The 127,777-nt window shown below is 47.7% G+C and overlaps 5 protein-coding genes across 8 annotated transcripts in view; 2 read left to right on the top strand and 3 right to left on the bottom strand.

Annotated features, from left to right (window-relative positions):
• The window catches only part of LOC123770163 (uncharacterized), a 38,399-nt gene extending 23,254 nt beyond the window's left edge, over window positions 1-15,145 (bottom strand). The window contains exon 1 of the mRNA XM_045761837.2: window positions 14,909-15,145. The gene's annotated coding sequence lies outside the window, so the exon portion shown is untranslated. The remainder of the gene's footprint in view (window positions 1-14,908) is intronic.
• An 11,372-nt stretch (window positions 15,146-26,517) lies between these two features.
• On the top strand, window positions 26,518-64,387 carry LOC123770188 (galactose mutarotase). Of its 4 annotated transcripts, none has more exons than XM_045761879.2 (10): window positions 26,518-26,669; window positions 35,439-35,558; window positions 38,350-38,443; window positions 38,791-38,942; window positions 39,432-39,527; window positions 39,870-39,983; window positions 45,528-45,615; window positions 49,135-49,302; window positions 53,925-54,088; window positions 58,834-64,387. In XM_045761879.2, the coding sequence occupies exons 1-10, from the start codon at window positions 26,601-26,603 to the stop codon at window positions 58,912-58,914; spliced, it is 1,146 nt and encodes a 381-aa protein (XP_045617835.2). In that variant the 5' UTR covers window positions 26,518-26,600; the 3' UTR covers window positions 58,915-64,387. The 4 variants fall into 4 exon arrangements, with proteins under 4 accessions (XP_045617835.2, XP_045617820.2, XP_069180571.1 ...); XM_045761864.2 differs by lacking the exon at window positions 26,518-26,669 and adding an exon at window positions 33,690-33,813; XM_069324470.1 differs by lacking the exon at window positions 26,518-26,669 and adding an exon at window positions 34,125-34,146.
• Window positions 64,388-66,167: 1,780 nt separating this feature from the next.
• LOC123772617 (keratin-associated protein 29-1-like) lies at window positions 66,168-67,583 on the bottom strand. The gene has a single exon (XM_045765866.2). It carries the CDS (start codon window positions 67,581-67,583, stop codon window positions 66,168-66,170), a length of 1,416 nt encoding a protein of 471 aa, XP_045621822.2.
• Window positions 67,584-76,986: 9,403 nt separating this feature from the next.
• Window positions 76,987-90,478, top strand: LOC123770152 (homeobox protein Nkx-6.1). Its single transcript, XM_045761826.2, has 4 exons — window positions 76,987-78,010; window positions 79,439-79,602; window positions 83,213-83,266; window positions 90,052-90,478. Exons 1-4 carry the CDS (start codon window positions 77,224-77,226, stop codon window positions 90,331-90,333), a joined length of 1,287 nt encoding a protein of 428 aa, XP_045617782.2. The 5' UTR covers window positions 76,987-77,223; the 3' UTR covers window positions 90,334-90,478.
• A 16,493-nt stretch (window positions 90,479-106,971) lies between these two features.
• On the bottom strand, window positions 106,972-107,508 carry LOC123772606 (keratin, type II cytoskeletal I-like). Its single transcript, XM_045765840.2, has one exon. It carries the CDS (start codon window positions 107,506-107,508, stop codon window positions 106,972-106,974), a length of 537 nt encoding a protein of 178 aa, XP_045621796.2.
• Window positions 107,509-127,777: the final 20,269 nt, after the last annotated feature.

Below are 127,777 nucleotides of genomic sequence, written 5' to 3' on the forward strand. Positions count from 1 at the left end.
GGAGGCCACTAGTCATGGTCCCCAGGCTTGGTGTCCCCGTGGAGGGCACTAGTCATGGTCCCCAGGCTTGGTGTCCCCGTGGAGACCACTAGTCATGGTCCCCAGGCTTGGTGTCCCCGTGGAGGCCACTAGTCATGGTCCCCCAGGCTTGGTGTCCCCGTGGAGGCCACTAGGCATGGTCCCCAGGCTTGGTGTCCCCGTGAAGGGCACTAGGCATGGTCCCCAGGCTTGGTGTCCCCGTGGAGACCACTAGTCATGGTCCCCAGGCTTGGTGTCCCCGTGGAGGGCACTAGGCATGGTCCCCAGGCTTGGTGTCCCCGTGGAGGCCACTAGTCATGGTCCCCAGGCTTGGTGTCCCCGTGAAGGGCACTAGGCATGGTCCCCAGGCTTGGTGTCCCCGTGATGGGCACTAGTCATGGTCCCCAGGCTTGGTGTCCCCGTGGAGGCCACTAGTCATGGTCTCCAGGCTTGGTGTCCCCGTGGAGGCCACTAGTCATGGTCCCCAGGCTTGGTGTCCCCGTGGAGGCCACTAGTCATGGTCCCCAGGCTTGGTGTCCCCGTGGAGGCCACTAGTCATGGTCTCCAGGCTTGGTGTCCCCGTGGAGGGCACTAGTCATGGTCCCCAGGCTTGGTGTCCCCGTGGAGGGCACTAGTCATGGTCCCCAGGCTTGGTGTCCCCGTGGAGGGCACTAGTCATGGTCCCCAGGCTTGGAGTCCCCGTGGAGGCCACTAGTCATGGTCCCCAGGCTTGGTGTCCCCGTGGAGGCCACTAGTCATGGTCCCCAGGCTTGGTGTCCCCGTGGAGGGCACTAGTCATGGTCCCCAGGCTTGGTGTCCCCGTGGAGGGCACTAGTCATGGTCCCCAGGCTTGGAGTCCCCGTGGAGGGCACTGGAGGTGGTGGTGAAGCCGGGTACTCGCCGTGATGACTGGCGGGCCGCACGGAGGAATGTGGCGTGTTTATGGTCGCTTCCCAAAGTTTGTTTTGGTTCGTCTTAACCGGCGGGGAGTTTCTTGCCTCTATAGCCTGCTACTTCGGACAGCTGCGGCGGGAAGGTTCCCCCAGCTGGTGCCAGCTGCAGGGAGGTTCCCCCAGCTGGTGCCTGCTGCAGGGAGGTTCCCCCAGCTGGTGCCTGCTGCAGGGAGGTTCCCCCAGCTGGTGCCTGCTGCATGGAGGTTCCCCCAGCTGGTGCCAGCTACAGAGAGGTTCCCCCAGCTGGTGCCAGCTACAGGGAGGTTCCCCCAGCTGGTGCCTGCTGCAGGGAGGTTCCCCCAGCTGGTGCCTGCTACAGGGAGGTTCCCCCAGCTGGTGCCAGCTACAGAGAGGTTCCCCCAGCTGGTGCCAGCTACAGGGAGGTTCCCCCAGCTGGTGCCTGCTGCAGGGAGGTTCCCCAGCTGGTGCCAGCTACAGGGAGGTTCCCCCAGCTGGTGCCTGCTGCAGGGAGGTTCCCCCAGCTGGTGCCTGCTGCAGGGAGGTTCCCCCAGCTGGTGCCTGCTGCAGGGAGGTTCCCCCAGCTGGTGCCAGCTACAGAGAGGTTCCCCCAGCTGGTGCCTGCTGCAGGGAGGTTCCCCCAGCTGGTGCCTGCTGCAGGGAGGTTCCCCCAGCTGGTGCCAGCTGCAGGGAGGTTCCCCCAGCTGGTGCCTGCTACAGGGAGGTTCCCCCAGCTGGTGCCAGCTACAGGGAGGTTCCCCCAGCTGGTGCCTGCTGCAGGGAGGTTCCCCCAGCTGGTGCCTGCTGCAGGGAGGTTCCCCCAGCTGGTGCCTGCTACAGGGAGGTTCCCCCAGCTGGTGCCTGCTGCAGGGAGGTTCCCCCAGCTGGTGCCTGCTGCAGGGAGGTTCCCCCAGCTGGTGCCTGCTGCAGGGAGGTTCCCCCAGCTGGTGCCTGCTGCAGGGAGGTTCCCCCAGCTGGTGCCTGCTGCAGGGAGGTTCCCCCAGCTGGTGCCTGCTACAGGGAGGTTCCCCCAGCTGGTGCCTGCTGCAGGGAGGTTCCCCAGCTGGTGCCAGCTGCAGGGAGGTTCCCCCAGCTGGTGCCTGCTGCAGGGAGGTTCCCCCAGCTGGTGCCTGCTGCAGGGAGGTTCCCCCAGCTGGTGCCTGCTGCAGGGAGGTTCCCCCAGCTGGTGCCAGCTACAGGGGAAGTGTTGTACGGTACACAGTACAGTACAGTACAGTACACAGTAGCGCAGTTCAAGATATAAACACAAGAGTGTAGGAATGCGTGAAAGAAGCCTCGCGGAGGTTCAGGGAATCCAATATTATTGAAAATGATTTTTTGGAGTGGATGAAGAGTGTTAATATCAGCAGTGTTGTCTAACCTTCGTGCGAGTGTGGGAGGGGGAGGCGGGGGCCCAGAGCTAGCGACCAACTCCCCACAGGCGGTAGGTTCGTCTTTAAGTGCAGTCAAGAGGTTCATATTACCCCCCCCCCCCCCAATATACCTCCCCCCCCCACACATTACCCCCTCACACCCACACCATCCCCCCCATGACCCCCCTCCCACTCCCTCCGCCCCCCCCCGCCCCCCCTCCCCCCCCCCCCCCCCCCGCCCAGTATAGACGTCTCTGGACTGCATCTTGTAGCATTTGTTTTATCAAATCTCCCGCGCATGGCGTCACCACCTTGACCGACGCGGCCTAAAGGCGCACTCAGGTCCCTCCTACGTCTCTTTAACGATGAGTTACGGTCTCTGGAGCACCGGTTGTCTGCTGGAGTGACTCATCACTCATCATAACACTCATATATTACGTCAACACTAAGTCGGTCGTGGAGGAGTCGAGCATTACGCTACAACATGGCCGGTAATGGGAAGACTTGAAGCATTGTAATACTGACTTTAATATGCCTCGGCCTCGACACGTTAGAGGGGTTGGTTGGGTTCGTTCGTCTTTGGTTAGGCCAAACAGCTGCATGTGTTACGGATTGGCCAATCAGAAGAGCTTAGCCGATATATACTAATATATAATAGAATCGAGATATTAGCTCTTGGACCCCGCCTTCCTAACCAATCTATTTTTCCTCTATTTTGTCTACTACATATATTTATATCTAACACACACACACCCCACCAGTTGATTGACAGTTGAGAGGCGGGACCAAAGAGCCAGAGCTCAACCCCCGCAAGCACAACTAGGTGAGTACACATAGACACATTCCCAGGGACACATGTTCTGTATTCTGAGGACAGGATCGGTGGGATATCAACCCCCAGATCCTTCTCTCTATTTGACTCTGGCAGGATTTCACCTCCCAGATGATACCTTGTGTTCAGCCTCCTGCTCCCTTCGCCTAATTTTATTATTTCATGTGTGTGTGTGTGTGTGTGTGTGTGTGTGTGTGTGTGTGTGTGTGTGTGTGTGCGTGTGTGCGTGTGTGTGTGTGTGTGCGTGTGTGCGTGTGTGTGTGTGTGTGTGTGTGTGTGTGTGTGTGTGTGTGTGTGTGTGTGTGTGTGTGTGCGTGTGTGCGCGTGTGCGCGTGTGTGCGTGTGTGCGTGTGTGCGTGTGTGTGTGTGTGTGTGTGTGTGTGTGTGTGTGTGCGTGTGTGCGTGTGTGTATTCACCTAGTTATGCTTGCGGGGGTTGAGCTCTGCTCTTTCGGCTCGCCTTTCAACTGTCAATCAGTCAACTGTTACTAATTACTTCCCCCCCCCACAGGGAGCAGCCCGTAACAGCTGTCTAACCCCCAGGTACCTATTTAATGCTAGGTAACAGGCGCATCAGGGTGAAAGAAACTCTGCCAACATGTTTCTGCCTTCGCCCGGGATCGAACCCGGACCCTGGGATTACGGGTCCCAAGCGCTGTCCACTCAGCCACTGGCCCCCCTGCGTGTGCGTGTGTACGTGCGTGTGTGCGTGTGTACGTGCGTGTGTGTGTAATTACCTAAGTGTAGTTACAGGATGAGAGCTACGCTCGTGGTGTCCCGTCTTCCCAGCACTCTTTGTCATATAACGCTTTGAAACTACTGACGGTCTTGGCCTCCACCACCTTCTCACTTAACTTGTTCCAACCGTCTACCACTCTGTTTGCGAAAGTGAATTTTCTTATATTTCTTCGGCATCTGTGTTTAGCTAGTTTATATCTATGACCTCTTGTTCTTAAAGTTCCAGGTCTCAGGAAATCTTCCCTGTCGATTTTATCAATTCCTGTTACTATTTTGTATGTAGTGATCATATCACCTCTTTTTCTTCTGTCTTCTAGTTTTGGCATGTTTAATGCTTCCAACCTCTCCTCGTAGCTCTTGCCCTTCAGTTCTGGGAGCCACTTTGTAGCATGTCTTTGCACCTTTTCCAGTTTGTTGATGTGCTTCTTAAGATATGGGCACCACACAACAGCTGCATATTCTAGCTTTGGCCTAACAAAAGTCGTGAACAATTTCTTTAGTATATCGCCATCCATGTATTTAAATGCAATTCTGAAGTTAGAAAGCATCGCACAGGCTCCTCGCACAATATTCTTTATGTGGTCCTCAGGTGATAGTTTTCTATCTAGAACCACCCCTAGATCTCTTTCTTTATCAGAATTCTTTAAAGATTTCTCACATAATATAAAGGTTGTGTGGGGTCTATGTTCTTCTGTTCCACATTCCATCACATGACATTTATTAACATTAAATTCCATTTGCCAAGTGGTGCTCCATATACTTATTTTGTCCAGGTCTTCTTGAAGGGCATGACAATCATCTAAATTTCTTATCCTTCCTATTATCTTAGCATCATCAGCAAACATGTTCATATAATTCTGTATACCAACTGGTAGATCATTTATGTACACAATAAACATCACTGGTGCAAGAACTGAACCCTGTGGTACTCCACTTGTGACATTTCTCCAGTCCGATACATTGCCTCTGATTACTGCCCTCATTTTTCTATCAGTCAGAAAATTTTTCATCCATGATAGAAGCTTACCTGTCACCCCTCCAATATTTTCCAGTTTCCAGAACAACCTCTTATGTGGAACTCTGTCGAAAGCCTTTTTTAGGTCCAGATAGATGCAGTCAACCCAACCATCTCTTTCCTGTAATATCTCTGTGGCCCGATCATAGAAACTGAGTAAATTCGATACACAGGATCTTCCAGATCGAAAACCATACTGTCTGTCTGATATTATATCATTTCTCTCCAGGTGTTCTACCCATTTAGTTTTGATTAGCTTTTCCAATACTTTCACTATTACACTTGTCAATGATACAGGTCTATAATTGAGGGGGTCTTCCCTGCTGCCACTTTTGTAGATTGGAACTATGTTAGCCTGTTTCCACACGTCTGCTACGATTCCTGTACACAGGGATGCCTGAAAGATCAGGTGAAGTGGAATGCTGAGCTCAGATGCACATTCTCTCAGAACCCATGGTGAAACGCCATCTGGGCCAGCTGCTTTGTTCCTCCCGAGCTCCTTTAGCATATTTTCCACTTCATCTCTAGACACCTCTATCCGCTCTATGTTGTTCTCTGGAATTCTTATTGTGTCTGGTTCTCTGAAGATTTCATTTTGTACAAACACACTTTGGAACTTTTCATTTAATGTTTCACACATTTCCTTTTCATTTTCCGTGAATCTGTTTCCCATTTTCAACCTCTGGATATTATCCTTTACCTGCAATTTGTTGTTTATGAATTTGTAGAATAGGCCCGGTTCTGTTTTACATTTATCTGCTATCCCCTTTTCAAAATTTCTTTCTGCCTCTCTCCTTACTGCTGTATAGTTGTTTCTCGCATCTTTGTATCGCTGGTATGTTTGGGGGTTTGGCTTCTTCCTATACTGATTCCATTTTTGTGTCTTTTGGTCTCTTGCCCTCTCACAATTTCTGTCGAACCAATCCTGTTTTCTGGCCCTGCATCTCTGTTTTGGTATGAATGTTTGTGTGCCTTCATCGTATATTTTTAAAAATTTGGCATACATTTCATTTACTTCCCTGCCTAGCAACAATTCTGTCCAATTACACTCATTAAAAAAATTTCGAAGTTCCCCATAGTTGCCTCTCCTTAAATCGAGTTTATCAACTGTTTCAATGTCCCCATTTTCTTCTAGATGATATCTTAAAGCATATTTAATGTCTAACAGGACGTGATCACTCTTTCCCAAGGGAGGAAGGTACTGGATGTCAAATATCTCTTCTTCTTTCCTGGTGAATACTAGATCCAGTACTGACGGTACATCTCCTTCCCTCATTCTTGTGGCTTGCTTTATGTGTTGATACAAGAATGTCTCCAGAATGAGGTTCACAAATCTGCATGTCCAAAAGTCCTCCGTTCTTGCTTCATAGGCCTCCCAGTCTATTGCTCTAAAGTTGAAGTCCCCCAGTATCAACAGTCGTGATTTATCTTTATCTGCTTGTACAATAATATCTCTCATGACCATTATGAGGCCCTCTCGTTTGTCATCCAATGTCAATGTTTGTCACATTTGTTTGTGTGTGCGTGTTTACGTGCGTGTGTGCGTGTGTGTGTGTGTGCGTGTGTACGAGCGTGTGTGCGTGTGTACGTGCGTGTGTGCGTGTGTACGTGCGTGTGTGCGTGTGTGTGTGTGCGTGTGTACGTGTGTGTGTGTAGTCTTCTATACTCACATATTATTTATGTGATTGAAGACTAGCAAAATATACACATTTTTTCTATATGATAGGATTAAGGACTCTTATCAGAACAAGCTCCCAAATGGTGCATAAATATCAATAATAATAATAATAATAATAATAACTTATCTCTTAAGATATACAATGGATCAGCAGGACTCCAAATACCGCTGGATGAAGGGTAGTGAACCCTTCACTTCCCACTCCTTCTACCCTGCTTAGGACTCGAACCCAGGTCCTCTCGTTGATGCTAGACCAGTGAGCTAACCACTACACTGCAGCCAACCCTTATAATTATATGCTTCTTAAGTGACATTAAATACCAACCAAATAATAATAATAATAATGATAATGAAGATGATAATTTGGAATCACGTAAGACGCGTCGCGGAGGCAGTAATGAAGAGTGCATCAATAATCAATAGTGTGAACTTGTGAACTACTGTCACACTACAGGCATTCACTTCTAATGCAACTCTTACATGCCAAACAATTCAGGGTTCGTTAACCGTGGTGGTGTACTCGCATAGCTGCACTTGCATGCGAGGTGAGCTCGTGCTCTTGGGTCCCGGCTCTAAACCCTTGAACAATGCCTGATAACTATCAGAGTATTAATTCAACATAGATTTTATGTGTTAATGCTTATCTTAATTACGCCTTTTACATATATGGGAAGTAATATGCATATATATAAACACACAATTATGATGTCTTGTGACAGGGTGTGACAGGGACAGGTGTCACTGTGTCATGACAGGGTGTGACGGCAGGGGGAAGGTGTCATGGTCTTATGATAGGGTGTGACAGGGGAAGGTGTCACTGTATTATGACAGGGTGTGACAGGGTGTGACAGGGGCAGGTGTCACTGTATTATGACAGCGTGTGACAGGGTGTGACAGGGGGAGGTGTCACGGTCGTATTACTATTTCTCCTTTTGACTTTGCACCTTAGCTTGAAGTCATGTCCTCGTCTTCTTGAAGCTCTTGGCCAATTTTGTCGATTCCTGTTCCTATTTTGTATGTAGTGATCATGTCTCATCTTCTAGCTTGGGCATATTTAACACCTCTTGCCTCTCCTCGTAGCCATTTAGTTCAATGTCTTTGTACATTTTCCAGTTTATTGGTGTGCTTTTTGAAATATTGCCACCATACAACTGCTGCACATTATAGTTTTGGTCTCACATAGGTCATGAATAATTGCATTAATATTTCACCATCCATGTATTTAAAAAAAATACCGTAGCATCAGACTCCTTGCATGACATCCCCTAGAACATAGTTCATCCAGCATCACCCCATACAGCATTTTCTTTATCAAACTTTTTAATGTCTTCACACATAATATTAAGTTTGTGTGTGTTATCAATTATCTCCTAGTCCACATTCCATAACATGACATTTAGTCACAATGAATTTCATTTAGCAGGTGTTGGTCCAATCACTGCAAACTACCTCAAACCCATCAATATCAGCTATCAGAACAATAACTAACTTTGCTTTCAGACAACACTCAGCTCCCTTGTTTAAATCACTAAACATGTTAAACATAATCTCACTCCATACATTTTCTTGTGTCAACTACATTTACAAAATCTTGTTCCTAAGTGGAAATCCTGCTCTGAAACTCTCCCTGGACAGATGTAATAGGACCCATTATCACCACACCAAAAATAAATATCTCTTTGATATCCCCAGAGTCAAACTTAATCTGTGTAAACACTCTATGCAAATAAAGGGACCCAGACTATAGAACTCACTCCCTAGTGAATTGAAAAGTTGTCCAACTTTTGCCTTATTCAAAAACAACACCAAAAAGTCCCTAATATCATCCTCATAGTGTCCTGCCTTGTGTTTCAAGCCCCACACTGTATCTAGTGCTGCCCACTCCACCAATATATGTGCCTGTCCTGCCTTGTGCTTCAAGCCCCACACTGTATCTAGTGCTGCCCACTCCCCCAATATATGTGCCTGTCCTGCCTTGTGTTTCAAGCCCCACACTGTATCTAGTGCTGCCCACTCCCCCAATATATGTGCCTGTCCTGCCTTGTGCTTCAAGCCCCACACTGTATCTAGTGCTGCCCACTCCCCCAATATATGTGCCTGTCCTGCCTTGTGCTTCAAGCCCCACACTGTATCTAGTGCTGCCCACTCCCCCAATATATGTGCCTGTCCTGCCTTGTGCTTCAAGCCCCACACTGTATCTAGTGCTGCCCACTCCACCAATATATGTGCCTAAACCATATAACTTTACCACTGTTATCATTGCTGTTATCTTACATCATGTTATACACATAATTTACAACATTATATCTTGCAATAATCCTCAAATTATGCTAAAATATACCGCTGGTTAACCCCTAAATTTACTTTAATGTTCCTACTTATTTTTCCTCTCAAATTTCTTATACAATGTATTTTTCTATACTTTTTTACAATGCATTTTTATACCTTCTTAAAATGTATTTATATACTTTCTTACAATGTACCTGTAAATTTTTCTTTAATTTTGCTTGAAGTTACCTTCTTAAAATGATATATTAGATTAAGGACCTGCCGGAGACGCTATGTGCTGGTCACTGTACAAGAATGTCAAACTTCAAGTCTCTGTCCTCTATAAACCCAATATACCTTCTTGTATATAAATAAATAAATAAATAAATAAATATATAAACTTATTTTGCCCCTATCATCAGCAGGCGAGGAGTCACAATAACGTGGCTAAAGTATGTTGACCAGACCACACACTAGAAGGCGAAGGGACGACCACGTTTCGGTCCGTCCTGGACCATTCTCAAGTCGATTGTGATAATTGATTTATTACACACGATCTTCTTGATCGAAAACCAAACTGTCTGTCTGTTATTATATCATTTCTCCCCAGTTCTTCTGCCCATGTTGTTGTAATTATTACTGATAACGTTTTGACTACCACGATACGGGTCAATAATTTAGAGGGCCACCCACCATTTATATAGACTGGAGCTATGTTTCCGTGTTCCACACATCTGCCAAGAGTCCTGTGCATAAAGTCTGAACAAATAATTTAAAGTGGAATGCTCAGCTCGGGTGTACATTCTCTCAGGACCCAAGGGGAAACTCTGTCAGGGTAGACTGCTTTGTTCCTGCCTAACAGCTTGAACATTTTTGTCCACTTCGTCTAGAAACGCTTCTTCGTACTTAATGCTGTCCTCTGAACCCTGTGTTGTATCTGGCTCTTGTACTTAATGCTGACCTCTGAACCCCGTGTTACATCTGGCTCTTGTACTTAATGCTGACCTCTGAACCCCGTGTTGTATCTGGCTCTTGTACTTAATGCTGACCTCTGAACCCCGTGTTACATCTGGCTCTTGTACTTAATGCTGACCTCTGAACCCCGTGTTACATCTGGCTCTTGTACTTAATGCTGACCTCTGAACCCCGTGTTACATCTGGCTCTTGTACTTAATGCTGACCTCTGAACCCCGTGTTACATCTGGCTCTTGTACTTAATGCTGACCTCTGAACCCCGTGTTGTATCTGGCTCTTGTACTTAATGCTGTCCTCTGAACCCCATGTTGTATCTGGCTCTTGTACTTAATGCTGTCCTCTGAACCCCGTGTTGTATCTGGCTCTTGTACTTAATGCTGTCCTCTGAACCCTGTGTTGTATCTGGCTCTTGTACTTAATGCTGTCCTCTGAACCCCATGTTGTATCTGGCTCTTGTACTTAATGCTGTCCTCTGAACCCCGTGTTGTATCTGGTTCTTGTACTTAATGCTGACCTCTGAACCCTGTGTTGTATCTGGCTCTTGTACTTAATGCTGACCTCTGAACCCCGTGTTGTATCTGGCTCTTGTACTTAATGCTGACCTCTGAACCCCGTGTTGTATCTGGCTCTTGTACTTAATGCTGACCTCTGAACCCCGTGTTGTATCTGGCTCTTGTACTTAATGCTGACCTCTGAACCCCGTGTTGTATCTGGCTCTTGTACTTAATGCTGTCCTCTGAACCCCGTGTTGTATCTGGCTCTTGTACTTAATGCTGACCTCTGAACCCCGTGTTGTATATGGCTCTTGTACTTAATGCTGTCCTCTGAACCCCGTGTTGTATCTGGCTCTTGTACTTAATGCTGACCTCTGAACCCCGTGTTGTATCTGGCTCTTGTACTTAATGCTGTCCTCTGAACCCCGTGTTGTATCTGGCTCTTGTACTTAATGCTGACCTCTGAACCCAGTGTTACATCTGGCTCTTGTACTTAATGCTGTCCTCTGAACCCCGTGTTGTATCTGGCTCTTGTACTTAATGCTGACCTCTGAACCCAGTGTTACATCTGGCTCTTGTACTTAATGCTGTCCTCTGAACCCCGTGTTGTATCTGGCTCTTGTACTTAATGCTGACCTCTGAACCCTGTGTTGTATCTGGCTCTTGTACTTAATGCTGTCCTCTGAACCCCGTGTTGTATCTGGCTCTTGTACTTAATGCTGACCTCTGAACCCCATGTTGTATCTGGCTCTTGTACTTAATGCTGTCCTCTGAACCCCGTGTTGTATCTGGCTCTTGTACTTAATGCTGACCTCTGAACCCCGTGTTGTATCTGGCTCTTGTACTTAATGCTGTCCTCTGAACCCCGTGTTGTATCTGGCTCTTGTACTTAATGCTGACCTCTGAACCCCGTGTTGTATCTGGCTCTTGTACTTAATGCTGACCTCTGAACCCCGTGTTGTATCTGGCTCTTGTACTTAATGCTGTCCTCTGAACCCCGTGTTGTATCTGGCTCTTGTACTTAATGCTGTCCTCTGAACCCCGTGTTGTATCTGGCTCTTGTACTTAATGCTGACCTCTGAACCCTGTGTTGTATCTGGCTCTTGTACTTAATGCTGACCTCTGAACCCCGTGTTGTATCTGGCTCTTGTACTTAATGCTGACCTCTGAACCCAGTGTTACATCTGGCTCTTGTACTTAATGCTGTCCTCTGAACCCCGTGTTGTATCTGGCTCTTGTACTTAATGCTGACCTCTGAACCCCGTGTTGTATCTGGCTCTTGTACTTAATGCTGACCTCTGAACCCTGTGTTGTATCTGGCTCTTGTACTTAATGCTGACCTCTGAATCCCGTGTTGTATCTGGCTCTTGTACTTAATGCTGACCTCTGAACCCCGTGTTGTATCTGGCTCTTGTACTTAATGCTGACCTCTGAACCCCGTGTTGTATCTGGCTCTTGTACTTAATGCTGACCTCTGAACCCCGTGTTGTATCTGGCTCTTGTACTTAATGCTGTCCTCTGAACCCCGTGTTGTATCTGGCTCTTGTACTTAATGCTGACCTCTGAACCCCGTGTTGTATCTGGCTCTTGTACTTAATGCTGTCCTCTGAACCCCGTGTTGTATCTGGCTCTTGTACTTAATGCTGACCTCTGAACCCCGTGTTGTATCTGGCTCTTGTACTTAATGCTGTCCTCTGAACCCCGTGTTGTATCTGGCTCTTGTACTTAATGCTGACCTCTGAACCCAGTGTTACATCTGGCTCTTGTACTTAATGCTGTCCTCTGAACCCCGTGTTGTATCTGGCTCTTGTACTTAATGCTGACCTCTGAACCCAGTGTTACATCTGGCTCTTGTACTTAATGCTGTCCTCTGAACCCCGTGTTGTATCTGGCTCTTGTACTTAATGCTGACCTCTGAACCCTGTTTTGTATCTGGCTCTTGTACTTAATGCTGTCCTCTGAACCCCGTGTTGTATCTGGCTCTTGTACTTAATGCTGACCTCTGAACCCCGTGTTGTATCTGGCTCTTGTACTTAATGCTGTCCTCTGAACCCCGTGTTGTATCTGGCTCTTGTACTTAATGCTGTCCTCTGAACCCCGTGTTGTATCTGGCTCTTGTACTTAATGCTGACCTCTGAACCCCGTGTTGTATCTGGCTCTTGTACTTAATGCTGTCCTCTGAACCCCGTGTTGTATCTGGCTCTTGTACTTAATGCTGTCCTGTGAACCCCGTGTTGTATCTGGCTCTTGTACTTAATGCTGTCCTCTGAACCCCGTGTTGTATCTGGCTCTTGTACTTAATGCTGACCTCTGAACCCCGTGTTGTATCTGGCTCTTGTACTTAATGCTGTCCTCTGAACCCCGTGTTGTATCTGGCTCTTGTACTTAATGCTGTCCTCTGAACCCCGTGTTGTATCTGGCTCTTGTACTTAATGCTGTCCTCTGAACCCCGTGTTGTATCTGGCTCTTGTACTTAATGCTGTCCTCTGAACCCCGTGTTGTATCTGGCTCTTGTACTTAATGCTGTCCTCTGAACCCCGTGTTGTATCTGGCTCTTGTACTTAATGCTGACCTCTGAACCCCGTGTTGTATCTGGCTCTTGTACTTAATGCTGACCTCTGAACCCCGTGTTGTATCTGGCTCTTGTACTTAATGCTGTCCTCTGAACCCCGTGTTGTATCTGGCTCTTGTACTTAATGCTGTCCTCTGAACCCCGTGTTGTATCTGGCTCTTGTACTTAATGCTGACCTCTGAACGCTGTGTTGTATCTGGCTCTTGTACTTAATGCTGACCTCTGAACCCCGTGTTGTATCTGGCTCTTGTACTTAATGCTGACCTCTGAACCCAGTGTTACATCTGGCTCTTGTACTTAATGCTGTCCTCTGAACCCCGTGTTGTATCTGGCTCTTGTACTTAATGCTGACCTCTGAACCCCGTGTTGTATCTGGCTCTTGTACTTAATGCTGTCCTCTGAACCCCGTGTTACATCTGGCTCTTGTACTTAATGCTGACCTCTGAACCCCGTGTTGTATCTGGCTCTTGTACTTAATGCTGTCCTCTGAACCCTGTGTTGTATCTGGCTCTTGTACTTAATGCTGTCCTCTGAACCCTGTGTTGTATCTGGCTCTTGTACTTAATGCTGACCTCTGAACCCTGTGTTGTATCTGGCTCTTGTACTTAATGCTGACCTCTGAACCCCGTGTTGTATCTGGCTCTTGTACTTAATGCTGTCCTCTGAACCCCGTGTTGTATCTGGCTCTTGAACTTAATGCTGTCCTCTGAACCCTGTGTTGTATCTGGCTCTTGTACTTAATGCTGACCTCTGAACCCTGTGTTGTATCTGGCTCTTGTACTTAATGCTGTCCTCTGAACCCCGTGTTGTATCTGGCTCTTGTACTTAATGCTGACCTCTGAACCCCGTGTTGTATCTGGCTCTTGTACTTAATGCTGTCCTCTGAACCCTGTGTTGTATCTGGCTCTTGTACTTAATGCTGACCTCTGAACCCCGTGTTGTATCTGGCTCTTGTACTTAATGCTGTCCTCTGAACCCTGTGTTGTATCTGGCTCTTGTACTTAATGCTGACCTCTGAACCCTGTGTTGTATCTGGCTCTTGTACTTAATGCTGACCTCTGAACCCCGTGTTGTATCTGGCTCTTCCAAAACCCTCATTTTGCACAAATACTTTTTGGGTCTGTTTAATGTTTCACATATTTCCTTGTCCTTCTCGGTGTGTTGTTTGTGTGTGCGTGCGTTTGTGTGTGCGTGTGTTTGTGTGTGCGTGTGTTTGTGTGTGCGTGTGTTTGTGTGTGCGTGCATTTGAATGTTGGTGCATGTGTGTACTCACCTAGTTGTGTTTGCGGGGGTTGAGCTCTGGCTCTTTGGTCCCGCCTCTCAACTGTCAATCAACAGGTGTACAGGTTCCTGAGCCTACTGGGCTCTATCATATCTACACTTGAAACTGTGTATGGAGTCAGCCTCCACCACATTGCTTCCTAATGCATTCCATTTGTCAACCACTCTGACACTAAAAAAGTTCTTTCTAATATCTCTGTGGCTCATTTGGGCACTCAGTTTCCACCTGTGTCCTTTAGTGCGTGTTCCCCTTGTGTTAAATAGCCTGTCTTTATCAACCCTATCGATTCCCTTGAGAATCTTGAATGTGGTGATCATGTCCCCCCTAACTCTTCTGTCTTCCAACGAAGTGAGGTTCAATTCCCGTAGTCTCTCCTCGTAGCTCATACCTCTCAGCTCGGGTACTAGTCTGGTGGCAAACCTTTGAACCTTTTCCAGTTTAGTCTTATGCTTGACTAGATATGGACTCCATGCTGGAGCCGCATACTCCAGGATTGGTCTGACATATGTGGTATATAATGTTCTGAAAGATTCCTTACACAAGTTTCTAAAGGCCGTTCTTATGTTAGCCAACCTGGCATATGCTGGCATATGATGATGATGATGATGTGTGTGTGTATGTGTGTGTGTGTGTGTGTGTGTGTGTGTGTGTGTGTGTGTGTGTGTGTGTGTGTGTGTGTGTGTGTGTGTGTGTGTGTGTGTGTGTGTGTGTGTGTGCACGTGTGTGAGGGAGGAGGGGTGTACATAGCCTCACCTGTAGCAGGGATGTAGCGTCGTCAAGAGAGAGATACACAGGTCCTGCCGGTACACTAGCCAGGAGCCAGCATCACACACACACACACACACACCCGTCACGCCGCCATCTTGCCGCCTACACCCACCCACTACACTCCAACACTCCGCCGGGTGAGTGACGGATGACGAGAGATATCTCAAAGGGACGCCAGGAGGGATGCGTGCGTCCTCCCCCGCAGCTGCCAGCACACTGACGTCCCCTCGTAGTCTCCCCTCGAACACTGCTCCATCCGGCCCACTGTTGCCACATCGCAAATTACTCCAATATCCCAAGAAATCAATTCTTGCCGGATTTAGGCCTACGGTCTGGCTCCCTCACAACTCATACTCACTCATGACATGAACTATAGTTCATATCTACACATTCATCACCTCATCCTTGACATTATAGTTGTTTGAGTGTAGTTATGTGCATTTTTGTTACATAGTCTATATGTACATAATCTACAGTGTATATAGATATTCTATAGTTTATATATATATAGTCTATATAGTCCCCCATGTGGCGGGAACACGCTAGCTGGTTTACCTGAACCAGACGTGTCTTAAAGTTTACATTCCTGGAGGCTGTTGTTGTTGTTGTGTTCGTGTTGCTCGTTAACGTGTTCGATACACCTGACTTGGCTACTCCTTCGGCCTCGTATAAATGTCTGGGGTTCACCGAGCTTCGCTATAAAATTGGCAGGTTCGCTAAATTATCCGGCTCTCTAAGATGACGGGCCGGCTACCACGACCCCGCGTGTACCAGCCGGCCGGGCCAGCCGGCACCAGCCCGGGGGGGGGGGGGCAGGTATCGATTGAGGAGGGGAGAGAGGGAGGCAGGAGTGAGGAAGGGTTGATAGGGGGGGGGGGAGGGGTGAGGTAAGGTGAGGGGGGGGAGGGGTGAGGTAAGGTGAGGGGGGGGAGGGGGAGCAGACAGCTGTAACACCCCCCCATGGGGTGGGGGGAGCCCAGGGGGGGGGGAAGCCTAGGAGGGGGGGAGGCCACCCCGGGCAACATGCCTCCTTAACATTCCCTGCTCTCCGTCTCACTCCTTATAGTGCCCTATACCCTCCTTATATTATCCTTATATTGCCCCTTATATAGCCCCTTATATAGCCCTTATATTACCCTTATATTGCCCCCTTATATAGACCTTATATTACCCTTATATTCTCCTAATTACCCTAAAATTCACCCCCCCCCAAAAAAAGAGAGCCCTAACGGAGCCCCCCAACAACAGGGAGCCCTAGCGGAGCCCCCCAACGACAGGGAGCCCTAGCGGAGCCCCCAACGACAGGGAGCCCTAGCGGAGCCCCCAACGACAGGGATCCCTAGCGGAGCCCCCCAACGACAGGGAGCCCTAGCGGAGCCCCCCAACGACAGGGAGCCCTAGCGGAGCCCCCCAACGACAGGGAGCCCTAACGGAGCCCCCCAACGACAGGGAGCCCTAGCGGAGCCCCCCAACGACAGGGAGCCCTAGCGGAGCCCCCCAACGACAGGGAGCCCTAGCGGAGCCCCCCCAACGACAGGGAGCCCTAGCGGAGCCCCCCAACGACAGGGAGCCCTAACGGAGCCCCCCAACGACAGGGAGCCCTAACGGAGCCCCCCAACGACAGGGAGCCCTAACGGAGCCCCCCAACGACAGGGAGCCCTAGCGGAGCCCCCCAACGACAGGGAGCCCTAGCGGAGCCCCCCAACGACAGGGAGCCCTAGCGGAGCCCCCCAACGACAGGGAGCCCTAGCGGAGCCCCCCAACGACAGGGAGCCCTAACGGAGCCCCCCAACGACAGGGAGCCCTAACGGAGCCCCCCAACGACAGGGAGCCCTAGCGGAGCCCCCCAACGACAGGGAGCCCTAGCGGAGCCCCCCAACGACATGGAGCCCTAGCGGAGCCCCCCCCAACGACAGGGAGCCCTAGCGGAGCCCCCCAACAACAGGGAGCCCTAGCGGAGCCCCCCAACGACAGGGAGCCCTAGCGGAGCCCCCCAACGACAGGGAGCCCTAGCGGAGCCCCCCAACGACAGGGAGCCCTAGCGGAGCCCCCCAACGACAGGGAGCCCTAGCGGAGCCCCCCAACAACAGGGAGCCCTAGCGGAACCCCCCAACGACAGGGAGCCCTAGCGGAGCCCCCCAACAACAGGGAGCCCTAGCGGAGCCCCCCCCAACGACAGGGAGCCCTACCAGAGCCCCCCAACGACAGGGAGCCCTAGTGGAGCCCCCCAACGACAGGGAGCCCTAGTGGAGCCCCCCAACGACAGGGAGCCCTAGTGGAGCCCCCCAACGACAGGGAGCCCTAACAGAGCCCCCAACGACAGGGAGCCCTAGTGGAGCCCCCCAACGACAGGGAGCCCTAACAGAGCCCCCCAACGACAGGGAGCCCCCCAACGACAGGGAGCCCTAGCGGAGCCCCCCAACGACAGGGAGCCCTAGCGGAGCCCCCCAACGACAGGGAGCCTAACAGAGCCCCCCAACGACAGGGAGCCCTAACAGAGCCCCCCAACGACAGGGAGCCCTAACAGAGCCCCCCAACGACAGGGAGCCCTAACAGAGCCCCCCAACGACAGGGAGCCCTAACAGAGCCCCCCAACGACAGGGAGCCCTAACAGAGCCCCCCAACGACAGGGAGCCCTAACAGAGCCCCCCAACGACAGGGAGCCCTAACAGAGCCCCCCAACGACAGGGAGCCCTAACAGAGCCCCCCAACGACAGGGAGCCCTAACAGAGCCCCCAACGACAGGGAGCCCTACCAGAGCCCCCCAACGACAGGGAGCCCTAGTGGAGCCCCCCAACGACAGGGAGCCCTAGTGGAGCCCCCCAACGACAGGGAGCCCTAGTGGAGCCCCCCAACGACAGGGAGCCCTAACAGAGCCCCCCAACAACAGGGAGCCCTAGCGGAGCCCCCCAACGACAGGGAGCCCTAACAGAGCCCCCCAACAACAGGGAGCCCTAGCGGAGCCCCCCAACGACAGGGAGCCCTAGCGGAGCCCCCCAACAACAGGGAACCCAATGGAGCCCCCCAACAACAGGGAGCCCTAGCGGAGCCCCCCAACAACAGGGAGCCCTAGTGGAGCCCCCCAACGACAGGGAGCCCTAGTGGAGCCCCCCAACAACAGGGAGCCCTAGTGGAGCCCCCCAACAACAGGGAGCCCTAGTGGAGCCCCCCAACGACAGGGAGCCCTAACAGAGCCCCCCAACGACAGGGAGCCCTAACAGAGCCCCCCAACGACAGGGAGCCCTAGCGGAGCCCCCCAACGACAGGGAGCCCTAACAGAGCCCCCCAACGACAGGGAGCCCTAACAGAGCCCCCCAACGACAGGGAGCCCTAGTGGAGCCCCCCAACGACAGGGAGCCCTAACAGAGCCCCCCAACGACAGGGAGCCCTAACAGAGCCCCCCAACGACAGGGAGCCCTAGTGGAGCCCCCCAACAACACGTGTAGATGAATGTGATGAGAGAGCGGCTGTGGTGGGAGGCCGTGGTGGAGAAGCAGGACCATAGGTGTACAACTCAAACCGAACTTGCAGGCATATACCTTGCCACTGAATTTTTAAAAGACAAAGGCAGTGGACTTATATACTGTGACTCGCAGAGTGCACTCCTGGCACTGAACGCTCATAGTAGTGACACCCAGAAAATAGTCAGTGATATTCGAATGAATGTTTTAGCTGCTAAAGAAAACAGATTTGAAATTAAATTCCTATGGATACCATCACATGTTGGCATCTCAAGACATGACACTGTTGATATGCTTGCTAAGTCAGCCTGCAGAAAACCAGTGGTAGAAATTGATATGGGTGTTTCATTAGCAGTGACAAAGAGAATACTTAAACAAATATCTAATGAAGATCTCACCGACCTAACAAATTCTCAAAGACCTGAAAGTTGTAGCATTAAATATTATGATAGATATCGTGAGGAGACATTCACATATGGGACTAATAGAACAAGAACCCGGCAATGTGATGTTATAGTGGCCAGAATACGCCTGGGATATAGACGTATCTGGCAGCTTTCTCAAAACCCAAATGTCGAGAATACAATGTACCAACTTTGTGAAAGAGAAAACATGCACTCTCTTGAACATTATATTGTAGAATGTCCCATATTGACTGACTTTCGCCCTCCTGGGCTAAGGTATGCTGAACTGTGTAGTTACTATATGAGTACTGGAACACTTTATGATATATTGGACTTGTACCCAAGATTAACCATGTAATGTATCAATTATACAATGTATGTATGTGATGTAACTATATAACCTGAGCTTGTAAAAGCACCTTAATCACCTTCAGTGATTAAGTGCTTAACTGCACACTAGTTTCTCTATCAGCTATCTCACCCTGTCAGAGTAAAAGAGACAAATGTATGTGAATGCATGTGTGTGTGTATATGTGTATGTACGTATTTGTGTGTGTGTGTGTGTGTGTATGTATATGTATGTGTATAAAGTATATATGGAAGCTGATCAGAATTACATTTCACCTTTGTAAATGCACATTAATGACACTATGTAAAAGACACATCTAATACTTTATGTAGGGCAGACGTAAATCAGTGTATCTATGTATTTACGTATGTAGGTTAGCTTAGCATTTTAAAAGCACCGAATCACCTTCTGTGGTTGAGTGTTCAATAAACCCTTGAACTATATGTTTAACACTTCTCTAACCCTGTCCATGGTGGACAGAAGAAAATGTATTTCTGTGGTTGAAAGAAAACGCTCACAGAGTGGGGGACTTATTTTATTTTATAATAATAATAATTAATTATTTAAATACAAATAATTAATTAATAATAAAAGTCATAATTAATGATTAAATAATTGATAATCCTTAAAAGCATAATAGCTCATTATAACGAATAAATAGATAATTAAAGTGGAATTAATTATGGTGACTAATAATGATTAGTGAATAACCATAAATTATTATACAGAAATAAAATTATTGGATAGCCGTTAATGATAATTTATTAAATCAAATACAGTGAAGAGACATTTCTAATTGAAAGTTGCAAGATTGAATTTACGGTAATTCAAATTCTTGGTATTCTTGGCTTATCACTTTGGGGGTTCCGTCGGAGCACCCCCAACCCCGTGAGGGCCAGCGGCGCGGAGCCCCCACCCCCGAAGGGCGAGCGGAAGCTGGCTGCTATAAGTAGGAACATGACTTCTCGCTACCGTGGCCGTAAGCGTGCCCGTATGCCCGGAGAGGCCATTAAAAAACAATCAGGTTTTCCTGACTGAAAAAGGTACCATTCCGGGTCTACTAGGCAGATGCTGCTAACTGACGCAGCTCGCTTGGTGGGCCCACGGGAGACATCTCCCGTCACGCAGGGTGCAGTCGCACCTCCACAGATCTCCAGTATCAGCTCTTGATACTGGTAATGGCTCAAAAGAGCCACCACTTACGGGCTATTCATGCCCGTGCCACCTTTTGGGTGGCTTAATCTTTATCAATCAATCAATCTTGGTGGGACGACGGAGCGCCATCTTGACGAGCCGTGGAGCAGAGAGGCGGGAAGGAGTGTGGAGTGGAGGTGTCAGCTTAGAAGCGTGTAGGTCGCCCCCCAGGATACCTCGCACGGTGGGCATGAGAGCCGTGGTCCGCCTTCCGGGACCCACCGCGCGTTCCTCGATCATCACAGGTTTTCCTCGTCCTCGTTCTATCGTGGATCTGGAGGTATTAAAGCAGTAAGGGTGGGCAGGAGCTGGTGGGCAGAGGTAACGTGAAAAGCAAAGTCACAGGTGCGTGGGACCCGCATCAAAGTGTACTGCTGGCAACTTAGGCTGCGAGAGTGGGGATAACTGGCTGCGACACCTGTTGCGTAAGGCAGGAATGGGTAGAGTGGAATGAAGCCCCAGCATAACTGAGTGGGGAGTAACCGAGGAGCCTAGTGATGGTACTGCCAGATACAATAAGTGCTAACTCCTGGAACAATCGAACGCCTCCTCAGTGGGAAACTAATAGAAGTAGTTAATGAGGAGCCCGCACGCAAGGGGCGAAGGGGCCCCCAGGGACCACACCTGAGCCTGACCACGTGGGCGACACCACCAGAGCGGCGCCGCCCGCCCTCGTACGGAAGGGGGAGCTACACGTGCATGGCACGACCCGCACGCCCGGGCACAGGACTGAGGGCAGGGAGGGACCCCGCCGTGTGGGCTGCACGCCGGGGTCCTTAGAGAGGGCAAATAAACCTGGGGCAGCTAGCTACTGCGTCAGAACACGCACGACCGGGGACAGGCGCTGGGCACACGCCGGACACTGGGGACATCCCTAACTAAAACAGGGCGCCGCACACGCGGGCGTGTAGGGGGAACACGTGCAGGACTGTACCTTAGGATAATGGAGATGGGCCGGCTGCTCTGTAACGCCTATGGCTAACAATGAAAACTTCACTCAATCAGGAGCCCCGTGTGGGCCGCCCTTGTAGGCGACAGCTAGGGGGTGGCGTGGAAGGCTATGTCGAAGGCGTGTAGTCGTCTGAGGTACCGGCGTCGTAGTCCACGTGTAACGGATGGCGATTGATTGATTGATTGATGAAGATTAAGCCACCCAAACGGTGGCACGGGCATGAATAGCCCGTAAGTGGTGGCCCTTTTAAGCCATTACCAGTATCAAGAGCTGATACTGGAGATCTGTGGAGGTGCGACTGCACCCTGCGTGACGGAAGATGTCTCCCGGACCAAATGGACAAAAACGGATGGCGGCGGAGTGTTTTGTAGTATATCTGGCGAGGAGAAGGCGAGCAAGAGGTCGCTGAGTTGATTGATGATTGATAAAGATTAAGCCACCCAAGAGGTGGCACGGGCATGAATAGCCCGTAAGTGGTACAATTTTTTTTTCTCAGTATTCTGAGGTTGCATTTAACCATCAAGCTGTTATCGCGGGGGAGGATACTGCTTCACAGTCTTTATGAGGGTGTCCAGCTGCTGGACACCTTTGTTGACCAGGTGAGTGGCTGTGTTGATGGCTTCAGGGTGGCCACTGCATGATTCAGGAACTCTTAAAGCTCTTCTAAGGTCATTGGTTGCTTCACATTCCAGAAGATAGTGAAGTAATGGCTTTTCTGTGACAGTTTGGCAGAAGATGCACTCTCTCTGTCGGGGTTCACCAATCTCCCAGTTGCATCTGTAACCTAGACGTAGTCTATATAACCTAACTGCTATTTCCCTGTGGATTCCTTTTGGGATATTTAACCTTTCTAATTTGGTAGCCTGAAGATACCATGTTGCAGATGGTGAACCTTCAGCTATTCTCTGGTGCAGGTAGGCTTTGTTGAGATGTGAGAGTTTTTTGGTGATGATGTTTTTTATGTTCTCTAGGCTGGGTTGAATTGTTTTATGTATCACTGGATGACGAGTTGCCAATTTAGCAATTTCATCAGCTTTTTCATTTAATGGGATTCCAATATGGGATGGGATCCAGTTTAAAGTTATGTTGAGGCCTTTGCCTTTAGCGACTGCTCCAAGATACAAAATGGTGGTAATTATTTCCACATTATCTTTCCACTGTTTTTGTCCTAGTATTTGAAGTGCAGCTTTTGAGTCTGTGTGTATGATTGCATTTTGAGTGTTTTGTGCAATCACATATGCGAATGCCTGTTGTATGGCGAACAGCTCAGTTTGGGTTGATGATACTAGTCCTCCGTCTCCAATATGCCTGTACGCTGGTCGTGCAAAGAGCAGCGCCAGCACTCTCATATTCTGTGTCCACCGATCCGTCTTTGAAGATGTGGGTGGCTCCTGCTACTGCTATGCTATACATTTGCTCTTCTATTATGCGCCTTAGGATTGTCGGATCATAGGCAGCCTTTTTCATTGGGAGACTTTCTATTACTATTTTGAAAGTAGGCTCTTCCCACGGCGCGGAAGGAGTGTAATTTGGGTGTGGATGATCACCCTCTCTATCAAGAATCATGTTTTTTAAATGTAGTCTGTTTAGGACTTTTCCTGCTCTGGCAGCCCAAGAGTTTCCATTGTTTTGGCCTAGTCCAACCACCAAGGCCTGCCGTACTGGGATTGGATCAGAAGAAATAATTATCTTACTGACAATTGTAGCTGTCCTTTGTGATATTCTTTCTTGTAGAGAGGGCAAACCCGTCTCCAGTCTAAGAGCCTGGTCCACATGGGGGCTCCCAGTGCGGCTCTCATAGCATTGTTTTGGGCAACTTCAAGCTTTTTCCACTGTTGGTGTGATAGATTTGTGAGTGCAGGTGCGGCATAATCGATCACTGATCTGACTGCCTGTACATAGTATGTGCGAAGGACTTGCAGATTGGCTCCTCCAGAAAGGGAGGTTAGCGACCTGAGGATTGCCGTCGCTGAGTCCACGGGTGCGCTTTTAAGTATCCCGCTCGATGTGCGCGGGCGCTACTTAGTCGGTTAGTCTCCAAATCATGGTAATACATTTTCTTCCTCGCAGAACTTCACCGCTTTTGTTTTGAAAGCAGTGACTATTTGATATTCCAAGAGTACGACTTAATCAAACTAAAAATGCTCTTCAAATCAAGGGACCCAGAATGTGGAATGACCTTCCCAATCATGTTAAAGATTGTACCTTTCCAGTACAGAAAGCATGAGCACCACACCAGAAAAAAATACCTATTTGATATTCCTAGAGTACGACTTAATCAAACTAGAAATGCTCTACAAATCAAGGGACCCAGAATGTGGAATGACCTTCCCAATCATGTTAAAGATTGTACCTTTCCAGTACAGAAAGCATGAGCACCACACCAGAAAAAAATACCTATTTGATATTCCTAGAGTACGACTTAATCAAACTAGAAATGCTCTACAAATCAAGGGACCCAGAATGTGGAATGACCTTCCCAACCATGTTAAAGACTGTACCTCTCTCAACCAGTTTAAGATAAAAACGAAGCTATACCTAATTAACTCCCTGTAACCTACCTCACCCCTAAATGTCAACCCATGCATGTCTACTGGAATTGTCTCCAAAGAATTCTCAAAGAATTACTCGTTATTGCTATCTAAGATAATTAGACGAGCCAAAACTAAATACTATGAAGATAAATTTACCCAAATAAAGAGCAACATTAAAAAAACTTGGGGCACAATTTCACAAATATTGGGATCAAAGAAGACTTTAAATAACAAACCAACACTCCTGTCCAATAACGATGGTCAGCTTTCAGCCTCTGATTCTGCTATTGAGTTCAATAGGTTCTTCTCTTCCATTGGGTCATCCCTTGCAAATGATATTCCATCTTCCAGTGCTGACGTTAAGGACTATCTCTCAGGTAACTATCCACAGTCTCTGTACCTAAAGCCTATTAATTCCACTGACGTCAATGAGATAATCCTTTCCCTTAAAACCAAGTCTGGTGCCCTTGAGGAGATACCAACTTTAATTTACAAAAAAGCCTCCAGATCTTTAGCTCCTGCTATTGCATTGCTCTTCAACAAGTCACTTGAACTCCAAACCTTTCCAGATATTCTAAAAAAAAGCGAGAGTAACCCCTGTCCACAAATGTGGTGATCACACAGATGTTAACAACTACAGACCTATATCTATCCTGCCAAACTTGTCAAAAATTTTTGAAAAACTAATCTACAAGCAGCTTTGCTCCTATCTAGCCAAACACAATATACTTAGCCCTTGCCAATATGGCTTCAGACCCAAAAAAAAAGCACTAACGATGCACTTATTAGTAAGCTTAACTCGATTCACGCAGCTCTTGATAAAAGTGAGTTCTCTGTTGGGTTATTTGTGGACCTGCGTAAGGCTTTTGACACTGTCAACCACCAAAACCTTCTTAAATTACATCATTATGGAGTCAGAGGACACTCCCTGCAATACCTCAAATCCTACCTTACTGACAGGCTCCAGTATGTTTCTGTGAATAATTCAATTTCTCCCACCCTACCCATCAACATTGGTGTTCCTCAGGGCAGCATACTTGGCCCTCTCCTCTTTCTCATCTACATTAATGACCTTCCAAATGCCTCCCAACACCTCAAACCAATTTTATTTGCTGACGACACAACCTTCATTTACTCCAGTCCTGACCCTCTTGCTCTAAATGTCACAGTGAATACTGAGCTAAATAAAGTCCATCTTTGGCTAACTGCCAACAAACTCACCCTTAACATTGACAGAACTTTCTATATTATATGAGTATTTTACTGAGTATACTATATTATATACTATATTATAAAACTATTATTTCTATATGATAGGGTACTAGCCCTATCTATAATTCCATCACTCTTTGTAAAATCTCTTGTATGTATGTACCTTACCTAAATAAACATTTGATTTGATTTGATATTCTGTTTGGCAATAAATCCTCTAATCAAATAAATCTAAAAATAAACAATACCCAAATTTGTAACAAATTAGATGGCAAAGTCCTTGGCATTCTCATTGACCACAAGCTGAATTTCCAGGGACACATTCTAAATATATCAAAAAAAGTTTCAAAAACTGTTGGCATTCTTTCTAAGATCAGATATTATGTACCACGCCCTGCCCTGGTGACTCTCTATTACTCCCTTATCTATCCATATCTCAACTATGGTATTTGTGCTTGGGGCTCTACTACCCAAAATCATTTACGTCCTCTAATTACTCAACACAAAGCTGCTATTAGGACAATATCCAACTCTGGCCCCAGGCATCACTCGGTACCCCTACTTAAATCTCTGAATATGTTAGACATTAAGTCACTGCACATTCTCTCTTGTGTATTATACATATATAAAACGCTAAACTATAATGCCAGTCCTGATCTCAAAAGCTTCATAGAAGATTGTATCAGAACCCATGAGCATCACACCAGAAATAAATACAGTTTTGATATTCCTAGAGTACGACTTAATCAAACTAGAAATGCTCTACAAATCAAGGGGCCCAGAATGTGGAATGACCTTCCCAACCATGTTAAAGACTGTACCTCTCTCAACCAGTATAAGATAAAAACGAAGCTATACCTAATTAACTCCCTGTAACCTACCTCACCCCCAAAATGTCAACCCATGTAAAAAAATAAAATAAATAAAATAAAATAAAATGTTTATTTAGGTAAGGTACATACATACAATAAATATTTACAAAGATTGGTTGACTTATAGGTAGAGCTAGTACATACAATGCCTAAAGCCACTATTACGCAAAGCGTTTCGGGCATGATAAACTTAAATGACAAACTTAATACTAATTGAGCATAATGAGTAGAATGAAAACAAGAAATGAAAACATAGATGAAAAAGCAGCACAAACTCTACAAAGTCAAAGCAGTCAAAGTCAAAGTCGCAGTCTACTACTTGAAACAATGCTGTTTGTTGACCAAATTGTATTTTTGCTTTTTTTCTGCCATGTTTTCCCCTTCCTTTTTTTTCATTTTTTTCTTATTTTTTCTCAACACAATTTATACTTTAATCTAAGTTAGTATTAAGTTTTAGTCCTAGTGTTTTTCTTGCCCGAAAATCTTTGCGTAATAGTGGCTTTAGGCATTGTATGTACTAGCTCTATCTATAAATCCATTAACTCTTGTATCTTACCTTGTATATGTGTACTTTACCTGAATAAACATTGAATTGAATATTGAATTGAAGCCAGTTGGTGGGCGGTGCTGTAGCTGCCCCTGACCCGCCACCAACAACAGGGTGACAGTAGGAGCAGTTTGCGTGAAGTGTTTGTCATCATGATGACGACTGAACCAATGATGATGTTGGCGGAGGCCTTTATGTTGAAAAGGATGGCAATTACCAAGGTGCTTGTTACGTTGTGGTGTAGATAGAGGAGCGGTGATTAACACAGAGGTGTGTGTTGTAGGGAGACTTGTGGCAGCACCGCAGGGCGGTGCGAAGTGGTGAAAATATTAGTGTGCGATGTTGTCAATGTACGGAGTGTCTTGTATCCAACACAACACCCCGGATACAAGACACTCCGTACATTGACAACATCGCACACTAATATTTTTACCACTTCGGACACCAGCTTTCGACGTTTCGCATATGTGTACGTGTTCCATATTAAAACGACAATATAATGCTATTAACAATTAAAATCTTCTATTTAACAGGCATATAGTTATTAAATGAAGTTTAGTGATGTAATAGACATAATCCGGAGTTGGTAAGGACGCCGCCCGCCAGCGTAAACACAACACACCCGAATGCCCACAAACACGATACAACGCACAAAACACAACACTTCTGTCAGTTTTTGGATAAACTCTTTTTATATTTATTATGTGAGAGTTATACTTGTATAAAATGATAACTATTATAGGTAAGCGCCTAATATTAAATATTAATCAATAAAAAAGAAGTCAGAAGCCACACGCCTGTCTGTACATGTCTTTTGTGTAAAAGTATTTTGGGCGCTCATGTACTTGTGCGCTAGCTGGCGTTCACAACGCCAGCTAGCGTTGTGAACGCTACAAGCATTAGAATTAAACTAATTTATTTTTTCATTTCTATACAAGAAGAGAAGGCTACCCTTGAGTCTGTAATATTCATCTGATCACTGGTCTCCCATTTGGTCCTCATTGCTTTATCTTACTATTATTGAATGTCAATAACCGTATTATGCAATTTCAATTTCTTCTATTTCTTTCTTTATTATGCACCCCATACCCATCCCGTGGGCGGTGGTGTAAAGGATTACAGAGGCACATAATCGGTTCAGGAACTGAACCCTCTAGTTCGTTTAGCTAAGCAAATAACAATGTTTGACGCTAGTTACAAAATTATTAATGTTGTATACACATGTACACACACTCATACATACATGTACATATATATATAAATATATATATATATATATATATATATATATATATATATATATATATATATATATATATATATATATATATATATATATACGTATACATATATACATACACATACATATTTAATCACCTACACAAATACACACATCAATAATCTTTGTGTCACAGGTGATCAACAAGAGGCTCACAACAGTCACTATAAAAAGCATTTTACATCTATAGTGAGTCACACAGTTACTAGTCTTGCTCCACACCCACCCAACTGGGCGGCAGCTTTACAGTCACGTGCTCCACACCCACCCAACTGGGCGGCAGCTTTACAGTCATGTGCTGCACACCCACCCAACTGGGCGGCAGCTTTACAGTCATGTGCTCCACACCCACCCAACTGGGCGGCAGCTTTACAGTCATGTGCTCCACACCCACCCAACTGGGCGGCAGCTTTACAGTCATGTGTTCCACACCCACCCAACTGGGCGGCAGCTTTACAGTCATGTGCTCCACACCCACCCAACTGGGCGGCAGTTTTACAGTCATGTGCATGCATTACCTACAGTAAGCAAATTTTGGATACTTCGCTAAGATTTCGGCCAGCACATCATTATGAATGAAGTACTTACACATTTCATTATGCAACTTTAATAAAGTTGTCCATCAGCATTTTGTGGTGTTCAGCTACCCTTATCTTCTGTATGTTCCTCACATTACCAGTATACACAAACATTGACATGTAGGGATATAGACTCTCAGGTAAGTTAGTAATTTAAATGCACAGTAGCAGTCCTAGGCGTTCAATCCCCGACCGCCGTCCAAGTGGTTTGGCACCATTCCTCTCCATCCCATCCCAAATCCTTATCCTGATCCCTTCCCAGTGTTAAATAGTTGTAATGAACAGGCACTATATATATATATATATATATATATATATATATATATATATATATATATATATATATATATATATATATATACCAGTATAATCTAATAATATATACTGGTCTAATAAAATAATTAGACCAGTTAATACTCTCACTCGTTGTGTTAGGATATGTTAGCTTGATAAAACTGACTGTTCATTGTTGAGAAATGTGTTAACAAACAATATATCTGACTTATCAAGACTGTAGCTTGCTTAGCAAAAGGAACTTTTTTTAAATTTGGGTTCAGTTTAACTACCGCTCAATGGATGAGTAATTGGGGCATAATAAAGGCACTATAAGCTGATAAAATGAAAGATGGGAAAACAACATTAGAGAGATAAACTCGAGAGACGTTTTCACGTTAACCCGAAAATTATTTGAGGAGCAAGACGGACTGCGGGTCAGGCAATTGGTCTTCATGCTATCGTGATGGGGGATCAGCCATTACACGTGTTAATGACTCTTGTATAGTTGTGTAGTTAAGGACAACAGGGTAAAGGGGTAATGGGCATTGTGGTTGATTGTTCTACCTGGGAATCCTCCACTTTTTTATATCTTATGTATGTATGTACTAACCTAGTTGTGGTTGCGGGGGTTGAACTTTGGCTCTTTGGTCCCGCCTCTCAACCGTCAATCAACTGATGTACAGATTCCTGAGCCTACTGGGCTCTGTCATATCTACATTTGAACCTGTGTATGGAGTCAGCCTCCACCACATCACTGCCTAATGCATTCCATTTATTAACTACTCTGACACTGAAAAGTTCTTTCTATAATCTCTCTGTGGCTCATTTGGGTACTCAGCTTCCACCTGTGTCCCCTTGTGCGTATACCACATGTGTTAAATAAATGTATGTATGTATGTATGTATTTATGTATGTAAGGAGAGAGAGAGAGAGGAGAGAAAGAGAAAGAGATGAAGACCGAGACAGAGAAATAGATATAGACAGAGTCAGGGAGAGAATGTTAGACACAGAGACGGATAGATAAGGATATGCAAAGTCAGTGAGAGAATGACAGAGATAGAGCGAGGAAAGAGACAGAGAGATAGGCTGACACAGAGAATGGCAGAAACGAGGAGAGGCAGAGACAGAGGGACAGGGACAGGAGCAGAGGGACAGAAGGACAGGGCCAGAGGAGGGACGGGGGAACAGAGGGGGGGCAGTGGGACAGGGACAGAGAGGGGGACAGGGACAGAGACAGAGGGACAGGGTCAGAGAGGGGGGACCGGGGGACAGAGGGAGGAGAGGGGGGCAGGAGACCAAGAGAGAGGGGACAGAGGAGAGACAGGGGATAGAAAGAGTGGGCAGGGGGACAGAGGGAGGGACAGACAGAGAAGGACAGGGACAGAGGGACAGAAAGGGCGGACAGGGGGACAGAGAGAGGGACAGGGGGCAGAGATAGGGACAGGGGAACAGAGACAAGGACAAGGGGACAGAGATGGATAGGGGGACTGGAGGAAAGGGAGGGGGACAGATGAAGGACAGCGGACAGAAAGAGTGGGCAGGGGGACAGAGAGGTACAGGGGACAGAGAGAAGGACAGGGGGACAGAGATGGACAAAGGGACATAGAGGAACAGGGGGGACAGAGAGTGACAGGGGGACATAGAGGAACAGGGGGGACAGAGAGTGACAGGGGGACAGAGAGAGGAACAGGAGGAACAGGGGGACAGAGAGAGGGACAATGGGATAGAGAGGGACAGGGGGACAGAGAGATGGAAAGGGGGGACAAGGGGACAGAGAGGGGGACAGGGGGAAAGGTATCGGGGACAGAGGACAGAAAATGTGGGCAAGGGGACAAAGTGAGGGACAGGGGGACAAAGATGGACAGGGGGACAGGAGGAAAGGGGGTAGATGTATGAGGGGGGGAATGTTTGCGGAAGATGGAGAAGGGGTATTTAGAACGGTAAGTTAGAGAGGGGGCAACTAAGGCGCATCATTGAAAAGCAAATGAGCATCATTGCAATAGCAGGAGCCACGCACACCTTCAGCCTGCGTTGTTGAGACATTGTCAAGTAAGCGATGTCCAATAACAGTATCTTCGGTATTTAAGCGATACCTTAAAAAATACTGGAAATATTGAAAGATATTAATCCAGATATTAATCTCTTTGTGCAACGCACACAAGAGGCAACAGCTTCGAGCTCTACAAGCGGCAATATAAAATCGAGAATAGGCGATTGTTTTCACTCATAGTGTAATAAACCCACGGACCCACCCACCCGCTGAAGCCGTAAATACCAAGACATTACTTCCGTTTAAAATTAAGCCGGAATAATCCTCAGGTATGTGAAGGATGGGGGAGGCCTTTGATCAACCGCCGACTTCCTGCCCCGTCGACGGGGCCATCAGTCCTCAGTGTGCCCACAGCCAAATTCATGTGAAACATGTATGTGTGTGTATTAAATATTTTAATTTATTATTTCCAAGATTTAGCTGTTAGCTCTTGGACCCCGCCTTTCTAAGCGTCGGTTGTCTAATGTACCGACTCTCGGCCTCTTTTCCTCCATCATATCTAAACAACATATATTTTTATCTAACACACACACACATCCCCAAGATGCAGCCTTTAGCAGCTTCCTGACTTTCAGGTTCCAATTTACTGCAAGGTGAATAGAGGCATTAGTGTGTGTATGTTTGTGTCTGTGTGTGTGTACGTGTGTGTGTGTACGTGTGTGTGTGCGTGTGTGTGTTTTTGTGTGTATACTCACCTAGTTGTTGTTGCGGGGGTTGAGCTCTGGCTCTTTGGTCCCACCTCTCAACTGGCAATCAACTTATGTACAGATTCCTGAGCCTACTGGGCTCTATCATATCTGTATTTGAAACTGTGTATGGAGTCAGCCTCCACCACATCACTGCCTAATGTATTCCATCTATTAACTACTCTGACACTGAAAAAGTTCTTTCTAACATCCCAGTGGCTCATTTGGGTACTAAGTTTCCACCTGTGTCCCCTTGTTCGCCTACCACCCGTGTTAAACAGCTTATCTTTATGTACCCTATCAATTGCTCTGGGAATTTTGTTGGTAGTGATCATGTCTCCCCTTACTCTTCTGTCTTCCAGTGTCATGAGGTGCATTTCTAGCAGCCTGTCCTCGTAACTCATGCCTCTTAGTCCTGGGACTAGCCTATTGGCATACCATTAAACTTTTTCAAGCTTCGTCTTGTGCTTGACAAGGTGTGTGTGTGTGTGTGTACGTGTGTAACACACACGTACTTATGTGGTACGTGTGTACTACATAATTGTAAGGCGTTTGCTGAATTAGAAAAGTCGGCTAGCAGTCCACCCTTAACGACACAATTAACTCATTGCATAAAAAATACGTGGCTGTGCAACAGTGTGTGGGAATTGGGGAACTGGTGTGCATTTAGACGACTGGTGAGGACCAACAATGACGTAGAAGGATGGCACCAGCGTCTGAATCAAAGGGCAGTGAGGGACAACTTGGCTTTATATATTTTAATCCCGTTACTGTACCGTGAGGCGTCCCTGGTAACCTTGCAATACCAACTGGTTTCTGATCAAAAGCTAAAGTCCAGTCGCCGCAAGGGCAATAAAGAGAAACAGGAACATTTGTGGAAGCTTTGGGACCGTTACGAGGAAAAACAGATAAACACCTCACAGTTCCTCAAGGAATGTTCGCATTTTATCCCAGGAAGTGCCTGAACTAGAATTAGAAAACAGCAGTCTGTTTACTGGTTGCTATTTAACTTAAGTTAGTTGTAAATGATAATGTAAAAATAGCCACTGAGAACTGATGAGTTGCCCAAGACTTTTGCTCGTAAAGAGGGAATGGATTACAAACTTGGACTGCCTTTGAGCAGCCTGAGGGCAGCAATATCCCAGGAACATCAACTAAATTTCGGAGACTTGAGGCAAAGTGAAATTCACACCAGTTACTCCATCTATCATCATTCTATTATGCAGGAAGAACCGCACGTCTATGGGTCATCCAATAATGTTAGCAGACTTCTAGATGTTACCACTGCTAGGTACTTGTAGCCATGCTCGGCTACAAGTACCTCTGGGAGTTTGTAACATTTGCTGATGTAGATTTGACTAAATGTAAACTCTGTCAGCAGAACTATTCGCTTACTTTGCGTCATTATATAATGGAATGTGAAAAAATCGCGGAATTTAGAGATAACACCATCAATAGTGTCCAAGAAATGTGTAAGTACTTCATTCATAATGATGTGCTGCCCGAAATCTTAGCGAAGTATCCAAAATTTGCTTACTGTAGGTAATGCATGCACATGACTGTAAAGCTGCCGCCCAGTTGGGTGGGTGTGCAGCAAGACTAGTAACTTTGTGACTCACCATAGATGTAAAGTGCCTTGTATAGTGATTGTTGTGAGCCTCTTGTTGATCACTTGTGACACAAAGATTATTGATGTGTGTATTTGTGTAGGTGATTAGATATGTATGTGTATGTATATATGTATGCGTATATATATATGTACATGTATGTATGAGAGTGTGTACATGTATATATAATATTTATAATTTTGTAACTAGCGTCACAAATTGTTATTTGCTTAACTAAACGAACTTGAGGGTTCACCGATTATGTGCCTCTGTAATCCTTTACACCACCGCCCACGGGATGGGTATGGGGTGCATAATAAAGAAAGAAATTGAATTGAATTGGTCTGATTAAGACTTTATAACCATGTAATCTATGTTTTGCTCCACTACTTACTGGTTGAGTATGGGGTGCATAACAAATAATAGCCTCCTTCGGGGGAGCCTAATACGTGTTAGTCTTAAATCCTTTAATCTCAAATCTTGCTACAATGTTCCGCTTAATATATGTTATGTACTCTCGCAACCCAATGTACCTTCTTGTATATAAATAAATAGATTTCAACTGTAAGGGGGTATGGTTTGCACCTTGTTATTCTAATAATGGATAAATAATTCTAATAATGGAAGCGCTAATTATATGAACAAGTGCCATGTATTTATTCAGACGAGAACAACAGCGAACACAAACCAGCGCATATACGAACGGAATGGTTTATATGTACAAACTTCTCAGTGAACGAAGTTGTTTCTAGCCCGGTATCCGAAATTGCAGTATACGACTTGACCAGTCCCCGTTGTGGATATGGCGTCACCGGCGCCCTAGAATTACCACAAGCTACCACAAACTACCACAAGCTACCACAAGCTTCACAAAGCTTCCTGGCAATACGTTAGTAATGAATAAATTCATTATTATCACTCCTGGGTTCGTATCCTGGCCGGGGAGGATTGACTGGGCGCAAATCTTTTAACTGTAGCGTCTGTTTAACTCAACAGTAAAATGTGTACTTTGTTGTAACAAGGATTCTTGGCGGCGGGGATCGTATTCCAGGGACCTGCCCGAGACGCTACGCGTACTAGTGGCTCTACAACCATGTAACAACTCTTCTATATATCTCAAAAAAAAAAAAAAAATCTGGTCATCGTTGCAACAATTTCTCAGCTCTTATATCGGACATGTTTCCAAGTTTCCCATTTTTTTTAATGGACCCGTAGTGCCAAGGTGAGCATCACGTTTCCCAGTTTGAGGGAGGAGCAGGTGGCCGTTATCACCTTCACTACACACTTGAGATAAGGGTGATAACAAGGGTGACAGCGGGTGGTAGGGCTGCCAGAGCTCCCGCCACACACCCTCCACCACACACACTACTCACCGGTAACACAATTATTTACTTGAAATTATACCAGATAATCTGGTCGGGGTCAGGAAGCTGGTAGCTAATAATTTATTGGTCGGGGACAGGAGCCTGTGTATATATACCTTAGATTTATGTCGAGGTGGCCCCAGGGTTGAATTACTGAGCCTTCCCCAGAATACAACACACGTAACTTATCTACCCAAGACACTCCAGTTCAAAATCCAGTTTTAAAAACTCCTCTGGAACAATTATGGGACCTTTAACAAGCTGGCGGCTTCCTGTCCTCGTCGAGGCCACTAAAGAGATAGTGGTTCTCGCATAAATTGTGAATTCCCTCTGGAAGATACCATTGACATTGACAATGAACACAATTTGCACCTAATTTTCACCTAATAGTTCCGCAGTCTGATACATTTCCTGTAATTGCTGATCTAATTCGTCTCTTAAATTTGTATTCCTCCCTGTTAATGGTCTGCTTGGTACCTTCATCTGTTTATTGTAGCAACCAGAATATCCTCTCATGTTGCTTTTGGGGCTATTCATGCCCATGCCACCTCTTTTGGGGTGGCATAATCTTCATCAGTCAGTCTCTTGTGTGCGACTCTGTCAAAAGGCCCACACAATTTTTTTTTATTTGTTTACGTCCAAAAAGGTGTAGTCAATCTTAAAATCTTCCCGTTCTTGCAGAGCTCTGTGGCTTTATTACCTGAATTTACCTGGTATTTTATTTTGTTTATAAAAGCTCAGTAAATTTGTTACATAAGACCATCCCAGTCAAAAGCCATACTGTCCGGTCACTTCTTTCCAGGTGACTTACCCATTTCTTATCAATTATTTATATATATTTTAACGATTTGACTACTATGTTTGTTCAAGCTACTGTACAAGGCTATAATTTTAGTCTTACCATTTTTCATACAGTGGGATTGTGTTTATATTGTATTGTGTACAAAAAAATGTATAAAAGAGCTTGCTATACTGTATGTGAGTGATTTTGCTTGTTATATTTTAATGCATAACGTCTGAAACTTGTAAAATGGAAATAGTGAAATCTTTTGTCATAAAAAGAAATCTTAATTCTAATTACAGTACAGTACTGTAATTGTAAGGAGCAGGTAAGAGTCCAACTGACAGGTAATTCATTCATTATTTACAGAAACTTGCTACCATGAGGATTATAGAGGATGTTTTTGATGAGTTCTGTGATCCCGACTCTGGGAAAAAGATTCCTGTAAAGCAATACTTACTGCGTGGTTTATCAGGGGTTGCAGTTCAGGTGAGTTCACACCTACCTTATCACAAGTTCATTTGAATACTTAATGAAAATATAACTACCCAGTACTGTACTGTACTATGGTATTTTATTTCACGCATTTGGCTTATTGGAAATTTTAATTCGGGCCTTAAAAAGTATAAAGTTGTTGTCTACCAACCAGGTCGTGGATGTTCATAATACTGAGCTCTTAATATTGCGGTCGTTAATACATGGCATCGTGTCATTCACTTCGGCTTGACTGATGAAATGTCCCTACCCTTTAACACCTTCCCAATCCTTTACCACCTTCCCAATCCTTTACCACCTTCCCAATCCTTGACCACCTTCCCAATCCTTCACCAGCTTCCCAATCCTTCACCACTTTTCCCAACCCTTCACCACCATCCCTACCCTTCACCACCTTCCCTACTTTTCACCACCTTCCCTACCCTTCACCACCATCCCTACCCTTCACCACCTTCCCTACTTTTCACCACCTTCCAAATCCTTCACCACCTTCCCTACCCTTCACCACCTTCCCTACCCTTCACCACCTTCCCTACCCTTCACCACCTTCCCTACCCTTCACCACCTTCCCTACCCTTCACCACCTTCCCTACCCTTCACCACCTTCCCTACCCTTCACCACCTTCCAAATCCTTCACCACCTTCCCTATCCATCACCATCTGCCTTACCCTTCACCACCTACCCTACCCTTCACCACCTTCCCTACCCTTCACCACCTTCCCTACCCTTCACCACCTTCCCTATCCATCACCACCTTCCCTACCCTTCACCACCTTCCCTACCCTTCACCACCTTCCCTATCCATCACCACCTTCCCTACCCTTCACCACCATCCCTACCCTTCACCACCTTCCCTACTTTTCACCACCTTCCAAATCCTTCACCACCTACCCTACCCTTCACCACCTTCCCTACCCTTCACCACCTTCCCTACCCTTCACCACCTTCCAAATCCTTCACCACCTTCCCTACCCTTCACCACCTTCCCTACCCTTCACCACCTTCCCTATCCATCACCACCTTCCCTACCCTTCACCACCATCCCTACCCTTCACCACCTTCCCTACTTTTCACCACCTTCCAAATCCTTCACCACCTACCCTACCCTTCACCACCTTCCCTACCCTTCACCACCTTCCCTACCCTTCACCAGCTTCCAAATCCTTCACCACCTTCCCTACCCATCACCACCTTCCCTACCCTTCACCACTTTTCCCTACCCTTCACCACCTTCCCTACTTTTCACCACCTTCCAAATCCTTCACCACCTACCCTACCCTTCACCACCTTCCCTACCCTTCACCACCTTCCAAATCCTTCACCACCTTCCCTACCCATCACCACCTTCCCTACCCTTCACCACTTTTCCCTACCCTTCACCACCTTCCCTACTTTTCACCACCTTCCAAATCCTTCACCACCTACCCTACCCTTCACCACCTTCCCTACCCTTCACCACCTTCCAAATCCTTCACCACCTTCCCTACCCTTCACCACCTTCCAAATCCTTCACCACCTTCCCTATCCATCACCACCTTCCCTACCCTTCACCACCTTCCCTATCCATCACCACCTTCCCTACCCTTCACCACCATCCCTACCCTTCACCACCTTCCCTACTTTTCACCACCTTCCAAATCCTTCACCACCTACCCTACCCTTCACCACCTTCCCTACCCTTCACCACCTTCCAAATCCTTCTCCACCTTCCCTACCCTTCACCACCTTCCCTACCCTTCACCACCTTCCCTACCCTTCACCACTTTTCCCTACCCTTCACCACCTTCCCTACCCTTCACCACCTTCCCTATCCATCACCACCTTCCCTACCCTTCACCACCTTCCCTACCCTTCACCACCTTCCCTACCCTTCACCACCTTCCCTATCCATCACCACCTTCCCTACCCTTCACCACTTTTCCCTACCCTTCACCACCTTCCCTACCCTTCACCACCTTCCCTACCCTTCACCACTTTCCCTACCTTTCCCCACCTTCCCTACCCTTCACTACTTTCCCGTCAACATTGTAACCTTTACTAAACTCTGTTGTCATCATTACAAAAGAGTATAATAGCCACATTTAAGCATCACATAGAAAATAATGTCCTGGATATATGCTAGTGGGGATGAGGCTGATATTTGCAATATTAGAGATTTGTATATCTGATTTACCTGCTTTACCTGAGGGCCACTAACCCTAGTGGCCTTGACGAGGACAGGAAGCCAGCGGCTTGTAGAAGGTCCACCTATTTGCCTTCATGATCATTTCCAGGTATAATTTGTCTTTGCATCCCAATGTAAAGGGGGCATGGGAAATGGACCCTGACCCACCCATGATGATTCCTGAACCACAACCAGTTACTATGCAAAGTTTGGCTAGGCTAGCCCCAAGCAACTGGCTTCCAACCTCAGCGAGACAGTGTCCCAGCCATGATGTTTTATGGATGTAAATAAAATTAGTAATAAATCTAAAGGTTTTGATTGATATATTGGTATTGGTGATATCTGGCAAGTTGTGCAGTGTCGGTATCAGTGGAATATCAGCTGATTGTTTCATTTTGTTTTACAATATTAGGTACAATTGAAACACCTGCCAAAGATATTAATAAGTAATATTTTACAATACAGTACTGAGTACAGTTCAAACTACTGACAAAGATATTAAGTAATATTATTGAAGTGTTGGTCCCTTTATAGCTTGGGATATCGATATTGGTTAATTAGACAGTATCTACTAATATATTGGTATTGGTACACTTGTAAATAAAGGTGCGTGATTGCAGGTTATCTCTTATGGTGCGGGAGTGAGTGCCATCCTGGTCCCTGACAAGTCTGGGAAGAAGGACCATGTCACTCTTGGTTTTGATAACTTGCAAGGTTTGTACTGTAATTCTTTTATTTGATTCATGTTTGTTGAGGACGGGAAGTCCATACTTAGGCTTATCGAGGTCCCCACTAAGCCCATTTCTGACCTTTCTTTGGAAGCAACCCACAGTAGTGGCCTGTTAAATTACCTATTTACTGTGAGGTGAACAGAGGTATGAGCTGTAAGGAAACATCCATAAATGTCTTGTCCTTCCCATGGATCAAGCTTGAATATCTTTGTTTTATCTTTAATATTGCTTTCTTAAATATCTTGATGCATAATATAATGCTTGTTAAAAAGAGACAGGAATTCAAATTTGTGAAATTCAATTGATTTCACTGAAATTCAAATGTTGCAGGATATCAACAATTTGGCTATCAGGGCAGCAGCATTGGTCGTCACGCCAATCGAATCTGCAAGGGCAAGTTTGCTATAGATGGGAAGTGTTACCAACTAAGTATAAACAACAATGAAAACCATCTCCATGGAGGCAAGAGAGGCTGGGATAAGGTGTGTTTCTTTATACGACTGGCCACACATACATAAAATATGAATACAGTTATAATAATAATAATCATCTGCAACAAAGAAATCATATTTACATGCTATATCAATGAGAAAATCAGTTGGAGCCATGAGGAGACTTTGATCCTACATCTTGGCTACTCCCAATCACTAACCTTAAGCCACTGGACCATGGTATGCTAAAAGTAACGTGGTAATTCCAAAGACACTTCTAGAGCTAACACAATCGAAGATGGGCTAGGAGCTAGAGAATACTGTATTTATGCTGTTTAGCTATTTATCCCATTCGAGAATCGACCCTGGATTCCTCAATGGTTATTATACTATAGTTTCTGAAAATGAAGTAGTAGTTAAAGTTTGGCATTATGTTCAGTTATTTATTATGAACCTACAAAAGATTACTGTTCAGACACCTTGTATAATGCACTATACATTATGTATTGTATATAATGAGAGTTCCATTTTTGTATGCAGCATATCTGGGAGAGCTGTGTGGTAGATGACAGCGTCGTGTTTTCACGGTTAAGTCCTGACGGAGAAGAAGGCTATCCAGGGAATGTACTGGCCCAGGTATGTAGTCCATGATAATGTGAAGAATAAAAGTAAATACTTATGCAATGAGTTGGAAAGTAAGAATCGTTTTCATATATGGTCATTTAATACAGTATATTTACAGTACAGTATATCTTTCTGCAAATGCTGTTTGACACACATTTTATAAGACTTGTCTATGGATTTATCTTTTGATTATTGGTAGTATAACTTGCCTGTTACCTTCCAGCTACGTATCATAGGTGATATAATTTGCCTTTTGTCTTCCACTACGGGAGTATCGAGTGAGCCGTGTTGCTTATTCTATGCACAAAATGAGAAAACAGTTTATTTCCTTTGAGTATAAGCAGTCTGTTTCAGGTGAAGTATACATTAGATGACGAAGGAGGACTCAGGATTGACTTTGAGGCCATGACCACACAAGCTACGCCGATCAACATGACGAATCACTGCTTTTTCAATCTTGCGGGACATGTAAGTTTCAAGACTTAAGTAAGATCAGTGAAAGATATAAGATTCCTCTTCAGTATGAGATAAGTTAAACTGCCCTAATATATTACAGGCTATTGTATTTTCCTAAAATATTCCATTAAAAGCTCCATTATAAAGTTTCTTAAGAAATTAACATTAAAAAGTTTCGTGAGAAAGTTCCATTAAAAGAGTTTTATAAGAACGTTCCATTAGGAGTTTCCTTATAATTGAGTCCACTTCATGTATTTCAGTTACTGGAGGGGACTTTTGAAGGGTTATGACTTAAGGTTGGTGAAGTATACCTGGAGAGGGTTTAGGGAGTTCTTCTACTTCCGGAGCCCAGCCCGGGTGCGCAGTGGTCTACATCCTTGGCTGTTAATCAGGGATCCTGGGGTTGATGCCTGGACAGTACTGATAAACCTGGGCATGTTTTCTTTTGCCTGATAGTGAAATAGGTTATGCAAGAGTTCCGCAACTGTTGTGGGTTGCATTCTGGAGAAAGTCATTCATCAGCAGGCGATGAGTCACAATAACGTGGCTGAAGTATGTTGACCAGACCACACACTAGAAGTTGAAGGGACGACGACGTTTCGGTCCGTCCTGGACCATTCTCAAGTCGATTGACTTGAGAATGGTCCAGGACGGACCGAAACGTCGTCGTCCCTTCAACTTCTAGTGTGTGGTCTGGTCATCATTCATCAGCCTAAGGAGGACATCGATAAGCTCAACAGGCTTCTTGAACCGACAGTGGTTAACCATTTGAACTATAGCTTTAGCGGGAGGTGAACACTTATGGTTCTCGGGTCACTACCACTTAAGCTGATGTTATAGACTGTTGTTTGTCGCAGCAGTCTCAAATAAAAAACAATAGACCCATTATTGCAGCACTCTTTGTCATATAACACTTTAAAACCTACTGATGGTGGTGGCCTCCATTACCTTCTCACTTACCTTGTTCCAGCCGTCTACCACTATTTGCGAAAGTTAATTTTCTTATATTTCTCAGCAGCTTCGTTTAGTTAGCTTAACTCTATGACCTCTTGTTCTTGAAGTTCCAGGTCTCGGGAATTCTTCCCTATCATTTTTGTCGATTTCCACTACTATTTTGAAAGTACAGTAGTGATCATATCGCCTCTTTCTTTTATCTTCTAGTTTTAGCATAATGCCTCTAACCTCTTCTCGTAGCTATTGTCTTTCAGTTCGAGAGCCATTTAGTTGCATGTCTTTGCACCTTTTTCAGTTTGTTGATGTGCCTCTTAAGATATGGGGACCATACACACACAGGTAATTACACTTAGGTAATTACTAAGTGTAGTTACAGGATGAGAGCTACGCTCGTGGTGTCCCGTCTTCCCAGCACTCTTTGTCATATAACGCTTTGAAACTACTGATGGTTTTGGCCTCCACCGCCCTCTCACCTAACTTGTTCCAACCATCTACCTTTCTGTTTACAAAAGTGAATTTTCTTATATTTCTCCGTCACTATGTGATGGAGTGCAAAAAGATACGTGAATTCAGAGACAATTCTATAACCAAGGTTCCAACGATGTGTAAATGTTTCATTCAAATGATCTGCTACCAGAAATTTTAGCCAAATATCCCCAGTTTGCTAACTGTAGGTAGTAACTAAGTGATTGTAACCTATCCACCGCTGCCCACTGGATGGGGGGCGGTGTGCAGGACAAACATATCAATTGTGACACTAGCTCTCCACATATGTCAGTTGCTTAATTTAGAAACTGTACTTGTGGTCGATCTCGAATCCATTGTTGATGTGACGACTTATACTGAATTTTGTAACTAGCTCATCAAGATTGTAACTTGCTTAGCTAAATGAATTGTGGGGTTCAGTCCCTGAGCCCATTATGTGCCTCTAACCCTTTCCACTACTGCCCACAAGATGGGTATGGGGTGCATAATAAACTAAACTAACTCTCCGGCAGCTTTGTTTCGTTAGTTTAAATCTATGACCACTTGTTCTTGAAGTTCCGGGTCTCGGGAATTCTTCCCTATCAATTTTATCGAGTCCTCTTACTATTTTGTATGTAGTGATCATATTGCCTCTTTTTCTTCTATCTTCTAGTTTTTGCATATTTAATGCCTCTAACCTCTCCTCGTAGCTCTTGCCCTTCAGTTCTGGGAGCCACTTAGTGGCATGTCTTTGCACCTTTTCCAGTTTGTTGATGTGCTTCTTAAGATATGGGCACCATACAACCGCTGCATATTCTAGCTTTGGCCTAACAAAAGTCCTGAACAATTTCTTTAGTATTTCCCCATCCATGTATTTAAAAGCAATTCTGAAGTTAGAAAGCTTGGCATAGGTTCCTCGCACAATGTTCTTAATGTGGTTCTCAGATGACAGTTTTCTATCTAGAACCACCCCTAGATCCCTTTCTTTGTCAGAATTCTTTAAAGATTTCTCACATAATTTATAGGTTGTATGGGGTCTATGTTCTCCAATTCCACATTCCATAACATGGCATTTATTCACATTAAATTCCATTTGCCAAGTGGTGCTCCATATACTTATTTTGTCCAGATCTTCTTGAAGGGCATGACAATCATCTAGGTTTCTTATCTTCCCTATTATCTTAGCATCATCAGCAAACATGTTCATATAATTCTGTATTCCCCATCTGGTAGATCGTTTATGTTGACAATGAACTTCAGGAAATTTTTCAACCATGTTAGAAGCTTACCTGTCACCCCTTCTATATGTTCCAGTTTCCAGAACAACCTCTTATGTGGAACTCTGTCGAAAGCCTTTTTTAGGTCCAGATAGATGCAGTCAACCCAACCATCTCTTTCATGTAATATCTCTTTTGCTCGATCATAGAAACTGAGTAAATTCGTTACACAGGATCTTCCAGATCAAAAACCATACTGTCTGTCTGATATTATATCGTTTTTCTCCAGGTGTTCTACCCATTTACTTTTAATTATTTTTTCCAATATTTTGACTATTACACTTGTCAATGATACAGGTCTATAATTGAGGGGGTCTTCCCTGCTGCCACTTTTGTAGATTGGACAGTGTAATTACCTAATTGTGATTACCTAAGTGTAGTTACAGGATGAGAGCTACGCTCTTGGTGTCCCGTCTTCCCAGCACTCTTTGTCATATAACGCTTTGAAACTACTGACGGTCTTGGCCTCCACCACCTTCTTACCTTCCATGTTCCAACCGTCTACCACTGTTTGCGAAAGTGAATTTTCTTATATTTCTTCAGCATTGTGTTTAGCTAGTTTAAATCTATGACTTCTTGTTCTTGAAGTTCCAAGTCTCGGGAAATCTTCCCTATCGATTTCATCAATTCCTGTTACTATTTTGTAACAGGAATTTTTGGCCTTATTTATGTGTTAATACAGCAATGTCTCCAGAATGAGGTTCACAAATCTGCATGTCCAAAAGTCCTCCTTTCTTGCTTCATAGGCCTCCCAGTCTATTGCTTTTAAGTTGAAGTCCCCCAGTATCAACAGTTGTGATTTATCTTTTATCTGCTTGTACAATAATATCTCTCGTGACTATTATGAGGCCCTCTTGTTTGTCATCCAGTTCTTCCTTTGTCCATGTGTTGGTTGCTGGTCGGCTGTAGGCATTTAAAATTATCAGCTAATCATCCTGATTCCAGACCTGCAATGCCATTATGTCAATATCTCGAGGGTTTTCAAATATTAACTCTCTTACCTTCAGGTGTTCTCTCACCAGCACAGCCACACCTCCTCCCTTCCTTGTTTTTCTGTCACGTCTCCAAACTGAGGAGCCCCTTGGGAATAAGACTTCATTTAAAATAAATATTTTCTTCAAGTTTTGTCTCTGTTAATGCGACAATATCTGGGACTTTGAGCTTAATTACATCCTTCAACTCCAATATTTTCGATCTCACTCCATCTATGTTGGTATATACTATTTTCAGGAACCTGTTCCCCCCCCCTTTTTTTTTATTGTGTGTGTGTGTGTGTGTAATAAATATAAATATATATATATATATATATATATATATATATATATATATATATATATATATATATATATATATATATATATATATATATATATATATATATATATATATATATATATATATATATATATATATCGTACCTAGTAGCCAGAACGCACTTCTCAGCCTACTATGCAAGGCCCGATTTGCCTAATAAGCCAAGTTTTCATGAATTAATTGTTTTTCGACAACCTAACCTAACTTTTTCGGCTACCTAACCTAACCTAACCTAACCTATAAAGATAGGTTAGGTTAGGTTAGGTAGGGTTGGTTATTTTCGGTCATATATCTACGTTAATTTTAACTCCAATAACAAATAATTGACCTCATACATAATGAAATGGGTAGCTTTATCATTTCATAAGAAAATAATTAGATAAAATATAATAATTCAGGAAAACTTGGCTTATTAGGCAAATCAGGCCTTGCATAGTAGGCTGAGAAGTGCGTTCTGGCTACTAGGTACGACATATATATATATATATATATATATATGAAAAATATATAGAAAATAGAAAAGCTATTTTCATTTTATTTTCATGTTACCTGGTAACTTGCTACATACGACAACAATCTTTTTTAACGTGACTTTATTCCTATTTTTATAATATGTTCACCGTTTATGTATTTAACACCTAATTAATATTCTCTTTGTACTGACAAGTGACAGGTTTTGAGGTTTATTTGAGGCAGATTTGAGGTCGGTTTTGAGGCAGATTTGAGGTCGGTTTTGAGGCAGATTTGCAGATTCATTCGCATATAGTCCTGGGGACCATTCAGGCTTGTTCGCATATATATATATATAATATATGTTGTACTTAGTAGCCAGAACGTCGTACTCGGTCTACTATGCAAGGCCCAATTTTCCTAATAAGCCAAGTTTTCCTGAATTAATATATTTTCTCTAATTTTTTTCTTATGAAATGATAGAGCTACCCATTTCATTACGAATGAGGTCAATTTTTTTTTATTGGAGTTAAAATTAACGTAGATATATGACCGAACCTAACCAACCCTACCTAACCTATCTTTATAGGTTAGGTTAGATAGCCGAAAAAGTTAGGCTAGGTTAGGTTACGTTAGGTAGGTAGGTTAGGTAGTTGAAAAACAATTAATTCATGAAAACTTGGCTTATTAGGCAAATCGGGCCTTGCATAGTAGGCTGAGAAGTCCGTTCTGGCTACTAGGTACGACATATATAATATATAATATATAATATATATATATATATATATATATATATATATATATATATATATATATATATATATATATATATATATATATATATATATATATATATATATATATATATATATAAAAACAAACTGTGCCTTTGATAATGTTAACAAGGGTTAATGAAACACTTGTCTTAACGACAGCCCAAACAGAATTGGAAAATTAACTTTAGAGAGTTAGTTTTTCTACTTCCTTCTCAAGTGAAGACTAAACATCAGAAAAATTTAATTACCAGTTAAAGATTATTATTATTGTGACTTATTCTCCAAAATACATTCTCCAAAATACTTAATTTTTCCCCCAGGCTGCTGGACAGAATGGACTCTTTGAACATGTTGTGAAAATAAATGCTGACCATTTCACTCCTGTGGCAGAGGACCTTATCCCAACAGGTTTGTGTGGTAATCTGGAAACAACTATTTTGCATAAATGAGAAATGTCAAAACATTAATTAAACATTGAAAAATACCATTCAAGTTTTTACATTTATTATCGATGAATCTCTGCTCTGTGAGTATTTCCCTAATACAAGTATTTCCTGGCAGAGATGTCTCAAAATATCCCTGCCATGCAAGTATCTCCCAATCATCGGTACGTAGGTTTGATATTTGTCTATAGTAATTAATGCCGGCCTGTATTTATGGACTGGGGGTTATTTTGGCTCGTTGGATATTAGCGAAGGTGCAGAGTTCTAAGGCTCCATTGTAGAGTAATGGTGTGGACCGTGCCAGAGTAATGGTGTGGACTGTGCCAGAGTAATGGTGTGGACTATGCCAGAGTAATGGTGTGGACTGTGCCAGAGTAATGGTGTGTACTGTGCCAGAGTAATGGTGTGGACTGTGCCAGAGTAATGGTGTGGACCGTGCCAGAGTAATGGTGTGGACCGTGCCAGAGTAATGGTGTGGACCATGCCAGAGTAATGGTGTGGACTGTGCCAGAGTAATGGTGTGGACTGTGCCAGAGTAATGGTGTGGTCCATGCCAGAGTAATGGTGTGGACCGTGCCAGAGTAATGGTGTGGACCGTGCCAGAGTAATGGTGTGGACCATGCCAGAGTAATGGTGTGGACTGTGCCAGAGTAATGGTGTGGACCGTGCCAGAGTAATGGTGTGGACCGTGCCAGAGTAATGGTGTGGACCGTGCCAGAGTAATGGTGTGGACCGTGCCAGAGTAATGGTGTGGACCATGCCAGAGTAATGGTGTGGACTGTGCCAGAGTAATGGTGTGGACTGTGCCAGAGTAATGCTGTGGACTGTGCCAGAGTAATGGTGTGGACAGTGCCAGAGTAATGGTGTGGACCGTGCCAGAGTAATGGTGTGGACTGTGCCAGAGTAATGGTGTGGACTGTGCCAGAGTAATGGTGTGGACAGTGCCAGAGTAATGGTGTGGACAGTGCCAGAGTAATGGTGTGGACTGTGCCAGAGTAATGGTGTGGACTGTGCCAGAGTAATGGTGTGGACAGTGCCAGAGTAATGGTGTGGACCGTGCCAGAGTAATGGTGTGGACCGTGCCAGAGTAATGCTGTGGACTGTGCCAGAGTAATGGTGTGGACAGTGCCAGAGTAATGGTGTGGACCGTGCCAGAGTAATGGTGTGGACCGTGCCAGAGTAATGGTGTGGACCATGCTAGAGTAATGCTGTGGACCGTGCCAGAGTAGTGGTGTGGACAGTGCCAGAGTAATGGTGTGGACTGTGCTAGAGTAATGGTGTGGATCGTGCCAGAGTAATGGTGTGGACTGTGCCAGAGTAATGGTGTGGACTGTGCTAGAGTAATGGTGTGGACCATGCCAGAGTAATGGTGTGGACTGTGCTAGAGTAATGGTGTGGACCGTGCCAGAGTAATGGTGTGGACAGTGCCAGAGTAATGGTGTGGACCGTGCCAGAGTAATGGTGTGGACAGTGCCAGAGTAATGGTGTGGACCGTGCCAGAGTAATGGTGTGGACTGTGCTAGAGTAATGGTGTGGACAGTGCCAGAGTAATGGTGTGGACAGTGCCAGAGTAATGGTGTGGACCGTGCCAGAGTAATGGTGTGGACCGTGCCAGAGTAATGGTGTGGACCGTGCCAGAGTAATGGTGTGGACCGTGCCAGAGTAATGGTGTGGACAGTGTCAGAGTAATGGTGTGGACCGTGCTAGAGTAATGGTGTGGACAGTGCCAGAGTAATGGTGTGGACAGTGCCAGAGTAATGGTGTGGACCGTGCCAGAGTAATGCTGTGGACCGTGCCAGAGTAATGCTGTGGACAGTGCCAGAGTAATGGTGTGGACAGTGCCAGAGTAATGGTGTGGACAGTGCCAGAGTAATGGTGTGGACCGTGCTAGAGTAATGGTGTGGACCGTGCTAGAGTAATGGTGTGGACCGTGCCAGAGTAATGCTGTGGACCGTGCTAGAGTAATGCTGTGGACAGTGCCAGAGTAATGGTGTGGACCGTGCCAGAGTAATGGTGTGGACAGTGCCAGAGTAATGCTGTGGACCATGCCAGAGTAATGCTGTGGACCGTGCTAGAGTAATGCTGTGGACCGTGCTAGAGTAATGCTGTGGACCGTGCCAGTGCAGTAGGTATGCTGTGGCCGGTGCTGTAGTAATACTGTGGCCAGTACTAGAGTAAAGCTGTGGCCGGTTGTTACGGACCCGGATCCAGCGTCCGAGCACGGAGCAGTGACGACCGCGCCATCTGTGGGTCAGCTCCCGAAACCCCCTCCAAATGGACGACGACACCTGGTGAGGACGAGGTGTACTGGCCACAAGGGCCAGTTTCCAGTCCTGTTCAGCTCACAACACAGCCGTTGCTGACCTCTGGTGAGGTGGTGCTCATACGACAACGCCATCTATGGAGTGGATAGGTGGGCGTTTGGGTCTGAGCCTGTAAGTGAGGTGCTTTAGTGTGTCCCTGTTATTGATGACGTGTCTGCTTACAGAGTCAACCTGGGACTGCTGTAATGGAAGTTGAGTCAGTCTACCCAAGGTAGCCGTCTCGACACCAAGTGTTTTGCTGCAGCAGCTGTGAGTCGCCTCCCGGATGAACACTGTAGTGTTACCCTGCCTGTGAAGCGGCAGTTGAGGATTGTCATACCCGGGACTGACTGGTGGAGACGCTTAACCACTGGGGTATTGTGGACAGGAGAGTGATCTGTGGTATCACACGAGGCTCCTGACTAGGGCGCTACCCTAGTATCGCTCGTGGAGTGGCCCGACCAGCGTTGCTGATCCAGAACCTGCCAGCTGTCTGCTGGACTTGTGGTTGACGGCCTCCACGGCGGTGCCCCCAGTGGAACTGTGTTTTGGCTGGCCTGTGGCCGGGGTAGACTCAGCTTTTCGAAGGATTCGTCGTGAGGCCACGAGAGCACCGAGAACTTGGCATCGAGAAGATCCATAGTCTTCAGGCGAAGACGACAGTGTAGATAATACCCCTGTGTAGTGTTTATACCCTCCCTCGAGTAATCTTCTTATATATATTTATTGGTGAAGGTACTAATTATAATATTAAGTTTTTGCCTTTCTTTCCCTTCCCCTTTTAGTTTACTTGCGTTTCTGATCACATCCCTTGAAAGCCACTACTGGCTTGGGGCCGGATACCCTTCCTCTAACAACATCAGAGTAAGAACCCAGTTGCGACCCGAGAGGGCCGTAACACCGGTGCTGTAGTAGTACTGTGGCCAGTGCTAGAGTAAAGCTGTGGCCGGTGCTGTAGTAATACTGTGGCCGGTGCTGCAGCTGTGCTGTGGTTACCTTCATTTCATGTGTGTGAACTGGATTACTTCATTTGTTTAGCCACATAATTTTAACCTTTCTTGGTGCATCTCTGTAGAATTAGTGTATGCATCCTTGTGAAAGCATGTCTGTTTATTTTATTTATTTTTTACCTTAGTGTTGTTTGCAATTTTTGGGGAAATTTGTAATATTATTTACAACAGGGGAGCTGGCCACAGTTGAAGATACAGGATTTGATTTTCAAAATCCTGTCACATTTGGAGAAGCTCTTCCGAAGGTGCCTGGTGGAGGTATAGATCACAACTTCTGTCTTCGTCAGAAGCACAGGGGAGAGCTGGAGCTTGCTGCTACCTTCCAACATCCACCTTCAGGTAAGTCTGTCCTCTCACTTAACGTATTGCATTTTTAATGCACTCAACTGATCCATTTAAAATGTGACCTATTAGTAAAAATTCAAGCATTGTAATATTGACATTTTCTATGCATTGACTTAGTTAGATTAGGTTAACTCGGCCTCTTTCCTAATTTGTCACATAAAACAAAAAGTACCGAGAAGGCACTCGGCGGCAACAACCATCATGTCACATTTATCAACTAGCTGCATATTGACTTTGTAGTCAATGACACAATCAGGCTTATATATTGGGAACCGTGTTGCAAAGTTCACTTTGCCACTGTCCAACATGGCACCGGTGTGAATAGTTGTCAACATATTCACCTTGTGTCTGTCTCTCCAGCAAACTGATAACATTTGTTCACACTTTCGCAGCTGGCAATCGCCCACTGCAATACCAATGGCAAACACTGGCATTTCCCTCCTGTTGGCCTTGACAGTGCCACGTATGCCGGTGTTGTGGTCAAGGAGTAACGCCAGTTCATAAAGGAGGTAATCCGGCAGACATAAACAATTATAGACCAATATCAAACCTACCCATACTATCAAAAATATTTGAAAAAATTGTCTACAAACAGCTCTACTCCTATCTCGATATATTTGACATACTTAGCCCCTATCAGTTTGGCTTCCGCTCCCAAAAGAGTACCAGCGATGCAATTATTAGTCTCCTTGATATAATTTACTCAGCCCTTGACAAAAATGAGTTTCCGATTGGACTCTTCATTGACCTGAGAAAGGCCTTTAATACTGTTAATCACAACTTCCTCTTATGTAAACTCCATCATTATGGAATCTGAGGCCATGCACTGGACTATATCAAATCCTATCTTAGTGATAGACACCAATGTGTAGCCATCAATGATATAACCTCTCCCACTCTACCAATAACCGTTGGAGTGCCACAGGGCAGCATCTTGGACCTCTCCTATTTCTTATATACTGTACATCAATGATCTGCCTAATGTCTCTTAACATTCTGAAACTTATATTGTTTGCTGATGATACTACCCTCATCTACTCTAACCCCAACCCACATACACTAAATAATGTTGTTAATAATGAACTAAAAAAGTCCACTTATGGATGTCAACCAACAAACTAACACTTAACATAGAAAAGACCTACTACATCTTACTTGGAAGCAAATCTACAAATGCAATTCAGCTTCAGATAGCCAATGTAAACATTAGTAATAAAAATGATGGAAAGTTTCTTGGCCTATTCCTAGACAAGAGACTCAACTTCAGCACCCACATACAACTAAGAAAGTCTCTAAAACAGTTGGCATACTCTCCAAAATCAGTTATTTTGGAGAGTCGTTATTTGGATTTCGGAGCTGTCGTTGGAGCCGTCATCTTGTGCTTGAGCTGCATATAGGTATGCCAGGAGATGAGTATGTTCTGTGTAGTATAGGCCTACCATGAACACCTGATGTCGAGGGTGCACTGGTGTCTTTGTCCTCAGGCCGCGTGACATGCTGGTGCTTGCTTGGGTGTGTTGCTGGGGCAGCAAAACCTCGCCTAGTAACACCATCTCTGATTGTACTTGGTTCATCAACACTGCTTGTATTGGAGCCTATGTCACTTAAGCCCAAAAATGACTCATCACATGAGTGACTTCCTGGGAGGAGGAAAGGGGAGCCCCAGACCCTCGTGCCGGCGAATCAACCGTCAGATCTTGGCTGATGTGCTACTGGCGTGGTCTTGTGCCTCTGGCTCCTGATTTGGTCTCAGTTTCTGTGCCTTGTGGTGTGGTCTGTCTCTACAGGTAGTGTGTGAGCCAGGAGTAATATTCTACGGTACTCGGGCTGCATGCACCTAGGCTTTCCTTTCCCTAGGTGCCAGGAAAGTACTGCCCATGGGGCTTGGGGCCACCTTCCATAAGTCACCTTGGGATTTACCTCAGCTGTGTCTTTTACTGCTTGGTACCCCTTGGAGTGAGCTGGGGTTTTTGTTGCCTTTGTTTGCCTTTGGGTAGGGGTTAGTTTTTGCCACTGGTAGGGGTGCAGGGTACTGCACAGCTAGTTATCACCTATTATAGCAGCCAACTCTGTTCTGCTTGGGGTACATTGTCCATCTTGCCGGGTTTTTCTTTTGTTTTTATTTTCCTACCTGGTGGGGGGGTCTGCCTTTATTTGCCCCCTATATATAATCAGGGTGTTTAAATTTACATATCTGTGTTCTTGGTGGTACCCCCCTGCTAGGCCCCCTGTGAGTGGACACGTCCTTGGGATTCAGCTTTATGAAGTTTGTTTGGTAGTCTTGGGCGCCAGTTTGCAGTACCCTGCCTGGGCTTCCCTTAGTGTGTTACCATGGCTAAGAGCCCTGGGAAGCCCTGCGTGGGCTCCGTGGTTCAAAGAATGAGACCCTTGAGTTCCCTCTCGCTTCGTGCGAGGTTGATGGTGCTCTGTCCCCTTGTCTGAGGGTGACAATCACCAATTGTGCTTCCGCCATGCTGCCTGTAGGGTTGATGATTCTTTTGACCCGGAGTTGTGCGACGTTTGTTGTTTGTGCATTCTACAGTTCGCCCAAACTACTGATCATGATATGAGGGTGTAGGCAGCAGCTGCGTTGCATGCTAGGTTCAGGTTGCTGCAACGTGATAGGTTGATTGCTTCCCCGTATACCCTGAGACTGCTTCGTTTTGGTTTTAGGGACCTAGACATGGGGGTGGGAGTAGCTTCAACTTTGGTTCCGTCCGCCTCTCCTTGTTCTTTCCCTTCTGTTGTGCGTCCGGTTCCTTCCCCCCTTGCTTCTGGCTCTGAAACGTTTGAGGGTTTCTGAGTCGGGACTGGGTCTAGTTGGTGTTGAGACTCAGGCGGTCTCGGGGTAGTCCCCTTCCAGGGTGGCAGCAGAGGCATTCGAGCCTGGTCCCCCAGCCAGAGCTTCTGGGTCTGACCAGTGGGCCCCCCTTCTCTCCTGCTTTTTCGGCGGCTCCTGCTTTTTCTTTAGAGGTGAGGGGATTTGGAGGACGGCTCGGCCCCAGGTCCTCTGGGTGAGGGGTCCCAGAGCAAGGGAGGGGTTGACTAGGGGGCCTTGGGCCCTGTTGGACCCCGCTTGGGTTTTTGTACCCTCGGAGTGGGGCTTGATGTTACACGGAGTGGGGTTCTCATTCGCTCCCTCCTCGTACGAATTGGATTTGACGTCTACCCCTCCCTGGGTTCGGTTCCGTGACCCCGATGATTTTTTTTATTCTGTCCTGCCAGAGGTTTTTGGCTTCCTGCATCCCGTTCCATGCGGTGTGGGAAGCCCTTGTGGCTTACCTCCTGCGCGACCTGGATTATGCTTTCGTGATGGATCCACATTCCTTCATGTATGGATCTTCGTGTCCTTACTGGATTCGTTAAAAAGTTCCGGTGTCATCCTGGTTAGCAGACTGCCCTCTCTTGTCTTTGGAGGCGTGGCATACATTCTGTCGATCCTGCGCACTTGAGTGGCAAGAGGCTCAGACGGCGTTGCAGGCTTTCCTGGGGGGTGGGGGGTGGGGGGGGTCGAATTTGAGCATCTCATTGCGTGCTTGTTTGCCCTTGCCCCTCCGCGGGATGTGGGTGTGATGAAGCTTCATGTGCAAGTTCCTTCCCTTTTGGCTGCATTGGTGACTGAGGATTTGCGTATACGTGGCCTGCTGGCTTCGGCCCTGCATTTCTTCTCCCTCCTTGAACTGTTCTTGGACTGGCTTGAGGTGAATGTGGAGGAGCTTGGGGCTGCCTCTGGTTCTGGTGCGTTGTCCTCAGCGGCGCGTGCGTCGTCTGCATTGTTGAAGCTGTTTGCGCCGCTCCTGCAGGATGTGGATTTGCTTTACATATTTTGCTTTTCGACTCGAGAAGTCGAGAAGAAGAATAAGACGTCGAAACCAGAATAGGGGTTTGTTTTGGATGCTTGCCTTTCTGGGTGCCTGACCCTGTCGATGACAGACATAGAATGCTCCAAATCACATGTGCATTTCTATAGGCCATTGCTCCTCTTGACTCTCTGAGGGGGGCCAGATTCTGGCTTCTGGTCCCCGGTAGGCCTAAAAACTCCATTCATACTGACTGATGCCGAAGTCTAATAGTTCCATATCAGCCCGGATAAGCTCCGGGGGAGCCTCCTGGTTTTACCCAGAAAATGGCGTTTCATTACATTCAATGCTGGATTTTTGGGAAGTTATTCATTTAAATATATAGATTTATGTAAAGTAAATATATCGTCAAAGAAAATATTTGCCCATGGGGTTGAAGTTTTGCAGCAGGCTGGGGTATTAACGTTTGCAGGCAGTAACATTATGTTAAATGTTGTGGTATTACAGGTTGCAACCTCCAGCAGGCTGTGGTGTCACCTATTATAGGTTGGTGCAGCCAATCACAGGCTGTGGCACTGTAGCATATTTTATAGGTTTGAATGTAGCCAGAAGGACAGGCTGTAGTAGGACAGGCTGTAGTGACAGGTTGTTTTCTTGAATTGAATGATAGTCATATATATTTTATATAATCCCTAAGAACTCTACATGAGTTCTTAGTGATCTATAGCTTGCACGTTCATGCAGCCTTTCTCACATTTTATATAATATTTACATGTATAATAGTTCATATTTAATAACAACACTGTTAATTAACAGGTAGAGTGCTAGAGGTTTACACCACTGAGCCAGGAGTCCAAATTTACACCAGCAACTTCTTACCCAAAGAGAAGGGTGAAATGGTAGGCCGAGAGGGAGCGTCTTACACTTACCAAGGTGCCTTTTGCTGCGAGCCTCAGAACTTCCCTGATGCTCTCAATCAAGTAAGTGGATTAGAACAACCAGTACAAGGTAATTATGAGGAGAAAGCTAGTATGGCTATATAGCACTTTGAAGTTTGTTACCAATTATCAAGTGAAGGGACAAAGGTGGGAAAACTGTAGCACTTTGAAGTGAGTTTTGATCATGGATCAAGGCGCTGAGAGAGAATGCAGAGAAGGAATGAAGCCCAAACACTTGGACGCTCGGGGGGGATCGAATGCCGACTTTCAAGAAGTGAATGTGTCGCTGTACTGGCCTGTCCACATTGTCAGGGATACATGGGCAGGCATGAGTCACTGGATGGGTTGAATGCAACACAACAGCACTTCCATTGTCAATTTTCATAACGACTTTCTGCCACACACTTGTCCATTCACCAACGCTACCACCCTCACTGCTAGACTTCCATTGCTACACGATCACACACATGCACAGTATTCTGTGCCCCTACCCCAACATACACACATGCACAGCACTCCCTGCCTCCTACAGCAACACACTCACTCATGCACAGAACCCCTTACCCCAACACATGATGGGTAGGGGATTCTGTGCATGTGGAGGGTAAGGGGCAGGCAGAAGCTATCCTCCTTACCTTCATAGAGGCAGAAGTAAGCTGGTAACAGGGTGTTACCAGCTTGTGGAGAGTCAATGCTAACACGATCACGCTACTTTTGAGAGATTCGGTCATTTGTTTAAATTGTATTGGGAATTTCATTCATCAGTTTTGAGGCTTTGGTTCTTTTTTTAACCCAGTAGTGGTCTAAATTGGTTCACTAACCTTCTGGATGCTTTCCTGGTTGTTTCCTTGGGTGTCAACTACTCTCTATGCCTCTACGAGGGGGCCAGGTTGTGGCTCATGGTACCTGGTAGGCCAACCATGGCTGATGTGACCTAGTAATTAAGAGCCAACTCAACAATATAGCTTCAGGGAACCACTGGCACTCATCCCGAAAAGGGCATTTTATTACTTTCAGTGTTGATTTTTCCCTTCAAAACCACTTTAAATAAATGTACAAAGAAACATATACGAAAATTAAATAACCCAACCCAGACATGAAAAGATAGAAATGTGACGACATTTGGTCTGTCCTGAACCCTTATCCAGGACGAGTTTCATGTGTGTGGGTTAGATTGTTTATTTTTAGTCACAATATTGACATTCTCTGCATATTAAACAAATCTAGAAAGTATCCATATGAATTATCTGCTGGAATATATATGTACAGTACTGTAACTGTATATATATGTGTATATATGTGTATGTATATATATATATATATATATATATATATATATATATATATATATATATATATATATATATATATATATATATATGTCGTACCTAGTAGCCAGAACTCACTTCTCAGCCTACTATGCAAGGCCCGATTTGCCTAATAAGCCAAGTTTTCATGAATTAATGTTTTTTCGTCTACCTAACCTACCTAACCTAACCTAACCTAGCTTTTTTTGGCTACCTAACTTAACCTTACCTATATATATAGGTTAGGTTAGGTTAGGTTAGGTAGGGTTGGTTAGGTTCGGTCATATATCTACGTTAATTTTAACTCCAATAAAAAAAAATTGACCTCATACATAGTGAAAAGGGTAGCTTTATCATTTCATAAGAAAAAAATTATAGTAAATATATTAATTCAGGAAAACTTGGCTTATTAGGCAAATCGGGCCTTGAATAGTAGGCTGAGAAGTGAGTTCTGGCTACTAGGTACGACATATATATATATATATATATATATATATATATATATATATATATATATATATATATATACATACATACATACATACATACATACATACATACATACATTATTAAATATGACCGAAAAAGTAAGATTAATAATTCTAACACGAATTTTCTCAATCTTTCGTACATTACGCTTCACTGTTGGAGGTAAATAAAAAATCACTTCTCCAAAATTCATTTTTATTTCTAGTCTGACGCGACACGGGCGCGTTTCGTAAAACTTATTACATTTTCAAAGACTTCACAAATACACAACTGATTAGAACGTATCTCTGATTTTATATCTACATTTGAGTGAGGTGGGAGGGGTGATGTGGCATTAACACAAGACAGAACAAGAGGGGATATTAATAGGGTATTAAAAGTATCAACACAAGACAGAACAGAAACAATGGGTATTGAATAGAAGTGTTTGTAGAAAGCCTATTGGTCCATATTTCTTGATGCTTCTATATTGGAGCGGAGTCTTGAGGTGGGTAGAATATAGTTGTGCAATAATTGGCTGTTGATTGCTGGTGTTGACTTCTTGATGTGTAGTGCCTCGCAAACGTCAAGCCGCCTGCTATCGCTGTATCTATCGATGATTTCTGTGTTGTTTACTAGGATTTCTCTGGCGATGGTTTGGTTATGGGAAGAGATTATATGTTCCTTAATGGAGCCCTGTTGCTTATGCATCGTTAAACGCCTAGAAAGAGATGTTGTTGTCTTGCCTATATACTGGGTTTTTTGGAGCTTACAGTCCCCAAGTGGGCATTTGAAGGCATAGACGACATTAGTCTCTTTTAAAGCGTTCTGTTTTGTGTCTGGAGAGTTTCTCATGAGTAGGCTGGCCGTTTTTCTGGTTTTATAGTAAATCGTCAGTTGTATCCTCTGATTTTTGTCTGTAGGGATAACGTTTCTATTAACAATATCTTTCAGGACCCTTTCCTCCGTTTTATGAGCTGTGGAAAAGAAGTTCCTGTAAAATAGTCTAATAGGGGGTATAGGTGTTGTGTTAGTTGTCTCTTCGAAAGATTGAGAAAATTCGTGTTAGAATTATTAATCTTACTTTTTCGGTCATATTTAATAATATATGTCTACAGGAAAGACTGCTACCAAAATATACTAATATATATATATATATATATATATATATATATATATAAAATATATATATTATTAGTATATTTTGGTAGCAGTCTTTCCTGTAGACATATATTATTAAATATGACCGAAAAAGTAAGATTAATAATTCTAACACGAATTTTCTCAATATTTCTTATATTTCTTTTCACTGTTGATGGTAATTGAAAAATCAATTCTCCAAAATTCATTTTTATTTCTAGTCTGACGCGACACTTGAACGCGTTTCGTAATAACTTATTACATTTTCAAAGACTTTAGTTTACACACACACAACTATAACCTGCAAACACTAAACAGAGTTTAAACAGCTTTGATTTTATACCTGCATTTGGGTGAGGTGATATGTTACATCAGTTTTGGATGAGGTGAAAACAAACTTTCAACACAAGACAGAACACGAAACAATGGGTATAATAGATGTAACAGTCATGGAAAGGAGCGGAGGTTTTCACACTGCAGTCTACACTAAGGAAACAAACATAGGAATGTGCCTCAATGCCAACAGTGACTGCCCAGACAGGTACAAGAGGAGTGTCGTTAACGCTTATGTCAACCGTGCTCTCAGCCACAGCTCAGGATGGAAGCAAGTCGATGAAGAACTCTGTAGGGTAAGGCAGGTCCTAGTCAACAACGGCTTCTCCAATGGTTTCGTTGAAGACATCATAAGAAGGAAGGTGAAACGCCATGCAACCTCTGAAGAGATAACTAACACAATACCTGTACCCCCTATTAGACTATTTTACAGGAACTTCTTTTCCACAGCTCATAAAATGGAGGAAAGGGTCCTGAAAGATATTGTTAATAGAAACGTTATCCCTACAGACAAAAATCAGAAGATACAATTGACGATTTACTATAAAACCATGAAAACGGCCAACCTACTCATGAGAAACTCTCCAGACACAAAGCAGAACGCTTTAAAAGAGACCAATGTCGTCTATGCCTTCAAATGCCCACTTGGGGACTGTAAGCCTTAAAGAATTCAGTATATAGGGAAGACAACAACATCTCTTTCCAGGCGATTAACGATGCATAAGCAACAGCGCTCCATTAAGGAACATATAATCTCTTCCCACAACCAGACCTTCACCAGAGAAGTCTTAACAAAAAACACGGAAATCATCGATAGATACAGCGATAGCAGGCGGCTTGATATCTGCGAGGCACTACACATTAAGAAGTCGACACCAGCAGTCAACAGCCTATTAATGCACAACTATATTCTACCCACTTCAAGACTCCACACCAATATAGAAGCATCAAGAAATATGGGCCACAATAGGCCCTTTGCAGTTGCTTCCATTCTTCCCTTTAACTTACAAAATATTATACCCATTGTTTCGTGTTCTGTCTTGTGTTGAAAGTTTTTCACCTCATTCAAAACTGTTGTAACATATCACCTCACCCAAATGCAGGTATAAAATCAAAGCTGTTTAAACTCTGTTTAGTGTTTGCAGGTTATAGTTGTGTGTGTGTAAATTAAAGTCTTTGAAAATGTAATAAGTTATTACGAAACGTGTTCAAGTGTCGCGTCAGACTAGAAATAAAAATGAATTTTGGAGAATTGATTTTTCAATTACCATCAACAGTGAAAAGAAATATAAGAAATACTGTATTGAGAAAATTCGTGTTAGAATTATTAATCTTACTTTTTCGGTCATATTTAATAATAATAATAATATATATATATATATATATATATATATATACATACATACATGCATACATACACCTGTATATACAGTATATTTATATAATGCTGGAAAATATGGTACATTTTTAATTTATAAATAATTATATGCTACTTCTGTGCTCTACTAATTACGTATTTAAATTTTTCCGTCTCCTCAGGCAAATTTTCCAAGCGATGTGTATCGTCCCGGGAAGTCGTACCAGCATTCAATGATGTATAAGTTCAAAGTGGAGAAGTAAAAGTTATATAAATCCTATTATATACAAGTCAAAGTTATATAATATATATAATACTGTACAATATTTATATAAGTATCCTAGATATCTTTGGTGCATGTATAGCTGCATTGTATTATGTAGTGTATGTCCTGTACAGTATTATATATTTTCTCCTTACAAGGAATTGTTAATATAAAATTTATAATACTAGTATGCTATTTAGATGAGCTCCTGATTATTCAGAAAATATATACCATCCCCAAGTTGGATATTCTGAAAATTTTTCACTCGGCTAAATGGATAAACCGGAACTCATTCATATACTCCAGAGTGCTACTCTACCATTTATCTGATCTTTAACCAGATTATTCAGCCAGTGGTCGGATAACCCACAGACACCTTATCCAACCTGGATATTGTATTGGCTATTCAAGAGTGTTATCATTAGGATTATTACCTTTTAAGGCCAATATACCCTTTATGCCTTCTTGTCCAAGGAAATTTTCTGAGGGGAGCCCCATCAGCTCCCTGAAGCTATCAAACTGACATGTGCCATATTAGTTTGGTGCCGTCAGTCGTAGGAGTTCGAGTGTCTACCGAGGGGCCATGAACCAGAACCTGGTCCTCTCAGAGATGTGCAGAGAATAATGGCCATATGAGCTCTCTACATTTAGAGTTTGTCATTTCTGCCTTCAACCGGGAAAGGCCTCCAGAAAGGTAGGTGAACCATTACAAACCTCTAACTGGTTACAATTGCAACCTACATCTGAACAGAGGCCCAGAACTTCCCCCAGTAGAAAACAAAGAAACAAGCAACACGTCATCCAACTAGCACACCCATTCATTAATGCCTCACCCTCCTCCCGAGAGGGAGGAATGGGGACCCCACTCAAGCGAGTAGGCCACACTACCCTCAGTTCGCCGACTGATGTACCAGGTATCAGAGGTCCTCTCTGGCCTCAAGCTTTGTCTGGCTTTGCAATTGGGGCTTTGCCGGCTCTGTGTGTGATGGCCAGGTGTTCTTGTAAGTCTACTGGGCTGCATGCACCTAGGGTTCCCTTCCCTAGGTGCCTGGTAAATACAGTACAGTACTTCCCTTGCGGTTCAGGGTTACCATCTCGGGGATGTTCGGGTCTCACTCCCGTTTAAGGCCTTCATCACTTGGTGATATTCTTGCCCTTGGAGTTCTGCAAGGGTCTTAAGCTTCCCGTCTTGCCCTGGGTAGGTAGGGGGTTTGTGCTGGGTGGGGCACACTGCGGCCGGTGCAGCTTGCATTCAGTGGTGGCCAATGTTTCTCTGGGCACTGGTTAGTCTGTGAGTTTCGTTTGTTTTTCACTCATTCTCGCTTCCTTGGTAGAGGAGGTCTGCCTAGCTTCCCATTAGGTTAGCCTAGGTTGTGTTTGGTAGTTGTTCTCTGTTGCCCCGAGATTTCACGGCGATGCCGGTTAAGAGTTTGCCTGCAGCATTCCCATCGGGCTTACATACCCTACAGTCCCTGAAAATCTCTGTAGGGCTCAGGGGGTACCATTGTCACATCTTCCAGGCCCTGTCTCGCTTGTGCGATGCCAAGGGGTGTTCGTTACCTTTGCCTCGTGGTGACGATCATCTATCCTGCCTCTGTCATGTTGCCTGTTGGGTTGGTGACACCTATGACCCTGAGTCTTATGGAACTTGTTCCTCGCTTGTTATTCAATTACCCATTCCTCGTCTGAGGATGTTAGGGGTTAGGCGGTGGGTTGGTTGCATGCTTGATATTCTGTGTTGCAACGGGCCAGGTTGGTTGCCCGGTTGGAAGCCCTGGAGCTGCCCCGTTTGGATTTTAGGGTCCAGGATTTAGGGGCGTTGGTTACTTCAACCTTGGTTCCGTCTGTGCCCTTGCTTCCATCCCAGGTGGGTGTTGTTCACCCTGCTCCTTCCCCCACCCCTGCTCCCTGCTCCTAAACGTCTGAGGAATTCCAGGCAGGGCGAAGTTTAGCTGGTAGCAAGGCTCGGGTGGCTTCGGGGTGTGCCTCTTTCGATTTGGGGATGAAGATTGAGCCCGATTTCCTCACCGAAGCTTTGGAGTTGGCCCAGCAAACTCCTCTTTTGAGGCTTTTCCCCTTGGATTCTGCCATTTCTTCAAGGATAGTGGGCTTGGATGTAAGCTCTGCTCCAGGGCTTGTGTCGGGAGTTCTCGGGGCGCAGTGGGAGCCCGCATGGAGTGCTTGGGCTTCTGTTGATCCTGCCTGGGGCCCCTTGTGCCTTCTGGGCAGGGGTTCTTGTTCGAGGGTCGTTTTTTTTTTTTTGTACCCTCCTTCCCTTCCCTTCCCTTCTTTGATTTTACCATATTCAACTGGCATGTTTATGCATTGGGCACGTATGTTTTGGCTGGTATGTTTTGTGGCTGTTTCGTTGTTTGTTTTGGAGGCCGTTTTGCCTCCTGGGGCAGTTTCCTTGCTTGGCTGCTTGGAGGCGCTGCGTGTCTTGTTTACCATTCGCAGGTGGCATTTGCTATCGCTTTTGGGGGCGTTTTCTGCTTCCGTCTTGCGCTATTGTTCTTCCTGGTGTGTCTGTTGTACCCTTTTTGAGTGGCATTTCTCTATTTGGGTTATGTCTGCTCTGCTTAGAGGCATGGAGGGCTGTGGATTGTGCTGAGTTCTTGCGTAATGGCTGAGGTGTTGTTGGTTGTTTAGGCGAGTTTGTGCTTCTCTCCCTGTGCTCATCTTGTTGTGCTTGCAGGGATCGCGCTTTGGCTCTTCGGCCCCGCCTCTTCCCCGTATTTTTCCTGGGTTTCGGTTTTTTTTTTTTTTTTTTTTTTTTTTTTTTTTTTTTTTTTTTTTTTTTTTGCGTTCCCGGAGGGAAGCACCAAGGAGTGCTGCCGCCTCCTGGGTGGTTCCCTGTTTTTACTTGTCTGTGGGTAGTTAGCTTCTGGGAGCTGATGGGGCTCCCCTCAGAAAACCAGCATTGAATGTAATGTTGCAATGTTTTACCAGTTGGGGTTTGTAATGGTTCTCCTACCTTTTTGGGTGATACCCCCCAGTCTATGGCAGACATGACTATACTCTCACAAAGTGGAGTGTTTTATAAGCCATTACTCTTTTTGCACCTCTCTGAGGGAATCATGCTCTGGCTCATAGTTTCCGGTAGGCAAAGAACTCCAATTAACTGATGCTCTAGACAATTATAGCGAATATTAGTCCATTAGCTTCATGGAGCTTCCAGGGCTCAACCCAGAAAATGGCGTTTCATTACATTCAATGCTGGTTTTTTTACAATGAGAGCCTTATGCATGCATGTAGTTTGTTCTTCTCAGATAGTATGAGCTTTTTATTATATTAAATACTGATATACACTGTACTATAATTAATAAACATATTTGTGTGGCTTTGGAATTACACTTGTCTCTCTTTTTTCTCAAAAGTTGGGTGTCAAATGAAGCCCTGAGACTATACGTTATGAAGCCCTGAGACTATACGTTATGAAGCCCTGAGACTATACGTTATGAAGCCCTGAGACTATACGTTATGAAGCCCTGAGACTATACGTTATGAAGCCCTGAGACTATACGTTATGAAGCCCTGAGACTATACGTTATGAAGCCCTGAGACTATACGTTATGAAGCCCTGAGACTATACGTTATGAAGCCCTGAGACTATACGTTATGAAGCCCTGAGACTATACGTTATGAAGCCCTGAGACTATACGTTGGGATTGAACCTGTGTATGGAGACTCCGTAAGGCACTCGTACTACCGACTGAAGGAAAAATGAGTTCACAGTGGCTGAGTCAGTAGTGTGTGTGCCTGAAGAGTCTAGAGACGCAGGTTCAATCCCATTGTATGGTGTCAATATTTCCTCAGATACATCACGGTCTTGTGAAGTCATCGTGTAAGGAGGTGCAATTCAAGTCTCTCCTAACAGATTTTATGACTTTAGTATCAATTTTATTAATATTGCATATATAGTACAGAACATATACATTAATGTACAGGTATTAGCCTTTTAATGTCTTTGCTTCAATCTATCAAGAATATTGGATGGTTTTGATCTTTTGAGTGGGATTTTATTTGTTAAGTGGACAGCAATTACATATGTTCATTAAACATGTTCCCTGGAAAAAGTCTTGTATAAATGTACCTGAAGGTTAGTGAAAAAGTCCTTTGTCTACTTATAAAAACTACAACATGGTGCAGACAATGTCTCAATTATGGGGCTGAAAATTAAAGGCATTGACGTTTCAGCCCTTGCAGGGTTTGTCTTGAGGTATTATCGAGTCAATTACACAAGTTGTTACTGGTCCAGGACAGATCGAAATGTCGTCAATTACTTTATTTTCACATTTGGGGATTGAGTGTCTTGCAACACCATAATTGAAAACAAAACATGCCAATTCAAAAAAAATATCTACCTCCTAATCAGGTGCAATCAGGCAATTCACTATATGATTATGGCAGCCCAATGATCTCAATATATTACAGGCATAATTCACAATATAGTATGTTTGTTTTCAATTTATAGAGGTATTTAACTTTCTTTGAAGAGCTGTTGTGTTATATGGCCTCTATATTGGTTCTGTTCCAACATGGAGATTTGGTGCATGATCTGAAAATTTTGTTAAATTGTTATAATGGACAATGAAATCACATTAATGTTATGTATCAGTGAAAAAATCACTAGGAACCATGAAGAGGATTCAAACCTGCACACTTGGTACCCCCCAAGCGCACGCCCCTAGACCACATCACCACAACATTGTAAAAGCAATGTGACCTGGTATTCAACTGAAGCCTCCAGGATCCCTCATGGCTCCACTGAAGCCCAATCAGGGTTTCATACCTTGCCCCCACACACGCTAGCTCGGGTCCAGGAGTTCCACCTCCAACGCTTCTCTTCAAATGCACAGTGAAATCAGATTAACGTTATGTATCGGTGAAAAAATCACTAGGCACCATGTAGACGATTTGAACCCACTCACTTGGTACTCTCATGCACATGTCCTACACAACAGCATGGTAAAAGTAATGCATTTCAATTGAAAAGAAGCATTGGGGGTAGAACTCCCTGGCCACAGCCAGAGTGCAAGGGGGTGTGGGGACAGAATGTAAAAAACAGAATGGAATCCTGTTTTCAGCGCTCGGCAAAAGTTCTGCAGTCGAAACAATAAATCTTATTCTACATGGGACAAGAAATACACCTTGGGGTACCCCAAGTAACACCGAATATAGATGGGGAAGGGGGTACGGTTATGTTACAGGATTGTTGAGATCTAGAGAAATGCTTTTCAGCAAAAATAAGCATTCAGGGTGAATTGACTATTGGATCTACACAAACTGGGACTTAATGTCGCCACACTACTTTACACTCCATTAGTAACTACAAAGGTGGCATGGGTTTTAGTATTCAATAGTATGTCACTTGAGAAATTTATGAATAAAATGTGTGGAACATTGGAATACTCAAATATATTTGTGTCACTGATATTATATGTTTAAAGCAATAAACATACAGGTTTTAATTGTTGTTATTACACAATATACACACATCATAAATATTTACAGTATACAGTATATTTACATTTTCATGCACCATTACGAACCACTAAGCAGTTCTGGTGGGTATTATTACCTTGTAACCAGTTATCAGAGTTCAGCCTTTCATCTCCATATTTTACATGAAACTGTAACTGCACGCAACAAATATATTATATTTTCTTTATATTTTTTTGTTTTACAATGATCTTGTTTTTTCAAAAACAATGATGGATTGAGGTTGTCAATAATGTTATTTGCAACACCAAACATGTAGAACATAGCTGCGCACAGATGTATTTGTGTTGCTAATACGCACACAATATTACTGTATGTTCTTTGTGTTGCTAATACGCACACAATATTACTGTATATTCTTTGTGTTGCTAATACGCACACAATATTACTGTATATTCTTTGTGTTGCTAATACGCACACAATATTACTGTATGTTCTTTGTGTTGCTAATACGCACACAATATTACTGTATATTCTTTGTGTTGCTAATACGCACACAATATTACTGTATGTTCTTTGTGTTGCTAATACGCACACAATATTACTGTATATTCTTTGTGTTGCTAATACGCACACAATATTACTGTATATTCTTTGTGTTGCTAATACGCACACAATATTACTGTATATTCTTTGTGTTGCTAATACGCACACAATATTACTGTATGTTCTTTGTGTTGCTAATACGCACACAATATTACTGTATATTCTTTGTGTTGCTAATACGCACACAATATTACTGTATGTTCTTTGTGTTGCTAATACGCACACAATATTACTGTATATTCTTTGTGTTGCTAATACGCACACAATATTACTGTATATTCTTTGTGTTGCTAATACGCACACAATATTACTGTATATTCTTTGTGTTGCTAATACGCACACAATATTACTGTATATTCTTTGTGTTGCTAATACGCACACAATATTACTGTATATTCTTTGTGTTGCTAATACGCACACAATATTACTGTATATTCTTTGAACAATATAACAAACAGGTTTTTGTTCAGGATCTTGAGTGACAATGCAAAAATAATCACATTTATTTATTTATTTTGTCCATGTTAAATGATACTGTTGGTACAAGGTGCAGGACAGTGCTGTGAGCGGGTGCAACGCGGCTACCTGTGGTCCCGCGCTCTATAACAACGCCCACATTTCTATGAGTGGTGCCCATGATATTTTCTTCCAAGATGGCATCTATTTCAGCCCGTCCTCCCAAGGTTTCCCAACGTCAAGAAACTGTCGTACTAAAGTGCCCTTATCCTAACCTACCAGAGGACCCAAAACAGAAAACGGGACAGTATGTCAATTTTGCGAGCCACTACCATTTTCTAGTTCGATTATTTTTGGCCTTAAGTAGAGTGTTCGTCAAAATGTGACGTTCTATTAGACAGACGGGTTGTCCATTCATTGGAGGTGTGAGGAAGCAAATGGTTGCCTCAAACTATGCACCCCTGCCAGACAAACCAACCAAAGGACCCCACTGGAAGCCAACCATGTCATTCATCATCAGGAAAGGAGGAGAAGGCTTCAGATGAAACACCCACCAGAGCTGTAAGAACAAAACCAATGGTTCTAGAGCATTACCTGATGTCTCGCTCCACCTTTATCCTTCGCCACCAGTGACTTCTCACGTCCATCTCCTTAAGTGAATCTTGTTAATCCTTCAGGAGAAATAATTGAAAATTCATTGCAGAGTATCTGTCAAGATGCAGATAATTTGTGTCAATCAGTTAAGATTCATGTGGGACAGCTTAACATTAATGTGGGGCACAGCTGGCATTGATGGGGAGCACAGCTGGCATTGATGTGGGACATAGGTGGCATTGATGTGGGACACAATTGGCATTGATGTGGGGCACAGCTGGCATTGATGGGGAGCACAGCTGGCATTGATGTGGGAGCACAGCTGGCATTGATGTGGAGCACAGCTGGCATTGATGTGGGAGCACAGCTGGCATTGATGTGGAGCACAGCTGGCATTGATGTGGGAGCACAGCTGGCATTTATGTGGGAGCACAGCTGGCATTGATGTGGCACATAGTTGGCATTGATGTGGGACACAGCTGTCATTGATGGGGAGCACAGCTGGCATTGATGTGGGACACAGCTGGCATTGATGGGGAGCACAGATGGCATTGACATGGGACAAAGGTGGCATTGATGTGGGACACAGCTGGCATTGATGTGGGACATAGCTGGCATTGATGGGGAGCACAGCTGGTATTGATGGGGAGCACAGCTGGCATTGATGTGGGACATAGGTGGCATTGATGTGGGACACAGCTGGCGTTGATGTGGGACACAGCTGGCATTGATGGGGAGCACAGCTGGCATTGATGTGGGACACAGCTGGCATTGATGTGGGACACAGCTGGCATTGATGTGGAGCACAGCTGGCATTGATGGGGAGCACAGCTGGCATTGATGTGGGACACAGGTGGCATTGATGTGGGACACAGCTGGCATTGATGTGGGACACAGCTGGCATTGATGTGGGACATAGGTGGCATTGATGTGGGACACAGGTGGCATTGATGTGGGACACAGCTGGCATTGATGTGGGACACAGCTGGCATTGATGTGGGACATAGGTGGCATTGATGGGGCGCACAGCTGGCATTGATGTGGGACACAGCTGGCATTGATGTGGGACACAGCTGGCATTGATGTGGGACACAGCTGGCATTGATGGGGAGCACAGCTGGCATTGATGTGGGACACAGCTGGCATTGATGGGGAGCACAGCTGGCATTGATGTGGGACACAGCTGGCATTGATGTGGGACACAGCTGGCATTGATGTGGGACACAGCTGGCATTGATGTGGGACACAGCTGGCATTGATGTGGGACACAGCTGGCATTGATGTGGGAGCACAGCTGGCATTGATGTGGGACACAGCTGGCATTGATGTGGGAGCACAGCTGGCATTGATGTGGGACACAGCTGGCATTGATGTGGGAGCACAGCTGGCATTGATGTGGGACACAGCTGGCATTGATGTGGGACACAGCTGGCATTGATGGGGAGCACAGCTGGCATTGATGTGGGACACAGCTGGCATTGATGTGGGACACAGCTGGCATTGATGTGGGAGCACAGCTGGCATTGATGTGGGAGCACAGCTGGCATTGATGTGGGACACAGCTGGCATTGATGTGGGACACAGCTGGCATTGATGTGGGACACAGCTGGCATTGATGTGGGAGCACAGCTGGCATTGATGTGGGACACAGCTGGCATTGATGTGGGACACAGCTGGCATTAACACGTGACACTACTGAAACGTGACACTACTGACACATGACACTGCTGATACTGACACATGACACTACTAACACTGACACATGACACTACTGACACATGACACTACTGACACTGACACATGACACTACTGACACTGACACATGCCACTACTAACACTGACACATGACACTACTGACACTGACACATGCCACTACTAACACTGACACATGACACTACTAACACTGACACATGACACTACTGACACTGACACATGACACTACTAACACATGACACTACTGACACTGACACATGACACTACTGACACATGACTACTGACACTGACACATGCCACTACTAACACTGACACGTGACACTACTGACACTGACACATGACACTACTGACACATGACACTACTGACACATGACACTACTGACACTGACACATGACACTAACACTGACACATGACACTACTGACACTGACACATAACACTACTGACACATGACACTACTAACACTGACACATGACACTACTAACACTGACACATGACACTACTGACACGTGACACTACTGACACTGACACATGACACAACTGACACATGACACTACTGACACATGACACTACTGACACTGACACATGACACTACTGACACTGACACATGACACTACTAACACATATCACTACTGACACATGACACTACTGACACTGACACATGACACTACTGACACATGACACTACTGACACTGACACATGACACTACTGACACTGACACATGACACTACTAACACATATCACTGACACTGACACATGACACTACTGACACTGACACATGACACTACTGACACATGACACTACTGACACTGACACATGACACTACTGACACATGACACTACTGACACTGACACATGACACTACTGACACTGACACATGACACTACTGACACATGACACCACTGACACTGACACATAACACTACTGACACTGACACATGACACTACTGACACTGACACATGACACTGACACTGACACATAACACTACTGACACATGACACTACTGACACTGACACATGACACTACTGACACTGACACATGACACTACTGACACTGACACATGACACTACTGACACTGACACGTGACACTACTGACACTGACACGTGACACTACTGACACTGACACGTGACACTACTGACACATGACACTACTGACACATGACACTACTGACACTGACACGTGACACTACTGACACATGACACTACTGACACTGACACATGACACTACTGACACTGACACATGACACTACTGACACATGACACTACTGACACATGACACTACTGACACTGACACATGACACTACTGACACTGACACATGACACTACTGACACTGACACGTGACACTACTGACACTGACACATGACACTACTAACACTGACACATGACACTACTGACACATGACACTACTGACACTGACACATGACACCACTGACACATGACACCACTGACACTGACACATGACACTACTGACACATGACACTACTGACACTGACACATGACACTACTGACACACTGACACATGACACCACTGACACTGACATGTGACACTACTGACACTGACACATGACACTGACACAACTGACACTGACACATGACACCACTGACACATGACACCACTGACACATGACACTACTGACACTGACACATGACACTACTGACACATGACACAACTGACACTGACACTGACACTACTGACACTGACACATGACACTACTGACACTGACACATAACACTACTGACACTGACACATGACACTACTGACACTGACACATGACACTACTGACACTGACACATAACACTACTGACACTGACACATGACACTACTGACACATGACACTACTGACACATGACACTACTGACACTGACACATAACACTACTGACACTGACACATGACACTACTGACACTGACACATGACACTACTGACACATGACACTACTGACACACATGACACTACTGACACATGACACTACTGACACATGACACTACTGACACATGACACTGACACATGACAATGACACATGACACTACTGACACATGACACTACTGACACATGACACTACTGACACTGACACGTGACACTACTGACACTGACACATGACACTACTGACACTGACACATAACACTACTGACACTGACACATGACACTACTGACACTGACACATGCCACTACTGACACTGACACATGACACTACTGACACTGACACATGACACTACTGACACATGACACTACTGACACATGACACTACTGACACTGACACATGACACTACTGACACTGACACATGACACTACTGACACTGACACATGACACTACTGACGCTGACACATGACACTACTGACACTGACACATGACACTACTGACACATGACTGACACATGACACTACTGACACTGACACATGACAGTACTGACACATGACACTACTGACACTGACACATGACACTACTGACACTGACACATGACACTACTGACACATGACACTACTGACACATGACACTACTGACACTGACACATGACACTACTGACACATGACACTACTGACACTGACACATGACACTACTGACACATGACACTACTGACACATCACTGCACCATCTGGCACCTAGTATTACTGTCAGAAGTGAAATATTATGAACAACGCCTCAAGACACTTCTAATTAATTAACGGCATCTAATTGTTGTTGAGATATATAGAAGAGTTGTTACATGGTTGTAGAGCCACTAGTACGCGTAGCGTCTCGGGCAGGTCCCTGGAATACGATCCCCGCCGCCAAGAATCCTTGTTACAACCAAGTACACATTTTACTGTTGAGTTAAACAGAGGCTACAGTTAAAGATTTGCGCCCAGTCAATCCTCCCCGGCCAGGATAAGTGTCGCGTCAGACTAGAAATAAAAATGAATTTTGGAGAATTGATTTTTGAATTACCATCAACAGTGAAAAGAAACGTAAGAAAGATCGAGAAAATTCGTGTTAGAATTATTAATCTTACTTTTTCGGTCATATTTAATAATATATGTCTACAGGAAAGACTGCTACCAAAATATACTAATATATATATATTATATTCCACATTCCTATTCCACATAGGCACATTCCTATGTTTGTTTCCTTAGTGTAGACTGCAGTGTGGAAACCTCCGCTCCTTTCCATGACTGTTACATCTAGAAAGGGCAGCTTCCCATCCTTCTCCATCTCGTAAGTGAAACGCAACACGGAATTCCGCTCAAATGCCTCCTTCAGCTCCTGCAGATGTCTGACATCAGGTACCTGTGTAAAAATGTCGTCAACATACCTGCAGTATATGGCCGGTACAATATGTTATCATTATACAATATATAATGATAACATTGTACGATATATAATGACAACATTGTACAATTTATAAGAACACACCACTATAGTGACAGTATTGGGCAGCGCCACTCATCCTGTGAGTGGACACACCGCCATAGTGACAGTATTGGGCAGCGTCACTCATCCTGTGAGTGGACACACCACCATAGTGACAGTATTGGGCAGCGCCACTCATCCTGTGAGTGGACACACCGCCATAGTGACAGTATTGGGCACCGCCACTCATCTTGTGAGTGGACACACCGCCATAGTGACAGTATTGGGCAGCGTCACTCATCCTGTGAGTGGACACACCACCATAGTGACAGTATTGGGCAGCGTCACTCATCCTGTGAGTGGACACGCCGCCATAGTGACACTATTGGGCACCGCCACTCATCTTGTGAGTGGACACACCGCCACAGTGACAGTATTGGGCACCGCCACTCATCTTGTGAGTGGACACACCGCCATAGTGACAGTATTGGGCAGTGCCACTCATCTTGTGAGTGGACACACCGCCATAGTGACAGTATTGGGCAGCGTCACTCATCCTGTGAGTGGACACACCACCATAGTGACAGTATTGGGCAGCGTCACTCATCTTGTGAGTGGACACACCGCCATAGTGACAGTATTGGGCAGCGTCACTCATCCTGTGAGTGGACACACCACCATAGTGACAGTATTGGGCAGCGTCACTCATCCTGTGAGTGGACACACCACCATAGTGACAGTATTGGGCAGCGTCACTCATCCTGTGAGTGGACACACCGCCATAGTGACAGTATTGGGCAGCGTCACTCATCCTGTGAGTGGACACACCGCCATAGTGACAGTATTGGGCAGCGTTACTCATCCTGTGAGTGGACACACCGCCATAGTGACAGTATTGGGCAGCGTCACTCATCCTGTGAGTGGACACACCGCCATAGTGACAGTATTGGGCAGCGTCACTCATCCTGTGAGTGGACACACCGCCATAGTGACAGTATTGGGCAGCGCCACTCATCCTGTGAGTGGGCACACCGCCATAGTGACAGTATTGGGCAGCGTCACTCATCCTGTGAGTGGACACACCGCCATAGTGACAGTATTGGGCAGCGTCACTCATCCTGTGAGTGGACACACCGCCATAGTGACAGTATTGGGCAGCGTCACTCATCCTGTGAGTGGACACACCGCCATAGTGACAGTATTGGGCAGCGTCACTCATCCTGTGAGTGGACACACCGCCATAGTGACAGTATTGGGCAGCGTCACTCATCCTGTGAGTGGACACACCGCCATAGTGACAGTATTGGGAAGCGTCACTCATCCTGTGAGTGGACACCCCGCCATAGTGACAGTATTGGGCAACGTCACTCATCCTGTGAGTGGACACCCCGCCATAGTGACAGTATTGGGCAGCGCCACTCATCTTGTGAGTGGACACACCACCATAGTAACAACATTGGGCAGCGCCACTCATCCTGTGAGTGGACACACCGCCATAGTGACAGTATTGGGCAGCTCCACTCATCCTGTGAGTGGACACACCGCCATAGTGTCAGTATTGGGCAGCGTCACTCATCCTGTGAGTGGACACACCGCCATAGTGTCAGAATTGGGCAGCGTCACTCATCCTGTGAGTGGACACACCGCCATAGTGACAGTATTGGGCAGCGCCACTCATCCTGTGAGTGGACACACCGCCATAGTGTCGTTATTGGGCAGCGTCACTCTTCTTGTGAGTGGACACCCCGCCATAGTGACAGTATTGGGCAGCGTCACTCATCTTGTGAGTGGACATACCGCCATAGTGTCAGTATTGGGCAGCGTCACTCATCTTGTGAGTGGACACCCCGCCATAGTGACAGTATTGGGCAGCGTCACTCATCCTGTGAGTGGACACACCACCATAGTGACAGTATTGGGCAGCGTCACTCATCCTGTGAGTGGACACACCGCCATAGTGACAGTATTGGGCAGCGTCACTCATCTTGTGAGTGGACACCCCGCCATAGTGACAGTATTGGGCAGCGCCACTCATCTTGTGAGTGGACACACCACCATAGTGACAGTATTGGGCAGCGTCACTCATCTTGTGAGTGGACACTCATCTTGTGTGTGTCCACTCATCCTGTGAGTGGACACACCGCCATAGTGACAGTATTGGGCAGCGCCACTCATCTTGTGAGTGGACACACCACCATAGTGACAGTATTGGGCAGCGTCACTCATCCTGTGAGTGGACACACCACCATAGTGACAGTATTGGGCAGCGTCACTCATCTTGTGAGTAGACACACCGCCATAGTGACAGTATTGGGCAGCGTCACTCATCCTGTGAGTGGACACACCGCCATAGTGACAGTATTGGGCAGCGCCACTCATCCTGTGAGTGGACACACCGCCATAGTGACAGTATTGGGCAGCGTCACTCATCTTGTGAGTGGACACCCCGCCATAGTGACAGTATTGGGCAGCGCCACTCATCTTGTGAGTGGACGCACCACCATAGTGACAGTATTGGGCAGCGCCACTCATCTTGTGAGTGGACACACCACCATAGTAACAGTATTGGGCAGCGCCACTCATCCTGTGAGTGGACACACCGCCATAGTGACAGTATTGGGCAGCGTCAATCATCTTGTGTGTGGACACCCCGCCATAGTGACAGTATTGGGCAGCGTCACTCATCTTGTGAGTGGACATACCGCCATAGTGTCAGTATTGGGCAGCGTCACTTATCTTGTGAGTGGACACCCCGCCATAGTGACAGTATTGGGCAGCGTCACTCATCCTGTGAGTGGACATACCACCATAGTGACAGTATTGGGCAGCGTCACTCATCCTGTGAGTGGACACACCGTCATAGTGTCAGTATTGGGCAGCGTCACTCATCTTGATAGTGGACACCCCGCCATAGTGACAGTATTGGGCAGCGTCACTCATCCTGTGAGTGGACACCCCGCCATAGTGACAGTATTGGGCAGCGCTACTCATCCTGTGAGTGGACACACCGCCATAGTGACAGTATTGGGCAGCGCCACTCATCCTGTGAGTGGACACCCCGCCATAGTGACAGTATTGGGCAGCGTCACTCATCTTGTGAGTGGACACACCGCCATAGTGACAGTATTGGGCAGCGTCACTCATCCTGTGAGTGGACACACCGCCATAGTGACAGTATTGGGCAGCGTCACTCATCCTGTGAGTGGACACCCCGCCATAGTGACAGTATTGGGCAGCGCCACTCATCCTGTGAGTGGACACACCGCCATAGTGACAGTATTGGGCAGCGCCACTCATCTTGTGAGTGGACACACCACCATAGTGACAGTATTGGGCAGCGTCACTCATCTCATCTTGTGAGTGGACACACCGCCATAGTGACAGTATTGGGCAGCGTCACTCATCCTGTGAGTGGACACACCGCCATAGTGACAGTATTGGGCAGCGCCACTCATCCTGTGAGTGGACACACCGCCATAGTGACAGTATTGGGCAGCGTCACTCATCTTGTGAGTGGACACCCCGCCATAGTGACAGTATTGGGCAGCGCCACTCATCCTGTGAGTGGACACACCACCATAGTGACAGTATTGGGCAGCGTCACTCATCTTGTGAGTGGACACCCCGCCATAGTGACAATATTGGGCAGCGCCACTCATCCTGTGAGTGGACACTCCGCCATAGTGACAGTATTGGGCAGCGCCACTCATCTTGTGAGTGGACACACCGCCATAGTGACAGTATTGGGCAGCGCCACTCATCCTGTGAGTGGACACACCGCCATAGTGACAGTATTGGGCAGCACCACTCATCCTGTGAGTGGACACACCGCCATAGTGACAGTAATGGGCAGCGCCACTCATCCTGTGAGTGGACACACCGCCATAGTGACAGTATTGGGCAGCGCCACTCATCCTGTGAGTGACCACATCACCATAGTGACAAGTTCGGGAGTAGTTTCATAGAGTTACTGTACCCAGACACAGCTGGCCCCTCTAAGCTGCCTGGAGTGATCAGACTATCTAACAACGAGATTAACACTTACCAACCCTTAATCTTCCCTTATCTGGCGCTTGCAATCTTTTCACCACCTCATTTGTTTTATCTTAAACAATGTAGGATTGAGGGTAGTGCACTTGCTTGTGTGATGGATGGGTTGTGTTGAGTGGTGTTGAACACCACTTTCTTGCCCCCATCGTGCTCACTCTGTGATAGATAGACTGTGATAGTCTACTCTGATAGACTATCATAGTAGTCTATCAACTACTGGTTATTCCTACCCAAATTTGTCATTGATTGAGTCGAATAATAATGACGTCAGATGAATAATTTATGGATCTAAAGAGCCATATTAGTAACAATAAATAAAGTTAATGTACTAACTTTAGTTCATGGACTTGAGAATGGTCCAGGACGGACCGATATATCGTCGTCCCTTCACCTTCAAGTGTGTGGTGTGGTCAACACACTTGAGCCACGGTATTGTGACTCCTCGTCTGTGTGACGTTAATGACGACCCACAGATGGTGACAGGTGTTAGTAATGGTGACCAGTAACACGGAGGACACAAGGGACATGTTAGTAATGGTGACCAGTAACACGGAGGACACAAGGGACATGTTCTCCTGCACCAGGACAAACATACACAGATTCTAAAGGACTTTATAATTACCTCAGATAAAGATTAGGAAAAGGACAGGGCCATTAAAAAGTGAGACAGGTCAGATAACTGATAATAACAGAGATGAGGAGGAGAATTGTAATGGAATATTTGACCAGTAATTACTAAAGATTACCTTAACATTATACCTTCAGGCGAACAAGACAATATGAGCGGGGAAGAGACAGGTGGAGTAGCTCAGCAGTTACCAGGGAGGATGGTACTATACACAGAGACCAACTGTGGCCCAATCACTTCCCCAGGTCAGACCACATGTCTGCCGCCAACCTTAAACAATGTAAAGACCTTCTTGAGACATTCTCCAGCCCCAGGCATGAGTGAGGCAGAGTACCTGCCTCACGGAGACCGACTCATAACTCACTGTGTCGGGGACAGGAAGCCTGAGGGTATTCATACACGTTAGGCTTTTTATCTAGGTCCACCTCGAGGCTGAATTACTGACCCCGCCCAGGAGGCAACCGCATAACAGGCTGACTAACTCCTGACTACCTACTTACTGCTAGGTGAACGGAGGCATTAGGTGAAAGGAGACATATATAGTCATATATATGTCTAACCTACCCTTGAAACAATCAAGGTATCATAGGTGCATTATGTTACCGGTAATTGGTTCCACAAACCAACACTTTCTGTTCCCAAACCAGTATTTACCCAGGTCTTTCCTAAATCATGACTTACGCAGTTTGTAATAAATCTGCGAGAAGATCTATGCCAAATATTCAGTTTAATTACCATAATTTATACTAATTACTTCCTCAATCTTTAATCACAGGAGAATCAGCGGCACAGATTTCCAATCTCTTATGACTGAACAAAGATTTAGGTTAAGGTGAGTTAGATGTGAACACTTGTGTTCAGCAGGTGGTGACAGGATGTTCAATACGACACGAGTAAGAGCCAATGGTGCCACGGCCCAGGACATCATTTACCGGTACTCTGTTTCCAAGATAACAAGAACAGTGTTGCCAACTTCTACTCACTCCAAATGTATTCAAAGCTCTTTTTCCCCCACATTAGATTTATTGTTTGTGTGTTTGTGTCGTAGATGGTGAGAGAGGTGACTGTAGGGCAGCTGACCCAGGTGTTTGTGAACATGTTTTAATATCTAGGTGTGTGTGTGTGTGTGTGTGTGTGTGTGTGTGTGTGTGTGTGTGTGTGTGTGTGTGTGTGTGTGTGTGTGTGTGTGTGTGTGTGTGTGTGTGCGTGTGTGGCTGGCTTTACGGAAGCAGGAATCAGTGGTGTATGTGTAGTCATGTAAGGACCGGCACCTCGCGCTGTTCCCCGCTCGCTGGAGGTCCGTGATTCAAGGTCGCTTGATTGGTCTTCAGCAAATATATTTCTTTATTGGCATTTGTTCGTGATTAGTGTTACCGACTGTTTGTACTGACTGTTGGAGCCTCAACTCGCATGAACAGTCAGTTAAATGGTGCTGCAGTTTGGTAGTATCCCAAAGTTTACCATAACAGGTAAACCCTAACTGTCATCATGGTGACTCGGTATACCATAGACCAGATACTCTCTAATACTCATAACTCTCCCACTGCTGCGAACACCACGGTGTTAACCACGGCTTCGAACCACTCTGCTGCGAACCCCACGGTGTTGACCATTGGCTCGGACCTCTCTGCTGCGAACCCCACGGTGTTGACTATTGGCTCGGACCTCTCTGCTGCGAACCCCACGGTGTTAACCACGGCTTCGAACCTCTCTGCTGCGAACCCCACGCCATTGACCACTGCTTCGAACCTCTCTGCTGCGAACCCCACACCGTTGACCACTGGTTCGAACCCCACCTGGCCGGCCACTGGGTCTTTGTGCAGCCGTTCTCCAGGCATGCCAGCATCGCCCACACCAGCTGCCGAAGGTGAGCGTCTTAACAGAACACCGGTCACAAGCGACGCCTCCTTCGGCAGCTTGGTTCCTTCGAGCGGGAAGTACGGGTCCAACGAACACCCTAAGGACGAGGCTAGCGGAGTGAAGGATGACAAGGATCTCTCTAGTAACACTGACCGAGCCTGGCACCGTCCTGCCCTGGCTAGACCAGTGCCTCTCCGGATGACACACAGACCCGGCACAGTGCCACACGAGAGGCACTCACTGGCCGGGGCCACCAGTGACATCAGGATGGGTACAAGACCTGACTTGCTGTACGGTGGAGCCGGATATGACGTCATGTACAGCCTGATGCTACGTCAATACATTGAGGCTCACTATAGAGGCTTGGCCTCTGCCGGAGCCTACCTGCCTCTGCCCTACCCTGTCTTAGATCAAGGTAACTATTATTACACTTATACTCTAGACACTCATAATGTTGTCTCGGTGCTTGCCACTTGATATTCTTAAAGGGTTACATTAACACACAGTCAGGTCATAACCGTATGGTCAATCCCTGAGCATGGTTAAACTTTGGTGAAATATTCTTGCATCTCATGCCACTGTTCACCTAGTAGTAAACATCAGAACCCCACCTGTAGAGAGAACTGTCCTCCAATAACTCGAGTGAACATCCAGACACAATAACGGTAAACACGCCTTCCGTTCAGTTATTCACGTCCATAATTAGTTCAACGTTGCAATATCTAAACCGGGGATATTTATCTCAAGAGTCAAATCAAAACCCACACTAATAAGTAGTTGTACATTTATAATGGAGTAGGCGCGTAACTGCTGTACATTAACACACGAGAAAGACGGAATATCAGTACTGCAAGTTATCATTATATACTGAACATTACACAATTACCTCTGTAAGGTTAATTGGTCAAAATATTACAGAAATAATCACAACAGTCACTGAAGTATTTATTTATTCCATCCTGGAACGGTAAAGCAACGGTCTGGCTTCATGCAGGTCCGTGTTCAATCCCCGACCGTCCAAGGGGTTGGGCACCATTCCTTCCCACCGTCCCATCCCAAATCATTATCCTGGACCCTTCCCAGTGCTATATAGTCGTAATGGCGTGACGCTTTCCTCTTGATAATTCCCTTCCTCCATCCATTTATTTTCCCTCTCCCTTTTCCTTTCCCAAGGGAAGGGAAAGGGCGCAGGAAAGGGAGGGGGAGATGGGTAAAGACAAGGGATTGAACAGGGGGGGTGTGGGGAGAGCTGTATAGGTTAAGTAATAATTGTAATTACGAAGCAATAAGATGCTTATCTTCACATACTAAGAAGGTTAGGTTAGGTCGGTGTTTTCTATGAAAATTTTCAAGGTAAACTAGTATGTTTAGTATGTCACATATGCACGTATTTAATAAGTCAATATTGACTGTAAGAAAGTGCGAGAACGGGTTGTGGGGAGAGACAGCCTGGACACAGCCAGGTAACTCTCCTTGTATCGTGCTGAACGACCAGATGGTTAGGGCTAGCCTCCCTCAACTTTTCAGGATGACGTACGGGAGGTGTGGGACTGTCATACACCAGTCAGGGACTGGCCGTTGTAACCCCTTATCATTAAACCAGGCAACACCAGCGAACACTGAAATAGGGAGTTCAGCTTTCCATAGAGTTTTTCAAACATTTTCAGCTGATAACATCACAAATTTCACAACATAGAGACTATGACTGTACCAAAGTAACATTTGTGCAACGTGGTGCTTGTATTGAGTGTATAGTGAGAAGTGGACACCCTCACCATCATACATGTACACATATAGGTAATAATATATACTGTTTACATATATGTTGACCGTTGTCCGTCAGGGAGCGGGTACCCGGCAGGGCGCGGGTCTCGGAGGCGGGGCGGACAGGTGCGGTTCACCAGTCAGCAGACGCGCCAGCTGGAGCTCTGCTTCACTACCACCAAGTACATCACTCCGCCCCAGAGGAAGGACATCGCCAGGGACCTCCACCTCCACGAGCGCCAGGTGGGGTCACCTGGGGTCACCTGGGGTCACCTGGGGTCATGGGGGTCACCTGGGTCACCTGGGGGTTACACAGGGGGTCACCTGGGGTCACCTGGGGTCACCTGGGGTCACGGGGGTCACCTGGGGTCACGGGGGTCACCTGGGGTCACGGGGCGTCACGGGGGTCACGGGGGGTCACAGAGGGGGTCACCTGGGGTCACACAGGGGGTCACCTGGGGTCAGGGAAGGTCATTACGTTCATAGGAGAGTTGGGTAGTTAGAGAACAAGTAGTTGACTAGTACGATAAAGGGTAGTTGGGTAGAGTAATGTCAGAGCCCCCAGCACATCTCAGCTCCCAGCACATCTCAGCCCCCAGCACATCTCAGCTCCCAGCACATCTCAGCCCCCAGCACATACCTCAGCCCCCAGCACATCTCGGCCCCCAGCACATACCTCAGCCCCAAACACATCTCAGCTCCCAGCACATCTCAGCTCCCAGCACATCTCAGCCCCCAGCACATACCTCAGCCCCAAACACATCTCAGCTCCCAGCACATCTCAGCCCCCAGCACATACCTCAGCCCCAAACACATCTCAGCTCCCAGCACATCTCAGCCCCCAGCACATCTCAGCCCCCAGCACATCTCAGCTCCCAGCACATCTCAGCCCCTAGCACATACCTCAGCCCCAAACACATCTCAGCTCCCAGCACATCTCAGCTCCCAGCACATACCTCAGCCCCCAGCACATCTCAGCCCCCAGCACATCTCAGCTCCCAGCACATCTCAGCTCCCAGCACATCTCAGCTCCCAGCACATCTCAGTTCCCAACACATACCTCAGCCCCCAGCACATCTCAGCTCCCAGCACATCTCAGCTCCCAGCACAACTCAGCTCCCAGCACATCCCTCAGCTCCCAGCACATCACAGCTCCCAGCACATCACAGCTCCCAACACATCTCAGCTCCCAGCACATACCTCAGCCCCCAGCACATCTCAGCTCCCAGCACATCTCAGCTCCCAGCACATCACAGCCCCCAGCACATCACAGCCCCCAGCACATCTCAGCTCCCAGCACACCTCAGCTCCCAGCACATCTCAGCCCCCAGCACATCACAGCCCCCAGCACATCTCAGCTCCCAGCACACCTCAGCTCCCAGCACATCACAGCCCCCAGCACATCTCAGCTCCCAGCACACCTCAGCTCCCAGCACATCTCAGCCCCCAGCACATCTCAGCCCCCAGCACATCACAGCTCCCAGCACACCTCAGCTCCCAGCACATCTCAGCCCCCAGCACATCTCAGCCCCAGCACATCACAGCTCCCAGCACATCTCAGCTCCCAGCACATCACAGCCCCAGCACATCTCAGCCCCAGCACATCTCAGCTCCCAGCACATCACAGCTCCCAGCACATCTCAGCTCCCAGCACATCACAGCCCCAGCACATCTCAGCCCCCAGCACATCTCAGCTCCCAGCACATCACAGCTCCCAGCACATCTCAGCTCCCAGCACATCACAGCCCCAGCACATCTCAGCCCCCAGCACATCACAGCTCCCAGCACATCACAGCTCCCAGCACATCTCAGCTCCCAGCACATCTCAGCCCCCAGCACATCACAGCTCCCAGCACATCTCAGCCCCCAGCACATCACAGCTCCCAGCACATCACAGCTCCCAGCACATCTCAGCTCCCAGCACATCTCAGCCCCCAGCACATCACAGCTCCCAGCACATCACAGCTCCCAGCACATCTCAGCCTCCAGCACATCACAGCTCCCAGCACATCACAGCTCCCAGCACATCTTAGCTCCCAGCACATCTTAGCTCCCAGCACATCACAGCTCCCAGCACATCACAGCTCCCAGCACATCTCAGCCCCCAGCACATCACAGCTCCCAGCACATCATAGCTCCCAGCACATCTCAGCCCCCAGCACATCACAGCTCCCAGCACATCTCAGCTCCCAGCACATCACAGCTCCCAGCACATCACAGCTCCCAGCACATCAGAGCTCCCAGCACATCTCAGCTCCCAGCACATCTCAGCTCCCAGCACATCACAGCCCCCAGCACATCACAGCCCCCAGCACATCACAGCTCCCAGCACATCTCAGCTCCCAGCACATCTCAGCTCCCAGCACATCACAGCCCCCAGCACATCACAGCCCCCAGCACATCACAGCTCCCAGCACATACCTCAGCTCCCAGCACATCTCAGCCCTCAGAACATCTCAGCTCCCAGCACATCTCAGCTCCCAGCACATACCTCAGCTCCCAGCACATCACAGCTCCCAGCACATCTCAGCCCCAGCACATCTCAGCCCTCAGAACATCTCAGCTCCCAGCACATCCCTCAGCTCCCAGCACATCACAGCCCCCAGCACATCACAGCCCCCAGCACATCACAGCCCCCAGCACATCTCAGCTCCCAGCACTTCCCTCAGCCACTATCCTGAAGAGAGATCCAAGCAGTGATATTACTAATATATTTAATAATATATTTATATTTGTGTAGTGTTTTTGAAGCATTAATATCCGGGTTGCTTAAGTTTATATATCCTGTATGTTGTCTGTCTGTCTGTCTGTCTCTGTGTCTCTGTCTGTCTGTCTCTCTCTCTCTCTCTCTCTCTCTCTCTCTCTCTCTCTCTCTCTCTCTCTCTCTCTCTCTCTCTCTCTCTCTCTCTCTCTCTCTCTCTCTCTCTCTGTGTCTCTCTCTCTCTCTCTCTCTCTCTCTCTCTCTCTCTCTCTCTCTCTCTCTCTCTCTCTCTCTCTCTCTCTCTCTCTCTGTGTCTCTGTCTCTCTCTCTCTCTCTCTCTCTCTCTCTCTCTCTCTCTCTCTCTCTCTCTCTCTCTCTCTCTCTCTCTCTCTCTCTGTCTCTCTCTCTCTCTCTCTCTCTCTCTCTCTCTCTCTCTCTCTCTCTCTCTCTCTCTCTCTCTCTCTCTCTCTCTCTCTCTCTCTCTCTCTCTGTGTCTCTGTCTCTCTCTCTCTCTCTCTCTCTCTCTCTCTCTCTCTCTCTCTCTCTCTCTCTCTCTCTCTCTCTCTCTCTCTCTCTCTCTCTCTCTCTGTCTCTCTCTCTCTCTCTCTGTCTGTCTCTCTCTCTCTCTCTCTCTCTCTGTCTTTCTGTCTCACTCTATCTCAGGATACAGCACCAGGGGACACATACATAGGAGAGATACAGCACCAGGGGACACATACATAGGAGAGATACAGCACCAGGGACACATACATAGGAGAGATACATCACCAGGGGACACATATATAGGAGAGATACATCACCAGGGGACACATACATAGGAGAGATACAGCACCAGGGACACATACATAGGAGAGATACATCACCAGGGACACATATACACACAAGAGATACAGCACCAGGGACACATATACACAAGTGATACATCACCAGGGACACATATATAGGAGAGATACAGCACCAGGGACACATATACACACAAGAGATACAGCACCAGGGACACATATACACAAGTGATACATCACCAGGGACACATATATAGGAGAGATACAGCACCAGGGACACATACATAGGAGAGATACATCACCAGGGGACACATATGTATCACGTTAATACCCATAACACATGTAGTAATGACTGGTTCCCGCTCCTCAGGTGAAGACCTGGTTCCAGAACCGTCGAGCCAAGTGGAGGAAGGTTCAGGCTCAGGTGAGTAGATGAGGTAGATGTGGTGGTGTCTGGTAGATGTGGTGGTGCCTGGTAGATGTGGTGGTGCCTGGTAGATGTGGTGTTGTTTGGTAGATGTGGTGTTGTCTGGTAGATGTGGTGTTGTCTGGTAGATGTGGTGTTGTCTGGTAGATGTGGTGTTGTCTGGTAGATGTGTTGTCTGGTAGATGTGGTGTTGTCTGGTAGATGTTGTGTTGTCTGGTAGATGAGGTCTCACATAGTGCCACCAACACCAGGAAGCCTCACATAGTGCCACACATAGTGCCACCAACACCAGGACGCCACACAGAGTGCCACAAACACCAGGAAGCCATACAGAGTGCCACAAACACCAGGACGCCACACATAGTGCCACACAGAGTGCCACCAACACCAGGAAGCCACACAGAGTGCCACAAACACCAGGAAGCCTCACATAGTGCCACACAGAGTGCCACCAACACCAGGAAGCCACACAGAGTGCCACAAACACCAGGAAGCCACACATAGTGCCACACAGAGTGCCACCAACACCAGGAAGCCACACAGAGTGCCACAAACACCAGGAAGCCTCACATAGTGCCACACAAAGTGCCACAAACACCAGGAAGCCACACATAGTGCCACCAACACCAGGAAGCCACACATAGTGCCACACATAGTGCCACCAACACCAGGAAGCCACACAGAGTGCCACCAACACCAGGAAGCCACACATAGTGCCACGCAGAGTGCCACCAACACCAGGAAGCCACACATAGTGCCACCAACACCAGGAAGCCACACATAGTGCCACCAACACCAGGAAGCCACACATAGTGCCACACAGAGTGCCACCAACACCAGGAAGCCACACAGAGTGCCACAAACACCAGGAAGCCTCACATAGTGCCACACAGATTGCCACAAACACCAGGAAGCCACACAGAGTGCCACCAACACCAGGAAGCCACACAGAGTGCCACAAACACCAGGAAGCCACACAGAGTGCTACAAACACCAGGAAGCCTCACATAGTGCCACACAGAGTGCCACCAACACCAGGAAGCCTCACATAGTGCCACACAGAGTGCCACCAACACCAGGAAGCCTCACATAGTGCCACACAGAGTGCCACCAACACCAGGAAGCCACACATAGTGCCACACAGAGTGCCACCAACACCAGGAAGCCACACAAAGTGCCACAAACACCAGGAAGCCACACATAGTGCCACCAACACCAGGAAGCCACACATAGTGCCACACAGAGTGCCACCAACACCAGGAAGCCACACAGAGTGCCACAAACACCAGGAAGCCTCACATAGTGCCACACAGAGTGCCACCAACACCAGGAAGCCACACATAGTGCCACCAACACCAGGAAGCCACACATAGTGCCACACAGAGTGCCACCAACACCAGGAAGCCACACAGAGTGCCACAAACACCAGGAAGCCTCACATAGTGCCACACAGATTGCCACAAATACCAGGAAGCCACACAGAGTGCCACCAACACCAGGAAGCCACACAGAGTGCCACAAACACCAGGAAGCCACACAGAGTGCCACAAACACCAGGAAGCCTCACATAGTGCCACACAGAGTGCCACCAACACCAGGAAGCCTCACATAGTGCCACACAGAGTGCCACCAACACCAGGAAGCCTCACATAGTGCCACACAGAGTGCCACCAACACCAGGAAGCCACACATAGTGCCACACAGAGTGCCACCAACACCAGGAAGCCTCACATAGTGCCACACAGAGTGCCACCAACACCAGGAAGCCTCACATAGTGCCACCAACACCAGGAAGCCTCACATAGTGCCACACAGAGTGCCACAAACACCAGGAAGCCTCACATAGTGCCACACAGAGTGCCACCAACACCAGGAAGCCTCACAGAGTGCCACCAACACCAGGAAGCCTCACAGAGTGCCACAAACACCAGGAAGCCTCACATAGTGCCACACAGAGTGCCACAAACACCAGGAAGCCTCACATAGTGCCACACAGAGTGCCACCAACACCAGGAAGCCTCACATAGTGCCACACAGAGTGCCACCAACACCAGGAAGCCACACAGAGTGCCACACAGAGTGCCACCAACACCAGGAAGCCTCACAGAGTGCCACACAGAGTGCCACACAGAGTGCCACACAGAGTGCCACATAGAGTGCCTCACATAGTGCCACACAGAGTGCCACCAACACCAGGAAGCCTCACAGAGTGCCACCAACACCAGGAAGGCTCACAGAGTGCCACAAACACCAGGAAGCCACACAGAGTGCCACACAGAGTGCCACCAACACCAGGAAGCCTCACAGAGTGCCACACAGAGTGCCACACAGAGTGCCACACAGAGTGCCTCACATAGTGCCACACAGAGTGCCACCAACACCAGGAAGCCTCACAGAGTGCCACCAACACCAGGAAGGCTCACAGAGTGCCACAAACACCAGGAAGCCACACAGAGTGCCACACAGAGTGCCACCAACACCAGGAAGCCTCACAGAGTGCCACACAGAGTGCCACACATAGTGCCACACAGAGTGCCACACAGAGTGCCACACAGAGTGCCACACATAGTGCCACACAGAGTGCCACACAGAGTGCCACACAGAGTGCCACACAGAGTGCCACACAGAGTGCCACACAGAGTGCCTCACATAGTGCCACACAGAGTGCCACACAGAGTGCCACACAGAGTGCCACCAACACCAGGAAGCCTCACATAGTGCCACACAGAGTGCCACACAGAGTGCCACACAGAGTGCCACAATATCTGCCTCAGAGAGGAAGTTGATAGAGCATTTTGTGGTTATTGTCCAGTGTGATAAGACGAGTGTGGGGGGGGGGAGGGGGTGTTGACACCTGTATGTGTTCTCTGGTAATGTGTCCTTCACCGTATGTGTCCTTCACCGTATGTGTCCTCACGTGTCAGTACTACACCTCTTGTACTACTGTGTACTGTCCTCTTGTACTACTGTGTACTGTCCTCTTGTACTACTGTGTACTGTCCTCTTGTACTGCTGTGTACTGTCCTCTTGTACTGCTGTGTACTGTCCTCTTGTACTGCTGTGTACTGTCCTCTTGTACTACTGTGTACTGTCCTCTTGTACTACTGTGTACTGTCCTCTTGTATAACTGTGTACTGTCCTCTTGTACTACTGTGTACTGTCCTCTTGTACTACTGTGTACTGTCCTCTTGTACTACTGTGTACTGTCCTCTTGTACTACTGTGTACTGTCCTCTTGTACTACTGTGTACTGTCCTCTTGTATAACTGTGTACTGTCCTCTTGTATAACTGTGTACTGTCCTCTTGTACTACTGTGTACTGTCCTCTTGTACTACTGTGTATTGTCCTCTTGTACTACTGTGTACTGTCCTCTTGTACTACTGTGTACTGTCCTCTTGTATAACTGTGTACTGTCCTCTTGTACTACTGTGTACTGTCCTCTTGTACTACTGTGTACTGCCCTCTTGTACTGCTGTGTACTGTCCTCTTGTACTACTGTGTACTGTCCTCTTGTACTACTGTGTACTGTCCTCTTGTACTACTGTGTACTGCCCTCTTGTACTGCTGTGTACTGTCCTCTTGTACTACTGTGTACTGTCCTCTTGTACTACTGTGTACTGTCCTCTTGTACTACTGTGTACTGCCCTCTTGTACTGCTGTGTACTGTCCTCTTGTACTACTGTGTACTGTCCTCTTGTACTACTGTGTACTGTCCTCTTGTATAACTGTGTACTGTCCTCTTGTACTGCTGTGTACTGTCCTCTTGTATAACTGTGTACTGTCCTCTTGTACTGCTGTGTACTGTCCTCTTGTACTGCTGTGTACTGTCCTCTTGTATAACTGTGTACTGTCCTCTTGTATAACTGTGTACTGTCCTCTTGTACTGCTGTGTACTGTCCTCTTGTACTACTGTGTACTGTCCTCTTGTACTGCTGTGTACTGTCCTCTTGTATAACTGTGTACTGTCCTCTTGTACTGCTGTGTACTGTCCTCTTGTACTGCTGTGTACTGTCCTCTTGTACTGCTGTGTACTGTCCTCTTGTACTGCTGTGTACTGTCCTCTTGTACTACTGTGTACTGTCCTCTTGTACTACTGTGTACTGTCCTCTTGTACTACTGTGTACTGTCCTCTTGTACTGCTGTGTACTGTCCTCTTGTACTGCTGTGTACTGTCCTCTTGTACTACTGTGTACTGTCCTCTTGTACTACTGTGTACTGTCCTTTTGTACTACTGTGTACTGTCCTCTTGTACTGCTGTGTACTGTCCTCTTGTACTGCTGTGTACTGTCCTCTTGTACTACTGTGTACTGTCCTCTTGTACTGCTGTGTACTGTCCTCTTGTACTGCTGTGTACTGTCCTCTTGTACTACTGTGTACTGTCCTCTTGTACTGCTGTGTACTGTCCTCTTGTACTGCTGTGTACTGTCCTCTTGTACTACTGTGTACTGTCCTCTTGTACTGCTGTGTACTGTCCTCTTGTACTACTGTGTACTGTCCTCTTGTATAACTGTGTGTGGTGTTAACACGAGACATACATACACCAGGGGCGTCACCAGAGGCCAGATTCACGAAGCAGTTACGCAAGCACTTACGAACCTGTACATCTTTCCTGAATCTTTGACAGCTTTGTTTACAATTATAAATAAATAAATAAATATGTTTATTCAGGTAAGGTACATACATACAAGTGATGTTACATTAATGGATTGATATATAGATAGAGCTAGTACATACAATGCCTAAAGCCACTATTACGCAATGCGTTTCGGGCAAGAAAAACATTATGAAACAGTTAATGAGCTCGGAAGCACCAGGAGGCTGTTCATAACAATAACAACAGTTGTTTGGCAAGTTTTCATGCTTGTAAACTGTTTAATAAATGTAAACAAAGCCGTCAATGATTCAGAAAAGATGTAAGGTTCGTAAGTGCTTGCGTAACTGCTTCGTGAGTCTGGCCCCAGGTCGGAGGTGGTCTTAAGTGAGGTTTGTGTGTGGGCTGAGCTGAGTGTCAACTTAAGCTCTTGATAAACTCCTTCATCAATCATTACTGAATGTTGCCTTGTTGTCCGTGTGGCCCAGGTGAGGGTGTGACCCAGGTGAGGGTGTGGCCCAGGCGAGGGTGTGGCCCAGGCGAGGGTGTGGCCCAGGTGAGGGTGTGGCCCAGGCGAGGGTGTGGCCCAGGCGAGGGTGTGGCCCAGGTGAGGGTGTGGCCCAGGCGAGGGTGTGGCCCAGGCGAGGGTGTGGCCCAGGTGAGGGTGTGACCCAGGTGAGGGTGTGGCCCAGGTGAGGGTGTGGCCCAGGCGAGGGTGTGGCCCAGGTGAGGGTGTGGCCCAGGCGAGGGTGTGGCCCAGGCGAGGGTGTGGCCCAGGTGAGGGTGTGGCCCAGGCTAGGGTGTGGCCCAGGCGAGGGTGTGGCCCAGGCGAGGGTGTGGCCCAGGTGAGGGTGTGGCCCAGGCTAGGGTGTGGCCCAGGCGAGGGTGTGGCCCAGGCGAGGGTGTGGCCCAGGCGAGGGTGTGGCCCAGGTGAGGGTGTGGCCCAGGCGAGGGTGTGGCCCAGGCGAGGGTGTGGCCCAGGCGAGGGTGTGGCCCAGGCTAGGGTGTGGCCCAGGCGAGGGTGTGGCCCAGGCGAGGGTGTGGCCCAGGCGAGGGTGTGGCCCAGGCGAGGGTGTGACCCAGGCGAGGGTGTGGCCCAGGCTAGGGTGTGGCCCAGGCGAGGGTGTGGCCCAGGCGAGGGTGTGGCCCAGGCGAGGGTGTGGCCCAGGTGAGGGTGTGGCCCAGGTGAGGGTGTGGCCCAGGCGAGGGTGTGGCCCAGGTGAGGGTGTGGCCCAGGTGAGGGTGTGGCCCAGGCGAGGGTGTGGCCCAGGCGAGGGTATGGCTCAGGTGAGGGTGTGGCCCAGGCGAGGGTGTGGCCCAGGTGAGGGTGTGGCCCAGGTGAGGGTGTGGCCCAGGTGAGGGTGTGGCCCAGGCGAGGGTGTGGCCCAGGTGAGGGTGTGGCCCAGGCGAGGGTGTGGCCCAGGTGAGGGTGTGGCCCAGGTGATGGTGTGGCCCAGGTGAGGGTGTGGCCCAGGCGAGGGTGTGGCCCAGGCGAGGGTGTGGCCCAGGCGAGGGTGTGGCCCAGGCGAGGGTGTGGCCCAGGCTAGGGTGTGGCCCAGGCGAGGGTGTGGCCCAGGCGAGGGTGTGGCCCAGGTGTCTCTTTTTCTGCGGGATTCAACTCAGATCCGTCAATTGTGGGTCGGGGACGCAGACCACTGCGCTACGTGTTATCTGGACTTGTTAAGGACGTAGAAATTAATAATAATATGAAAGGCAATATCGCTTGATAACCTTGTCACTTGCAATCTCTAATGATCCCAAGTGACTGTTATCTGGGCGTTATCTATTGGTGTTCTTAAGAGGTGTGAAGGGTGTTATCTTAGATAGCAGGTAGTTTAGTGCCTGGGAGTACCTCAACTGCTGGTTGTTGGGTGGTAGTAGGCTAATTGGCTAATGGGAAAGAGCCCCTATTTACACCCCCCCAGACTCATCCCCCCCTAAATAGGCATAGATTTTCACGGCCCCTATTAAGTCTGCCTGCAGGTCGTATTATTCTTTGACAAGCCGCCGGCTTCCTCTCCCCGTCGAGGCCACTAGATAGCAGCCATCAGGTCACTTCAGGTCAATTCCACGACACATTACACGGCCCCTACACTGTGGTGAGAATCTGTCGTTGTTTACAAAAAAATGTCGTCTTAACCAATATTTTATTCATTTACGGAAATGTTGTAAAAATATCTCTGTGTTTCAGCACGGCGACGAGGCTGTACCGGTCGCCTCGTCGTCCCCACACACGTCCCAGAGCGACGAGGACGACGGGGACCCGGTCGGAGAGGGCCTCACGAAGGACGACCGTCGTCCGGACGACAAGACGGACGACCTCACCTCCCAGAGCGACGATAACGGCGAGGACGTCACTAAGGGGCGACACAGCCCGTCTTCCGGACGACAAGACGGACGACCTAACCTTCCACATTCCAGAGCGACGGTGACGACGAGGGCCTCACAGGGGACGACCACACCCGTCGTCTAGACGACAACATTGACGGGAAGTTTCCGTCACGAGCGAGGAAGCCAACGCCTCGTTTCGCGGCGCCCAAACTCAACACAATTAAAAAATAAAATAGTTTCCGATTAAAGAAAATTTAGAATTCAAGAGAAAACGAACCCTTAGAAAACGACTCCTCAATATTTATAATTTAAATTATAATAATTAGACTGCTTAATATATATAATTTATAATGTATAATAATTATATCGTTTAGTGATCAAATAATACATTCCTTTAAGGCCATTAACACGCCAGTAATATAGGCCTCGAAGGCCATGCTGCCAAACTATTACATAATTCAGAGAATTTCTTGAAGAATGTTTACCTGAATTTACCTGAGGGCTAGGGTCCTCGACATGAAGCCGGCGGCTTGTCAAAGGTCCCTCCCCTCCCTCATTTGCCCTGATGATCTTTTTCAGTTGTATTTTCAAACCCAATTTGATGTATTTTCACATCAATTAACGTGTTGTTTAGCATTGTCTGCCCCATCAGACCCTAACTGCTGTTTTAATATATCTTGAGAACAATTATTATATCAATGTATAGTCAATGTTAATTCTTCTTTTGTATATTTTCTAAATAAAAGTCCATCTTAAAGATATCAAATAGAAAACGGAATTTTAATGGATACCTAAAACATTATTTGACGTTAAGCTCGAAGCTAAACTGAAACCTTTTGGTTGTAGAGTAATTTGTGTTATGAGGAGGAAGTGTGAGAGAGATTCACGGTCGACGGTGATCACTGGTCTCCGGTCATTGGGGCGCAGGTCACGGTACTGTGTACGTTTGGGGCGATCCTGAACGTCATGGGTTCGAATCCTGGTCGGGTCCTATAGATTTATTACATTGTTAAGGATTAAGACGCTTGTTTACTCTGTGACGATAATCTCCTTCAAGAGAGATTGAGCCTGCTCTTCCCTCCTAAGTACGTCCCTATACAACTAATAACAACAATAACAACTAATATAGAAGATATATCCAACAAGTACAACACCGAAGTTTGCCCAGAGAGCAAACGTATTCAGCACCGGAAACACCTGCTCCACCTCCGCCACTCTAACCAGCAAACTACCTGTCAGTCGCCTGCACATCGCTGATTGGCTGGTGCCGTCGCACCTGCTCCCTCCACCCGCCACACTACCAGATGTCTGGGCCACCCCGACCTACAGCCCTCAGAATATCCCGTGCTTTCCACAAGTTAACACGTCTCATTGGTAGACTAAGCCCTGGCTTACGTGTACTGAGAGAGGTGGCAGCTTAAAGCCAATATTCCTGCACTCATATATCTCCTTGTATATTATTCACTTGTCTTAACGTAACTTTTCATTTTGCCAGTGATTATTCTTATTATTTTGTTTGATTGATTTATGTTACAATTTTTATGTCCATTTTATTCATGTTTTGCTTTTCTAACGTAATTAAAATTTCATTGTTAAATTTACTTGTGTTTTGTGTGTCTTCCCATTACCTTACCACAGAAGAAAGTTCCAGATTTTCTCTTTGTTTCCTTTATGTGACGAGGCCATACCCCTAGCTTTTGAAACAGCCGAACACCAACGCGTTACCGTCACAACTCTTAAATCAAAGTACACACATACAAGATGAGTTACAACATAATGGATTTGAAGATAGAGCCGCTACACACTATGCTTTATAATAATAATAATAATAATAATACTAATAATAATAATAATTTTTTATTTAGGTAAGGTACATACATAAAGAGATTTTACAAAGTTTGTTGGCTTTATAGATAGAGCTAGTACATACAATGCCTAAAGCCACTATTACGCACAGCGTTTCGGGCAGGAACAAGTTTCTTTAAGTATCGTCCCTAACACAGCGTGTCGGGCAAGGTGAGCCCGAAGGTCACACTGCTCCAGAGTACCGGAGAAGTGGCGGGAGAAATATTTCTGTTGGTGTTGTGGCTCGTGGCAGGAACTGGACTCTGCCGTCCTCGGGATCTTTACTGAAGAATAGACAGAGGGGGAAATATTCAACAGTTTACCCTCACATAATATCCTCCGCGTTTTCTAAAGTTAATGAGAAAACGTTAAAGGGGTAACTATGGATTTCTTTCTTGCGTTCAGTTTTCATTCTGTCGGGGACAGGCAGCATATGTATATGTATATGTTAGACATATTGAGGACCCCCTCAAGGAGATACTACTGACCATCCCCACCATACCCCCCCCACAACAATTGACAGCCTTGCCACTTCCTATTTACTGCTAGGTGAACAGACGCATTGGTTGAAAGTAAATATGCCCAACTATTACTGTCCCGCTAGGGGATCGAACCCGGAATTTCCGATCCTTCTTCTCTAGCACCCAGGGTTTGGTTCCACCCTAGGGAAGGTCAGTAGCAGGCCTAGATGCACCTGATGCTGCTGTCCACCTGGCGGCAAGTAGATACCCGGGAGTTAGGCAGCTGTTGTGGGCAGCATCCTGTCAAGAGTCAGTAGAGGGGTCTAGTGGGGGCGCCACCCCCTCACCCCATAGGGGGGGGGGTAAAGTATTTATGGCTCATTAACTTATAATTTTTTTTAAAGACAGATGAGGTAGGCCTAACACGGGGCATGAGGTGACAAGTTGTAAAATACACCGCCCGACATCCGGGACCTCCCCCCCCCCCTGTAAACCTGTGTTTACATGTAAACATTGCCAGGTAAAACGCACCAAGTTTAACTCTTGGTTCCCTTAAGGTTCTCAAAGAAAACGGAGTGTTGGGCTTCACAATCATTGATTTCATTTACTCATTTATACATTTATATATCTGTATATTTTATACATGGATACATGGATCATCTTTTGTAGGGTCACGGTTGGTCAAGTGGATAAGGTACGAGGTGCACCACTGTGTCCCTGGCGGTGTGGGTTCGAGTCACCTCTAGGGTGTGGAGTTGTATATATGACAGCATATATTATCTTGTTGAGGGCTTCTCTCTCCCTGTGACCGGTGCTCTTGCATCTAGGGTAAATTACAAGAAAAGTTCTCCAAAAGTCATCTTCGATCAAGGTGAAGAAAAAGAAATAATTAACTATAGACGATATTTCATTTATTAAAAATTTACACAACGTTTCGAACCAACATGGTTCATTCTCAAGTGATGGGACAGTACAGAGCGAATTGAATTTACACCATTTGAGAGGTCAGGTGCGGACAGATGTATTCAAGGGTGTGTCAGGAGTGAATTCAAAATAAGGATTTGAATTCGTTGTCATCCTTGCTGCCAGGGTTCGACTCCTCGCTGGCCATCAGCCCCGAGCATCAGGTCCTGGAACAATGGCAGCAAATAACAAAGAACCAAACGTGACCCCACAAGACTTCAGGAAACTTTTATGTAAACATAAGCTTTGTACAGAAGGATTAGGAATGGTGAAGCTATGGACCAGTACACCAGTAACATGGACCAGTACACCAGTAACATGGACCAGTACACCAGTAACACGGACCAGGGGCACCAGTAACATGGACCAGGGGCACCAGTAACATGGACCAGTACACCAGTAACATGGACCAGGGGCACCAGTAACATGGACCAGGGGCACCAGTAACATGGTCCAGTACACCAGTAACATGGACCAGGGGCACCAGTAACATGGACCAGGGGCACCAGTAACATGGACCAGTACACCAGTAACACGGACCAGGGGCACCAGTAACATGGACCAGGGGCACCAGTAACATGGACCAGTACACCAGTAACATGGACCAGGGGCACCAGTAACATGGACCAGGGGCACCAGTAACATGGACCAGGGGCACCAGTAACATGGACCAGGGGCACCAGTAACATGGACCAGTACACCAGTAACACGGACCAGGGGCACCAGTAACATGGACCAGGGGCACCAGTAACATGGACCAGTACACCAGTAACATGGACCAGGGGCACCAGTAACATGGACCAGGGGCACCAGTAACATGGACCAGTACACCAGTAACATGGACCAGGGGCACCAGTAACATGGACCAGGGGCACCAGTAACATGGACCAGTACACCAGTAACACGGACCAGGGGCACCAGTAACATGGACCAGGGGCACCAGTAACATGGACCAGTACACCAGTAACATGGACCAGTACACCAGTAACATGGACCAGGGGCACCAGTAACATGGACCAGGGGCACCAGTAACATGGACCAGTACACCAGTAACATGGACCAGTACACCAGTAACATGGACCAGGGGCACCAGTAACATGGACCAGGGGCACCAGTAACATGGACCAGGGGCACCAGTAACATGGACCAGTACACCAGTAACACGGACCAGGGGCACCAGTAACATGGACCAGGGGCACCAGTAACATGGACCAGGGGCACCAGTAACATGGACCAGTACACCAGTAACATGGACCAGTACACCAGTAACATGGACCAGGGGCACCAGTAACATGGACCAGGGGCACCAGTAACATGGACCAGTACACCAGTAACATGGACCAGTACACCAGTAACATGGACCAGGGGCACCAGTAACATGGACCAGGGGCACCAGTAACATGGACCAGTACACCAGTAACATGGACCAGTACACCAGTAACATGAACCAGGGGCACCAGTAACATGGACCAGGGGCACCAGTAACATGGACCAGTACACCAGTAACATGGACCAGGGGCACCAGTAACATGGACCAGTACACCAGTAACATGGACCAGGGGCACCAGTAACATGGACCAGTACACCAGTAACATGGACCAGTACACCAGTAACATGGACCAGTACACCAGTAACATGGACCAGTACAGCAGTAACATGGACCAGTACATCAGTAACATGGACCAGGGGCACCAGTAACATGGACCAGGGGCACCAGTAACATGGACCAGGGACACCAGTAACATGGACCAGTACACCAGTAACATGGACCAGGGGCACCAGTAACATGGACCAGTACACCAGTAACATGGACCAGTACACCAGTAACATGGACCAGTACACCAGTAACACGGACCAGTACACCAGTAACATGGACCAGTACACCAGTAACATGGACCAGTACACCAGTAACATGGACCAGGGGCACCAGTAACATGGACCAGTACACCAGTAACATGGACCAGTACACCAGTAACATGGACCAGGGGCACCAGTAACATGGACCAGGGGCACCAATAACATGGACCAGGGGCACCAGTAACATGGACCAGGGACACCAGTAACATGGACCAGTACACCAGTAACATGGACCAGGGGCACCAGTAACATGGACCAGAACACCAGTAACATGGACCAGTACACCAGTAACATGGACCAGGGGCACCAGTAACATAGACCAGTACACCAGTAACATGGACCAGTACACCAGTAACATGGACCAGTACACCAGTAACATGGACCAGTACACCAGTAACATGGACCAGTACACCAGTAACATGGACCAGTACACCAGTAACATGGACCAGGGGCACCAGTAACATGGACCAGTACACCAGTAACATGGACCAGTACACCAGTAACATGGACCAGTACACCAGTAACACGGACCAGTACACCAGTAACATGGACCAGTACACCAGTAACATGGACCAGTACACCAGTAACATGGACCAGGGGCACCAGTAACATGGACCAGTACACCAGTAACATGGACCAGTACACCAGTAACATGGACCAGGGGCACCAGTAACATGGACCAGGGGCACCAATAACATGGACCAGGGGCACCAGTAACATGGACCAGGGACACCAGTAACATGGACCAGTACACCAGTAACATGGACCAGGGGCACCAGTAACATGGACCAGTACACCAGTAACATGGACCAGTACACCAGTAACATGGACCAGGGGCACCAGTAACATAGACCAGAACACCAGTAACATGGACCAGTACACCAGTAACATGGACCAGTACACCAGTAACATGGACCAGTACACCAGTAACATGGACCAGTACACCAGTAACATGGACCAGTACACCAGTAACATGGACCAGTACACCAGTAACATGGACCAGTACACCAGTAACATGGACCAGTACACCAGTAACATGGACCAGTACACCAGTAACATGGACCAGTACACCAGTAACATGGACCAGGGACACCAGTAACATGGACCAGTGGCACCAGTAACATGGACCAGTACACCAGTAACATGGACCAGTACACCAGTAACATGGACCAGTACACCAGTAACATGGACCAGTACACCAGTAACATGGACCAGTGGCACCAGTAACATAGATCAGGGGCACCAGTAACATGGACCAGGGGCACCAGTAACATGGACCAGTACACAAGTAACATGGACCAGGGGCACCAGTAACATGGACCAGGGGCACCAGTAACATGGACCAGTACACCAGTAACATGGACCAGGGGCACCAGTAACATGGACCAGGGGCACCAGTAACATGGACCAGTATACCAGTAACATGGACCAGTACACCAGTAACATGGACCAGGGGCACCAGTAACATGTTCCAGGGATACCAGTAACATGGACCAGTACACCAGTAACATGGACCAGTACACCAGTAACATGGACCAGGGGCACCAGTAACATGGACCAGTACACCAGTAACATGGACCAGGGGGACACCAGTAATATGGACCAGGGGCACCAGTAACATGGACCAGGGGAACCAGTAACATGGACCATGGGCACCAGTAACATGGACCAGGAGCACCAGTAACATGGACCAGGGGCACCAGTAACATGGACCAGGGGCACCAGTAACATGGACCAGTACACCAGTAACATGGACCAGTACACCAGTAACATGGACCAGTACACCAGTAACATGGACCGGTACACCAGTAACATGGACCAGTACACCAGTAACATGGACCAGTACACCAGTAACATGGACCAGTACACCAGTAACATGGACCAGTACACCAATAACATGGACCAGAACACCAGTAACATGGACGAGAGGCACCAGTAACATGGACCAGGGGCACCAGTAACATGGACCAGTACACCAGTAACATGGACCAGGGGCACCAGTAACATGGACCATTACACCAGTAACATGGACCAAGGGCACCAGTAACATGGACCAGTACACCAGTAACATGGACCAGGGGAACCAGTAACATGGACCAGGGGCACCAGTAACATGGACCAGAACACCAGTAACATGGACCAGGGGCACCAGTAACATGGACCAGGGGCACCAGTAACATGAACCAGGGGCACCAGTAACATGGACCAGAGGCACCAGTAACATAGACCAGTACACCAGTAACATGGACAAGGGGCACCAGTAACATGGACCAGTACACCAGTAACATGGACCAGTACACCAGTAACATGGACCAGGGGCACCAGTAACATGTTCCAGGGATACCAGTAACATGGACCAGTACACCAGTAACATGGACCAGTACACCAGTAACATGGACCAGGGGCACCAGTAACATGGACCAGTACACCAGTAACATGGACCAGGGGGACACCAGTAATATGGACCAGGGGCACCAGTAACATGGACCAGGGGAACCAGTAACATGGACCAGGGGCACCAGTAACATGGACCAGGAGCACCAGTAACATGGACCAGGGGCACCAGTAACATGGACCAGGGGCACCAGTAACATGGACCAGTACACCAGTAACATGGACCAGTACACCAGTAACATGGACCAGTACACCAGTAACATGGACCAGTACACCAGTAACATGGACCGGTACACCAGTAACATGGACCAGTACACCAGTAACATGGACCAGTACACCAGTAACATGGACCAGTACACCAGTAAAATGGACCAGAACACCAGTAACATGGACCAGAGGCACCAGTAACATGGACCAGGGGCACCAGTAACATGGACCAGTACACCAGTAACATGGACCAGGGGCACCAGTAACATGGACCAGTACACCAGTAACATGGACCAGTACACCAGTAACATGGACCAAGGGCACCAGTAGCATGGACCAGTACACCAGTAACATGGACCAGGGGCACCAGTAACATGAACCAGGGGCACCAGTAACATGGACCAGAACACCAGTAACATGGACCAGGGGCACCAGTAACATGGACCAGGGGCACCAGTAACATGAACCAGGGGCACCAGTAACATGGACCAGGGGCACCAGTAACATAGAGCAGTACACCAGTAACATGGACCAGGGGCACCAGTAACATGGACCAGTACACCAGTAACATGGACCAGTACACCAGTAACATGGACCAGGGGCACCAGTAACATGAACCAGGGACACCAGTAACATGGACCAGGGGCACCAGTAACATGGACCAGTACACCAGTAACATGGACCAGGGGCACCAGTAACATGGACCAGTACACCAGTAACATGGACCAGGGGCACCAGTAACATGGACCAGTACACCAGTAACATGGACCAGTACACCAGTAACATGGACCAGTACACCAGTAACATGGACCAGTACACCAGTAACATGGACCAGGGGCACCAGTAACATGGACCAGGGGCACCAGTAACATGGACCAGGGGCACCAGTAACATGGACCAGGGGCACCAATAACATGGACCAGGGGCACCAGTAACATGGACCAGGGGCACCAGTAACATGGACCAGGGGCACCAGTAACATGGACCAGTACACCAGTAACATAGACCAGGGGCACCAGTAACATGGACCAGGGGCACCAATAACATGGACCAGGGGCACCAGTAACATGGACCAGGGGCACCAGTAACATGGACCAGGGGCACCAGTAACATGGACCAGTACACCAGTAACATGGACCAGGGGCACCAGTAACATGGACCAGTACACCAGTAACATAGACCAGTACACCAGTAACATGGACCAGGGGCACCAGTAACATGGACCAGTACACCAGTAACATGGACCAGTACACCAGTAACATGGACCAGTACACCAGTAACATGGACCAGGGGGACACCAGTAACATGGACCAGTACACCAGTAACATGGACCAGTACACCAGTAACATGGACCAGGGGGACACCAGTAACATGGACCAGGGGGACACCAGTAACATGGACCAGTACACCAGTAACATGGACCAGTACACCAGTAACATGGACCAGGGGGACACCAGTAACATGGACCAGGGACACCAGTAACATGGACCAGTACACCAGTAACATGGACCAGGGGCACCAGTAACATGGACCAGTACACCAGTAACATGGACCAGCACACCAGTAACATGGATCAGTACACCAGTAACATGGACCAGGGGCACCAGTAACATGGACCAGGGGCACCAGTAACATGGACCAGGGACACCAGTAACATGGACCAGGGACACCAGTAACATGGACCAGTACACCAGTAACATGGACCAGGGGCACCAGTAACATTGACCAGTACACCAGTAACATGGACCAGTACACCAGGAACATGGACCAGCACACCAGTAACATGGATCAGTACACCAGTAACATGGACCAGGGGCACCAGTAACATGGACCAGTACACCAGTAACGTGGACCAGGGGCACCAGTAACATGGGCCAGTACACCAGTAACACGGAACAGTACACCAGTAACATGGACCAGGGGCACCAGTAACATGGACCAGTACACCAGTAACATGGACCAGGGGCACCAGTAACATGGACCAGTACACCAGTAACATGGACCAGTACACCAGTAACATGGACCAGTACACCAGTAACATGGACCAGTACACCAGTAACATGGACCAGTACACCAGTAACATGGACCAGTACACCAGTAACATGGACCAGTACACCAGTAACATGGACCAGTACACCAGTAACATGGACCAGTACACCAGTAACATGGACCAGTACACCAGTAACATGGACCAGTACACCAGTAACATGGACCAGTACACCAGTAACATGGACCAGTACACCAGTAACATGGACCAGTACACCAGTAACATGGACCAGGGGCACCAGTAACATGGACCAGTACACCAGTAACATGGACCAGTACACCAGTAACATGGACCAGGGGCACCAGTAACATGGACCAGTACACCAGTAACACGGACCAGTACACCAGTAACATGGACCAGGGGCACCAGTAACATGGACCAGTACACCAGTAACATGGACCAGGGGCACCAGTAACATGGACCAGTACACCAGTAACATGGACCAGTACACCAGTAACATGGACCAGTACACCAGTAACATGGACCAGTACACCAGTAACATGGACCAGTACACCAGTAACATGGACCAGTACACCAGTAACATGGAACAGGGGCACCAGTAACATGGACCAGCACACCAGTAACATGGATCAGTACACCAGTAACATGGACCAGGGGCACCAGTAACATGGACTAGTACACCAGTAACATGGACCAGGGGCACCAGTAACATGGACCAGTACACCAGTAACATGGATCAGTACACCAGTAACATGGACCAGGGGCACCAGTAACATGGACCAGTACACCAGTAACATGGACCAGGGGCACCAGTAACATGGACCAGTACACCAGTAACATGGACCAGTACACCAGTAACATGGACCAGTACACCAGTAACATGGACCAGGGGGACACCAGTAACATAAACCAGGGACACCAGTAACATGGACCAGTACACCAGTAACATGGACCAGGGGCACCAGTAACATGGACCAGTACACCAGTAACATGGACCAGCACACCAGTAACATGGACCAGTACACCAGTAACATGGACCAGGGACACCAGTAACATGGACCAGGGGCACCAGTAACATGGACCAGTACACCAGTAACATGGATCAGTACACTAGTAACATGGACCAGTACACCAGTAACATGGACCAGTACACCAGTAACATGGACCAGTACACCAGTAACATGGACCAGGGACACCAGTAACATGGACCAGTGGCACCAGTAACATGGACCAGGGACACCAGTAACATGGACCAGGGGCACCAGTAACATGGACCAGGGGCACCAGTAACATGGACCAGCACACCAGTAACATGGACCAGTACACTAGTAACATGGACCAGGGGCACCAGTAACATGGACCAGTACACCAGTAACATGGACCAGGGGCACCAGTAACATGGACCAGTACACCAGTAACATGGATCAGTACACCAGTAACATGGACCAGGGGCACCAGTAACATGGACCAGTACACCAGTAACATGGACCAGTACACTAGTAACAAGGACCAGTACACCAGTAACATGGATCAGTACACCAGTAACATGGACCAGGGGCACCAGTAACATGGACCAGTTCACCAGTAACATGGACCAGTACACCAGTAACATGGACCAGTACACCAGTAACATGGACCAGGGGGACACCAGTAACATGGACCAGTACACCAGTAACATGGACCAGTACACCAGTAACATGGACCAGTACACCAGTAACATGGACTAGTACACCAGTAACATGGACCAGTACACCAGTAACATGGACCAGTACACCAGTAACATGGACCAGGGACACCAGTAACATGGACCAGTGGCACCAGTAACATGGACCAGGGACACCAGTAACATGGACCAGGGGCACCAGTAACATGGACCAGTACACCAGTAACATGGACCAGTGGCACCAGTAACATGGACCAGGGGCACCAGTAACATGGACCAGGGGGACACCAGTAACATGGACCAGTACACCAGTAACATGGACCAGTACACCAGTAACATGGACCAGTACACCAGCAACATGGACCAGTACACCAGTAAGATGGACCAGTACACCAGTAACATGGACCAGTACACCAGTAACATGGACTAGGGACACCAGTAACATGGACCAGTGGCACCAGTAACATGGACCAGGGACACCAGTAACATGGACCAGGGGCACCAGTAACATGGACCAGTACACCAGTAACATGGACCAGTGGCACCAGTAACATGGACCAGGGGCACCAGTAACATGGACCAGGGGCACCAGTAGCATGGACCAGGGGCACCAGTAACATGGACCAGGGGCACCAGTAACATGGACCAGGGGCACCAGTAACATGGACCAGGGGCACCAGTAACATGGACCAGGGGCACCAGTAACATGGACCAGTGGCACCAGTAACATGGACCAGTACACCAGTAACATGGACCAGGGACACCAGTAACATGGATCAGGGGGACACCAGTAACATGGACCAGGGGCACCAGTAACATGGACCAGTACACCAGTAACATGGACCAGTGGCACCAGTAACATGGACCAGTACACCAGTAACATGGACCAGGGGCACCAGTAACATGGACCAGGGGAACACCAGTAACATGGACCAGTACACCAGTAACATGGAGCAGTGGCACCAGTAACATGGACCAGTACACCAGTAACATGGACCAGGGGCACCAGTAACATGGACCAGTACACCAGTAACATGGACCAGTGGCACCAGTAACATGGACCAGGGGGGCACCAGTAACATGGACCAGGGGGGCACCAGTAACATGGACCAGGGGGGCACCAGTAACATGGACCAGTACACAAGTAACATGGACCAGTGGCACCAGTAACATGGACCAGTACACCAGTAACATGGACCAGGGGCACCAGTAACATGGACCAGTACACCAGTAACATGGACCAGTACACCAGTAACATGGACCAGGGGGACACCAGTAACATGGACCAGGGACACCAGTAACATGGACCAGGGGCACCAGTAACATGGACCCGGGACACCAGTAACATGGACCAGTACACCAGTAACATGGACCAGAGGGGCACCAGTAACATGGACCAGTACACCAGTAACATGGACCAGGGACACCAGTAACATGGACCAGTACACCAGTAACATGGACCAGTACACCAGTAACATGGACCAGGGGCACCAGTAACATGGACCAGTGACACCAGTAACATGGACCAGGGGCACCAGTAACATGGACCAGTACACCATTAACATGGACCAGGGGGGCACCAGTAACATGGACCAGGGGGGCACCAGTAACATGGACCAGTACACCAGTAACATAGACCAGTACACCATTAACATGGACCAGTACACCATTAACATGGACCAGGGGGGCACCAGTAACATGGACCAGGGGGGCACCAGTAACATGGACCAGTACACCAGTAACATGGACCAGTACACCATTAACATGGACCAGGGGGGCACCAGTAACATGGACCAGTACACCAGTAACATGGACCAGTACACCAGTAACATGGACCAGGGGGGCACCAGTAACATGGACCAATACACCAGTAACATGGACCAGTACACCAGTAACATGGACCAGGGACACCAGTAACATGGACCAGGGACACCGGTAACATGGACCAGGGACACAGTACCTGGGACACTGAGGGGCGCCTTAAGCCTCTTCTCCTTGGCCCGACGGTTCTGGAACCAGGTGTTTACCTGCGGAATATTAGGCCTATTTATAAATCATTCAGTATTAAGTTAGGAATAAAATAGCATATTCAATTTTGTTGAATTGATTAATTAATAATAACATTTAATTGATGAATACATAAACAAATTATTATATAAATTGATAAATGATGGACCCTAACCTAACCTGCCGCTCGTGGAGGTGGAGGAGCCTGGCGATGTCTCGCCTCTCGTCACCCGTGACGGTCCTCGACCGCCTGAAGCACAGCTCCAGGTGGCGCGTCTGCTCCCTGCTGAACCGCACCTGCCCGCCCCGCCTTCGACACCCGGGGCCGGCCGGGTACCCGCTCTCTGACGACCAATTGGAGGGAATATATACAGTTGAAACCGGTTCATCAAATTATGTAACATTATGTACTTTTCCTATATGTAATTTCCGTGTTCAGGGAAATAATTCCTTCTGTAGTTTCTTTAAATTTTACGTTCCTATTTCATATGTAGATGACACATATACCTACATATGTAAAACATTTAAAGGTAAAAATGTTATTTGAAATTTAACTAATTCGTCTAACTAAGTAATATCAGTGATTAATGACGGTTATTGACTACTCAGCAAACACAAAACGTTTGTGGACGTTTTTAAATGGTACCACGAACGTAACCTGAAACTATTGACATAAATACGTATTTCTAACGTTCTTAAAAATCTTTAGAAATAACTTAAAACATATATTCTTGAGACACACTTTTTTAAGATTTATGTAAAAATTTAAAAATAATAGTGAATGCTTTGGAATTATAATGTCTTTATGCTTTATATTTAAAAATAAAAACACTTCAGTCAACATTTTGTTTACTTTATGTAAACCTATTTAATTTACGTTCTTATAACATAAATATAACATTTATATGACGTCAATATGACGTTATTTACATGACATCGTTACGTTATTATGATGTTATGTTAACATATAATTCCTGTATGAAAACCAGAATATTATATTGAACTTTATGTTTTAAACCTTATAAAGTTACCGTAAAGTGTTGACTATGGTTATTGACTATGGTTATTGACTAGGGTTATTGACTATGGTTATTGACTAAGGTTATTGACTATGGTTATTGACTATACTTGTTGACTATGGTTGTTGACTATGGTTGTTGACTATGGTTATTGACTATGGTTATTGACTATGGTTGTTGACTATGGTTATTGACTATGGTTGTTGACTATAGTTGTTGACTATGGTTGTTGACTATGGTTATTGACTATGGTTATTGACTATGGTTGTTGACTATGGTTATTGACTATGGTTATTGACTATGGTTATTGACTATGGTTATTGACTATGGTTATTGACTATGGTTGTTGACTATGGTTATTGACTATGGTTATTGACTATGGTTATTGACTATGGTTATTGACTATGGTTATTGACTATGGTTATTGACTATGGTTGTTGACTATGGTTGTTGACTATGGTTATTGACTATGGTTATTGACTATGGTTATTGACTATGGTTATTGACTATGGTTATTGACTATGGTTGTTGACTATGGTTATTGACTATGGTTATTGACTATGGTTATTGACTATGGTTGTTGACTATGGTTATTGACTATGGTTATTGACTATGGTTGTTGACTATGGTTATTGACTATGGTTATTGACTATGGTTATTGACTATGGTTATTGACTAAGGTTATTGACTATGGTTATTGACTATACTTGTTGACTATAGTTGTTGACTATGGTTATTGACTATGGTTATTGACTATGGTTATTGACTAAGGTTATTGACTATGGTTATTGACTATACTTGTTGACTATAGTTGTTGACTATGGTTATTGACTATGGTTATTGACTAAGGTTATTGACTATGGTTATTGACTATACTTGTTGACTATAGTTGTTGACTATGGTTATTGACTATGGTTATTGACTATGGTTATTGACTATGGTTGTTGACTATGGTTGTTGACTATGGTTATTGACTATGGTTATTGACTATGGTTGTTGACTATGGTTATTGACTATGGTTATTGACTATGGTTGTTGACTATGGTTATTGACTATGGTTATTGACTATGGTTATTGACTATGGTTGTTGACTATGGTTATTGACTATGGTTGTTGACTATGGTTGTTGACTATGGTTGTTGACTATGGTTATTGACTATGGTTGTTGACTATGGTTGTTGACTATGGTTATTGACTATGGTTATTGACTATGGTTGTTGACTATGGTTATTGACTATGGTTGTTGACTATAGTTGTTGACTATGGTTGTTGACTATGGTTATTGACTATGGTTATTGACTATGGTTGTTGACTATAGTTGTTGACTATGGTTATTGACTATGGTTATTGACTATGGTTATTGTCTATGGTTATTGACTGTGGTTATTGACTATGGTTACTGACTGTGGTTATTGACTATGATTATTGACTGTGGTTATTGACTATGGTTATTGACTATGGTTATTGACTATGGTTATTGACTATGGTTATTGACTAAGGTTATTGACTAAGGTTATTGACTATGGTTATTGACTAAGGTTATTGACTAAGGTTATTGACTAAGGTTATTGACTATGGTTATTGACTATAGTTATTGACTATAGTTATTGACTATAGTTATTGACTAAGGTTATTGACTATGGTTATTGACTATGGTCATTGACTATGGTTATTGACTATGGTTGTTGACTATGGTTATTGACTATGGTTGTTGACTATGGTTATTGACTGTGGTTATTGACTATGGTTATTGACTATGGTTATTGACTATGGTTATTGACTGTGGTTATTGACTATGGTTATTGACTGTGGTTATTGACTATGATTATTGACTGTGGTTATTGACTATGGTTATTGACTATGGTTATTGACTATGGTTATTGACTATGGTTATTGACTATGGTTATTGACTATAGTTATTGACTAAGGTTATTGACTAAGGTTATTGACTAAGGTTATTGACTATGGTTATTGACTATAGTTATTGACTAAGGTTATTGACTAAGGTTATTGACTATGGTTATTGACTGTGGTTATTGACTATGGTTATTGACTATGGTTATTGACTATGGTTATTGACTGTGGTTATTGACTATGGTTATTGACTAAGGTTATTGACTATGGTTATTGACTATGGTTATTGACTAAGGTTATTGACTATGGTTATTGACTATGGTTATTGACTATGGTTATTGACTAAGGTTATTGACTATGGTTATTGACTAAGGTTATTGACTATGGTTATTGACTAAGGTTATTGACTATGGTTATTGACTGTGGTTATTGACTATAGAATCCTATAGTTACGTAGAGTCTTATTATGTAATTCAGTTCTATGGTTAGTTTAATATTTTTCTTATCTCATTCCTATAATCATTTCTACAATCATTCCTTCACTCATTCCTACAATCATTCCTTCACTCATTCCTACAATCATTCCTTCACTCATTCCTACAATCATTCCTCCACTCATTCCTTCAATCATTCCTTCACTCATTCCTATAATCATTCCTACAATCATTCCTCCACTCATTCCTTCAATCATTCCTTCACTCATTCCTATAATCATTCCTACAATCATTCCTCCACTCATTCCTACAATCATTCCTTCACTCATTCCCCCGCTCATTCCTACAATCATTCCTCCACTGATTCCAACAATCATTCCTTCACTCATTCCCACAATCATTCCTCCACTCATTCCTACAATCATTCCTCCACTGATTCCAACAATCATTCCTTCACTCATTCCCACAATCATTCCTCCACTCATTCCTTCAATCATTCCTCCACTCATTCCTACAATCATTCCTCCACTCATTCCTACAATCATTCCTCCACTCATTCCTACAATCATTCCTCCACTCATTCCTACAATCATTCCTCCACTCATTCCTACAATCAGTCTTCCACTCATTCCTACAATCATTCCCTCACTCATTCACACAATCATTCCTCCAGTCATTCCTACAATCATTCCTTCACTCATTCCCACAATCATTCCTCCACTCATTCCTACAATTATTCCTCCATTCATTCCTACAATCATTCCTTCACTCATTCCTTCACTCATTGCTCGCCTCATGCCCTCACCTGTGCCAGAGAGGGCGCTGGACAGTTGCAAGCATGTTGCTTGGCTGAAGGCTGAGTGTTGCAGCACCATCCTCTCCTCCTGTCCCCCTGCAGGCGACCTGTTGCTCGCCCCGTCCTTGGCTCCTGAGGTCCCCGTCACAGCCGTGGACAGGCCACACAGACGGAGGCGAGAAGACAGTGAGGCTCCGTTGTGAAGGACAGGTATTGCCCCGGGGATTCGAACAGCGGTTGGATGATAGAAACCCGAGTTGACAGGTATTCGTACAGGGACTGGTCCACGGACGGCCTGTGAATCACGTACAGGAAGCGACGCACGGACAGGGACGTCATTAATGAACGGCAATGGTCCACGGACGGACTCACGTACAGGTGAACGGTACGGGTGGAAGGCACGTACGGGTGCACGGTACGGGTGGAAGGCACGTACGGGTGCACGGTACGGGTGGAAGGCACGTACAGGCGCACGGTACGGATGGAAGGTACGTACAGGCTGTAGAGAGCCGCCAGGCAACACAAATGCCGGGACAGGAGCTGGAGCCCGTACTGAACTACCGTACAGGTGCTGAGTGGTGTTTCCCTCCTGCCTATCAGAACACCAGGAGTAAGGACCCCATCCGGACGGCCCGCTGCTTGACGCTCCGGATACCAAACAATCAGATCTCAAGCAATTCCACCAATCAGGATTGGAACACATGTAATCCGGAGGCAACTGGTTTGGCGTAACGGCGCAAAACAGGTGTTTAGAAATCTGTGGGGATCCCAGGTGTGTGAAGGCGCTTGTAGCAGTGATTGGGTGTAAGGAGGGAGTAGTCAGGTGTGTGGGATCAGAGGAGCAGGAGGAGGTATACCTTCTCCCGGGCATACCTCTTGTTGGTGCAGTAGAGTGGACAGGTGTCGTAGGGGGAGGCGAGCAGAGTTTGGAGGGAGGCGAGCAGAGTTTGGAGGTAGGCGAGCAGAGTTTGGAGGGAGGCGAGCAGAGTTTGGAGGGAGGCGAGCAGAGTTTGGAGGTAGGCGAGCAGAGTTTGGAGGGAGGCGAGCAGAGTTTGGAGGGAGGCGAGCAGAGTTTGGAGGTAGGCAAGCAGAGCTTGGAGGGAGGCGAGCAGAGTTTGGAGGGAGGCGAGCAGAGTTTGGAGGGAGGCGAGCAGAGCTTGGAGGGAGGCGAGCAGAGCTTGGAGGGAGGCGAGCAGAGCTTGGAGGGAGGCGAGCAGAGCTTGGAGGCAGACGAACAATGTTTGGAGGGAGGCGAGCAATGATTGGAGAGAGGCGAGCAGTAATTGGAGGCCGAGTTGTTGGTTTCTTCAGCCGTATACGAGAGTGGAAGCAAGATGGAGTCTGGGGGACTAACACACAACAGCTCCGACGAGAACTGTGTGTTTGACGCCTTGGTTGGTGCTCCGGGCGACGCCGAAATAACGGACAGAGTTGCAGGTGGAAGGTGGGAGCCAGGAGGCGTGGGAGGCAGGTGGGAGGACACCGTGGGTGTAACACAGGTGGGTGTAGACGGGTGTGCAGCCCCACAGCGGTCCCAGGCCAAGCCAGGGTGTATACTGGACCTCTTCCGGGAACTGGACAGAATGTTCTCCATAGCAAACATGTCTGACGTCACGACCCACAACAGCCTCCAGTACCCAGTAACCCGTTGGGTTACCAACGCCCTCAGTCACCAGTTATCAAGGGCCCCCAGTCACGGGTTACCAAGGCCCTCAGTCACCAGTTATCAAGGGCCCTCAGTCACCAGTTACCAAGGCCCCCAGTCACAGGTTACCAACGCCCCCAGTCACAGGTTACCAACGCCCCAGTCACAGGTTACCAAGGCCCTCAGTCACCAGTTATCAAGGGCCCCCAGTCACGGGTTACCAAGGCCCTCAGTCACCAGTTATCAAGGGCCCCCAGTCACGGGTTACCAAGGCCCTCAGTCACCAGTTATCAAGGGCCCCCAGTCACGGGTTATCAAGGCCCCCAGTCACCAGTTATCAAGGGCCCCCAGTCACGGGTTATCAAGGCCCCCAGTCACGGGTTATCAGCGGATCCGGTGATGGACGAGAGAACGCCCCACTGAACACCGCCAGGAAGGAGGTTCAGTTTCCGCAGGCAGGCGAGTAAGGGCCGTCTGACTCTCACCAGCGCTTCCGCCCAAGTGCCGTCCCATTCACACTCCAGAGTGGCACAGGGTCCAGGCTGCCATCTAGCGACAGTGCCAGAAATGCTTATTTAATTGGCAGTTGCATAATCAACATTCTTTTGATTGTACAAAAGCTCTGTCCTTTTTATCAGTCGAGAGGAGCAGCTTTGGGCAGTGGGTGAGAGTAGTGTGAGATTAATGAGACAGGGGGGCGGAAAATGAGACATGGGGGGCAGAAAATAAGACATGGGGGGCAGAAAATGAGACAGGGGGCAGAAAATGAGACATGGGGGGCAGAAAATGAGACATGGGGGGCGGAAAATGAGACATGGGGGTAGAAAATGAGACATGGGGGCAGAAAATGAGACATGGGGGGCAGAAAATGAGACATGGGGGGCAGAAAATGAGACATGGGGGGCAGAAAATGAGACATGGGGCAGAAAATGAGACATGGGGGGCGGAAAATGAGACATGGGGGGCAGAAAATGAGACATGGGGGGCAGAAAATGAGACATGGGAGGCGGAAAATGAGACATGGGGGGCAGAAAATGAGACATGGGGGGCGGAAAATGAGACATGGGGGGCAGAAAATGAGACAGGGGGCAGAAAATGAGACATGGGGGGCGGAAAATGAGACATGGGGGGCAGAAAATGAGACATGGGGGGCAGAAAATGAGACATGGGGGGCGGAAAATGAGACATGGGGGGCAGAAAATGAGACAGGGGGCAGAAAATGAGACATGGGGGGCGGAAAATGAGACATGGGGGGCAGAAAATGAGACATGGGGGGCAGAAAATGAGACATGGGGGGCGGAAAATGAGACATGGGGGCAGAAAATGAGACATGGGGGGCGGAAAATGAGACATGGGGGGCAGAAAATGAGACATGGGGGGCGGAAAATGAGACATGTGGGCAGAAAATGAGGCATGGGGGGCAGAAAATCAGATATGGGGGGCAGAAAATGAGACATGGGGGGCGGAAATGAGACATGGGGGCAGAAAATGAGACATGGGGGCAGAAAATGAGAAATGGGGGGCAGAAAAGGAGACATGGGGGGCGGAAAATGAGACATGGGGGCAGAAAATGAGACATGGGGGCAGAAAATGAAACATGGGGGCAGAAAATGAGACATGGGGGGCAGAAAATGAGACATGGGGGGCAGAAAATGAGACATGGGGGGCAGAAAATGAGACATGGGGGGCAGAAAATGAGACATGGGGGGCAGAAAATGAGACAGGGGGCAGAAAATGAGACATGGGGGCCAGAAAAGGAGACATGGGGGGCGGAAAATGAGACAGGGGGGCAGAAAATGAGACATGGGGGGCAGAAAATGAGACATGGGGGGCAGAAAATGAGACATGGGGGGCAGAAAATGAGACATGGGGGGCGGAAAATGAGACATGGGGACAGAAAATGTGACATGGGGGGCGGAAAATGAGACATGGGGGCAGAAAATGAGACATGGGGGGCAGAAAATGAGACAGGGGGGGCAGAAAATGAGACATGGGGGGCGGAAAATGAGACATGGGGGGCAGAAAATGAGACATGGGGGGCGGAAAATGAGACATGGGGGCAGAAAATGAGACATGGGGGGCAGAAAATGAGACATGGGGGGCGGAAAATGAGACATGGGGGCAGAAAATGAGACATGGGGGCAGAAAATGAGACATGGGGGGCGGAAAATGAGACATGGGGGGCAGAAAATGAGACATGGGGGGCAGAAAATGAGACATGGGGGGCAGAAAATGAGACATGGGGGGCAGAGAATGAGACATGGGGGGCGGAAAATGAGACATGGGGGGCAGAAAATGAGACACATAGTTTGGTCACTGAAGTGTTGTGTGGAATGTTGCAAAATGTGTTGAATGTCAGTGGGTTCCCAGTTGATGTGAGGTGATACTAATGGTGATGTGAGGTGATACTAATGGTGATGTGAGCTGATACTAATGGTGATGTGAGGTGATACTAATGGTGATGTGAGGTGATACTAATGGTGATGTGAGGTGATACTAATGGTGATGTGAGGTGATACTAATGGTGATGTGAGGTGATACTAATGGTGATGTGAGGTGATACTAATGGTGATGTGAGGTGATACTAATGGTGATGTGAGGTGATACTAATGGTGATGTGAGGTGATACTAATGGAAGGTTTGCCGTAATAAACAGTCTTTTGTGAGGGGATCTGAATCGCTTATTCTATTGCCAGCTCTTCCTCATAACTCATCCTCATAATGCACTCTCACAACACATTCTCAATACCCAACCTCACAACACATTCTTAATGAAACGCCTCATAAAACATTCTCACAATATCCAACCTCACAACACATAACTGCTCACAACCTATCGTAGGAACCCATCCTCATAACTGCTCACAACCTATCGTGAGAACCCATCCTCATAACTGCTCACAACCTATCGTAGGAACCCATCCTCATAACTGCTCACAACCTATCGTAGGAACCCATCCTCATAACTGCTCACAACCTATCGTGAGAACCCATCCTCACAGCCTAGGGTCGTCCACAGCCTAGGGTCGTCCTCAGGCTAGGGTGGTCCACAGGCTAGGGTCGTCCTCAGGCTAGGGTGGTCCACAGGCTAGGGTCGTCCTCAGGCTAGGGTGGTCCACAGGCTAGGGTCGTCCTCAGGCTAGGGTGGTCCACAGGCTAGGGTCGTCCTCAGGCTAGGGTGGTCCACAGGCTAGGGTCGTCCTCAGGCTAGGGTGGTCCACAGGCTAGGGTCGTCCTCAGGCTAGGGTGGTCCACAGGCTAGGGTCGTCCTCAGGCTAGGGTGGTCCACAGGCTAGGGTCGTCCTCAGGCTAGGGTGGTCCACAGGCTAGGGTCGTCCTCAGGCTAGGGTGGTCCACAGGCTAGGGTCGTCCTCAGGCTAGGGTGGTCCACAGGCTAGGGTCATCCTCAGGCTAGGGTCGTCCACAGGCTAGGGTCGTCCTCAGGCTAGGGTCGTCCACAGGCTAGGGTCGTCCTCAGGCTAGGGTGGTCCACAGCCTAGGGTCGTCCTCAGGCTAGGGTGGTCCACAGCCTAGGGTCGTCCTCAGGCTAGGGTGGTCCACAGCCTAGGGTCGTCCTCAGGCTAGGGTGGTCCACAGCCTAGGGTCGTCCTCAGGCTAGGGTCGTCCACAGCCTAGGGTCGTCCACAGCCTAGGGTCGTTCACAGCCTAGGGTCGTCCACAGCCTAGGGTCGTCCTCAGACTAGGGTCGTCCTCAGACTAGGGTCGTCCACACCATGTCATCATACAACCATACCCATCCTGTGGGTGGTAGTGGACCCCATACCCATCATGTGGGTGGTAGTGGACCCCATACCCATCCTGTGGGTGGTAGTGGACCCCATACCCATCCTGTGGGTGGTAGTGGACCCCATACCCATCCTGTGGGTGGTAGTGGACCCCATACCCATCCTGTGGGTGGTAGTGGACCCCATACCCATCCTGTGGGTGGTAGTGGACCCCATACCCATCCTGTGGGTGGTAGTGGACCCCATACCCATCCTGTGGGTGGTGGTGGACCCCATACCCATCCTGTGGGTGGTAGTGGACCCCATACTCATCCTGTGGGTGGTAGTGGACCCCATACCCATCCTGTGGGTGGTGGTGGACCCCATACCCATCCTGTGGGTGGTAGTGGACCCCATACCCATCCTGTGGGTGGTAGTGGACCCCATACCCATCCTGTGGGTGGTAGTGGACACCATACCCATCCTGTGGGTGGTGGTGGACCCCATACCCATCCTGTGGGTGGTGGTGGACCCCATACCCTCCTGTGGGTGGTGGTGGACCCCATACCCATGCTGTGGGTGGTAGTGGACCCCATACCCATCCTGTGGGTGGTGGTGGACACCATACCCATCCTGTGGGTGGTAGTGGACCCCATACCCTTCCTGTGGGTGGTAATGGACCCCATACCCATCCTGTGGGTGGTGGTGGACCTCATACCCATCCTGTGGGTGGTAGTGGACCCCATACCCATCCTGTGAGTGGTAGTTGACCCCATACCCATCCTGTGGGTGGTAGTGGACCCCATACCCATCCTGTGGGTGGTAATGAGCCCCATACCCATCCTGTGGGTGGTGGTGGACCCCATACCCATCCTGTGGGTGGTGGTGGACCCCATACCCATCCTGTGAGTGGTTGTGGACCCCATACCCATCCTGTGGGTGGTAATGGACCCCATACCAATCCTGTGGGTGGTAATGGACCCCATACCCATCCTGTGGGTGGTAGTGGACCCCATACCCATCCTGTGGGAGGTAGTGGACCCCATGCAAATCCTGTGGGTGGTAATGGACACCATACCCATCCTGTGGGTGGTAGTGGACCCCATACCCATCCTGTGGGTGCTAATGGACCCCATACCCATCCAGTGGGTGGTAGTGGACCCCATACCCATCCTGTGGGTGGTGGGGGACCCCATACCCGTCCTGTGGGTGGTAGTGGACCCCATACCCATCCTGTGAGTGGTAGTGGACCCCATACCCATCCTGTGGGTGGTAGTGGACACCATACCCATCCTGTGGGTGGTAGTGGACCCCATAAACATCCTGTGGGTGGTAATGGACCCCATACCCATCCAGTGGGTGGTAGTGGACCCCATACCCATCCTGTGGGTGGTGGTGGACCCCATACCCATCCTGTGGGTTTTAGTGGACCCCATACCCATCCTGTGAGTGGTAGTGGACCCCATACCCATCCTGTGGGTGGTAGTGGACCCCATACCCATCCTGTGGGTGGTAGTGGACCCAATACCCATCCTGTGGGTGGTAGTGGACCCCATTCCCATCCTGTGGGTGGTGGTGGACCCCATACCCATCCTGTGGGTGGTAGTGGACACCATACCCATCCTGTGTGTGGTAGAGGACCCCATACCCATCCTGTGGGTGGTAGTGGACCCCATACCCATTCTGTGAGTGGTAGTGGACCCCATACCCATCCTGTGGGTGGTAGTGGACCCCATACCCATCCTGTGGATGGTAGTGGACCCCATACCCATCCTGTGGGTGGTAGTGGACCCCATACCCATCCTGTGTGTGGTAGAGGACCCCATACCCATCCTGTGGGTGGTAGTGGACCCCATACCCATCCTGTGTGTGGTAATGGACCCCATACTCATCCTGTGGGTGGTAGTGGACCCCATACCCATCCTGTGGTTGGTAGTGGACCCCATACCCATCCTGTGGGTGGTAGTGGACCCCATACCCATCCTGTGGGTGGTAGTGGACCCCATACCCATCCTGTGGGTGGTAGTGGACCCCATACTCATCCTGTGGGTGGTAGTGGACCCCATACCCATCCTGTGGGTGGTAGTGGACCCCATACCCATCCTGTGGGTGGTAGTGGACCCCATACCCATCCTGTGGGTGGTAGTGGACCCCATACCCATCCTGTGGGTGGTAGTGGACCGCATACCCATCCTGTGATTGGTATTGGACCCCATACCAATCCTGTGGGTGGTAGTGGACCTCATACCCATCCTGTGGGTGGTAGTGGACCCCATACCAATCCTGTGGGTGGTAGTGGACCCCATACCCATCCTGTGGGTGGTAGTGGACCCCATACCAATGCCGTGTATATATATGTCGAAAGGTTACATAGGCGCATAATGGAATTAGGAACTATATCCAAAAATTAATTTGGATGACCAGAGGAAAGTGACCTGTGGAGGCCAGGGGAAAGTTTATAATCTATTGCAAGCAACATCTGCGGTTAGTAAACTGGAGATAGCAAAAATTTCTGACAGAAAACAATTTTGATTGAAATAATTACACATTTCCTGAACATTTGATTTAGATTTATCTCTAAATTAATTCCCCCTTCGGCACTCTGTCACATAGGGACGCAGGGCGTGCCAATAATTCTGCTGACTCATTTTACATCAATTTCCTGCAATGGAATTCTTAAAATATTTCTAAACAATAATTTTTTAGGGCTCTGTGTTGTATTTGTTTACAAAAGTTGTAACATAGAAAACGGGTTTCATGATCCGGCTTGAAACACGACCGTTCTGGATCGCTTAGTTGCCGGTATGAAAATATCATCCCATTGTTGGGGACAGGAAGACTGATAGGGGTATCGAGGTCCCTCTAGGTCAGCTGCTGACTGTTACCAGGATATAACCTGCTAAAGTTGTCTAACTTCCTCATACCTGTTAGTTCTAGGTGAACTAAGGCATCAATTGTAAGGTCCACCCTTGAATCCAGTGGATAGATTCCTTGGCTCTCTTGGGTCCATAGATCTCTTGGCTCTCTTGGGTCCATAGATCCCTTGGCTCTCTTGGAACCATAGATCTCTTGGCTCTCTTGGGTCCATAGATCCCTTGGCTCTCTTGGGTCCATAGATCCCTTGGCTCTCTTGGGTCCATAGATCCCTTGGCTCTCTTGGGTCCATAGATCCCTTGGCTCTCTTGGGTCCATAGATCCCTTGGCTCTCTTGGGTCCATAGAACCCTTCCTTATCTCCTGGTATCATTTACATGCAGTTATAACTGCGAATAACATTTTGTGATTGTTTGTAACAATACTGTCTATTCTGTAAACATAGTCGAGCTGTCTATTTTGCTGTTGGGGTCCACAGGTGAGAACGTGGTTGTTGGGGTCCACAGGTGAGAACGTGGTTGTTGGGGTCCACAGGTGAGAACGTGGTTGTTGGGGTCCACAGGTGAGGACGTGGTTGTTGGGGTCCACAGGTGAGGACGTGGTTGTTGGGGTCCACAGGTGAGGACGTGGTTGTTGGGGTCCACAGGTGAGGACGTGGTTGTTGGGGTCCACAGGTGAGGACGTGGTTGTTGGGGTCCACAGGTGAGAACGTGGTTGTTGGGGTTCACAGGTGAGGACGTGGTTGTTGGGGTCCACAGATGAGGACGTGGTTGTTGGGGTCCACAGGTGAGGACGTGGTTGTTGGGGTCCACAGGTGAGGACGTGGTTGTTGGGGTCCACAGGTGAGAACGTGGTTGTTGGGGTCCACAGGTGAGAACGTGGTTGTTGGGGTCCACAGGTGAGAACGTGGTTGTTGGGGTCCACAGGTGAGGACGTGGTTGTTGGGGTCCACAGGTGAGGACGTGGTTGTTGGGTCCACAGGTGAGAACGTGGTTGTTGGGGTCCACAGGTGAGGACGTGGTTGTTGGGGTCGACAGGTGAGAACGTGGTTGTTGGGGTCCACAGGTGAGGACGTGGTTGTTGGGGTCCACAGGTGAGGACGTGGTTGTTGGGGTCGACAGGTGAGAACGTGGTTGTTGGGGTCCACAGGTGAGGACGTGGTTGTTGGGGTCCACAGGTGAGAACGTGGTTGTTGGGGTCCACAGGTGAGGACGTGGTTGTTGGGGTCGACAGGTGAGAACGTGGTTGTTGGGGTCCACAGGTGAGGACGTGGTTGTTGGGGTCCACAGGTGAGGACGTGGTTGTTGGGGTCGACAGGTGAGAACGTGGTTGTTGGGGTCCACAGGTGAGGACGTGGTTGTTGGGGTCCACTGACCTACAACAACAACAACAACAAGTACCATCCTAAATAAGCAAACCACAACAGGTTCCTAACTCCCAGGTAACTATTTACTTCTAGGAGAATGAAGGTATTCAGTAAAAAGACAATTTTACTGCATAACCCGTCATTTTATTCAGTAAAAGATGGTATTTTATTAGTATCCCTTCACTCTATTATGTGAGAAGACTGTGTCTTACTGAATAACCCGGCTCCCCTATTCAGTAAGAAGACTGCTTTACTGAATAAACTCTCACCGTATTCAGTAAAAATACGGTGACAGTCACTATAATAATCCGTCTTCCTATTGAGGAAAATGACGGTATTATATTTAATGATCCATCAGAAGCTTTTAAGTTTTATTATTTCTCTTAATATATTATATAAAATTTAATATAAATTTACTATTTGCATGAGACAGTTTTAAGGTGTTTTCCGTACACTTTGTGATCGTTCCAGGTGTTACATTTCTTTATTTAAATAATAATAAAACGTGCTTGGAAGCGTAAAATGTTAAAATGATACGAAAACTTACTTGAATCTGATAGAGTCAAGTAAGGTTTAAATGAAGTGTGCGACAGACATTAAGGTAATATGGAAATACTTTAGTTAGGGCTGCGTCTTATTGACATTTTCTGTGACGCGGCGAAAATTCCGGACGCGGCCGCCACCGTCGGCGCCCTCCACAAACGCCAATGGCCGAACGAATCTTGAACAAACTGCCATGAAAAAACACACATATGCTAAAGATACATATATACTAAAGATACATATGTATATAGCGCTGCCAAGCCAGGACAAATTGTCCATATCTCCCCCTGTGCCATGGCTTCCGCCACCAGAAGGGCCACCTGTCTGCTCCACCCAAAGTTTATGTCACCAGTAACGTCTCTCCCCAAAGACCCACCAGACTGATTTTAGCCCCTATTACCATCATCACAAAGCTCAATTTAATCACTCCGGAAACTGCTTGTACGGCCTTAATCCTCCCATGGTGTTCGATACAGCTATCATGACCGTTCGCCTCGTGTTACCACAACCTAATTACTCACAACCATTAACACAACAACCTTTCCACACTCACAACTTTAATTCCACTGACATGAGCGTGAAGAAGACTTCACACAGCCAATACAGGAGTCACAACCAAGCTTGTCGGCCACGGAACTTGCCTACAGTAGGCAATGGAAACTTGGACTTCGTTTAGGAAGAAATATGTGTAGTACTTTCGACAAGAGTTTCAGAAACATTGTTTCTATTCTGATTAGATAAAGGTCTATTTCTGCTCGACAACAGTCATGTCAGGGTTATATATATATATTATATATATATATATATATATATATATATATATATATATATATATATATATATATATATATATATATATATATATATATATATATATATATATATATATATATATATATATATATATAGAGAGAGAGAGAGAGTATATATATAAGAATGAATATACGATTGTTGGAGGACATATGTATATGTAGTAAATCAGATATATTTGTGAGTTTATTTTGGTGTATGTGATTGTGTCTTTGTGCTCGATTGTGTGGCGTCAAACTTGCCTGTTTGTAGTGACCAGGCAAGCTGGTAGATTGTTGACCATCTGTGTGAGTAGTTCACTACCACCCACAGGATGGGTATGGGGTCCACTACCACCCACAGGATGGGTATGGGGTCCACTACCACCCACAGGATGGGTATGGGGTCCACTACCACCCACAGGATGGGTATGGGGTCCACTACCACCCACAGGATGGGTATGGGGTCCACTACCACCCACAGGATGGGTATGGGGTCCACTACCACCCACAGGATGGGTATGGGGTCCACTACCACCCACAGGATGGGTATGGGGTCCACCACCACCCACAGGATGGGTATGGGGTCCAACTACCACCCACAGGATGGGTATGGGGTTCCACTACCACCCACAGGATGGGTATGGGATCCACCACCACCCACAGGATGGGTATGGGGTCCACTACCACCCACAGGATGGGTAGGGGTCCACTACCACCCACAGGATGGGTATGGGATCCACCACCACCCACAGGATGGGTATGGGGTCCACTACCACCCACAGGATGGGTATGGGGTCCACCACCACCCACAGGATGGGTATGGGGGTCCACTACCACCCACAGGATGGGTATGGGGTCCACTACCACCCACAGGATGGGTATGGGATCCACCACCACCCACAGGATGGGTATGGGGTCCACTACCACCCCACAGGATGGGTATGGGTCCACTACCACCCACAGGATGGGTATGGGGTCCACCACCACCCACAGGATGGGTATGGGGTCCACTACCACCCACAGGATGGGTATGGGGTCCACTACCACCCACAGGATGGGTATGGGGTCCACCACCACCCACAGGATGGGTATGGGGTCCACTACCACCAACAGGATGGGTATGGGGTCCACTACCACCCACAGGATGGGTATGGGGTCCACTACCACCCACAGGATGGGTATGGGGTCCACTACCACCCACAGGATGGGTATGGGGTCCACTACCACCCACAGGATGGGTATGGGGTCCACTACCACCCACAGGATGGTATGGGGTTCCACTACCACCCACAGGATGGGTATGGGGTCCACTACCACCCACAGGATGGGTATGGGGTCCACTACCACCCACAGGATGGGTATGGGGTCCACTACCACCCACAGGATGGGTATGGGGTCCACTACCACCCACAGGATGGGTATGGGGTCCACTACCACCCACAGGATGGGTATGGGTCCACTACCACCCACAGGATGGGTATGGGGTCCACTACCACCCACAGGATGGGTATGGGGTCCACTACCACCCACAGGATGGGTATGGGGTCCACTACCACCCACAGGATGGGTATGGGGTCCACTACCACCCACAGGATGGGTACGGGGTCCACTACCACCCACAGGATGGGTATGGGGTCCACTACCACCCACAGGATGGGTATGGGGTCCACTACCACCCAAAGGATGGGTATGGGGTCCACTACCACCCACAAGATGGGTATGGGGTCCACTACCACCCACAGGATGGGTATGGGGTCCACTACCTCCCACAGGATGGGTATGGGGTCCACTACCACCCACAGGATGGGTATGGGGTCCACCACCACCCACAGGATGGGTATGGGGTCCACCACCACCCACAGGATGGGTATGGGGTCCACTACCACCCACAGGATGGGTATGGGGTCCACTACCACCCACAGGATGGGTATGGGGTCCACCACCACCCACAGGATGGGTATGGGGTCCACTACCACCCACAGGATGGGTATGTGGTCCACCACCACCCACAGGATGGGTATGGGGTCCACCACCACCCACAGGATGGGTATGGGGTCCACTACCACCCACAGGATGGGTATGGGGTCCACCACCACCCACAGGATGGGTATGGGGTCCACTACCACCCACAGGATGGGTATGGGGTCCACTACCACCCACAGGATGGGTATGGGGTCCACCACCACCCACAGGATGGGTATGGGGTCCACCACCACCCACAGGATGGGTATGGGGTCCACTACCACCCACAGGATGGGTATGGGGTCCACTACCACCCACAGGATGGGTATGGGGTCCACTACCACCCACAGGATGGGAATGGGGTCCACCCACCACCCACAGGATGGGTATGGGGTTCCACTACCACCCACAGGATGGGTATGGGGTCCACCACCACCCACAGGATGGGTATGGGGTCCACCACCACCCACAGGATGGGTATGGGGTCCACCACCACCCACAGGATGGGTATGGGGTCCACCACCACCCACAGGATGGGTATGGGGTCCACCACCACCCACAGGATGGGTATGGGGTCCACCACCACCCACAGGATGGGTATGGGGTCCACCACCACCACAGGATGGGTATGGGGTCCACCACCACCCACAAGATGGGTATGGGGTCCACCACCACCCACAGGATGGGTATGGGGTCCACCACCACCCACAGGATGGGTATGGGGTCCACCACCACCCACAGGATGGGTATGGGGTCCACCACCACCCACAGGATGGATATGGGGTCCACCACCACCCACAGGATGGGTATGGGGTCCACTACCACCCAGAGGATGGGTATGGGGTCCACCACCACCCACAGGATGGGTATGGGGTCCACTACCACCCACAGGATGGGTATGGGGTCCACTACCACCCACAGGATGGGTATGGGGTCCACTACCACCCACAGGATGGGTATGGGGTCCAATACCACCCACAGGATGGGTATGGGGTCCACTACCACCCACAGGATGGGTATGGGGTCCACTACCACCCACAGGATGGGTATGGGGTCCACTACCACCCACAGGATGGGTATGGGGTCCACTACCACCCACAGGATGGGTATGGGGTCCACTACCACCCACAGGATGGGTATAGGGTCCACCACCACCCACAGGATGGGTATGGGGTCCACCACCACCCACAGGATGGGTATGGGGTCCACCACCACCCACAGGATGGGTATGGGGTCCACCACCACCCACAGGATGGGTATGGGGTCCACTATCACCCACAGGATGGGTATGGGGTCCACTACCACCCACAGGATGGGTATGGGGTCCACTACCACCCACAGGATGGGTATGGGGTCCACTACCACCCACAGGATGGGTATGGGGTCCACTACCACCCACAGGATGGGTATGGGGTCCACCACCACCCACAGGATGGGTATGGGGTCCACTACCACCCACAGGATGGGTATGGGGTCCACCACCACCCACAGGATGGGTATGGGGTCCACTACCGCCCCAGGATGGGTATGGGGTCCACCACCACCCACAGGATGGGTATGGGGTCCACCACCACCCACAGGATGGGTTATGGGGTCCACTACCACCCACAGGATGGGTATGGGGTCCACTACCACCCACAGGATGGGTATGGGGTCCACCACCACCCACAGGATGGGTATGGGGTCCACTACCACCCACAGGATGGGTATGGGGTCCACTACCACCCACAGGATGGGTATGGGGTCCATCACCACCCACAGGATGGGTATGGGGTCCACCACCCACCACAAAATGGGTATGGGGTCCACCACCACCCACAGGATGGGTATGGGGTCCACCACCACCCACAGGATGGGTATGGGGTCCACCACCACCCACAGGATGGGTATGGGGTCCACCACCACCCACACGATGGGTATGGGGTCCACCACCACCCACACGATGGATATGGGGTCCACTACCACCCACCGGATGGTATGGGGTCCACTACCACCCACACGATGGGTATGGGGTCCACCACCACCCACACGATGGGTATGGGGTCCACTACCACCCACAGGATGGGTATGGGGTCCACTACCACCCACACGATGGGTATGGGGTCCACTACCACCTACAGGATGGGTATGGGGTCCACTACCACCCACAGGATGGGTATGGGGTCCACTACCACCCACAGGATGGGTATGGGGTCCACTACCACCCACAGGATGGGTATGGGCTCCACTACCATCCACAGGATGGGTATGGGGTCCACTACCACCCACAGGATGGGTATGGGGTGCACCACCACCCACAGGATGGGTAGGGGTCCACTACCACCCACAGGATGGGTATGGGGTCCACTACCACCCACAGGATGGGTATGGTGTCCACTACCACCCACAGGATGGGTATGGGGTCCACTACCACTTACAGGAGTGGTATGGGGTCCACCACCACCCACAGGATTGGTAGGGGTCCACTACCACCCACAGGATGGGTATGGGGTCCACTACCACCCACAGGATGGGTATGGTGTCCACTACCACCCACAGGATGGGTGTGGGGTCCACTACCACCCACTGGATGGGTATGGGGTCCACTACCACCCACAGGATGGGTGATGGGGTCCACTACCACCCACTAGGATGGGTATGGGGTCCACTACCACCCACAGGATGGGTGTGGGGTCCACTACCACCCACAGGATGGGTTTGGGGTCCACTATCACCCACAGGATGGGTATGGGGTCCACTACCACCCACTGGATGGGTATGGGGTCCACTACCACCCACAGGATGGGTATGGGGTCCACTACCACCCACAGGATGGGTATGGGGTCCACTACCACCCACAGGATGGGTATGGGGTCCACTACCACCCACAGGATGGGTATGGGGTCCACTACCACCCACAGGAGTGGTATGGGGTCCACCACCACCCACAGGATTGGTAGGGGTCCACTACCACCCACAGGATGGGTATGGGGTCCACTACCACCCACAGGATGGGTATGGTGTCCACTACCACCCACAGGATGGGTGTGGGGTCCACTACCACCCACAGATTGGTATGGGGTCCACTACCACCCACAGGATGGGTATGGGGTCCACTACCACCCACAGGATGGGTATGGTGTCCACTACCACCCACAGGATGGGTGTGGGGTCCACTACCACCCACTGGATGGGTATGGGGTCCACTACCACCCACAGGATGGGTGTGGGGTCCACTACCACCCACAGGATGGGTTTGGGGTCCACTACCACCCACAGGATGGGTATGGGGTCCACTACCACCCACTGGATGGGTATGGGGTCCACTACCACCCACAGGATGGGTATGGTGTCCACTACCACCCACAGGATGGGTATGGGGTCCACTACCACCCACAGGATGGGTATGGGGTCCACTACCACCCACAGGATGGGTATGTGGTCCACTACCACCCACAGGATGGGTATGGGGTCCACTACCACCCACAGGATGGGTAGGGGTCCACTACCACCCACAGGATGGGTATTGGGATCCACTACCACCCACAGGATGGGTATGGGGTCCACTACCACCCACAGGATGGTTATGGGGTCCACTACCACCCACAGGATGGGTATGGGGTCCACTACCACCCACAGGATGGGTATGGGGTCCACTACCACCCACAGGATGGGTATGGGGTCCACTACCACCCACAGGATGGGTATGGGGTCCACTACCACCCACAGGATGGGTATGTGGTCCACTTCCACCCACAGGATGGGTATGGGGTCCACTACCACCCACAGGATGGGTATGGGGTCCACTACCACCCACAGGATGGGTATGGGTCCACTACCACCCACAGGACGTGTATGGGGTCCACTACTACCCACAGGATGGGTATGGGGTCCACTACCACCCACAGGATGGGTATGGGGTCCACTACCACCCACAGGATGGGTATGGGGTCCACTACCACCCACAGGATGGGTATAAGGGTCCACTACCACCCACATCATTGGTATGGGGGTCCACTACCACCCACAGGACGTGTATGGGTCCACTACCACCCACAGGATGGGTATGGGGTCCACTACCACCCACAGGATGGTATGGGGTCCACTACCACCCACAGGACGTGTATGGGGTCCACTACTACCCACAGGATGGGGTATGGGGTCCACTACCACCCACTGGATGGGTATGGGGTCCACTACCACCCACAGGATGGGTATGGTGTCCACTACCACCCACAGGATGGGTATGGGGTCCACTACCACCCACAGGATGGGTATGGGGTCCACTACCACCCACAGGATGGGTATGTGGTCCACTACCACCCACAGGATGGGTATGGGGTCCACTACCACCCACAGGATGGGTAGGGGTCCACTACCACCCACAGGATGGGTATGGGATCCACTACCACCCACAGGATGGGTATGGGGTCCACTACCACCCACAGGATGGTTATGGGGTCCACTACCACCCACAGGATGGGTATGGGGTCCACTACCACCCACAGGATGGGTATGGGGTCCACTACCACCCACAGGATGGGTATGGGGTCCACTACCACCCACAGGATGGGTATGGGGTCCACTACCACCCACAGGATGGGTATGTGGTCCACTTCCACCCACAGGATGGGTATGGGGTCCACTACCACCCACAGGATGGGTATGGGGTCCACTACCACCCACAGGATGGGTATGGGGTCCACTACCACCCACAGGACGTGTATGGGGTCCACTACTACCCACAGGATGGGTATGGGGTCCACTACCACCCACAGGATGGGTATGGGGTCCACTACCACCCACAGGATGGGTATGGGGTCCACTACCACCCACAGGATGGGTATAGGGTCCACTACCACCCACATCATTGGTATGGGGTCCACTACCACCCACAGGACGTGTATGGGGTCCACTACCACCCACAGGATGGGTATGGGGTCCACTACCACCCACAGGATGGGTATGGGGTCCACTACCACCCACAGGACGTGTATGGGGTCCACTACTACCCACAGGATGGGTATGGGGTCCACTACCACCCACAGCATTGGTATGGGGTCCACTACCACCCACAGGATGGGTATGGGGTCCACTACCACCCACAGCATTGGTATGGGGTCCACTACCACCCACAGGATGGGTATGGGGTCCACTACCACCAACAGGATGGGTATGGGGTCCACTACCACCCACAGGATGGGTATGGGGTCCACTACCACCCACAGGATGGGTATGGGGTCCACTACCACCCACAGGATGGGTATGGGGTCCACTACCATCCACAGGATGGGTATGGGGTCCACTACCACCCACAGGATGGGTATGGGGTCCACTACCACCCACAGGATGGGTATGGGGTCCACTACCACCCACAGGATGGGTATGGGGTCCACTACCACCCACAGGATGGGTATGGGGTCCACTACCACCCACAGGATGGATGCTTATATCCATGCATGTAACAGGCTTTTAACATCCATTATTTTCATCCGGTTGTCCATCACAATACGTCCTGTACCCACCCAAGCGAACACGAGCCTTTGCACCAGGTTGGAAAATTTGTCCCTGAAAATGTAAGGAGCGCCTTGCGAAACGCTTCCAAGGCGGCAGATCACAATAAATTGTAAAAATGAGCTTTGGAGACTTAATTTTTCAACTACCCTCAACAGTGAAGAAAAACATAAAAAATATTGAGAAGATTCGTGTTAGAATCATTAATCTCACCTTTTCGGTCATATTCAACAACATATGTTTTCAAGAAAGACTGCTAATAAAATATTTATATATACACACTGGCTGCCTGTCTCCTAACACAGCCTCTTAGCCATTATTGTCTGGTGTTCAGTCATCCCTGCTGACAGCGGAGGTGAGAAGTGTGCTGATATTGACCACAACCACACACTAGAAGGTGAAGGGACGACGACGTTTCGGTCCGTCCTGGACCATTCTCAAGTCGATTGTCGACTTGTCACAGTCGACTTGAGAATGGTCCAGGACGGACCGACACGTGGCCGTCCCTTCACCTTCTAGTGTGTGGTCTGGTCAATATACTTTAGCCGGTCGGCCGAGCGGACAGCACGCTGGACTTGTTTCCTGGGTTCGATCCCAGGCGCCGGCGAGAAACAATGGGCAGAGTTTCTTTCACCCTATGCCCTGTTACTTAGCAGTAAAATAGGTACCTGGTTGTTAGTCAGCTGTCACGGGCTGCTTCCTAGGGGTGGGGCCTGGTCGAGGACCGGGCCGCGGGGATACTAAAGCCCCGAAATCATCTCAAGATAACCTCACGAAAGCCACGTTATTGTGACTCCTCGCCTGCACGTGTACTGACACTGTTCATAGGCTTCCATAACAAACCAACTGTGTTGTAAGGTCAACAAAGGAGACATAATCGCTGCCTACAGTCTAGGGCAATAAGACTCCGTCAGGACAAAACCAGAGAAAAGTTCGCCTCAAGTTAGCTACCTGGTCCATAAACACAGATGTAGCCTAAGCCAGCTGTGTCCTCAATATATGGGATTGACATCCACGAGAGCTGGAGCAGAGTGAGGCAGGAACTCCTCGACCTCCTGTAACAAGGATCCAAACCATTGTTGCGTCAATGTTGTGTCAGAGATGCTATGATCAAAGTCAGGAGAGTTCCTTCAGCTATAATGTTTACACTATCACACGAGGATGACCATTACTACTTGTCTCAGCCCTGTGTGGGGGTGTCTCAGCCCTGTGTGGGGTGTCTCAGCCCTGTGTGGGGTGTCTCAGCCCTGTGTGGGGTGTCTCAGCCCTGTGTGGGGTGTCTCAGCCCTGTGTGGGGTGTCTCAGCCCTGTGTGGGGTGTCTCAGCCCTGTGTGGGGTGTCTCACCCCTGTGTGGGGTGTCTCACCCCTGTGTGGGGGTGTCTCAGCCCTGTGTGGGGTGTCTCAGCCCTGTGTGGGGTGTCTCAGCCCTGTGTGGGGTGTCTCAGCCCTGTGTGGGGTGTCTCAGCCCTGTGTGGGGTGTCTCAGCCCTGTGTGGGGTGTCTCAGCCCTGTGTGGGGTGTCTCACCCCTGTGTGGGGTGTCTCAGCCCTGTGTGGGGTGTCTCACCCCTGTGTGGGGTGTCTCAGCCCTGTGTGGGGTGTCTCACCCCTGTGGGGTGTCTCAGCCCTGTGTGGGGTGTCTCAGCCCTGTGTGGGGGTGTCTCAGCCCTGTGTGGGGTGT

Source organism: Procambarus clarkii, chromosome 14 (genome assembly GCF_040958095.1).
Source record: "Procambarus clarkii isolate CNS0578487 chromosome 14, FALCON_Pclarkii_2.0, whole genome shotgun sequence".
NCBI classification, from domain to species: Eukaryota; Metazoa; Arthropoda; class Malacostraca; order Decapoda; family Cambaridae; genus Procambarus; species Procambarus clarkii.

Excerpts from the sequence above, each read along its gene's own strand:
- LOC123770188 (XM_045761879.2), top strand. The coding sequence starts at position 26,601 with ATGATGACGACTGAACCAATGATGATGTTGGCGGAGGCCTTTATGTTG. Across the intron at positions 35,559-38,349 it reads TATCAGGGGTTGCAGTTCAG|GTTATCTCTTATGGTGCGGG; the intron begins GTGAGTTCACAC and ends GCGTGATTGCAG. Across the intron at positions 39,528-39,869 it reads CAGGGAATGTACTGGCCCAG|GTGAAGTATACATTAGATGA; the intron begins GTATGTAGTCCA and ends AGTCTGTTTCAG.
- LOC123772617 (XM_045765866.2), bottom strand. The coding sequence starts at position 67,583 with ATGCCAGCTGTGTCCCACATCAATGCCAGCTGTGCTCCCACATCAATG.
- LOC123770152 (XM_045761826.2), top strand. The coding sequence starts at position 77,224 with ATGGTGACTCGGTATACCATAGACCAGATACTCTCTAATACTCATAAC. Across the intron at positions 78,011-79,438 it reads CTACCCTGTCTTAGATCAAG|GGAGCGGGTACCCGGCAGGG; the intron begins GTAACTATTATT and ends GTTGTCCGTCAG. Across the intron at positions 79,603-83,212 it reads TCCACCTCCACGAGCGCCAG|GTGAAGACCTGGTTCCAGAA; the intron begins GTGGGGTCACCT and ends CCCGCTCCTCAG.
- LOC123772606 (XM_045765840.2), bottom strand. The coding sequence starts at position 107,508 with ATGAGTGGAGGAATGATTGTAGGAATGAGTGGAGGAATGATTGTAGGA.